Source organism: Populus trichocarpa, chromosome 4 (assembly GCF_000002775.5).
Source record: "Populus trichocarpa isolate Nisqually-1 chromosome 4, P.trichocarpa_v4.1, whole genome shotgun sequence".
NCBI classification, from domain to species: domain Eukaryota; kingdom Viridiplantae; phylum Streptophyta; class Magnoliopsida; order Malpighiales; family Salicaceae; genus Populus; species Populus trichocarpa.
The window spans coordinates 21,614,424-21,756,007 of record NC_037288.2 but is presented as its reverse complement, the minus strand read 5'-3'; the positions used below and the strand labels follow the sequence as shown (position 1 = coordinate 21,756,007).

The window sequence follows — 141,584 nt, the reverse complement described above, 5'->3', positions numbered from 1 at the left end:
TTATTGAATATAGTAATTTAGAATTACAACACGGAGGTTGTCATGCTTGGGGAATAGCCACATCTATTAGATGTTGCAATTCAAATTCGCGACAAGTTTAAACTATGTTATTTTGTCAATACTTTTTCAAATTGTGTTATTCCATTAAATTTTTTATTTTACTATGCTATTTTTTTTCTAAAAAATCAAGTAATATACTACTTTTTCTTAGTGTGTTTGTTTTTGAGGTAGCTTTTGTGGTTATGGTTTTAAAAAAATAAGTTTAAAAAAAGTACGATTAGTTGGATTTAGATACGTGTTTGGTAAAAATTATGGTTGAAGTTTATATGTAGCAAAAAAATACTAAAATGTTTGGTGGAAGTGTGGTTGCGGTTGCTTTTCAAAATGCTTTTTATTTGGAAATGCATCAAAATATTTTTTTTATTTTTAAAAAAATATTTTTAATATCAGCGCATCAAAATGATCTGAAAACATAAAAAAAATATTAATTTGAAGCAAAGAAAAAAAATTAAAAAATTCTCAAATATTTTCAAAAGCGCTTTTGAAAAGTAAAAACAAACAAGATTTTACGAAACTTAGTTAAAAAACATGTAAAAACTGCTTCACAAAAATTATATTTTAAACTTAATTTTTTAATGGGTCTCACAGTATAAAATACAGTTTAGTTTGTTACCAAATATCTTATTATGTTTTTTACACTGCAAACACAAAAACAGGTGTAAAACAAACGCAACCGAAGCCTTCATGATAACAGCCATCCCACTTAGCTTTTGAAGACCAATAATAAATTAGTTTAGGCTTTTACAAAGTAGTGTCACTTCTTACTAAAAAAATGCATATCATTTTAAATTGGATCATTTGAGGACGGGATCTTCTATTCCAATGGTGGAACTATGTTTGAATTAAGCCAGAAGTCAAAAAGTTTATTTAGTAAATTAGGAAGGAAAAAGAGCTCAACTTGCAACCACTGCAGCATTTGTCGAAGTATATATTTCGCAGTGTTGGTAAGCCGATGGTCAACCATGTTAGCCGAGGTTAGGCATTTGGTGGACCCGGGCGGTGTTCCCGTCGTTAGATGTGCCTTGGATAAAATTCATCACTATTTACTGTTTTCAAATATTTGTTGTCAATTTATTTCTGGATTTTTCTCTCTTGGTTGTTTTAGTTTCTATTTTTTTTAATTATCCTTTTTAATAATGTCTAGATTATTTACAACATTTTCTATATCAAGACCTTCAAGTGCTCATACGTTTATGCATCCATATTTCTTTGATCCTAAAATTATCCAAGATTTTAATAGGGAAGAATACCAAATAGCTTTTATAGAACATCTTTAAAATTGGAATATACCCAAAGAATCAAAGAAAAATATATATTAAATAGATAGATGAATTATTCTATATAAATTACTGAGTAGACCTTAAATTAAAATGCTTCAACTTATTCAAATAAAAATTAATTTAAATTACAAGCATTTTATCATATTAGATTAGACTTTTTTATTTTCATGTATTTAAAATAGATTTACAACCTTTTTAAACTCATTATAGGCAGTCTTCTAATTAAGAATGAGTTTGAAAACGCGATGCAAATCACGTTCCTTTAAATTTTAAATTTATTGTTTTGTTTAAAAAATAAAAAACACTATAAACTTTCACTGCTATTATAATCTCAAACAAACCCTAAATTTTTAGTTATGCGTACTTCAATTGTTACCCAAACTTTAATGTTTTTTTATTTGACCCAAATATTGTAGTATTTTAATTAAATTCAGAAGGACAAAAATTAACAAAAGTTAGACTGCCTTGTAGACTTTTTCTAAAAAATCTGATAACTTTAATTAACTGAAATCCAAGACACTAAAAACCCACAAACATTTGTGTAAACACAAATTCAAAAGACTGTCCTATTTAAGGATCTTTCAGTTGAAAAAAATATACGATAACAATTAAGGGAAAAAAAAATTTAATCAATCAAAATAAAACACTTATTGACTCCTTCTATGTAAATCGATGTGCCTCGAGCAGGCGTTGGTGATATTTGAGAGATCTGCTTCAAAATCGGATATTGCCTTTGAACAAAATAGAAAACCATATAATTATTTCAATCAATATCATTTGTGTGTGTGTATATAAAATTTATACAAAGACAACTACATTATTTTGAAATTCAAAGTGTGTTCTAGAAATAAATAAAGAAAAAATTAATACCATAAAATCTAGAATCAAGAAAAAATTATTTGAAACTCTAATACACACACAAGTATGTATTTCAATAGTCAACATTCCTTTTTGTTAATTATCATATCGATCCGCTAATAAAGTGTTGGTCTAGTAGTTACAGCACTGCTACTATATCCCTGCAAAGGTGAGAACACAAGTTTGATTTCTAGAAAACACACTTATTGAAAGGGATAGCCACGAACCCGAATGGAACTAGTCTCGTCTTTTAAAAGAATATAAGAATACCCGGATAAGAACAAAAAAAAAATCATCATACTGATTCCTTAAAACATCAATGAATTCTATCCTTGTCTTTTTATTTTTATGATTGTATCCAATTTTATTAAAATTGAATAGATAAACATCCAAACTCAACAATTTGAGAAGGACACTTTACTAAAACAATCATTGACAAAATTTGTCCCGGTTAGAGTTCTTGGAGACAAAATGATCAATTTTATGTGGATGGAATTTTGTAAAAAAAACGGTTGAAGTTCTTTGAAGCGATGCGTGTTATTTTTGTTAAATATTACTAAGATTTATTAATTTTATGCACACGTGCAATATTTATTTTCTTATTTAGTTTATGTAAAGGATTCAATGTTACTGATCTGATAATCTAGATATGTTAGCACAATTGAGAATGGAATGTCTTGGACTTTACTGATCTGGACAATTAATAATTGAGTCATTACATGTTATTGTCTTGGTTCGATGCAAAGTAGACAGAACAAAATTAAATAAGGTTTTTACAAAATTTCATGGTGGTCCTTAAAATTTTTAAATATTTATTTTTAAATTAACATGGATGTCCGAGTTAGTTTATGCGCACCTCAACTAATCCCACGAGCCCTGAAGTTAACGACTATGTAAGCCTCCAGTGGTTTTGAGGCTTGTGGGACTCTAATTGGTGTTCTCTAGGAAGCAAACTTAGAGTCTGACCAGTTAAGCTACACCTTTCAGGGTTAATTTTTTTGGTCCCTTAATTGTATGGTAAGTGGAGTTTAGTCCCTAAATAGTTTTTTTTTTTAATTAAGCTTCTATATATAAATATTCATTTTAATAAAATATATGTAAACTTGGAGAAGTTTTTTTAGCCTACCAAATTAAAAAATAAACAAGTACAAATGGATTAGATGAAAATTTGAGAAGTGATTATTTTTATCCATGAGTTTTGCCTTTAGGGCAACTTTTTTGGACAGGAAAAGGATTCGTACCTTATCTCAAAATTTGTCCCAGTTTTTTGGTGTCCTGTTTGTACCTTGTAATAAAATAAATTTCTCCAAGTTTTTTTTTATTAATATATTTTTTAATATTTTTATATCATTTTAATATATTAATATTAAAAATAATTTTTAAAAAATAAAAAATATTATTTTAATACTTTTCTGAATAAAAAACACTTTAAAAATTAATTATAATCATTCTTTCAAAACTTGAGTGATTACGGTATATATAAATAAAGGGTAATCCTATTTTATTAAATTACCTTAGTATTTTGATATCAATTACGAAGAAAAAGAGATTTTGAATGGATAATTTATAAGAATATACTAATTACTGAATAAGGATTAATGACATTCGAAGCTATGATATTATTATTTCAAATCACTTTTACTGTAATTAAATTAAGCAGCAATTAACTCTAAACAAAATGTAACAATATATATTTTATAACAAGATGATATTTGTTAATATAATCAAATCTTCGTAAATCACATTTAATAAATAGTACCTAAGTATAAAGATTAAGGCACATTAACGTTACATAGAGGTTGCACTTTAATTCATATAATTTCCTATATACATATTAATGATTTGTTATCCCTTACTTATACAATCATACGTTATTTCATTAGTCATATAATAAATTATTATAAATTTAGATTTTGATAATTAATTATAAATATTGTATGATGTGAAAAGCAATAATTAATGTGACTCTGAACCTCTTACTCTTACTAAACGACTTTCAATTTTTTTTTTTTTTTGGAAAGGATGTAAATGTTGAGGAATAAGTAGGGGTGATTATTTTCGGTTTGGTTTGGTTTTTATAAAAACAAAAAGTAACCAAATCAAAATTATTATTTTTTTAAAAAACCAAAACCGATTCAAACCGACTGGTTTTGGTTCGGTTCGGTTTGGTTTTTTAGAACAAAAACCGGTTCAAACTGGTTTGGTTTGGTTTTTTTTGTTTGGCTCGGTTTTGGCTCGATTTTTTTCCAGTTTAGCTTGGTTTTGGCTAGGTTTGGCTCGTTTTTTTTTTGTTTTTTTCAGTTTGGGTTCGGTTCAGTTTTTTCAGTTTCAGACTTGTAAAATTGAAACCGACCGAACCGGTCGGTTTTTTTGAAAATTCTAATCGGTTTTTTTTTCACGATTTGGTTTTTTTGATTATTTTTTTTCCGGTTTTCTCGGTTTAATCAGTTTTCTCGGTTTAATCAGTTTTTTGGTTTTTTTGCTCACCCTTAAAAAAAGGTTAACTATAACCAAAAAATTGAACCTTAATCTAGGTTAACTGAATTTGTAGGTTTTTAATTTTTCAAGTTCATATTCATGTTTACAAAAGTGTTTAACATGATTTTCATGTTCAAGTTCAGGTTCTTAGGTAATGGTTTAGAATATCACATAGTAAAAACCTCTAACTAGCATATAAATGTTTTCTTAAGAAAAACAAAAATGATGAAGTTAAACTAGTAAACTAACAGAAAATAAATTATGGGAGAAAAAAGAGAGAAGAAAATACTGAGGGGTAAATTAAAAAAAAAAAACTAAACTTCATTAATGTTTTATTGTGACTCCCTCATAGTTCATTGTGAACTTGCACAATAAATTGATGATTTTGCCGTTCATTAACAAAACTGAATAACTTGATTTGGGAGGTAGTATGGTCTTTTTCATGAGATATATTTGTCATTACAAGAATGAATGGAACAAATCAGTATTTTTACTTTTTGTTTGCAGTGTAAGGACTCAAATACCCTCAAAAGCAAAATTTAAATGACTTTCGTGTAGGGGAATTTTTGAATTTTTAATTTCAAAAGCACAATACTATTTTACCCTTCAAGAAAAAAAATCCTATAATTATTGTCTAGGAGCTTTTCGGTCTTTTTCTCCTGGTTTTTTTTGTTATTGTCAAGTTGAATAGAGGTCAGTTTGGTCTTAAAAAAAAAACAAAAGAGAGAACAAAAAAATTAATGACGTGTGCAATGCATGCACCAACGAGTGGAAGGAGCATACGCCCTTTGACGACACGTGGGCTCCTTCAGTGGCCAAACATCGCCTTCCATGACGACGTTTGGAGCGGCACACCAAGGGCTTGTCAATGGATGGGCGCGTGTTGACGGTGGACTGATGGTGTGGCTCAAATGAACTTTTTTCTTTTCCTCTCTATTTCCTCTCTTTTCTCCTTGGAAAAACACAAGTTTCATTTCATTTGTTTTTTTTTTATCCAATTTGGTTCTCATTCTTTTAATTACTATTTGTTATGTTATTAATATTTTTTATAGTTTATTTATTTTTCAATTTCATCCCTAAACATTTAATTTAATTTTTGTATCTATTTTGGTTCTCAGTCTTTTGATTACTGTTTTCTTATTATTTTCTTGATTTATTTTCAATTTTTTCCTTCAATATTTTATTTGATTTAATTTTTATATCCAACATTTCTTTTTTCTTAATTTATTTTATTTTTCAATTTAATCCTTAATTATTTTCTTTTATTTAGTTTTTATACTAGATTTGATCCTCATTGTTTTGATTTTTATTTATTTTATTTTTTAATTTTGATGATTAGAAATTTTGCTTCGTGATTTTTATACCAGATTTGATTCTCATATCACGAGTCACGAGTTAATCAAATTAACTTAGGATTTTTTTCTATGTTTTTTTATATTTAACTTCGATCTTTTTTCTATATTTTTTTTAAAATTTATTTTTTTATCCCGATATCAATACTCGGATCATGGGTTAGTCAAGTGAACCAAAATTGAGTTATGATTTTTTTTATAATTGATTTTTTTTAAAATTTCATCATTTATTGAGCCATGAGTTTTATGATTTTTTTTTCACTTTTTTTTTTAGGTTTATCCCATGTCATGGATTAATTAAGTTAACACAGCTTAACTTTATTCAGGGTTGACTCAATTTATCATTTTCTGAATATCTTTTTTTTTACATTAAAAAAACTCTGACACGACAGGTGATATAGCATGTGCCAGTTTAAAGTTTAAAACTAAACTGAAAGGGTGCATTGCTCTAATTATTGATAAATAAAACTAGGAAAAATGTCGGAAATATTTATTGCTCTAATTTAATTTTTGCTCTCATTTATCATAAATTAGCATTATTTATGAAAAAAATAAACTGTCCATGCCAACAGCACGCGGGAAGATTGACGGGCCATAAGGTTCCCAAGTCCCAATCATAGCAGTTTTATGCTACAATCCGCGCATGTTCTGCAAACCTAGCAATCATCAGAAAGCCGGGCAAAGCAAATATAACGTTCACAATTAATCTCCTTCGTAGAACAAGAACAAAGAAAACAATGCTTGGAAGCCTACGCTGCAAGAAGAAGAGAGGAAGTTTTGGCTTCCCAACTTGCACCCAGTTTAATAATAAATCAAAATTAATATTGCACGAGTTGCCGTGAACAAAATCTAATAAATATTGCAATGACTACTCTACGATTGGATGCAAGCAAACCTATAAAAAGTTTTTTTTTTTAAAAAAAAAAAATTGTTGGCAAACTATTGGCACGCTTAAATTAGCGCGAGATTGAAAAAACTAAATGTGGATTTCATTGAATAAACAAACCCTACCCTAGTATACATACATGCTTTGTTGCGATATCACCATGAAAAGGGGCTTGCTCCCAGCAAAAAAATCTCATTTTCAACATCTTTCACCCATTGACAGACCCTGTTGCAAGTCTTTATTGCCAAACCCTGCAAATTGAATACAATAAAAGAAGTTCAGCATCACATCTAAACTATTTGCCAAAAAGATACCAAGAACGATCATGCAATCCATTTGTAGAGTAATTTTACGAAGCGCAGCCAGCAGAAAGATTTAGTCTCATCAAATGAGAAGGCAACATAATTGAGATAGAGTATATTGAATATTTTTTATGAAACAAGAATATATATTAGTGATAAAAAGAGAATACGCAATTTATTTGGAGTTGGAGAATAGGTCACCCTCCACACTATGAGGACATCAAAAGAAGACGTCAAAATAATAATAAGCTCGGCCTTTAGCCTTTCACAATTAATGATCCCAGAAGGTTATCTGATATGCCCAAGAAAAATCTTGTTTGATAGCAGCTTATAAAGCTAGCCTTAGCTATGTGGCTGCATGGGCCTAAGGTTTCTTGCCTCGATGAACATGATGGTTTATTCACTTCATTTTTAGAACGCAAAAGCCAAGAACTTCAGCAAATGTCAAACCTTGTCTGCAAGTGGATCGAATGCCGCATAAAGTTCAAAATCCGGGGTGACCCAACAGAGAAGAACTGTCACACAAATAGACACAATTTCACCATGAAAGTATTTTAAACAAGTAAAAATTGAAACAAACATCAAGGAGCATGATTATGGTGTAGAATTCCAGATAGTGACAAATGAGGTTTGCTTAACAAAATAACAAACAGAACAACAATAAAACTTAACTTTGCAAGATACGTAGCATTATTTTTTCAATTCTAAGTTATGTGCGCTATAATAAATGTCTTGGCCCATAAATCTACAGCCACTGCCAACTTGAAAGAATATCTATGCAAAATGCATATACACAAGCAAGTCTAACAAGATGAGGAAACATATTCTTCATCTGAGCTTAGTACAGAGAAATGCTTACTAATGGATCTTCCATGGCTTCATAAACTATGGAGCATTTAAATACACATTGAAATTTTGTACTTTGTGATTATTTGATATGATCGAAATTTTAAAAAAATAATTTACCATAGTTTTCATCTCTTCTAAACTGAGTTTTGTGGGGCTCATTTCCATTATCGTGCATCGAAACATACAGTTTCTGGTAAGCTCTGTACAATCTGCAAAACAGGATTTTAGTTTTAAACTAATTCGGGTAACTCGGAATTTTCGAATAGTGCTCACCTCTAAAAGGCCCCAAGGTTCCACAGCTTTACCTTTTCTGCTGTCCTGGACTATTAATTGGTGCTGAAAACTCAGAAGATATGTATTGATCCAGATAGATGCTGCGATATATGAAATGCCAAAGTCCAGCAGGACCACCAATCCCAACAGATGGTTCCCTGAATCTCTCAGGAGAATCGGTTGGCTGTTGATGCTGCCCTAAACGAGGAGAAACAGATCCAGAACGAGGAAATGGATCGCCAGGCAAATCCTCAACATGTATCCCACCATCCAGCATGGATCTCTGAACTTCGCTAAGAACATTCGACTTCAGAAGAACCATTTCAATACGAATCCTATAAAATTTGTCAAATTTTAAATTTTTGAGTCCCAAATAGAATGGAAGAGAAATAAAAAGAACCATTCGCTCATTTCATTAAAAAGCATATGGGGAAGAAAAACCGATTGCATACTGAAATTCAAATAGAAAATGCAAGGTAATTTCGAATTCTCTACCCCTTCCATGCCCCATAAAATAATTTCCTAACATTGTTGGAAATATGAAGTTATGAATAAGAAGCAAAATTTTATTGATCTCAACATAATTTCTATGATAAGAAAATTAAAACAAGTGATGACAATAGTAATGACTTGACACTAGTGGGATTATTTGTTTCCTTATTTTAAGGCTCTACTTGCAATGAGCATGAGCAATGTGCTTTTCAGCTAGTATTAACTAAAAAATCTTAGCCAAAATTATTTTTATTTATTTTAGTACAAGTAAATCCAAACGTGTAATTTATGATGAAAATATATATTATAAAGGTTCAGTCATTAGGAGACAATAAGAAGCTGCTCTGGTTATCCCTTAAGTTGATGCTTTGGGAATTTATTGAAAGATGCATCAGTTGACTTTTCTTGTCCAAAAGAAAGTTACATTTTAGGCTATTATTCTATATCACATAGATTTTGATCATGTGAAACAAAAAAAACAAAAAGTTAGCAAACACGCATCTCCATATATTTCCTCTTTGGGAGACGAACAATCTATCATTTTTTCCTGTTCTCAACAATTCTCATGACTCAGATACCAGAATAAGGTCCCCTCCACTTCTCTCAATACAAAAATAGACAAGTCATTGAGTAAATTGGCAATCATCTTACCTGCAATCCTTAAGATGATAAAAGGCACCTGAACTAGTGGTAAGCAGCATCAAGTATGTGTCAACCTACAACAAAATTAAGTTCATGTCAATTCCCATCAATTGCTATACAATTAGGACTATAAAAACACTATTAATGTGGATCAAACAATTGCAGTCATCGATTGTCTTCTACAATCACTGTCCAGAAAAACAAGAGTATGATGAATTTGCTCAAACAGAAATGCAGCTAAACCATGTTTCACTCACTTCAAGATAATGGACATAAGCATACAAAAAGGCCATTGGATTATATCTTGGCAGGCAAATTGGCGAGAAAGATTCAGATGTCCTGCATAAAGTCAAAAGAATGTCAGGCCACAGTTTCAAAAGAGAATTCAGAAATTCCATCTTTAGGTTAAGACAACAATAACAAGCATTAATGGAGAAGATAACTATGCCTTTTTTTTTTTGCGGTGACTCTTGCATTTTCTAAGTTCTACTAAAAAAAAATTATGCAGTATTAAGCTAAATCATCCATCGGGACATAGAGCACATTTGTAATGGCAATGAAAATGAGAATAGCCTAGCAAAGTTGGAACTTGCAAGACAATGTATTAACTAAAGGATTTCTCAACAATGAGAGGACTATGAAACAACAAAAGTCCACTGGAAGTCAATTTTACTTGCCTAAATGATTCAGAAGACATTATAAAGTTGGAAAGTAACAGCATGTCATCAGGATGAAGAGAAGCTTTTTGAGCACCAACAAGACTAACGACCTGAAATTAAGCCCCAAGTCATAAACAGCTGTAGCATCTAAAGGAATTTCAAACTGGAAAATAAATGCAGTTTTTTAGAGATTGATGTTTCTAAAAGCCAAAAAAAGGGGGGAAAACAAGAACAATGGGGGAAAAGAGAAGGTATTAACTTTGTGTTTGCACATTAATATTGCAAAGAGGACACCAGAATCAGCAACATCTTGCAATATAGCACCTGCAGCTTGCCTCGTTGCATAAGCAAGGGGAAGACAAGTGTATGCATGAAGAAAAGTTGCTGGATTCCTGACAAGAGAAACAACAAAAACCCCATCAGCACCCTCCAATTTTAAATAGAGGTATAAAGACGTGCGCTTCGTATCTCATTTAACAACAAGAGGAAATGAAAACATCAGTTAAATAATTCATCAATAGAAAAAATAAGAAAATATCAGACAATTACAATCTTGTAAAGGGGAAGAAAAGGTGCACAAGAATTTCAACTCACTGATGGTCAATAACAAGAGAAATCAGAGAACCTCAAGAAATATGACCAGGGAAAACTAATGGTGAACAGAACCTCTATCATAGTTTACATATAACAAAATTGTCAAACTAAAATAGAGAGGATAGTTCAACTAAGAATGCTCAAACCAGGGATGGCAACCGAACCCGATGGAAATCCACCTGAACCGACTTAAATGGGTGTTTTCTTTTAGGATAGCTGTTGTTTCATATCAGACATGGATACCCAAAATTCATACTTGTTAGGTAATTGATAGGGTATGAATATTGCTAAAAACTAACTTGAAACCCAATCCAAATCTGACCTGAAATATATTGGCATACATATGTAAAAGATATTTGCAGTTTTACCATACAACACACACCCCGAATATATATATATACACACACTTTTTATTTTCATATTAGATAATAAATAGTGCTGGGGTAATGGGTATTTGAAATCCGATGAGTTAGGTATGGATATCCGATTTCCTTACATTTTGGGTAATGGGTGGGTGGGGTATTGATATTGGTCTTGGTTCCAGATGTGGATATAGATATATTAAAAACCCAACCCATAGGCACATATTGTCATCCCTAGCACTTACCAATCCATGCAGTTGGCCACTGAATCTCGTTGTTAGCTACTTAATGGTAATAATTAATAGATATTAGAATTTCTCGATATAGTATAAAGAACAAAACAAGTACAAATCATACCTTTTGAGTATAGGTTATTTAAACTTAGCAAACTTAGTTCTTATTAACAAAGTTTTTTAGGTAGGTATAATATATACTAGTTTTATAAGGTTGATATTTTGTCTTTATCACATTTCTTGTATTACAAAGTACAAGAGAATGATTTGCATTTTTGTCATGTTGTTCATTAAAATGTATAACAATGTGTTTTTTCTTTAGGTTATGGGGTTTAAAGTAGAGAAGTCTTAATTAATAAATTTGCATCTATGAGATAGGCCCTCGCAAAATCAACAAGCCAAGGAAAAAAAGTACTCCAACCACCTGAAGCAGAGATATTTTTTTATTTTCCAACACCAGCAAAAGGAGCCATGCGGAAAGAGTAGAGAACGAACCAACTTAATGAATGGATGAGAGATGAGAAGACAACATCTGTTCCTCCAAGCAATGGCGTCATATCAAACTTCGGATTTTTCTCAAAACATCTATTTACTGACTTTGTTAAAATGAGTATCATCTGCATCCATTTAGAGGAAAACATGAGAAAATATGAAGATCATGAGAGTTTTTGATCTATTTAAGAAAATGTCAGAAAATAATAAAAAAGGTAACACATAGAAAAGTGAAGTAGTGGAATTAATTGCTACCTGACCATAAATAAGTTCTAATTGCCCCTTCAACGATTCATATGGCTCTTCCGTGCAGCTGATGCAAACCAGGTAAATTGGTCCTTTCACGAGAAAAACCACCTGAACCCAAAAAGAAACATTCAGAGTTTGCAAGTCGGTCAATTCAGTAGATCTCTCTCATGCTCCTAATTAGAAATCCTATTACTCCAAAAGGAAGATGAAAGTAATAAAATAGGTTTGTTTGCATTAGATCCTCTTCATTTTTTCACTAACCAATGAGCTTCGAGAAGATACTTCCACAAAACACCAGCATGATTGTAGAAACTGCTATGAAAACCTTGAAGTAACATCTTAACTTGGAGCTATTTGAAATCATCTCCTAAAATTAAGGGGCTATTCTTTTATTTTTCTTAATAATTGAAAAAAAAATTGAATGAGCTTACCCAAATTAAAATAACAGGAGAACAAAAATTGTGCTACTTTATAATCCAGGTCGCAAAGAACAAAGGATTGATTAGAACATGAAGAATAAGAATATTTTTTTAAGGCCATATGATAAAATATAAACAAACCTGGTGTTTTCCTGCCCTAACCAATTTGATACGATCCCCCCTGAAAGGCAAATAATGAATAAATCTATTAAAGTCCTCAATAGAATGGACTTCAGATTAATAGCAATTCAAAGGATGTTCATGGAAAAAAATGAGAGTTCACAAGTTCATCCATGTACCCATTCTCCACGAATGAAATTATGGCCTGCAGTGTAGCTGAAAATCCTGCTAGCTTGTGTTCATCTCCATATCTGGAGGTAAATAAGAGAATTTGATCAGGAAAGCAAACATTGAAACAAAAGGTGATAGATTACACTATTGTTGTTTGCATCACTATGAATAAGAATTGTGTACTTCCTGATGTGAACATTTGGAACAAACCTGGAATATATTGGTTTTCCAGAATGACTCAACATAAAAAAATGCTTCTTCCTTTTCCTCCATGATATGGAAGCATCATCCTGCACTTCATTTATTAATCAAACAGGATGTAATATTGCACAAGTCCTCTTTTTATCATGTACAATGGTAGGTAAAAACAGTAAGCATACATGGTTGAAAATTCTGAAATATGCTTAACCATTGATCGATGCGAATATTCAAGAAGCTCTAGGTAATCTGAATTAGAAGTTATTAGTCATGGAAGAAATGAATGCTCCAAACAAAAATGGCACTTGGGAAGCCGTTGACTTGCCAAGGAAAAATAAGAAAGTAGGGTGCAAAAGGATGTTTACGATTAAATGCAAAACTAATGGAAGCATATAAAGGTACAAGGTAAGGCTTGTAGCAAAAATATTAACACAAACAAATGCCATTGACTATCAAGATACATTTGCTCTAGTAATCAAAATAAACTAAATTTGGGTGTTATTATCCTTAGCAGTGAATTTCAACTTCAACTGGCTCTTACATCAATTGGACATTAAAAATGCTTTTCTTAATGAAGACTTGGAAGAGGAAGTCTTTATGAGCATACCACCAAGGTTTGAAGAGGGAATTAACATACATAAAGCCTGCAGACTAAAAAAGTCTTTATATGGCCCCAAGCAATCTCCTAGAGCATGGTTTAAGCACTTTGGAAAGGCTATACAACATCATGGTTATGTCAAAGTCAAGCAGATCATACCATGTTTTATAAACATTCAAAAACAGGTAAAATTGCTATATTGATTGTTTATATGGATGACATATTCCTGACAGGTGATGACAATGTCAAGCTAAAAAGACTTGAGAAGAAACTTGTTGATAATTTTGAGATCAGGGATTTGGGTGCTTTAAAATATTTTCTTGGAATGGAATTTGCTAGATCTAAGAAAAGTATATTTGTCGATCAACATAAATATCTACTTAATTTAGTTGTTGGGATGCAAAGCAGTTAAAACACCAATTGAAGCCAACTTGAAGCTCCATCCTGCCAAAACTAAAAAAGTGGTGAACCGAGAGCAATACTAAAGACTTATGGCATATTAATTTATTTGGCCCCTACACACCCGGATATAGCCTTTGTAGTAAGTATGGTCAGCCAATTCATGCATTACTTTGATGTCGTTAATAGAATCTTGAGGTCTGTTGTTTAAGAAACATGAACATTTACATTTAGAAGTATACACTGACACAAATTTGACTGGAGGTGCAACTGATAGAATATCAAATTTTGGTTATTGCATCTATGTTGGAGGGAATTTAGTTACTTGGCAAATCAAAAAACAAAGTGTTGTGGCAAGGAGTAGTGTAAAAGCTAAGTTTAGAGCAATTGCACATAGGATTTGTAAAATTATATGGATTAAAAGGTTTTTAGAAGACTTGAAGATTCTTAACTCATCACACTCTAAGAATAAGGTAGCCATCTCAATTGCTCATAATTCGGTTTTTCATGATAGAACAAAGCATGTGGAAGTTAACAAGCACTTTATCAAAAAAAAAATTGGCAGTGGAATGATTTGCATGTCATATGTTCCAACCACCAAGCAAGTTGTTGATATACTTACAAAGGGACTTCACAAGAAACAATTTGACAACTTAATCAGCAAACTGACAATGGAAGATATCTTCAAGTCAACTTGAAGGGGAGTATTGTAAAATAAAAAAAAATTATATTAAGTTGTCTATAAATTTGGTGGTATTAGTGTGTTTGGTACTGCGGTAGCTGTTGTGGTTGTGCTTTGAAAAAAGTTTTTTTATAAAAAGTACTTTTAGTTGAGGTTGGTTTGGTATTTATATATGTTTGGTTAAAACTGTGGTTGAATTTGAGGTTGAACAAAAAGTAGTTTAATGCGTTTGGTTAAAAAATTGCTTTTCAAATTGAGGTTATAAAATAATTAATATATATATATATATATATATATATATTGATGGTTTTTAATTTAAATATTGTAGATTTAACTATTGTTATTACATCATGAAATAAATAATACTTTATATAAAATATTTTTTATTGTTCCATTAAACTATCTACAATTCCATCACGTATGAAATACATCCAACAATGACTACAGTTTTCTTGGTTTATTAAGAACTCAACAACATCAAGTAAAATATAATTCGGAACAAAATTAGGATTGCGATCAAATTCTGCAAATGCTACGTCATCAAGCGATCTCCGTCTAATTTATGTAGTGTCATTGAATAATGTTTAACACTAGTTTTTCGAATAAAACACAATTAAAAATAAAAAATATTTTTATTTTATTTTATTTTACTGGGTCGGACCCGGTTCAATGTATTTTTAGCTTTGGACCGGACCCGGTCCAGCCGGCACGTGAACAGTGGAGCATGCCTCCACTGTTCAGTGATTTCTCCGCGCGCAAGAAGCAGCAAAATACAGCTTGTGGTAAACCTGCGGCACAACCTTAATAAATGGTGGGTCCTACCAAAAAGATTGTGTTTCTTACTTAACCAAACAAGAAAAACTGTGGTTGCGGGTGAACCTCACCAGCTGCTTCTTGCGCACGGAGAAATCACTGAACAATGTAGCCATGCTCCACTGTCCACGTGAACAGTGGATCATGGCTACATTGTTCAGTGAACAGTGGAGGCATGCTCCACTATTCACTTGCCGGTCGGACCGGGTCCGGTCCAAAGCTAAAAATGCATTGAACCGGGTCCGACCCAGTAAAATAATAAAAACAAAAATTTATTTTTTATTTTTAATTGTGTTTTATTCAAAAAACTAGTGTTAAACATTATTCAATGACACTAAATAAATTAGACGGAGATCGCTTGATGACGTAGCATTTGCAGAATTTGATCGCAATCCCAATTTTGTTCTTGATGATATTTTACCTTGTTGGATTAGGAGTAGTTGCATGTTTATATAATGGTTATGCAATCAATTTCTTAATCACAGTTGAAGAATAAAATTACAGCACTTTAATTTTGATTGGCGTGCCTCCTAAGAACCTTAGGTGTGAAGCTTACGTTTTTCTATCCTCTAGGTGTAACTCCTAGAAACCCTATTACAGTATATTTGTGACGAATAAAAGTTTTCCTCCAATTTCCAAAGCGAAACAAAATTAAAAAATAAGTCAACAGATCAATAATTCTAGTATGAAGAAAAAAATTTAACCTCGTGAAGTAAGGAAAAATATTTTCTTGGTACTACTAACCTATAATACACATCACTTAACCACTTGCACCACCACCCCACCCCACCATCGCAGGCCACACCACCAACCACAACCACTAGTCATCGTCGTTGTCGTTGTCGTTGTCATTGTCGCTATCACCATCTCCATGTCCACCACCAACATCACCACTACCACAACAACCACTATCGTACAACCACCACCAATACTATTACTACGACAACCACCACAACAAATGCTACCATCATAACTACCACCACTATCATCACTATTTCTATCACGAGCATCATAGCTTTTCCCATCTTACTACCATTAATGAAAATAATATTTTCCTTAATACATCCAAACAATAGAAAATAACTCATTTTGCAGGAAAAAATGTTCTTAATATAGGAAAATATTTTCCACAAAAAAAGATGAACCATTTGCATGACTAATAGTTTCTACAATTTTCAGCAACTTAAGTCCTATGTTCCAATCATCAAACAACCTCCATTGAATTCCTAAAAATACACACGTTTAGGTCCATTCAATCCTATAGTTATTAACCATCAAAAGATCACTATTTACAGCCTCTAAAACAGCCCTAAATTTCAGATCCAGAATAGCCCCCTAGGCTGTCCTGCATCACAATGGTGAGTGAAATTCAGTGACCCTTGGTTCCTGTTCTATTTCTTCTTCTATTAGAACATATTCCCACTATTTTAAAACACAAGAGAATCCTCAAATTTAGGTTACATGGTTTCAAACGCATGCATTTTAAAGAAAATTGCTGAACAAACTCAGTCAAGTTTGGCAAACAACTTAAGCAAAAACTACTTTGCACATTTTCTTTTTTTCCTGAATAAAATCTTCTGTTATCTTAAGCAAAGCAAGCAAAAACATATATTTTGAAGGAGATATTTTTTTTTACAAAATTGACTTGTAAAAAGAAAGGCCGCAAAACTGATTTTTGGTCTACATGTCATCACCAAGATTTAAAAGTATCTATGATGCTTTTTCCCATAGCTAGAAATGTAAAAACGAACAAAAAGCAAAGCAAAGGTCACCCAGCAGCCAGCACCATTGCCTGAAAAATCTACCTAAAAGTAAAAAAATATTCATCCCTAACGGAGACTAAATTTTTTGCATCCACACAGGCCATGCAAAGAGGTCAAGAAACAAAGACCCGTAGTCTTATTATGAGACTCTGTTAACCACAATGCCAGTGCATACTTATGCATAGAAAACAAAACTTATACTCGATATCAAAAACTGGCAATTCCCATAACTAATTTTTCTTTTTTCAACAGATTCACAAATCAAATTTTAGAAATTCTAGCAGTTGAAGGCGTGGAACTGAAGCAAAGTTCAATCTGTTAAAATTCAGCTATCATAAATTCAAATTCACATTATCATCAGTTATTAATGCAAAGAATAAAAAACCAAAAGAGTACCTCATTGACATGTCGTTTACCAGGCAACCAGGCAGCTTGTGAATCAAAAACCCCATCGATACCACCATCATTTGCAACCTCGTGTATATCATCATCATCACTAGCGCCACTGCTCCCTCTCTCGCCAGCGTATCCACTGCTGCTAGGGCTGGAAGGCCCGTCCACTTCTACCTCAGAGTTCGTCCGCCTCCACACAACACTGGTGACGTCGCCACCGTCAATTCTGTCATCTTGATCATGGCTCGTTTCTTGGTGATTATTGCTGTTTTCACTCAGCGATTCGTGCTCTCCTTCTTCCTGTGCTATAGCGTCGTCCTTTTGTATGATGGTGCTATCGGATCCTTGTTCGAGTTTTAGGGATTTGAATTGGTTATCAAAAGGGTTAGGGCTGGGATCGTCAGCGTAAGAGGAGCTGGAATCGGATGAGGACATATTTGGAATTTCAGTAATTGCGAGTTGGCTTTAGTTAAACTTGGGGATTTGACAAGAAAATATATTTGTTTGCCCAAAGAGGAAGAGGAGACTGGAGAGGGATTTTTATTTTTTTCTTTATGGGTGTGTGGATTGTTTGGTAGCTGAGCTCCTCTACCAGTCTTTCTTTCTTTTTTTTGGTTTGATTCAATGTCTCTGCAATTCAGTGTCGTTGGTGCGCGAGAGAGGGACCAGTAGGTGGATTACTTGGATCCAACATTATTTGTCTCGGGTCTTCTCCACCCTGAACGGGTATGATCATTCTCTGATAAATACCAAAAAAGGGCATTATTGTAATCTTATAAACTATGTAACCATAGAAAAGCTCTGATAGGAAGATCACGGGTTAACGTGGAATGCAAATAATGCTCTGTTTTTTTCAACTCTAGTTTTTTTTTTTTTTATCCTTGTAGTACTAATTTGATAGCCAATTTAAGTGAATTTGGTGAAATATGGCAAGATTTAATAATAGTGAATCAAAATAAAAAAGATGGAGAAAATAAGTAGTTGTTCAAAAAATTGACATGAAAAGTCACTTTCATAGTTAATCTTTTTAAATAATAAATTTTTTATCCCTTTACATTTTGAAAATTTTATTTTTGCTTGAAACTTCATTTTTTATTTTTTTATTTTTGGTTTAAGAGATGAAAAAAGAAGTTACTAGATTGCAATAATAGAGAGAAAGTCTCGACTAACACTGATTTAGACTATAAAACAAGTCAGTTTTTGTATCTAAAAGTTTTGTTAGATGAAGGGAGTTCCACTAGGATGTTTTTTGGCATTGATACTGCTTAAAATGGTAGATTCGAGCTCGAGAAAGTTTTTTTATTTGAATTTAGTTTGGGTTTTTGAACTAATTTTAAGGTTATTTAAGGTCATAAATGAGTTTATCAAGGTTTTTATGATGTTTTTAGGTGTTTTGAATAAAAATAAATTGAAAATCAAAATTTTAGGCATGAAATAACCATGCCATGATTTTTTGACGACCCTCTAGTAATCGGATTTTAGTGTTGTAGACGACGCGTCATCTTTCCTTTAATATAAAAAAAATTAAGTGATTTGACGCATTGATCATACCTTTTTTTATGGGTAAGGCACTCAGGCCCATACGCCCTTGGCCTGTTTTGTTTTTTTTTTCTTTTTTTCTACATTTTACACTTTGTTCCTTTTAAATAGATTGACTATAAAATAATTTGAAATGTTTTTTATTAGATACCTTTGAATTTCTTTTTCTAATCATAACCCTTTTATATTAGTGGGTGTTCTTTTTATACAACATTTCATAATTACTAGTTACATGACCCGCGCGATGCCACGGGTTAATTTGTTTTGCATAAAAAATATCAAAAACAATTAAGATTTAAAAGTGTTAGGTCTTTCTGCAAAGCTATACCCAAGAGTCTTGGGTTTGGCTGCAATGTCTGACCTAAGAGTAATATTTATAATATTAATAATAACATTAAACTTGCATGACCCAAGTTTAAGTGGGTTTGACTGCAATACCAGACCCAATAGCATTGGATGTAGGTCTGGCTGCAAGGTCGTGTTATAAAAGTGTGATAATTAAATAGATTAATTAAAAAGAAAAAAACAAAGAAAAAAAACTAATGAGAAAAAAGAAAAAAAAATTGAATCAATTAGGTTAACTCGTCAAATCAGGTTAACCCATCAAACCTGAGATTCGTGTCATGAAAATGTGATAACTAAATAGAAAAAAGATTTATATAAAGAAATTTAACATTAACAAACTAAACTAAATGAAAAAAATTAATTAAAAAGAAAAAAAATCCAGGTTAACTCGTCAAACCAGATTAACCCATCAAACCCAGGATCAAACAAAAAAATTCATTAAAAAAACAAAAAAAAATTAAAAAAAAAACAATTTAACGTTTCATTTAATTTTTAGTATACAATACAATACAATATAAGATAATATAATATATTAAAGATGTGAAAGTGAAAGGAGTGAGAAAGTTACAATAGTTTTCCCACGCCTTTTAAAATATTAATTAATTTTGTTTTAGATTTTAATCAATCGTTGTTTTTTTATTAAATATTGCTCGATCTTTTATTCTCTTTCATGATATTTTATAACATTAGGTGATGTTCTTTTTTCTACATCTCTCCACGGTGATTTTATAAAAATGCATAGGAATGATGAATATTTATAGAGAATTTAGAAAACTAGTTGTTATCCCTTATATGAAAATATTTATTTCATAAAATCATAAAAAAAAAAAGATCATACAAAAAGTTAACTAGCCCTAGCTCGCACTCAATTAGTCTGATTCTAACATTCTTTAGCTGATTCTTGTACTTTTGCAAATTAGCTTTTTTTTTGGATCATACTTTATTTTTCTCAAAGTTTATATATCCAACTAGATTCAGATATCATTTATTTGTATGTCTAACATAAATGATCCCCTTAATAAATTTTATAATATGCATAGAGTGAGTCATGGTTGTCATCAGTCATATTAAGCTATGTTGCCATTATAGAGGAAAAAAATAAAAAGATTTGACTACTTTAAGGTCCCGTTTGTTTGCAGGAAAGTGGTTTTTTTTTAAAGTGGTTTTCTTGAAAAGTAAATTCCTGAAAGTGAATTACTTTCCGATGTTTGGTAGTGTTATGGAAAATAAACTGGAAAATATTTTTCAGTGTTTGGTTATGTTATGGGAAATGAACTGGAAAATAATGTATTAATGAATTAATTTTTTTTTTCAAATTTATCTAATATATGAAAAATATTTAATATAAATATTTAATCACTAAATTTACCTAATAACTTTTAATTTGAATTTATTAATCATAGAGATTGGTTCATTTCAAGCTGGTCATTTTTTACGAATCTAATTGTCTGTTTAGGTCAATATTTTTAAAAAAACAAAATTGATATTTTTTACTTCAAATTAATTTTTCTTGTATTTTTAGATTGTTTTGATGTTCTGATATGAAAAATAAATTTTAAAAAATATTTAAAATATTATTTTAATATATTAAAAAAAACATTTTAAAAAGCAAGTGTTATTACCCTTAAATCTGTTTTTTGCCCTTTATATTTGTTTTCTTTTAAACAAACATTATTATATTTAGATTAATTTTAACTTTAATCGATTTAAACAAAGAAGAAATGTTTTAAGTGGAGTCCACATAAATTGTCCATATACACTTTCATCTGCCCTAAATTTTGATTGACCCATAAAAATAAAAAATAAACACATTTGCATATAGAAACAACATGGGTAGTCATAGTCGCTGCCCCCACCAAATTAATCCCTTACAGTCGTTACTGGTCAGTGCACGTTTTGAGAAAAGAAAAGTGTTTTCCTTTCTAAGGAAAACACTTTCCTGGCAAGAAGGCTTTTTTTTTTCCATTGACCGAATTCAGTTTCCTTTGACCAATTTTTTTTATGCTTACAAAACATGGGAAAGTGAGAAAAATGGTTTCCGGAAAAATGAATTCCTGGAAACAAACAAGGCATAAGTTTTACTCTTTTATATTTTAGAACACAATCTTCAAGATAGTATTTTATTGACTTGAAATCGTACAATTTTCTTTCTTACTTATTATACTCAACATCGTTATGACTCGTCTTTTTTTCTAAGAATGAAAATCTAGTTATGCTAAAGGAAATATATTATCACCTTATAGCATCCTATCTAAAATAAGTTGCATTGTCATTTGTTATTTATTTCTCATGGTTTGTTGTGCTTAATATGTTAGTGGTCTATCTACATGGATGATAACGAGTATACTGCAATGAGTTAAACCCTGAGTAGGTTTAAGTTTATCCATTCTAAAGTTAATGTAACTTTTATCACTCCTAGTTGTTTGGTAAATTGACATATCTACATCCATTTACTATTGATCATAGCTTATGACTCTTAATAGTTTATCAAGCCATGTCAATGAATAATTGGATGGATTAATTTTGGGCTTTATTGAACCTGATCCAAACCCTATGAGGAGTTGTCACTGGACATTTTGTTTATACAATAATGGCCTATGGAAAATGACCTTAAGTCCATTTATCCTATAGTTCAAAGGTTCACTTACATTTTTTGTTGAATGAGATTCTTATGCCCAATCCTAAATAGCCAGGTAGTAACCATTATAGGTTTATCTATTTAGAGATAGGATCTAATGACATAAATGTTTAGGACTTACAAAGAAAGTTAATACCTCCGATTGACACACAAGTGTCGTTAATGGATACCAAACCTTAATGTTTAAAATTTAAAAGGAAGATATGTTTTGGAAACAAGAGAGACCGATGTATTACTCCTTATTAACATTTAAAATAATAGCTTGTTATGAGTTTATCTATCTCAAAAACTATGAGTGAATAATAAAACATTTATTTTTGGCATTGTTTTAAAAAGGGAAAAAGGTTTTTAAAAGGGGTTTTAGAATGTCTGCCCATAAGAGTTTTTTAATATGCATGAACCCTCTATGAATTTTATAAACAAGTTATAAAGCGCAATGTAAATGTATATATGAGTGTGAACATCATACATAAATAAGATATAAACTTTGAAGGATTTTACCTAAATATGTAAAACCAAAATGACTTAAAAATACATTGAATATATTTACAATATACATTCATCCATAAAATACATTATGTTAGAAAACACAAAAACAAATTCAAAGTATCCATATATATATATATATATATATAAACACATATAATCAATCTTAAAATATATTTAAACCTAACTATTTCATCATTATTATTTATTCAAATCAACCATAAACCAAAATAATCATTCCTAAAATATTTAAGGTTCAAAATGAACCTTTTCAAATGGATAAGGTGGATTAATATAGGCTGAAACAATGGGTGGAAATGTTGAAACAATGCTAGAGAAGTTGGTAGTGGTGGCTTGGATTACACCGCGTTGTTTGGCTAAACTATTAGGAGATGAGGCACTCCAATCTATGGGAAGCATCATTTCCTCTTCTTTCACCTGGTGGTAGGGATGTAAGTCACCATTATTTAAAGAAGGAGATTAGTGGTTGAAAAGTTTTGGCTTTTTTGCCCTTTTATGCTGTTTGTTTTGAATAAATTGGATTGCAACGCGCCATCAAGCTTATTAGTTGGGAGAGGTGATGCATGGACCATTTAGCAGGATGTACCACCCCTTTCTCTATAGATTGGAGCTAGAAATCATAGTCCCCACCATTGGTAGGAAGAGATCATATGGGCTGAAATTACAATTATTTTTTAAAAATAATTACAACCACGCTCACAAACACCTTAATATTTCATTGTTTTTTTAAATTTATTGTATAATAATATAATATAATATTAGAAGACAAGGACCAGTTCGTGGTTGCCTGCGGTTTTCTCACCAACCCCAAATATTCCCAAATCGTCCCCGGCTCCCTCCCCCCCGCAATTTCAACTTACGAAACACTGAAAATAAACATCCCGCCGGCCAAAAGAAAATATTTCAAAATGTTCAAATAAAAATTAAACACAAAAAAATTGCCTTAACAAAAAAACATCTCAATTCTTCATTCCAGTTTCGTGTACAATCTCGAAGAAGTTAGCACGTGACAGGAAAAAAAAACTACCACACCGAAGACGTCCAAAAAAAATACACTACAATTGACTATTCAAAAATGGAGCAATTCCATCTATCACATACGTATTCTAACGTAAGAAATTCCTTTCTCTCTCTGTGTAAAAATGAAAAATCCCCGTTGTTATTTTCTCAAAAAGACCTCAAATTTGTTTTTTCCCCTCTCTTTTCAGTCTTGGAAGCCAGTTTTTTCCCAAATTGCATTTCTGACCCTACTAAGATCCCTCCCTTTCAAAGTCCTCCCTATTCCTTCATGAACCGAGAAGGATGCGATCCTTGACCTAGCCATCTGCCTCACCAATAACTCGTGAGGTGGGACCCTCACTCCGCCATCAAAATAATCATCACCGTCCACATCATCATCATCATCATCAACATCACCACGATCATCAACAACGTCAGATCCCCTTCGGTACTCGTTCTTCAATATCCTCGACCAGTCCGGTATATTCACCGGCAGCGACGATGGTGTTCCGCCTGTTTTTTCCCTGGAATCTGTCGGTCTACAGGCAGCAGCGGCGGAAGTTGACTTCTTGACGAGTCGCGGACTGAGGACTGGCTTGCGGAAGTCGGGCGAGATAGAGAGAGTAGTGGTGTGGTGGTAGATGTCGGACTCGTCGAGTTCGAAGGGTGAGTCGTGAGAGAGTTGCGCATGGTGGTTGAGGTCAGTTGAAAGGAATCGGTACTTTTGTCTGGCAAAATAGCTGTTGCTGGTGGCCATTTCGAAAGAATGGAGGAGTTGTGGTTAGGGGATATTGATCTACTTTTATAGAGCTTGGTTGAATAATGGACAGGGAGGAGAGAGAGAGAGAGAGAGAGAGAGATATTTTATAGTATAAGATGTTTTTTAAATTATTTTTTATTTAAAAATATATTAAAATAATATTTTTGTAAAATTAATTTTTAATAGTAATATAAATAATAATTGAAATTTTAATAAAAAAATAGTTTCCAAACGATATCTCTTTTATTTTCTATGCTTCTCTATATCTTTTTTTTCTCTCTAAAATTACAGGATATCCCTACTAGTTTTATATTATTTTCAATAACACAAGAGTTAAATTGTTGATATCATTTCTTAAACAATATAAATATAGTTTTTGTTTTTGCACTCCAATAAAAAAATTATTTTAATAAATTATTTTTATTTTGGTATATTTAATATTAATACTTTTAGTTTAAAAAAAACATTGAAAAAAGTTTAATTGATGAAAAATCTTTTAAATAATATATTTTAATATTTTTGATAGATATATAAAAATAAATTTTATTTGATAAAAAATTCATTTGAACTCTTTATTTCAATTAGTTTTTTTCTTTTAATTCTTTATTTTAACTTTTTCGTTGACGATGCTTTTAAGGAAACTACCATGTTACAGGTCTTGTTTGGAATTATGATAACGGTTGTGGTTTAAAGTATTTTTTACTTAAAAATATATTAAAATAATATATATTTTTTATGAATTTATTAATTATTTTTAAGATCAACACATCAAATGATAGAAAAATATAAAAAAAAATTAATTTTTTTTTTTAATTTGAGGGACCTAAACAGCGCCATAAAGCATCGCCAATTTCCTGTTTTTTCAATGAGGTTTGAGGTATTAGCATTTTACATTCAGAACCTGCATTTTGTTTAAATCCGACCTCATTTATCATCGGATTAGTGATTAGTCATTGTATTTGGCAACTACCTCTTTTGGGGCTGAGGTACCCAAATTTTCAATAATTAGGTGGGTTTAATTGAACATTTCTAATTTTAATTACATAGTTATAGAAATTAGCTGAAATGAGTCGTTTTTTTTTTTTTAATAAACCTCTTTCGATTATATTAAAGTTTTGATAAAAATGGGATGCAAACTAAGAACCCTTTTCATTTGTTCATCCAACAGTGGTCTTTAGTAAATAATTATAATTATAGTGCATTTATTATGGTTATTTGGAAACATTGTAGTTATAATACCAAATAATAAGATAAGACTTATTATATAATAAGTACAAGTACTCATCAATTCATAATTATTTAAAAAATATTTTTTTTTCATGACTTCAATAATTATTTTCTTCTACACAGAACAAGTAGTTTTTTTTCTTGTAGTTGTGGTAATTATCAGAAAATGGAGTAATAAGTTAAATTATTTAAAAAAAGAGATGAGTTCTTTTGGTATATTAAATTAATCTATTTAGCAGTTTGTAATCACTTTTATTACGAAGTAAATAGTATTCCTTAGGTAATAAAAAATGGATTTCATATTTTTTTACAATTTTTATTATAATTTTAACTTGGATTTTGTTTTTCTATCCATATTTTATCGAGAAATTTTTATATTATTTATAGAGTAACTACTCATACTTGTTTTATATGAAAAATAGATATAATTAAAAAAGAGAAAGTCTAAGTATAATATTTTTATTATTTTTTATGGATCCTGAATTTGATTTTTTTTCTTAATTTATTTATTTTTAAATAGATTCAAAAGGATATCACCTATTAAACTTGAGTATCATGAATTGTTTTCATTTTTTATTACCATTAGTTTTTAAGTCGAAGAAGAGCAAAAATAAATCAAGAGAGAACCACAGTAAACAAGTTTGTTAAATGCTATTGTTTGAGAGTGTGGTTACGATTGCTTTATTTTTATGCCGAAATGTATCAAAATAATATTTTTTATATTTTTAAAAATTATTTTTGAGATTAGCGCATCAAAATAGTCCAAAACACATAAAAAAATTAATTTTTAACAAAAAAAATGAATTTTTTGGGAACATAGTTTGAACTGCGTTCCCAAACAATGCCAAAACAAAAATGCATTAAACTTGTTTCTTTTAAAAAAACAAATACACTAATAATAATAATAATAATAAAAAGTTAACTTAAACATGTTAAGCTTTAAATAAACATGATAATATTTTCTTTTTCACATTCACAAATTTATATTTTACATATCAAGTCAAAACTAATTTTAAATTTTAATTAAAAGATAAAGATATTAATGTATATTTATAACTCAAGTCTATTATGTCTCTCTTTAAATCAAAATGTATGTGTCTGTTTATGAGTGTGATTGCGGTTGCTTTCAAAGTGTTTTTAATGTTAAAATACATCAAAATAATTTTATTTTTAAAATTATTTTTAAGATTAACATATCAAAACAATTCAAAACATATAAAAAAATTAATTTTTATTTTTTTTAAATTTTTTATACAGTACGGTTTCACCGCATTTTCAAACGGTGATTCGAAATATAGAAACAAAGCAACATTTTTCATTCGTCGAAGGAAAAAGGTAGAAAGAAAAAAAATATCGAACTTTCATGGCAGGGGAGAGGAAGAAGGGATGGCGGGGGCCCGGGGGGCTGTGCTGAGGTCCTTATCATGGACAATCGCCAAGCCCCACGACAATCCACTACAACTACCATCTGTCGTCACCACCATGGACTTCACTCAGGCCACAAGCTTTTATTCTCGTATTATTACGATTTTGTGTGTTGAAAAAGAATGATCGACATGCTCAAAAGGGGCTTCAAGAAGACGACATAGACATGGAAGCTTCTGGCGTCAAAGTGGATCCTAAGTCCAAAACTTGTTCTTGATTAACCAGAACTATTCCTAATCCCATCGACACTCCTTACGAAGGTGGCGCTTTTCAAATTGATGCCACTCTTTTAGGTAACATAATCCGACGACTTAAAACAAACCCTCACAGATAAGAAATTTCAGTTTTTGTTTATGTCTTGGCGATGCTTGACAACTGAGTTTTAATGGGTTGTATTTGTTTTTTTTTTTTTTAATGAAATTAAGCTGCACATGAGTATTTGCTTATTGATGAAAAAGAAAGTTGGGAAAGAGAAAGAAACATACTTGAAGACTGAAATTGATATTTTTATTTGGAAATTTATAGCTGGTTTTAAAATTGAATAAGAATGAAATTATATAATCTTATTGAATTAAAAATAAATTAGATTTAATTAAAAGCAAATAAAAGTTTTTTCTAATACAATGCAACAAGCATCACTAAAAGATTTATTAGAGATACCAATTGGGTCTATTACAAGGTCTGAAACTAAGAAGATCCAAAATGAATTGATTAGGTTGATTCTGTATATTGGGTTAACATGTTGTAAATTTATCAAACTAAATATTTGTTTACTGTTTGGGTCATATTTGAAACTATACGTGGAACTTTGTTGCAATTCTAGTTGAGATAGAATTGATATGAGATATGAGATATGACCAGTAATTCATCAAGACAAGAGATAACAATGTGTTTGAAGTCAGGCTAGAAGTTGTTGTACGAGTTTTCCTATTTGTTTCCTTATGATTTGTGGACTTCTTATTCAGTAAGGATTTATTTTCTACAAGGAAAACATAGGTGGTAACAATTGAGATTATTTTAGCAAGGTTTTTCATGTCAGCAACTTGTGTTTCCTTTTGTTTTGTGGATTTTCTCATTAGGAATGTTTTCTTATTATTGAAGGACATTAGAGGTAGTATTGGACTTATTTTTTCTAATGCACAATTTTATATTGATAAAAATAACTTTCAATCCAACCATTTTATTATGTTGAAATGTTGCCAAAAGATTTCAGAGGCCCTGTTTTATATATAGTTAATATTTTATAGTGATTGGATATCAATGAGGCCTTCTTATAAGGTCCAAAAGTTATTATTCAAGAGTTGTATTAGTTTTCTAGTTGATATAAGATTTTTTTTTCTATTTTATTTAGAACTCTTTTATTATTTTTCCATTATTATTTAGGATATTTTTATCTATTATAGATAATGTTACACTCAACTATAAAAGGGTTTAATGAAATTAAGTAAGGCTTGCAAAAACGAACTAAGAACTACCCTTTTGAAGCTCATAAAGGACTCATTAGCCAACTCATCTCAATTAAAAGCTTCATTATTAAAAAACCTAGTTAATAGGTTTGCTATGGATACACAGTCCCTGATGAATCTCCTATAATAACTAGTTAAGCCCTAAAGCCCTTTAAATATTTAATTTTAGGCTTGGACCATTAAACCATGGTCTCAACCTTTTTTGGGTAAACTTTTACCCCTTTCTCTAATACTATATGGTCCATATATACTACTTTTCTACAAACAAACTTATATTTCAATATTTTTGCATATAACTTGTATATAGATAATAGCCTAGATGGCATTCAGGTGACCAAAATGATCATCTTCTATTTTATTGTAAACTAAAAGTCATCAAAAAAATAAAATAAAAAAGATTCCTAAAGGAAGGATTTAAATACATCATTTATTAAGGCTTGAAATATGGATAGGGCATTAGTCAGTCAAAAAAGCATGATCAAGAACTTATAATGCCCTTTGTAAGTCTTGAAAGTTATCTTTGGGATGTTCTTCGATCTTATCTTGATCTGGTGGTATCCTGATATCAAGTCTAACTTAGAAAAGTAATTAGATCTACATAGCTCATTCAATAATCCTTTCACCATTAAGATATGAAACTTATCCTTAACAGTTTTCTTGTTGAGAGCTCGATAGTTAATACACATTTTTCATGAACCATTTGACTTTCTTACTAATAAAATGAGTGATGAAAATGGCCTCTAACTGGGTCTGTTAGTTCTTGACTCCAATAATTCATTCAATATTATTTTAATCTCTATTTGTTTTTTAAATATAGATAGTAATAGCAACAAACACTAATTGGATATATTCTATCCTTTAACATGATTGGATAATCATAACTCCTGATTGGTGGTAACCCTTTAGGTTTTTCAAACATTTATGTTTGTAAATCTGCATTAGCCTTGAGCTTAGCTTACATACCCTAAATCTATAAAATCGAACCTTTTACCTCCCTTTTCAATTCTGCAAGATGAGTTAACACCAATGTTGACGAGTTTGTGGTTGATAATGTGTACATGACTGATGTTGATTTTAATAGCGTGTTCATGGGGATGGGGATTAGTTTGGATAGCAGTGGAATTATTAATATGGATAGGATAAATATGATGATAATTTCAGCTAGAGGGGTAATTATACGTACCGTGACCATAATGTTGAGTTTGGTGGAGATTTGGGTACAATTAAGCTGCAAATATCAACTTTCCAGGGGAAGAATGATTCAAATGTTTATTTAGAAGGGGAGAAGAAGGTGGAGTGGATTTTTTAGTGTCATAATATCCAGAGCTCATGAAAATCAAGCTTATTGTGATTACTTTTACTCTTTATGCCATTGTATGGTGGGATCAATTAGTGACAAATTGCAGGAGGAATTATGAGTGGAAAATTAAGACTTGGGATGAGATGAAACCCATTATAAGGAGGAGACTTGTTCTTAGCCACTATTATAGAGAGCTATATCAAAGGTTGCAGAGTTTGAGCCAAGGTATAAAGTGTGCTGATAAGTACTTCAAGAAAATGAAACTTGTTATGATTCGAGATAATGTTGAAAAAGATATAGAGTTTACACCTAACTGTAATGATAACACCGAGGTTGATCCATCATAATCGAATGATGAGGGTAAGTTTAAATACCTTAGAGAGAAGAAAGACATATTGACTACTAGTAAAGGTAACAATGATACTCTTACTTCTTATAACCATGATATTAAATGCTTTTGTTGTTTGAGTTTTGGTCATATTGCTTCACATGTCCAAACAAAAGAGTCATGATTATAAAAACCAATAATGAGGTTAAGACCAGTGGGGAGGATGAAGAGGAGAAGATGAAATCATTGGAGGATGTTGATAATGTTTGTGTTGAGTATCCAGTCAAAGGAGAGATATTTGTGGCAAGGAGAGCACTGAATATGCATGTCAAGTTGGATGATTTAGAAGATCAGAGGGAGAAAATATTCCACACAAGATGCCATGTTCAGAATATGGTATGTAGCTTAATTATAGATGGTGGTAGTTGTACTAATGTAGTTATTACTGAATTGGTGGAAAAATTGAACTTGCACAATACCAGATATGCCATACCTTATAAATTAAAGTGATTGAATGATAATGGTGAGGTGAAGGTAAATAAACAAGTTTTTGTTGTTTTTTCTATTAGTAAATACTGTGACGAGGTGTTATGTGGCATTTTGCAAATTTAAGCTAGTCATTTGTTGTTTGGTAGACCATAATAGTATAATAGGAGAGCTACATATAATGGGTTGACAAATAGGTATTCTTTTAAGATAGGTGAAAGACCTATAACTTTTGTACCTTTGACACCTAAGCAAATAAATAATGAGTAACTAAAATTAAAGATGAGGAAGATGGTTAAAAAGGAAAGCTTGTATATTAAGGAGACTTTCTTTGCTAACAAAGTTCTTTCAAGCTTTGATGATGATGCTATTTTTTAACCGTTTATGCTTGAAATGATGAAATGCCATTAAAAAGTTGAGCAGCCGAGGGGCAATGTAGTGGACCCTAATAGGGATAACAAACAATATCCATATTAGCTGAGGGGTAAAGAAGCACATAATCAAATGATGATTTAACAAAATCCATTAAATCTATGAATAGCGTCTGACAATGATAAATGCCTAAATCAACCGAGGGAAATTTTGCTCAAAGATAGTCTATGATTTGATGAACTTCATTGGTGGTTGGGAGTAATGCTACACTTGAGGGGGAATCTTCCACAACTAAAAAGTCTGTGTTTCCCTTTGAAAGATGGCTATAATGCTTGGAAAATGTTATCATATGAGTGTGTTTAAATAAATGATGCAAATGACCAGATTAGCTGGGGGGCGATTTGAAATGGGCATTAGCAACATCTGATTTGATAAACTCCTTCAAAGAAGTAAGGATAGTGGAACACTGCTTCTCCCTCAAAATAAATGAGTAGATAATAGTATAAGAATACCTTAAATTGGGGTGTATCATTCGACTAAGAGGTAACATCATGACTAAGAAAATTTATAATTTTTTAAAAATGGTTAATTAAGGAGAGATTCTTTTATTGCTTAAAGGTTCAGGTTGTGCAACAAAAAAAATCAAGCACAATTGATTACATAGGCAAATCCCAAACGAGTTGATGCGACGAAGAGGCTATAAAACACACGGGCAAAACCTGAGTGGGCTGAATATTTAAGTTGAGCAACCAAGAGGCCAGATCGGTAGCAAAAAAACCTTTCCACCAATCAAAAGATGATTTGCAAAAAATGGAGCTTGTATTTTAAAACCAAGTAAAGATGCATGTATAACATTTAAAGGCACTGTACAAATTTTTACAGGAATTACACAAGAAAGAATCCTCGGTGAAGTCTAGCAAGACTCAATTTGATTTTCAAAGCTTAACAAGGTTTCAATAAAGATGGAATCCAACAAAGCTCTAAAGCCCTACAAGGCTCAAGATAATCCTAAACCCAATAAGGTTTAGCAAGAAAGAGTCTCTAATAAAAAGGACCCAGCAAGGTTTTGACAAAGAAAGAGTCGAACAATACTTTAGTAAAAAGGACCCAACAAGGTTTTGAGTCTAACAAGGCTCCCAATGATTAAAAACCATGAAGATTTTGACAAAGAAAAAGTCTAGCAAGACTATAGCAAAAAAGATACAACAAGGTTCTGAGTCCAACAAAGCTCCCAATGATTAAAAACCCAATAACATTTTGACAAAGAAAGAGTCCAGCAAGACTCCAGCAAATTAGAACCCAACAAGGTTCTGAGTCTAGCAAGACTCCTAATGATTAAAAACCTAGCAAGGTTTTGACAAAAAAAGAGTCCAGTAAGGTTCTGAACCCAACAAGGCTCTATTTGATGAAAAACCCAACAAGGTTTTGACAAAGAAAATGTCTAGTAAGACTCTATAAGAAAAAAACCCAACAAGGTTCTAAGTCTAGCAAGGCTCCCAACAATTAAAGACCCAATAAGGTTTGAGCAAAAGAAAAGTCTAGCAAGACTCCAACAAAGAGGACTTAGCAAGTTTCTGAGCCTAGAAAGGCTCCCAACAAAGAAAAAGAAATCTGGTATAGATAATCTAAAGAAAAATCAGAAGAAGGTCCACTTCAGAAAAATAATTCTCAGTTCTAACCCTGTCATTAAGAAGTCTTCATTTTTAACACTTTTAGATAATGCACCTTCTAGCCTTATTTCTTTCTTTCTTAGGGTGTTTTGTAGCCCTCACCTACCAGATAATATGTTTTTTAGCCTTATCTCTTTCATTCTGAGTGTGTTTTCTAGCCCTCATCTATTAAATAATACACTTGTTAGCCTTATTTATTTCCTTCTGAGTGTGATTTAGAGCCCTTACATCCTAGATAATGCAGTTTCTTACCATATCTATTTTCTTTTGAGTGCCTTTTGAAGCCATCACTTTTGACACTTTTGGAAGGATTGACCATTTCTTAATTTGGTAAATCTATAATCTCTCATCTTTTCTTTTATACAAGCTTACTATCTAAAGTCCTTTATAAGACTTTCTGTCGTAAGAATTGTAAAGAGGGAGACAACTCTTTCATGGATCATATTAATTAAATTATGATCGTTTCTTGGTGAAGTATGAAAGCTTGACTTGGCCTAAATATCCTCGATAAGTCTATTGAATACATCTTTAATCTTTTTAGCCCTTGACCTCGTATATTTAGCTGATTCTTATTAACTTATTTCTAAAAGGATCAGGGATCCTTTTCCAGTTTCCAAATGCTGACAAAGATTTACATGAATAGATGTTATACATGAAACATAATAAAAGCCACATAACACTTTCATATAAGCATAGCCTATGAAGGTAATATTTATCCACTAAGGTTTTTTCCCCTGATTTTTGCTAATTAAAGTCTTTCAAACATGTCTATTTACAAGCCTTAAGGGGAAAATGATAATACATACATATACATCTATATACATAAAAAAGCTTGTTATTTGGTAGCAGGCCCATACATGCCTCCCCGCAAGCAGACTTGGTTTTCCTTTCCTCCCTTCTCTCACTCTCCTTTCTAGTTCTAGCCCAACCAAACCCTACACCTAGGCCACACTCGCGTACCAATAAACAACCTCTCTTAAACTTTCTTATGTCAACTTGTCCACCAATAACTCTACACTAACTTTTATAGTCTGTCACTCTTTTAACTAGCTCATTCTCAAACACCAACCTATCGATCAATGAAAAATATGACACACTAACCAAGTACTTTCTAAGAAAGTAGATATTCCTCATTATATTTCCCTCTCCATCAAGTGAACTTATAACTACAAGTCATAATGTAAGAAGGAAGGCAAAAACAAGCTCACTCAAGCATATTTAATGTTATTTTTTTTTATTACTCTACATACACATTTTCTTCACATATTCCTCCTACATTTGTTAAGTTAAGCATCAGAGGATCCCCAATCCTAATAGAGGACTTGTTTTGTATACCAGTCACCACCTTATGACTCAACTAATGAAAGCTTAATCATGTCCGAATATTTTTGCAACTTTATCACTTACACAAAATATAAAATGGATACAATTAAGGTATAATGATAGGGAGAGGTGTTTGCTATAGATATAAACCCGGCCCAACCTGGTAGGTTAATCTAGGACCCGGGGCCTTGGCCGAATTTCAAATGGTTAGTTTGTAAATACTTGGCCTCATATATTTTTTTATAGCTTACATCTCATGAAATGTTTCATGAAACACACACATATACATGAAATGTTTTTTAATTTTTCTCAGGCTGACCTCGAACCCGACCCCTTAACCGGATCAACTCACGAGTTGGGTTTAATAATTATGGTATCTGTATTTGCAAGAAGTTATCATCATTATTATAATCGTTGTTTTTTTGTTATTGTTATTTAAACTTAAAAAAAATATCAAGAGCTCAAAATTAGAAATTGTAAAAGCTCAAAATTAGAAATACTAGTTTACAATCTTTATATATATATATATATATATCGAGGGTTGTTTAACATGCCATCAACATGCATTGTATATGTGTGTATACTTATTATTATTATTATTATATAAAATTACCTAAACTCTCCTAACATTTAAATATGATAGCATTTTTTATATTTTAAAAATTATACTTTATATACAACTGTTTATAATAATTTACTTACGTAAACTCAATTAAAGAAGAAATTTAAAAATATTACATAATTATCATTATATTTAATTAATAATTAAAAAACCTTTACAAATTAAATATTATAACTTTGTCATCATAGACTCCCCTCATGCATAAGTTGAATAATGATTTACATGCTATTGTCTTTATAGTTCCTTGATAAAATCTGATTTAACGGGATGATTATGCATCAAATCTTGCCAGATATTGAATTCCTTTTCAGCTGCATATGGGGCCAGAAGATGTCCCGTCTATGAAAACCCTTGCAAGCCTATGTACATTTGCAGATATTTAAAGCGAACATTGTTCCCTGGAAATTTAAATTGCAGTGCCTACCTCCATGAAGATGTGTCCTGGGTATGCAAGATCTTCCACAAAGATGGAGTATATCTGGAGCTCATTTCCAAATTCAAGTGCTCTGCTTTTTCCAATTCGGCTATTCTCTTTGGCTTCGGTCAATCTTATAGGTGTGTTCTCTGTCAAATCTGCTAGAGAGCTCATTCATTTATACTCAAGATACTAATGTGACAAAATCAGTGTCTGTGGCTTTCCATTGCGCCTCCAGAGCTGGAATCTTTTCTTCGGCTTGCAGCCCATGGCAGCTTATGCACTCGCGATTTTCTTTGCAAGAGACATGTAATTCCTGCGACAGAAAACTTGTGTCCCTTTTTCCACTCCCATGAGGAAACAATATTTAATTTATTTCTTGAATTCTTTGTACTATGGAGGCTTTGGAGTAGAATTTTGAAAACTGGTGGGGGTGCCATTATGTTCTGCCAAACTCTGCCTCTCTTCTTTTTGTTCAATGGCGTACTCTTTGGACATGGTAAAATGCAGAGGAAATTTCGGATTTTTAATCTTAAACGAGCCTTTTGTCGGCAAATAATTACATATTGGATAAAAGTTAAACAAAGTTAATTATATATTAAAAAAATAGGACTGATGTGAATAGTAACTCACATAAAGAAAATTTTGAAAAAAGCTATAATGACTTGCTTACAAATCGCAAAAAATGTTGGAGATTTTAAATATTAATGATTTAACAAAAGAAATATTTTTTTTGGAGAAGATAATTTATGTTGGAGTTGAATCTCAGACCTGAATTTGTAGAAGAGAAGAGGAATTGAGTACGAAGGGGAGATGAGAGGAATAGATTACAAATATAAGAATTTGATTTGATTTGCGTACCATTTTTTATTCACGAAGAGAGAGGAAAATCTTGAAGATTTGTATATATTCTTTTTTTTTTTTTATATATATTCTTGATGGATTCATCTGAAGTAGTTTTCAGGAATTAATTAAAGAAATCATGACTTCCGTCGCTTGTCCTGCTCTCCTAAGTTCTTGTATTAAAAGGCACTCAAAGTAACATGATTTTGAAAGCCACGTCGCCAAGAACAACAACTCATGCACAGAACAAGCTTGTGACAGATTACATGTAGACATTGACAAGGGCAATATTACTCCAGGAAAGGATTGGAATAATCACAAATCATTTTGTTCCCTCCTTTCTCCGGTTGATCTTCATCACCGAAAATTCAATACCAAGCAACAACCCCCTTCACATGACCTTATAAATGCCTGTTCAAAGCACACTGCAATTTTCACTCAGCTAGAGGCTACAGCTGCTTCACTTTCGACTCAGAATTGGATACTCAGAGCAAACAAAACAATACAGTATGGTCTCCATAGCTTCTTTCTTTCTCTTCTGCCTCTCCTCCTTAACCATTCTATTCATCGCAAGAGCCCAAGATAGAGCTCCTCACGGCCTTGTTTATGAGAAACCCGTGGCTTTCTCACCGTCAGCGGTTGAGTTCTTCCATCCCAAAACACAAGAGCCGAATACCGAGAACCCATGCGCTGCATCGTCTAGTTGTTCGCCGTTTCCCCTAGCAGCTCAGTTAGAAGATACTGATCAAACACAAGGTAAAATATCAACATCCCAGAGAGGAGGAAATCAGCTGGGGGCTGGTGGTATTGCTGGCGTTATACTTGGTTTGGCATTTGCAGTGCTTCTCACTATGGGAGTCTACTATGTAACGATCACACGCAAAGCCAACATAAATCGAGCCAATTCTGATCAACCTAACGCTTGATGTGGCCATCCCCTAATTAAGTCTAAATGACTCTTACCAACTCTCTCTCTCTCTCTCTCTCTCTCTCTGATTTTGGGCATCGAGTGTATATCTACTGTGTCATTAGTGATTATTGCGTGGTATTTTACAATTATAACCAGTCATCAAGTTGTTAATCATTTCAATCTTTTTAGTGTCTGTGTGTAAAGTTGTTCGTTTAAAACTTCGGATGATATGAGTGCAGTTAGGAAGATAACATCCAATCCAAGCCGTAGAAAGTCCACTCACAGGATCCAGAATTTTAAGGTGTTGGGTTAGAGAGAAGTGATTCAGAGTCAAGCATGAACGAAACCATGAAAACACCTTGAAAAAGGGCATGCTGCCATCACAACCATAAGGATAGCAAATCATAAACCAAAAAAAAAAACTCTATGAATCCACAGGAATGGTTGCCTATTTCGTTCGACGACCTGACTGGACTAATCCATTCCGGAGAAAATATACAAATAAATCTTTAAAAGATCTCCCTATTGATCATAACTCCTACAGGTCATGTAAGGTTTACCCACACGTACACTCAACAATTTCCTTCATTTTTTTCCCTGTTCAGAGTACTTAAAAAAGCATACACTAACAATTTTCTGTTCTCATTATATTACATTAAATTTCATTACCATATACTACTAAAATTTAGTTAGAATAGATGTGTAACAGCTGATCTGATGAACACCACATTTTGAGAGGCATGGATTACACATTTGATTTCTTTCATTTATTCGTGATAATGATCAGATTGGATTCAGTATTATAAATCAAGAACCATTATCTCATATAGCATCATTACCTTCCACTTCATTTATTTGCAGAAGATGAAGATCCATTTGGGTATAATTACAAGTTAACAGGACAGCACAGAAGAGGATTGGCAGGAAACCTAGCTGGTAAAACTCCAAACACATCGCGTGCAGTTGAATGCAAGAGTGCAGAGTCCCATTAACAATTAACAAGCCAACTAAAATATATGGAGTTGGTTTAACGATCACGTGACAGTCAACCAAGTTAATATATTTTTTAGTTATTTTATAATAATTTTATGTTGCAGCTTGGTTGGTTGAAACACTTCAATATAAGCGGTCAGTCATAAGTTGTTATATTCCTCGTACTTAAGAATAATATTTTAATATAATAAAAAACTCATCATTATAACAATTTTTTAATTTTTTGTATACATTATGGATGAAAATATTAATTTTATATTTTCATCCAAGTGCTATACATTTTTTTAAAGGATTGATGCTTTTTTAATTTTGAAATGTTGTTGCATGATCTAATTATCCAAGTTTATTATAATGAGAATTTATTCTATATTATAACTATTAGTATATATTAAAATTTAAAATATATGATCAAAAGAGAAAACTTTTGAACTTTTGAATTGATGCATTATGTTGTAGGAAAAGAAAATATTGTATATGTAAAAGATTTATTATACTTTTGACTATCTTAATTTGTGCAATTTTATAAATGATTTATTCACTAAAATTAGAGATTAATAAAAAAAATTGAGTGAATTTTAGGGATGCATGTGGTTAATGTCTCAAAATAGAAGAAAGAAATATAGAAAAGATAAAAATATATTTGGTTAAAAAGACAAAGATGAAAATATAAAATAAATATGTTTTTAAAACAATTATAAGTGAATTCCTATATTTTCAAAAAAGACGTATGAGTCTGACATGGTTGCCAGACCCAGACACTTGGGTCATGCCAGGCCGAGGCACGTGGGTCTGGCATGGCTGCCAGACCCAAGCTCATGGGGCTAGATCCAAACGTCTGCACCTCGCAACCATTTCAGACCCTTGCATTTAGGACTGGCAGGTTGGCACCCATGCAATACCCATGAGCTTGGGCCTGACATGGTTGCCAGGCCCAGACGCTTGGGTCAAAAATAAAATTCAAAAAATGAAAAAATAATAGTGTAAAAACAAACCTAAATCTATATTTTAAAAATTTAAGAATCAATTAACTAGTTTTATTAAACAAGAGAAGAATGAAATTAATTATAATTAACACTCCCAGGCTCACTTTTTATTGTTTAAGCATAGTTATCAGACTCAACCCAACTCAGCTAGTCAACCTGGGACTCGAGTGACCCAGCAGAACCCGGTAGAGACCTATTTTTTTTTAAATGTGTTTTTCCTCCTAGTCAAATACCACTTTTTTTTCATCTTTTTCAGTTGGTTACTAACCCATATCAAAGTTCATTATCTAAATACTAGAAGAATGCTTTATTTTGTCAATGTGAGATTTGAAACCCATTAATATATATACTTTATGTTCACAAGAAATTTTTTTTTGTTTTTTCAATGTGGGATAAAAAAACTTTTTTGGTTTAAATACTTCAACTTAATAGGATAAGATAATATCTTTTCAATATGGGATAAAAAAACTTTTTGAAATAATCTTTTAGCTTATATCCACATGGATTGTTTTTTAATTTTTTTATATGAAATATTAAAACATCAATTTTTTTTCCCGAGTCTACCCGAGGCCCGTCCCTTGGCCGGGTTAACCCCCAGGTCGGGTTTCATAACTATGGTCTGACATGATTACCAGGCCTAAGCGCTCTAGTCTGGCATGGGTACGAAACCCAAGTCGCGTGGGCTGACATGGTTGCCAGACCTAAGTAGCCTGGGTCTATGCTTGGGTCTGACATGGTTGTTAGACCCGTGTTACTTGGGTCTGGCAAAGAGTTGAGTGAAAGTTTAAAAATTAATCCATTTTATTAAGTTTAATAACATTATTAAAACATTCTCCATACTCTTAATATTTTTTTAAATTTTAAAACAAAATTGATATTAACCTGTTGCGGAGCGCATGATCTTTTATTGTGGATTGTAATAGTGATTTCACTTTTAATTTCTCATCTTTTCACAAGTGAATAAACGTTTCTTTAGCTTTTCTCTACAAAGGTATTTAGGTTTTTTCAATTTTCAAATATAGTCAAATAGCGTTTTTAGCCTCAGAAAAGACAAAAAAAAAAGTTTTGCCTTTGGGGGTATTTTGGTATCTTTACTTGAGTATTTTATGTAATTAAGAGGACCATGAGGGCATTTTAGTATTTTCACGATGTATTTATTATTTTTTAATTGAAAAGTTATGGGTGCGTGTTCCTCACACCCCTACTAGTGGGCGGCGCCCGCGCCATTAAGGAGACGCGTATGATGCTTCCCGGTGTTCAAATCTAGCCATTCGCCATCAAACTGGAAGCACAACTGTGCCCTCTTCCACATGGTGTAGCGCATGCAGATAGATAATGATTGAATTGCCGTTAGTGATCAATTGTTAGTGTTTATTCTTTCTTTTCTCTCTCGTGGCAACTAAAGTGTACAATTGTCATTTTTGTTTATTGTTTCTCAAATCAGGCATGTTTGTCATACCTAAGTACCTTGGGTCTGGCATGGTTGCCAAACCCAAGATGATTGGATCTAGCATAGTTGTTAGGCTCATGCGTGTGGGTCTGGCAATCATGCCAGACCTACACCTAGGTCTTCCAGACCCGTGCTTGAGTTTGCCAGATCCAAACTCCTGGGTTAAAAAATTTTAATTTTTTTAAAAACATATTTGGACTGCAAAAACAAACACTGCCCTTATTCAAGCAAGATTTTTCATTCATATGTAGTAGAATTTAACTACAATTATTTTTTGTTTGTGCAACTTATTTTATAAATTTGTTTTATTCGAAGAGGAAAAAAAAGGTATTGAGTTCCAAGTGATTTATTTCAAGTTGTCAAAAATAAAAATAAAAAATTGTATGCATTGTGGATGAAAATATTAATTTTATATTTTCATCTAAGTGTTGAACATTTTTTTAAAGGGTTCATGTTTTTTTTTTAAATTTAAGATATTGTTGCATGATCTAATTGTCAAAATTTGTTACAATGAAAGTTTATTATGCATTATAACTATTAGTATATATGAAAATTTAAAATATATGACCATAAGGGAAAAGTTTTAAACTTTTGAATTGATACATTAAGTTGTAGGAAAAGAAAATATTGTATATAAAAAGATTTATTGTTCTTTTAACTATCTTAAAATTGAGTGAATTTTAGGGATGCATATGGTTAATATCCCAAAATAGAAGAAATAATTATAGAAAAGGTAAAAATATATTTGGTTAAAAAGACAAAGATGAAAATTTATTTGGTTAAAAAGACAAAGATGAAAATTCAAAATAAATATATTTTTAGAACAATTATAAGTGAATTCCTATATTTTTTTAAATGAGGTTATCATGGTTTCTAACAAATTTCCTGACGTCGAGTTAGTGCTTGATTTTGCGAATATTTATTTTTTCTATCACATAATTAAATAAAAATAGTTTCAGAAAATAAAGTTATTAAACCAAAAGGAGTCTAGGACTTGGGTTGTGGGTTTGGAGGATTAAGTCGTGAAACCCAGGTCGATCTAGTAAGTTGTCGACTCAATATTGTATTTTTTAAAAATATCATCTTAAATTTTTTGTAAAAGGCAAACCAAGTTTTTACCAGTTATCTGGTTACTTTTGAATTTTTCAAGTCAATTAGTTCACATTATAATAACTTCTACAAAGTTTAATTTGAAACTCGGGATAAAAAAAAAAATCGAGTTGAAAGTTTTCAAGTTGATCCGCTAAACTATTGGCATAGTTGTGGGAGACTAGAGGAGGCTGGGCCAAAGCAAAAGAAGGCCCATAGTGCACAAGTTAATGGGATAGGTGGTGTAGCTTCTGTGTTGTGTTTTTGTCGACCCGAACAAGCAGAACAGGGCAGACAACCCGTTCTTTCTTTCTGCAAAATCAAAATCTAACAAATTATTACTACAATACAGCAGCGCCATGATCAGCATCCTAGCTCAAGTAATAATCCACTCTTTCTTTCTTTCTTCTAAATCAACAAGTTATTATGCTCATATAATAATATATTGTTGTTGTTGGGGATTGGCAGGAGCGTCTGCTGGGCGCGGCATTGGGAGCTGCGTTTGCGGGTTTCATTGTTTATGAGCAACGAAAGCGCATCTATCAATCTATTTCACCCGAACATCCTCAATCCCAGGTTGTTTTTGAAATTATTTTCTTGAAAATGGAATCCCTAGTAGATTCTTTCGTCATTTGCTTGAATTTTATTTTTATCAATAATCTTGTTTATGAGAACAATCAATCTCTGAGAAATTGGATTCCTTATTATTTCCATGCATGGGAGGGAGGGGCAGTGTGTCTTTAAATTAGTTGCAAAATGAGAGAGTTATCTGGATTAGGACATGCAATTTCTTCTGTTAAATTTATTAATGAGATGGGCTTGTTGAATTGTCTGAAATACTTCCACATCTGGTCCTCCCCAAGCATTCTCTTCAAGAGATAGGTTAGTAGTTTACACACACAATAACACCATCTAGAATTGTCTGATGCAACACAAAGTTGCTTGGTAATACTAATGCCACAAGAGACTTTGTTCGTCTTCATTTTATCAGTTGGATCACGGGGGGTTTGATACTTACATAAATAACATAATAATCTGTTACGAGTGCATTTTTATTATATGCATATCGTCACCAAAACTTGGATTTCAGTTCTATGATGCACGAGACTTTTGGTTGCTAGAATTGAAATATGGTCCTTATTGATACTTTAGAATTACTACGGTGCATTTCGGACCTTCAAACACACTAACTAAGAACCCAAGATCGAGCTGTGCCAAGGAAGGCGTTTCAATGCTTAAACAGAAATTATTAAGACCTACAGATCCTGTGTATCATCACACTTTAAATATAACCTGATTGGAATTTTAGCTTGGTTCGTTTAGAAGGGAAGGTTGCTCATTACTAGAGTATTTTTTGTTGCTTCTCAGGTTTTTGAGATGTTCAATCAACTCATGGAACCAATCAGATGTCTCTTTAAAATTTATTGCCCATAAGACAAACTCAACATTTTAACTCATTTCTCATTGTTGCTTTATATTAAGTAGACTAGCTCATGGACAAATAAGCTTTTTTCCAAGGCCCAAAAATGTCAATTTTTCTGTCATCTCCTTCTGTGAACTAAAAGTGGGAAGAAATTTAATTAGATTTTAGAAATTGTGTTCCTTGGAACCATCATGGCAATTTCAGGGCTGAGCTGTCTATATGAACCCAAAGCTCTATCTGCAAGCTTAAATTTGTCAAAAGTTGACATCCTGTCCCTGAGTAAATTTCCTTTCTATCATAGTTTGGAAAAAATATTGGCAAAATAATATAGATAGAAAAGTTTTGGCAAATAACACAATTTGGTAAATATCACGGTTGAGAATAACAATATTTAAAATAGTTGTTGTTGGAAAAGAAATGGTTAAAATAGGTTGACATTAATTCCAATGAAGAGAGAGAAAATAAAAAGAAAGAATGGACTCCTGAGGCATTGAAGCTTTGATGACGACACCCCTGGTACCCATGGAAAAATGTCGACAAACGAATTCAACGACACTAAAAAGTTCATCAATAGTGACTGAAGTGGGCTACTCATGCCATTCAAAGTCAAGTGAGCCACCTCTCTTCTTTGGACAATGCTTTTTCGAATCTTGACTTTTTAACATGTGTTATTTTGCCAATATTTTTTTTCTAACGGTAATAATTTTCAAAAAAAATCTCTGCCCCCCACCAACATGTTGAAGGAGATAATTATCTAGATGTGTGAGGTGTTTTGCTGATGTGATTGAGCTCCTTGTCAAGTGAGATACAAGGATACTGGGGGTCTCAAATGGCATTAGAGTCTAGTATTTCTGTTACATTTGGTGTTTAAAATGATTTACAGACCTCTTTCATCATCAATAGACAACAATTGTACCTACGCCTTGATTGAAGATGCTTTCTTCGACTCTGTCTTTAGTCAGATGGCACACTTGTCTCTTAACAGAGTTTTTCACTGAACTGTGATAGAAATTTTATCTACAAGAAGAGATCTGTGCTTTCATATGCTGTAACCTGCCATGCATACTTCTGTGTTTTCATATCTGGTGTGGGTCTTCCTTCCCATATGATAATGGAAACTTTTGACCATTAAATATATTAGCTATCATAAAAGCTCAATTCAACTGTATTTCCTTTGAAAAGTCAAACCTTTGTGTTCATAAATTTCTAATAGTCTTAACTTCGATTTTCTGACAGTTGAGAGAGCCCATATTTGGAAAGCAATTTCGTTCAGAGTTCGAACTTTCTTGGAACAAAGCTGTGGACCAGACATTTGGACCTCTGGTTGCTTCTCTTAATTCACGTAGGCATTAAGACTTTGGATTAGTTTCATTGCTATTGATTGAACATTTATATCAAGTTTTGAGCCATGTACATGCAATAGTTCTAAATCATTTTATGGGACATGTTCTGAGGCTGACTATGATTAAAACTCAAATAATATATTACCTCACTTGTAATATTTTGGAATTTTAAACAACTTGAATGGCATGGCTTATTTTCTTGTAATATTTTGGAATTTTAAACAAGCTGCATGACATGGCTTATTTTCTCTTTATCCTCGATGTTATCTGAACCTTCTGATTTGCTCTAGGATCTCAACATAACTGTTATTATCCTTTTTGATATTAAGTGTATCCATTGCTTTAGTCTGTATAATTTTTAGTGGGCTGTTTGCTTAGACCTAGTCTGACAGAGACAGTTTTTATATAGAAGTCCACAAGGTATTGTTTTTCGGACATGCCAGACCGGTAAAAACCCTTCCCAAATCCACCTTCAAAACCTGGATGTCCCTTGATATGAGTGTCTGCATGGAGAATCTAGTGCTTCTCCATAAGATCTGGTTCATAGGAAATACTCTCTTCCCTTCGATCTGGTTTCATGGTAGATCAAATAAGTGAATCGTTCATTGTGATAAATATTTCAAATTTGATAGAACTGTTTTACCTGTTCTGTTCTCTTGGCTGTGGATTTACCTGTTAGTGTATACACTATATGCCTTGTAGCAGTGTTGTTAAAGGTGAAAGCCACTAAAAAAGGCCAAGCCTGGAGAATGCTTGAGGTGCTAGGAGCATTCCCGAATGAACCAAGATGCTCAACCTGTATATGAAAAATTACATGTAATATAATATATATTATGATATATAAATCTAAAATATATACCAATTAAGATTAGATAATTAGAAAATCAAAAGAAAATATAAAATACCATAATATAGTTATATAAAGTTACATTTTTCACTCTTACAACAAAATACAATAATTTAAAGTAGTAAATAGCTAAATAGATTTAAATACAAACTTAAATATCATCATCATTATTCATTAATCTTCAAAAACATCTTCATCTATGCTTTCCTCTCCTTCACTTGAGTCCTTCTTATCCTTCATTTCATGATTGTAATCCAAATCATCATCTCCAAAACCATATTGCACTTGCTTAAAACTAGAACTTGATCTTTCTTCATGTGCGATGTTCCTATGCTTCTCAACTTTGTCTTTTAATTAGTTTTGGTTCTTGGTTCTTCATCTCTTGTTGCCCTTGCGACATCACCCCAAGTTAAAGTGTCTCCATCAAACAATTCATCTACTATCACAATATTTTCTCTATATTAGCACCCATCGTCCCAACCAACCATTCATTGCAATCATCAATGTCTGTCTTGTAAGGAAATAAGATCAATAACATTCCTCAAATCATGACTAGCTTTTAGTGCCTGATTGTATTTAACACACTAAATCCTGTAATCTTGTAATCTTTTGTGCTCTAGTCGATTTCTTTTCTTTGTGCGAATCTGTAGAATTACAATGTACAATAGAGTTAAGATCAATTCATTTTTTTTTATGATAAAAGAATAATAAGAAAAAAGTCAAAGTGCTTACATGTTCAAACACATTCCAATTACGTTCACAACCCGCTGCACTACAAGTTAAGCTCAAGATTTTAACAGGTAATTTTTGTAAATCTAGAGTGGAACTTCCAAACAAGGTCCACCATTCAGCTGTAAAAATTATGAACAAATAATTTAAATTTTTAAGGGTTGAATGTAATAATCTTAATTTTTTTAAGAAACTAATAAATGTTATCCAGAGACTGTGTTTCTTAATCGAATTGCCATAAAGTCCTTTTGCTCGCTTGTATACTCGCTTGTATACTGACAACTCACTCGTGATTATATCTTGAACATCAAACAGGGGCGGAGCTAGGATTATTTGATAGGGGGGGCCAAAATAATATAAAAATATATAATTTTTTTTTAATTTATTGTATATGAATTGTTAAAAAAAACTGTATGATTTAGTTTTATTCAAAGAAGTAACTACAAACATATGACAATCTTTGTATAAGATAAGAGGTTTAAAACAATACCAAATTGAGTCAAAGCTATGAAGTTAATTTCATCTTCATAATATATTCATCACTTTAATTTTGTTGGTCTTTGTACCTATCAAATATAAACATACAAAATATATAAGAAACATTAGCTAAAGCGATGTATTATTTATGTTTGATAAAACTTTGAAATAAAGTAAAAAATAATAAAGAATGATTCTTACATATTTATTTTAATTGTGCTCGTCGTTCTTTCATAGAGTAGAAATCATCGATTATCATATCACTTGTGAATCTTTCAGCAATTTCTTTTTCTATATAGACAATCAAATAATTTGCAAGAAAATCATCCTCCATCTGATTGCGAAGTCTTGTTTTAACAATCTTCATCGCTGAAAAAGCTCGTTCAGTAGTTGCTGTCGAAACAGGAAGAGTTAAAATAAGCCGAATCAACCTGTCAACAAGTGGATAAATTGTTGATTTTTCTGTTTCAACCAATCCTTGACATAATTCAGCAATCGATGACATATTCTTTAACTTTGGATGATTGGGTACATCAAGCTCATAATGCTGCAACTGAAATCTCAAATGAGTTTTTTCTTGGTCAGAAAAGTCTTCAGGATAGAACTTGTCAACAAGTAAGCATATATCTTCAACACTGAATAATTTATAGTTATTTTTAGGATCTAAAGCTGTGCTCAACTTAAGAAGCTCGATCGCCTGCTCATTGAATCTATTATTTAGCTCTTGCAACTGTTGATCAATGATAGCTGTAAATATATCAACTCGATAGTGATGCTCAACTGTTATTGATTTTGTTTTACGACGAGATCGTCCCACACTAGAAAAACAAGCATCCATATCAGGAACTTCAATGTCTTGATGCTTACAAAATGATATCACTTCTTCTAAAAGAGTTTCCCAGCCATCATCTCTTAACTTCTGAATTAAAGTCTTTGTGGTAGTCACCAAATGCATAGCATTTAAAATGTCTTGAGATTTCTGTTGCAAAGCTTGGCAAAGCACATCAGTAATTCCCATAACATTCTTCATTATATGCAAGATGAATGCAAAATCAAATGACATTAGCAACTTAAATGAAAAAGCCGCATCACCACGTTGAGAATAAGTAGATCCATCTAAAGCGATGTTTTCAAGAACCAAGCAAGTTGCCCCATACATTTTTATCAAACTGCAAATTGATTTGAAGTGCGAACTCCATCTGCTATCTCCAGGTCGTTGCAAACCACCTACTTGATTAACTCCTTTACCCGTTTCAATCTCACCAATATCAACTAAATGTTCAATTGTAGCTGCTTGAAAAGCCCGTAATTCATCATTACGCTTGCAAGAAGCACTAACAATGTTAATAATAAAAATCAAGTTCTGAAAGAAAGTGTGAACATCAGATATTTCTCTAGCTGCAGCAATAAGAGCCAATTGTAATTGATGAGCTAAGCAATGTACATAATATACATAAGGGCAATCATTAATGAATAAAGCTTGCAATCCATTCCACTCTCCACGCATATTACTAGCACCATCATACCCTTGGCCCCTAATATTTTGAACATCAAGATTGTGATGAGATAAAACAAAGGAAATCTCTTTCTTAAGAGTTGAAGCAGTTGTATCTTTGACATGAACTATATCCAAAAATCGTTCTCGTATAAATCCACTTCTATCAACAAATCTTATAACAAGGGTCATTTGCTCTCTTCTGGATTCATCTCGAGCTTCATCAACAATTAAGCAAAATCTTGCATCATCAATGTCATGACGAATTGAAGACTGAACATTTCTAGCAAAGACATGCAAAATTTCTTTTTGAATTTGATGCGAGGTGTATTTAGCATTTTGTGGAGCATTATCCAAAACAAGAGCACCTACTTGTTCATTGTATGATGCTAAAAGTTCCAACATTTCAAGAAAATTACCTCGGTTTTTTGATTCTGGACGTTCATCATGTCCTCTAAAAGCACATGCTTGAAATGTGAGCCAACGAACAATATCTATTGAAGCTTTAATACGCAATCGATTATTTAGAATTTCTTGAGTAGTTTGCCTCTTAACTACCTTCTCAATATGACATGACTGATTTTTCAAATTTTCCAAGCACCTGGTAGCAAATCTATGAGCTGAATTCGGACTTTTTCCCATATGAGTTAAAAAAGCACATCGTTCCCCATCAATAAATTTTTTTTCCAACAATTGAATCCTTTAACAGTAAATGTGTCTGATCCTGGCTTTCCTGATGACTTACTTGAAAATAGATAGCAAGGAAAACAAAATGCAGTATTTTTCTCTGAATATTCAAGCCATGGATAACTTTTGAACCAATGAGACTGAAATCGACGAGGATGTTTTTTACCAGTCAGCGGATATTCAGACATCAAAGGTTGATATGACCCCAAATTAATGTATGCCCTTCTAATTTCATCTTGTTGATTAACTGGGTATTCCTAAATTTGAGGACGATTGTTTGGATCTCTAATCAGATGAGCAGTGTCGATTCTAGTTGGAGGCTGCTCATTAATCAATGCAGGTTCTTCATAAACTGAAGCACATTGGGGTTGTTCAACTATAACTTCAACATTACACATTGGAGTTGATTCACTAGGCTGTGAGTTATCAATATTTTTCCTCTTTTTCTCAAAAAAGGAATCAATTCTTCTTATTTTGTTCATGGTTCAACCTAAAATCAAAACATCATAAATTTTTATTGTTTCCTATTTAAAAAATAAATAAAAATAACAATGTATTGAAGCAATAATCAGAACCAAAAATAAATTTTTACATGTAAACAACACTGACATATAAAAGTAAAATTAACATATTAAAAAAAGAAATTGATATATAAAAGCATATCTAACATAAAAAATAGGATTACTGGTTCCTAAATAAGAAAACTTACACTGAATCAAAGTTGAGTATACGCTCTTCAAAGAACTCAATTTGGCTAGAAAGATCGTGTCTAATTGTATATTGGACCTGGTGATAGTAAAGTACACGTAAGAAAAAATTGATAATTTTGGTGGCTCTGCTAAAAACAAAACATAAAAAATCCAAGCATAATCGAAACAAACAAACCCATAAAATATATCCAATTAATTAGAAAAAACAATATTCACTATAACAAGAAATAAAAAATAGTAAAACTAGTAGATTTGAAGAAAAAAAAGGCAGAATTATATATATATATATATATATATATATATATATATATATATATATATTAAATTCTTAACAAACAAAAAAAAAATACTAATTACCTTGATGAAGAATTAATTGGCAGCAGCTTTGCTTTACCTTTATGCTTCGTATTAGTAATATTTTATGTTAGGGTTTAAGAGAAGAAAGAGAGAGGGGCAGTAAAGGAAGGGAAAAAAATTAAAAAGCTTATTTGGCCTTTTACATAGAGATACGGAGATATGGCTTTAAAAGCAAACATAATTAATAAAATAATAATTTAATATTAAACAATCTATTATTTATTATATTTTAAAAAAAAAATTTGGGGCCTCCCTTTGGTTCCGCCGCTGATATCAAACCAATTTTTCAATGCATTGATACAACCCATTGGCCATTTCTTGATCAGTTTTAATAGATGAATCACTATAAAAGAATTCAGGATTCAAGTAATGGCCTATTGCATGCAATGGATGATGAAGTTAACATTCCTATTTTTCATCAATGATATCATATTTTTGTCTGTTTTTCTCTTCATTATTATTGAAAAGAGTTATGGATTGTTTCTGTAACCCTATCCATAGCTTCATAAATGTATGTTTTTCTCATTGTCTGCAAGCTGAAGAACTCTCACAAGATGACCCATCAAGGATATAGACCACATGATTCCAAAAGGATGGCATCAAAATGATTTCAGTTGCTCCTTTTCCTTTAGCTTCCTTTGCCCATTTACTCATTGCCCACTTTTCTGATGTAAACATGTTTCTAAGATTATGCTTTTGCTTGTATACTTGTTGCAAAGTAAGAAAACTTGTTGCAAATCGAGTCGCTCAATGCTTCACCAACTCTCTCTTCTTTGTAAATTCAAAGAAAGCCAATAATAATAACGGCTCTTTCTAAAGTTTTCTTGACTTGAGGAATTTTTCCAATATCTTCTAACATAAGATCCACACATAGAGTTCAATACAAATGCTTTCTCTTTACCTCTAACAACTTACTTATTTGTAATAAAAAAATCCAAACATGAAATTTTAGAAATATAACCTATTTAATCAAATAACTGAAATAAAAATCTAAATTACAGCATGCAAATTAATAAATTAATTAATAACTACATACCGGCTAGCATATAATTGCTTCCATTGTCGGTGATTACTTGGACAACACTGATTTTTTCAATTTGCTCTACAAATCTATCAACTCAAATGTCTTCTCACTAGATTTTACAAAAAATGATCCATTAATAGATTTAATAAACATGAACCTAAATAAAAGTTAACCATAAAATTGATTATACTTATACTCCTATTTGTCCATCCATTTGACATAATGGAACAACCATATTTTACCTATTTTTCTATATTTCCTTTCATTAAATTATTTGTGTATACTCCAACACTTTTTTTAATTAAAGAGTGGAACTTGAAGTTCATGATAACTAAAATGTTTCAAATTTGGTCCATATCTTCTAATTGTTTCAACCATATTTATAAAGCTTTTTAAATTAGCAACATTAAATGCAATCCATGCTTGATAAAAAAAAAAAAAAAGAGCTAGATATTATATTGTTCTAACTTTTGCTTTTTTGTTACAAGTATCATTTAAGCTTGTTTACCTCAACTTAACTTCTTGTCCTTGTTTGGGTTATTAATTCATTGAAATCCTTCCAGAATTATTTTTTTAATGTAAGGTTATTAATTTTTTGTTTTCAAGTTTTTTCCCTTCTTTTCTATACTTCTTCTCTTCCAATGTAATTTTAATATTTGTATGTTGAGGAGCAGTTTCGTTGTCAATATATATAGATATAAAAACTTGATTTAATTAGAACTCAAGGATTTATTCCAATATATTTATAGCAACAAATCGATTGATTTATCCATCATTACTTGAAAAACACTATTAACTGCAGCCGGTGAATAAAATCTTAAAAAAGGAACCTGCATGCACTATATGCGTCATGATCGTCGTGGAATCTATTTATTATTAAAACCTGTAAAATTAATCGAGTTATGTAAAAATTAATATGAATATTCATATTAAAAAAAAACCAAAAAAGTGAAGTGTGCACTTTCTTCAGGTAATTAATTAAATCATGGCCATAGGATTATGTGAATAATATAGCTATGGTTCCTGTTTGACACGGACAAGACAATCTCCATCTAGATTCATGTCTAAATTGTTTGTCTGCACACCTGCTTGAAACATCCTCTTAGTTTTCCTGATTTGTCATGCTAACTACAAGCTGCCAGTACTCTCTCTCGAATTGATGCTCTGTACCTTTAGCAGAAGGATAACTAGTTTCTGTGCTTGTGTGACTGACATTACACACTGCACCTAACTTGATTCTCTCTCCACCAATATTAAAACCAACCCTCCCTGTCCTCCTCAAATCACAACATCAAACATTTTTGCTTGTAGCAATCCAATTAAGATTTGGAACATTTTCGCATTCTTCCCAAGGAGTGTAGGATGAGGCAACAATCTTCAAGCTTATTATTCTCTCTTATCCTTTTCTTTCTCCATTGTACAAAAACGTCAGGTCAGTCACCGGCGGCAGCCCCGGTAATGCCACCACCTACGACCCCAGTGAAGGCACCGCCTACGGCCCCTTCACAGGCACCATCTGCACAGGTAGCAACATCACCTGGCCCCGTTGACGTCATTAAAATCCTGCAAAAGGCTGGCCACTTCACTGTCTTCGTCCGCCTAATGCAAGCTACAACAGAAGACACTGAGTTAAACAAGGAGCTGAACAAGACAAACAATGGAATAACAATCTTTGCACCAAGTGACAGCGCATTTTCGAACCTCAAAGCGGGCTTTCTAAACGCTCTAAGCGATGAAGACAAGACTGAGTTGGTGAAGTTTCATGTACTACCTGCACTTGTATCATCTTCCCAATTCCAGACTGTCAGTAATCCTGTAAGGACACAGGCGGGAACGGGTCCCAGGGTAACACTGAATGTTACCACCACAGGGAATTTCGTGAACATAACTACAGGGCTGACAAATACAAGCATATCCGGCACCGTATACACTGATAGCCAGCTTGCTATTTATCAAATTGATAAGGTGCTATTTCCTTTGGACATTTTTACTCCTAAGCCTCCTGCTCCTGCTCCTGCACCCGAACTGGGAAAGCCAAGGAAGGCAGCTCCCGGTGTAGAAAGTCCTACCGCTCCTAAGGATATTTCTGGTGCTCTAACACCACTTATTCTGCATAATAATGCCTTGCTCCTTGCAGTCAGCTGTATGGTTGCTGCAATCTTTTCATGAGATATATACCCCCGAGTGGGGTAACATGGGTCCCTTTTCTTGTTTTTATTACTATACTATGATTTTATGGAGTTTGCAAATGGTGCTGGTGATAAAGATCTATGGTGATCAGTACTGATTTTGAATAATTGACAATTTCCTGTCAGTAACATTAATTTGTACCATTCAAGTTTGCGATTAATGAACTAAGAATGGATTTAATTTTGCTCATATTCTCCCTTAATTTTACTTTCATGTTTTATATGAGTAAGTATTTTGAGAATTTCGTGTTACTCCATCGGAAAGAACTTTAGGTGTCAACCTGTTTGATCAATATTCTTATACCTTCTAGCTTCTACTTTTCATTCGGAATCTAATCTTACTACGGATGTATATGTAGAGAGGCGATTGCAAACATTAAGCTAAAAAGAAAGAAAAAAAAACGAAATTCATGTGCTGTTGTGTGTTTCAAAGTCAAATAACATCAAGCAAAGCTTATTTACGTGGGTTTTAGCAGCAAAGGTTCCTAGTTTAGCAAGGAGTAATTAATGTTTTAAATTCTTTTATCAGAAGGATTTCTTAAGTATATCCTAACTATATAAGAAAAGGGGGGTTGACGATAATGTTTATGTGCTTATTTTTTAGGAGTTTCCATGTGGTAGAGCAATAGAGGCGGTAACAAAAATAAAATATTTTTTGTTATTGTTTTTTCATGTTTTACAAGGATTCCATGTTATTAAGGAATTAATTCAGAAATTAAAACACAAGTTTTCCTTGTCTATTTGGGACACTAAAGGCGGCTACAACAATCTTTGACCTTCTAGGATACTAATTTAAGCTATAAAGGGTTTTAAAACAAGGAAGGCACTTATTTTGGGCTATTTAAGTTGTTTCATGTTGAACTATGTTAGTATTTAGGTTTTGTGTTTTTTTTTATTATTATTTTTCATTAATTTTGGACTTGTTTAATTTTAGTTTGGGTTTTATTTTTAAATTGGTTCATGGCAGCCCATATATTAGTCATTGTTTAAGATTTACTAAATATTTTGAGTTTTAATTTTAGTTGGGTTTTGTTTTGGGCCTTTGGTTTATGATCCAATGGGGGTTTATTATTGTTATTTGATGAGACTATGTTAGTATCACTGTTTATATGCTGCAAATTTCATTAGTGTTGTTATTTTATGATGATACTTAGCAACTGTAGTAACGGTGGCTACGGTTATAATATGGTCTTGATACTTAGTCGCCATAAAATTTTAGTAGCTAAGGATATAACATAAATTGGGTATTTAGTTCCCAAAGAAGGCTAACTAAGGACTTAGCATAAAGGGATACGAATATTTAGTCACCATGGAATTGGTGACTAAGGAATGGATTATAATTTGATTTTGACCACATGATGTCCTAATCAATAAAATTTATGGTGCTCAAAGAGTAACTAATGGCATCCTATTAGTTACTCAATGGCTCACCTTAAAGAAAGAGATAAACACGAAGAGAAAAGAGAAAATAAAACCTATGACTCCATAACCCACCAAAAATTATAAGAATATATCCACCAAACATTTCTCTCTCCTAGTTGTATCAATTTTTTTCTTTAAAGTGAACACAATAAGTAACTAATAGGATATCATTAGTTACTTCCTAAGCACTATAAAATTTCTCGTCCTAATCAAGAGTAACAAACGGACAGATATTTGGTATAACATAAACTATATGAAGATATTTGAGTAATCAAGAGATGGTTCATCACACTAGGTGAATTAAAAAGCTAGCATTTCAAAGTATAAAAATCTTTCTCCTAAAAGGATTTACGAGATTTCTCACTAATAACTCATGTGGATTACCATTAGAAACCGAACACTTGGACGACTTATGGTTTGCGACAACTCAGCTTTGATGTAATTATTCAAAGCTGAAAAGAATATCTAATCTTTGGATAATCTTTATATATATATATATATATATATATATATATATATATAAAAAAACTCTAAACTCTAGATTTATCTAATAAAATCCTTAAAACTTTCAAAAAAAAAATTAAATTTACCATTTCTCTTCCCAACAGCTAAAGTTAAGAGTTTCTTTTTGATGCGGACAGACCTCAGCGCCTTTTGTTTCCCATTACACCCACTAGAAATATCATCATGGTTTTGCTGCCTTCGCAAGCAAACCAGTTGCTTACAGAGATTAGGTAATGTATAACAATTGATCGTCATGATTAATATCTTTTCATATTAGTATTCGTCACCTCTCAAAGTAATTAGATAATGTATAACTAGCAAAGGTTTTAGCAGTTGGATACCTCGCAGTACCTTTTCTTGACAAAGATTAGCTACTGGCTTTAAACTAAATTGCACACAACACGTTTTCTTGGGGCTAGCTTGCTACTATATATATATATATATATATATAGAGGTAGAACACCCTCCCTAGCTCTTTGCCACGGCCACCCCCAGCTGTCCCAACAGACACCATCAACATCCTCGATCTTAAAAGCTGGCCGCTTCTTATCCTTTGTCCGCCTGATGAAAGCTACCCATGTGGATACCCAGTTATTCTCCCAGCTTAACAGCTCAACCGATGGTTACCAAATGATAATGCATTTTCAAGCCAAGTTGCTGGAGCTGTAGGCTCCTTAAACGATAGAGAAAAGCTCGAGTTTGTGCAATTTCACATACTACCGAGATTTCTTTCAACTTCCGATTTCCAGACTCTAAGTAACCCTGTAAAAACACTGGCAGGATCAGATAGTAAGTTCCCACTCACGATAAGCTAGGCACCAGTGATAATTCAGTGAAAATAAGTTCAGGGCTAACCAAAACAAGCATATCAAATACTATATACACGGACAAACAGGTTGCTATTTATGAGGTCGACAGAGTGCTAGTTCCTAAAGATCTTTTTCCACCGGCTCCTCCAGCTCCAGCACCAGCAAAGCCTGTTGCAGAGTCTCCTGTTGCTCCCAAGGATGCTTCTGACGGGGTAATTGTTGTTTTGCATCATAATCTTGTACTCTTTGGGGTTGCCATGTATATAGCTGCTCTGGTGTTTACCTTGTGACACATCAATTAATGGTATGTGAGAGTGAGACATTACTGATCGGTCGAGCTGAATTTGAACGTATGCCTGTGCTGATCATCAACATGGTGACACCTTTCCAATAATTGTCATTTTTGTGATTCGAGTTTGTCATTAAAAATTTAAGATTGAATTCCCGAATCTCCACTCTTTCACACAGACACACAAACTCCATTCCTACTACTACTATATCTTGACAATTGATCTGTAACATATTTAAGACATAAAAAGAAAGTGGAAAAACTGAAATCATTTGCCAATGCGCGCGCTCATAGAAAACTGAAATGTGTTTGGTTGCAAAATACGATCATAAGTTGGCATTGGTTTGGTAAGTTTTTTATTAATGGCTGTCCTGCATCAATTACATGCGTAACGTACGTAAAGATTCCACAAATATATATATATATATATATATGATAGAAAAATCCATGGATCGTTAATTTGTATCATATGTGTGGGAATTACTATCACATCCTTTTCTTTTAAATTCTTTATAAATAGTGGGTTTTCCTAAAAAAAAATCTTCCAAAATAGTTTGATGACCAATGATAGGGAGATTACCCCCAAATATTAGAGAAACCTTTTTTTATTTCTTTTCTTGAGATTACCCAAAATAGTTTTAATGATAGGGACCAACAAACCAAATACTAACGTGATAGAAGTAAAAATATATGTAACCCCTTTTAGTTGTTTTACTAGCTAAATGCACCGCGATCCATCACCCACAAGGTTAATTCTTTTAAAATATAAAAAATAATAATGTTTAAACACTACTAGTGTGTTTTAAATATGAATAATCATTCCACTATTTTAATAAATCATGAATCATCTCATAATCATTACACTATTTTAATACATCATCCCATCAAAATAATTGAAAACACTAAAAAAAACATAAATCTAATACTTTTTCTAGTAAAATATATTTTTAAAACACATCCAAAAACAAAAACTACTACTCTCAAACACTCAAACCCTCAAATGATGAGGATATACAAAGTATGAATTGATTATTATTAAAAACTAAGGTTTTCTTTGCTAACATAGAGTATATTTAAACATTAAAGAGATTAAAATCAATATTTGTTAAAAAATATTTTTAAAGCCTACAATAAAAACTTTCCTTTCAAACAAAACTCAAATACCCAAAGTCTCCTCTCTCTTTTTCTCCCTTTCTTCAAATCTTAAGATAGCGTTCGGTTATTATCCTGAGACAGAAAGATAATGGAGGCAGAAAAGACAAGACAAATTAAAAAATAAGACTCGGACAGAATTGTGTCTGGTAGTGATATACAAGATAGAATGATTGTCTTTGTATCTTGTTTGATTATGGTGGACAAGATAGAATAAAATATAAGAAATTCTATTTCACCTTTAATATATATTGTTATCAAATTTACATATTAAAAAAAATATTCGATATTTTATTTTTTTATTTTAGTTTATATCGAGTGTTGAAATTAATAATATTATAATAATCATAACTATAAAATCAGGACTGACTTGACGGGTTGATCTGAGGCCTGAACTGGTTTGAGTTTAAGAAAAAATAACGAAATGATTGACTCGACCTAACCTAGTCCAAAACCCAGGTCAACTCGGGATAAAACACGAGTCAAAAACTTGTTGACTTTTATGAAAAAAATTAAAATTTTGGATTAGTCAAGTTGACCCTTCCAACCCATGACCTGAACCTTACTTTGAGTCGACTCCTGAGTCGGTTTTTAAAACTATGATAATAACTATTTTTATCTAGATATTGACTCGTGTCTACCCATGTTGACCCTTCCAACCTATGACTTGGGCCTAATTTCAATTAACTCCCGAGTCGAGTTTTAAAAATATGATAAAATAATTTTTATCCTACATTGACCCTCGTAATTTGTAATCGGGGCCTTATCCTGAGTTGACCCTCAAATCAAGTTTTAAAATTATAATAATAACCACTTTTATTTTTTGTTGACTCAAATCAACTCGGGTTGATCCTTCTAACATGGGACCTGGGCCTTATCTCTGGTCGACCCTCAAGTCGGATTTTAAATCTATGATAATAACTATTTTTTTCTTATATTGACCCGGGTCAATGATCAACCCCACTCATGACTCGGGTCTTGCCTCGGATCAACCTTCAAATTGAGTTTTAAAACTATGATAATAATATTTTTTATTATTATACTGACTTGGATCAACCCAACTCATGACCTGGGCCTCGACTAGTGACCCGAGCTTTGCCCCGGATCAACCCCCGAGTTAGGTCGTAAGACTATGATAATAATTATTTTTATTCTTACATGTCTTTATTGTATAATTTTGAAATTGAGAGTTTTTTACAATGATATTTTAGGAATAAAAAATAATAAATATTATCTCTAAAGACTTGTTCCCTTTGTACCTCATGTTTGGAAATGCAAAAATTCACTCTAAAATTATCCCAAAGACATTTATTTTATGTTTTTGTCTCGACTAGTGACCCGAGCTTTGCCCCGGATCAACCCCCGAGTTAGGTCGTAAGACTATGATAATAATTATTTTTATTCTTACATGTCTTTATTGTATAATTTTGAAATTGAGAGTTTTTTACAATGATATTTTAGGAATAAAAAATAATAAATATTATCTCTAAAGACTTGTTCCCTTTGTACCTCATGTTTGGAAATGCAAAAATTCACTCTAAAATTATCCCAAAGACATTTATTTTATGTTTTTGTCTCTTTTAACAAAATATATTTTTATCTACATTACCTCTATCCTTTCTATTTAAAAATAGCAATCAATCGCTACCTAATAAAACAACCCATTAGAATAAAAAAACTCATAAATCTGTCGTCATGGTTGAAATTGTGTTGACGGGCATTGTTTTTTCCATCCAACGCGACATCTTTCTCATTAGTTTTTCCATCGAACAATTCAACGGGCGTTCATAGAGCTTGACTAAATTGATTGGGTCTTTCTTTATCCAAGTTTCAATATAATTTTGCGGTGTCTCATGAAATTTTGATCTAAGAACACTAAACACTACCAAATCTCAAAATGGGTTTGTGTGGTGGTGATTTTGAATTATATGAATTCTAGTTTGGTTGAAATGGTGCATATTTGTTAAAATGCTCCAGAATAACAACATATAATCTTGAATCTTACCAAACTAATTTTTTTTATCTATTTATATTTATAAACAAATGCTTTAGAAAGATGAAAGAAGAAACTAGTTCTTTTTCTAACATTTTGTTGTTCCTGAAGTGTTTGAAAAAATACGGAGTCTTTTGTATATTAGGGATCGGGATTTGATGCTATATAAAAAAAACTTCTAGAATATGAAATGATGGTGAGATCAGAAGTAAACCAACTTATTCAGTGAGCTAAAAATAGCATCAAGGACTTATTTCATTGAATAAAGAAAAAAACTCTCTACAGAAAGATCGTAAGCATACACAGAAGAGATATATTTTACTAGGGGAGAAGTCATGAAGAAAGGATAGGGAGAACTTTAGACTTTTTATGGAAGATAAGAATTTGGAAATGGAAAATTTAAAATTTAAGTTATAAAAGGAATATATATATTGTCACTAATAGAAAAATGACATTTTTATAATCATCAAAGAGATAAAAGAGCCTCAACTAAGTAGGGTTTCTATAGAAACTAAACTAGAGAAAGTAAGAGAAGATATTACATTTCAAACTAGCAAACCTACGTAGGCATATAGAACTATAAAGTCTCTTAAAAATACATTGCCTCAAGTAGAGACCAATGTTCCCTTCTTGATTAAGCAAAACAATCATGTCTTGAAAAATAAAACCAATTTAGAGAATGGGCTAAGGAAGCTAACAAAAAAAGTTAAGTCCTAGACTAATGATTTAACAACTCTCTAATCAAATATAAAATCACTAAAGGATTTATTTCAATCGATATTTCTATGGTAGAACGTGAAAAGGACATAATATTTTTAAACTTAATTCTAAGTTGAATACATGCATGGATAAGTTCGTTAGAATCAATGACAGCTTAAAAAGTATGTCCATGGAACTCAGGCATTACATTAGTGATCATCAAATTGTTATATATATGTTCTCTAGAACATAAGTGTCTACTTTGTTAACACAGATTAAGAAGCACTAAAAGATTATCCTACGATAGAGGAAGCACTAAATTTTAACCACCTAATTTCCTTTGATAACTTGAGAAAATTAGTTTAGATATGTCCATAATCATCTAATTAGAATGACATACTAGAATGCATGTTTATATATTATTGTTATGTATGATATGATAAGCATGCCAAAGTATGATTATGGACATGTTAAGAATAAAGCAAATCCCTCCTTAATGTAAATGAAATACATGTTAAAAATATCATTTATTGCCTTATAATTTTATTAGTATAAAATGAAGTTCTATGTATGGTTAAGTTGTCAGTAAATATTTTAGAAACTTAAATTACCTCGCTATAATCCCCAAAACACCATAAAATAAATAAGAAAACAAAAAATCAAATTGAATCTAAAAAATTTGTATAGGTTTCAACCTTTTTTTTCCAACATGATTGGTGGGGAAAACCATCACCTTTGCACTCCTCTTTCCAAGATAAGCTTATGACATCAAGTTTGACTTTTTTTATAGTTAGAATGTGATCAATCAAAAATTTTCTTTCTTCACCATTTTCAGTGACTTTTTCTCTCATTTCTTAGAATTTAAAGACTCAAAAGCCACAAAAATAAAGTTTAAGAATCAAAACAAAATACTTCAAAATTCAAAGGTCTGAGTTGTAAGAAAAAAAAAAATCAAGGATTGAAGTTAACTCTTTTTCACGTAGTTGTAGCACTACACTAATGTGAATAATGGGCCTATAGCATAAGCGAGTGTGAAACCCTTTTTAATCATTTTATAATAAGATATTAAAAAAATTTAAAATTGGATGTTGAATGTTAGAGAATATAATGTGATTAAAATAAAGTATATACATATATCATACATTTGCTATTTGCTTTTTATTATTATTATTATTATTATTATTATTATTATTATTATTATTATTATTTAAATTATTCAAAAAAGATTTTATAAGACTAGGAGACCAAATCCATATAATTTGCCTAAAAAAAAGGACAAGCATGAGTAGGACTCAACCAAGCATATATGAGCTAGACCAAACCCACATGCCTATACCTTTTAATATTAAGTGGGCAACATATCATCCATTTAATATAAATAAAATTTGCAGCATATAACATTAATTAGATTAGGCCAAATATATTTTTACCTTCAAATCTAATTTTTTAGTCCATTTTGACCAGGAAACACTTTTAAAATATTTCAAAACCTAAATTATCTCATTTCAAACCCCGAAACACTTTAAAATAACTAAGAAAATCAAAAATCAAACCAGATCTAAAAAATATTCATGGGTTTTAACCTACTTTTCTCAACATGGTTGGTGGGCAAAACCACCACCATTGAATTTTTCTTTTCAAGACAAACTTATTAACACCAAGTTTAGTTTTTTTTTTTTGGCTAAAATATAATTAACCAAAAATTTTCTCTTCATCATTTTTCGGTGACATTTTCTCTCTGTTATTAGAATTCAAGGATTAAAAAGTGATAAAAACAAAGTTTAAGGATCAAAACAAAAAACTTTAAAATTTCAAGGACCAAGTTGCAAGAAAGCAAAAACATCAAGATCTCAAGTTAATTCTTTTTCACGTCGTTACAGTGACGTAAATAGTGGGTCTATATCAGAAGCAAGCATGAAACCTGTTTTAATCAGTTTATAGTATGATATTAAGAAATTTTAAAAGTGAAGAATTGTTATTGGAGAATATGATGTGATAAAAATAAAGTATACACATATATCATCCATTTGCTTTCTTTTATTCTTATTATTATTCAAAAAAGGTTTTTATATATATATAAACACTAGCGGTTATATTTGTAGTTCGTTGGCGGGTCGTGCTCCCGTCACCCGGAATACGGTAAAACGGTCTCGGAAAGATTCCTAGTTTGTCTGGTTTTTGCTAGCACACGAAATCCAATTTCTTAATCTGTTATCACCAGCAAGCAATTGATAATTTCCTAAATATTTACATCTGCTCCAAAAAAACCTAAATAGAAATTCTGGATTTCTTTGTTTTTTTAGAAAAGGTATATTCCTTTCCTTAAAAAAAAAAAATTGTTATTCGGTATTTTTTTTTTTTAGTAGTTGTTCAATGTGTTACAGACGCGTGCTTAGCAGCACATATATGAATATGAATTCGTTAAAAACAAATAAATATTTGTCGTCTGGTTCTATAATTAATCTGTATTTCTTCTATCTGCTGCTGCTGTTTTCACTCGGAAAAAAGAAGAAGAAGATTTCTCGAATCCTCAGACACAGACAGAGAGAGTGAAGTCCTTCTGAACTCCCTACCACCGCAGGTTCATTCTTCTTCTTCATCTCCAGATCCTTCTCAATCAAACCTTAATTTCTGTTTTTATTTTTTGGAGGTAATTGTCAGCTTACTTATTTAATATCATTCATTTTCTCTTGCTTTTAAGTTCACTACTCGCTATGGAAATATTCTTGAAAGTTTTTTTTTATTATTCTTTCTTTTCTTTTGTCTTCTTGAGTCAGTGTTTTAAGTGATTTAAAAAATGAAACATGTGTTATATGAGTTGTTTTGTTTTGATGTTCCTACGAAAACAAATAAATTATGGAGTCTTGTTTTGTTTTGGTTGGGTGATTGCCAAGGTACCAGGTAGAAATGGCGACTGGGGCTGTACCAGCATCATTTTCAGGGTTAAAGATGAGGGAATCAAGCTTAGGGTTTGGAAAAAGCGTGGATTTCGTGAGAATTTGTGATATAAAGAGGATCAAATCCGGTAGAAAAAGAATTTCAATGATTCAAAACTCTAATACTGGTCCTGGGATTGTTGAGCTTCAACCTGCATCAGAAGGGAGCCCTCTATTAGGTACCACAACAAACCATACCCTATGATCAGAAGTGATGAGTTGAGGCATATGTGCTTGTTTTTAATGTCATTGTTGACCAAATATGATCGATGCTAAAGATACATGTGCACAGAAAACACGAAGAACAGATTTATTTGTATTTATATGTGCTAAACTTATTTGGGCAAAATTTAATGTTTTTCTTACATATCTGATGCATATTGTTTCTTTGAATGCAGTCCCAAGAAAAAAGTATTGTGAATCTATAAACAAGACTGTCAGAAGGAAAACACGCACTGTACTGGTGGGAAATGTGCCTCTTGGTAGTGAGCATCCTGTAAGGGTTCAAACTATGACCACAACTGACACCAAGGATGTTGCTGCGACAGTTGAACAGGTTCTTTTGACTTTTCTTGCATTTCAGCTCTTTCTAATTGAACCATTGGTGCTTGATTGCTCTTCCATCGTAGCAAGAGATTAGACCAACCATGGTAACTCTTCCTATTTCAACATCTGCTTAAAGGACTGGCATTAGATTCTCTCCTTGACTGAATTTAAAAAAATATATATATATATCTCTTGTAAACTCATGGTTTAATATACGAATAACTGGAGTCTCTTGTAAACCCATGGTTCAGTAAACAAAAAGGAGGAGGACGAGGAGAAGAAATCTCTTGTAAAATCATGGCTTAATATACAAATAACTGGAGTCTTTTGTGAACCCATGGTTTAGTAAACAAATAACTGTGATCATTTGTATGGAGACCCATCTTGATGATGATATGTTGACTGGATCTGGTATTGATCAAGTCTGGTTTCACTGCTAGTCTGTTAAAAAGAGTTTCTAATTGATTTCTCATCACAGTTCATTTTGATGAAATTCCTCAGTCTTCTTGTTGATTGGGCCTGTCTGTCAGAACTACTTTCTTTTTTCTCGGCAGTTACATTAACTGCTGTTTATTTGGGTAGGTGATGAGAATAGCAGACAAGGGAGCAGATATAGTTCGTATAACAGTTCAAGGGAAGAGAGAAGCCGATGCCTGTTTTGAAATCAAAAACTCTCTTGTGCAGAAAAAGTAGGCTCCTTTTCTTTTCGAATAAATAAAAGTACGTCTGATTGATTATAAGAAACCTTCGATCCATTTTTTTTATGCAGAGCAACCTTGTCTCTAACTGTTGTATTTATGCAGTTACAATATTCCTCTGGTTGCGGATATTCATTTCGCTCCATCTGTTGCATTGCGAGTAGCTGAATGCTTTGACAAGATTCGTGTCAACCCAGGAAATTTTGGTAAGCCACAAGGACCTTGTTCCATTCTTCTTTAGGTAATGAACACAACTGATAGGCGGTTCAGTTTGAGAAGCTAGAGTACAATGAGATGGTTCATTGCAGCTGATAGGCGGGCTCAATTTGAGAAGCTAGAGTACACAGAAGATGACTATGAGAAAGAACTTGAGCATATTGAGAACACTCCTCTATCAAAATGGTCACCCATAAAAAGTTCTCAATAAGAAGCATGAATATGCAGAACACTCTTCTGCGTTAACTGAATCATAAACATTAAGCTGTAAAGACGGGAATCGTCAGTTTTAAGTATTGAATATAAGCATGTACATAATTACCTTTATTTACATATAATGACCTGAGGTTTTGATTTCTATTTTTTACTATGCCAGGTTTTTACTCCATTGGTTGAGAAATGTAAGAAGTATGGAAGGGCAATGCGTATTGGAACAAACCATGGGAGTCTTTCAGATCGTATAATGAGCTACTATGGAGATTCTCCTAGGGGAATGGTGAAAAATTATTTTCTCCCATAATGTTTAGCGATTTTCTTCTTTCTGTTGTACTTCTAGACGTAGTAGCATCATATCATATGGCTTTTATCAAACAGGTTGAATCTGCATTTGAGTTTGCTAGGATATGTCGGAAGTTGGACTTCCATAATTTTGTCTTTTCAATGAAAGCAAGCAACCCAGTTGTCATGGTCCAGGCATACCGTCTACTTGTAGCGGAAATGTATGTTCAAGGTTGGGATTATCCATTACACTTGGGCGTCACTGAAGCTGGAGAAGGTGAAGATGGGCGGATGAAATCTGCAATTGGCATTGGGACTCTTCTTCAGGTAACCTTAGAACACAAATTGGAAGCTCTAAAAAAATGGAGGATCCTTTAGAATCCTGATGATACGTTTTTCTGATGAATCCTGCAATTTTGAACTTTCACTTTCATATTGTTTAAAACGCATCAGTCTGTAGCTTATTTTTAGAAGGAAATTTATGTGGTGAAATGTGCATTCCATTTGTGTGATCTTGCTCTTCCATCAAAATTGATTTCTTCATAGTTAAATATCATCACTGGGACAACATTAGATGTAGTGTGGTCACTGTAGAAGTCAGGAACTCTGTTGGATGTGCAGGATGGTTTGGGTGATACAATTAGGGTTTCACTTACAGAACCACCAGAAGAGGAGATAGATCCCTGCAGAAGGTTGGCCAATCTTGGTATGAGAGCAGCCGAAATTCAGCAAGGAGTGGTAGGTTATATGGTGCACTTCATCAAATTAACACAATTGTGCTCTGTAAAAATTCTGCAATTTATGCAATCTTATTGGTTGACTTTTGGAGGAATTGTTTCAACCAGGCACCATTTGAGGAAAAGCACAGGCATTACTTTGATTTCCAGCGCCGATCTGGTCAATTGCCAGTGCAAAAGGAGGTTGTCCTTCAACTTCTATGGATATTTGAGCATTTGTTAGCTCATTTATTTGATCATGATTTTGCAAATTGAGAGTTGATTGTTCACGTAATTACAGGGTGAGGAGGTGGATTATAGAGGTGTCCTGCACCGTGATGGCTCCGTGCTCATGTCAGTCTCTTTAGATCAGTTGAAGGTAACCACTTAGTATTACTCTTACCTTATATTTCCTTTCACTATTGTCCCCTAATTTTACTTTTCTAACTTGGAGGGAAGCATATGATGGATTTTATTGAAAATTTTCTCCTTCCAGGCACCCGAACTTCTCTATAAGTCACTTGCAGCAAAGATTGTTGTTGGGATGCCTTTTAAGGTCTCTTCTGACCTAATTCTGTTGCATTGAAAGAGTAATGGCTTGAAGATGATTTCTGAATCCATCACTGTTTTTATTGACACAAAAATTTGCATCTAGGATCTGGCAACAGTTGACTCAATATTTTTGAGAGAGCTCCCACCAGTGGATGATAACGATGCTGTAAGAACCCTAACTGTCTCTTGCTTCATTTGATTGGGAAAAGCAACCCCCCCAAAAAAAAAAAATATATCATCGTTGATTTGTTATGCCTCGTTTTAGAATTAGACAAATTTACTAAAGAATCAGAATAACTAGATGTTTATACTCTGTATCATGACTAGCGGCTAGCTCTCAAAAGGTTGATAGAAGTTAGTATGGGAGTAATAGCTCCTTTATCAGAGCAGCTAACGAAGCCATTACCCAATGCCATGGTTCTAGTCAACCTTAAGGAGTTGTCTACTGGTGCATACAAGCTTTTGCCAGAAGGTACCACTTCTCAAAAATTGTCATGTTTTGTTGGGTTCTTATGCTCAATGTCTTCATTTCTTCTATTTTCTGTGCTGAATTGTATTGAGAACTTTGAGTCATTCAATTTTTACCTCTCAGGTACACGCTTGGTTGTGTCTTTACGTGGCGATGAGCCCTGTGAAGAATTGGAAATTCTCGAACATGTTGATGCCACAATGATTCTTCATGTTCTACCCCTTTCAGAGGATAAGAGTGGCAGAGTGCATGCAGCAAGGAGGTATTTCTGCTACTCACTTTAATTTTTATAATATGGTCATTAATTGAAAAGGTAATACCAAACCATCAGTACATCCACATGTAGATAATGTATGCCTGAGAAAAGTCTTTCTTTTTCAAACCATTTTGTTGTTGATTGTTTCAAGCTTCAACTACTATGGCCTGTTAGGCATTTTTGTCAGGAGTGTTAACTATACTGCTGAGTAGACCCATACTAATGCCTAGGGTGTACCTAGTGACTCAACATGATAAAAATGAGTCGTCTATTAATTGTTCATTTGTTTTTTGTGTTATTTCCTATCTGCAACAGGGTTTTTCGCTGTCTTGTGAACACTCCCCTTAGTCTTGACAGTTCGAACTCTATCTTGGCTGCAGATTATTTGAGTATCTCGTAGACAAGGCTTTGAGTGTCCCTGTGATTCACCATATTCAATTTCCAAAAGGGGTTCGCAGGTGATCATGAAACATGTAATATTCATTGAATGCGATGCATGTATCAGTTGTTTTAGCTTATACTATTTTCTCCTCTTTGCAGGGATGACCTGGTCATTGGTGCTGGTACAGATGCTGGAGCTCTTTTAGTAGATGGTCTAGGAGATGGTGTCCTTATTGAAGCCCCAGACCAGGATTTTGATTTTCTCAGGAATACATCTTTCAACTTACTACAAGGTTGCAGAATGAGAAATACAAAGACGGTATGAAGTTTGTTTTCAAAATGAAAAAAAAAACATAAAAAAAACACGAGTTGACGTACTTAGAGATTAAGGTCTTCATTGATTACTAGAATTGCTGAAATCTCATCAGGAATATGTCTCATGCCCTTCATGCGGAAGAACTTTGTTTGATCTTCAAGAGATAAGTGCAGAAATACGAGAAAAGACATCACACTTGCCTGGTGTCTCGGTGATCCCCTAATACTTTTGCATTATCATTCGATTTAATGTTATTTAGCCTTGTCATTTTCCAGTAAAAAATGTAATTTGTCTTCATACATTTCCTTTCATAGATCGCAATCATGGGTTGCATTGTGAATGGCCCTGGGGAGATGGCTGATGCAGATTTTGGGTACGTCGGTGGTGCTCCTGGAAAGATTGACCTTTATGTTGGAAAGGTAATGAATATTGTTCGTACTAATAATGCTCTTTAGTTGATGTTTCAGTGACTGTTTAGGCTCTCCAATTATTCCTTAGCCGATTTATATTAGGATAGGAGGATGAATTTCGAGTAGACATGCTCACAGAGAGATTTAGGAAGTATGTCCATGTTTATTGTTTATCATCTTCAACGAGTGATTGATGGGTGGGTGAAATTGATGGTAAGTTGGAATCTGTGGTGTCAGACGGTGGTCAGGCGTGGAATTGAAATGGAGCATGCCACTGACGCCTTGATCCAGCTGATTAAAGATAATGGCCGCTGGGTAGATCCTCCTGCTGAAGGGTAAACTGATAGATAGTTCCAGTTCCACAATCTTAGAATAAACAAAGGCAGAAATCCATGATACAGCACAACAGTCAATCACTACAGCGGAAAATATACCTGTCAGCGTAATGTTGTACTGCATTCTCTCTCTCTCTCAACAATTACATAATCTGTAGTTCTGTACTGCATTCTCTCTCTCTCAACAATTTCGAGTAGATATGCTTACTATATTGAGGAATCATGTAATTGTTGAGAGAGAGAGAATGCAGTACAGATTTATATAATCTTTCTATTACATCCCATTCAATAACTTAAACTTATCTATTATAATATAATTTATATAATACTCTAATATATTTTTGTGGAGTATAGTGCAAAAACATTAATCTCCAAAATAATTTGTGGAACATTACATTTTTCACTGCTAATTTTTTATTTGATTTTTTTTTTGTTGGAAAAGAAAACAAAGAAATATATCGCATTAACATAAACGTACAATTGCGTTCTGGTCACCTAAATAATGATTAAAATGGAAACGTCGTCGTATGCAGAAATCTTGAGTGAAAAAAAATAAAATAAAATAAAATAAAATTCAAAGAAGCTCTCTTCTAGCAGCATAACCATAAGCAGACCTTCGAATATTATCCTGTCTCTTCTTATAAACCAATCCTCCAAAGCCAACCAAACAAGCTGCCCCTATAACTGCTGCTGCTATCCCCGCCTTCTTCCCCCCACTCATTCCCTCAGACCCTTGTTCTTCATCGTCTTCACTCCCATTTCCTGCTTTCACATTTATATCGCTCGCCACCGACGGATCCGGATCTGGAACATTCTCAGCCGGTGCGGGCACATGAGCCGTCAGATCTGAAGGAGGTGATGCTGGTGGGGATGCCATTGTCGTCGGTGAGGGAGATCCGGTTTCTGGTGAGAGAGAGGGGGGTGGAAGAAGAGGAGGAGGAGATAGTAATGGTGAATCGGATTGTTGAGGAGATGGAGATGGTGATTGTTCAGGAGGTGTATCCGTGGAGGAGGAGAATCGTAATAACAAGAAGAAGGCTAAAAGAGCGTAAACAATTGGTGTTCTTCTAATGGTGGTGGTGGTAGCCATAATTGAATCCAAACGGCGAGACTCAGAGAGAGAGAGAGAGAGGGATACTTACTTTTGGTACGTGTGTGTGTGTGAGAAGTGTAGCAGTAAATGTGGATCTATCTGATAGGGTAAGGAAGTTTAAGGTGACGGTTTTTGAGACGAGAGAGAGAGATCCCCAACCTCAAGCCTCAAGGAAGTAGAGTCTAGTTCGTGTGTATGTAAACTGTAAAGAGCTCAAATCCTTTGTACCTCCCTCTACTTTTTAATTGTTTTTAATCTTGTCCTTGTACTTTAATTTCTTTTAAGTTCTTCCTTTTATCGGATGGTCCCGGTATTTTTCCTTTATTACTCACCCAGGCAAAACAATTTGGTAAATTAGCATTGCGGAAAAAAGTATTAGGAAACAGTAAAATTTAGTCAAAGACACGAAACTCGTTTGCGTCATTTGCGGAGAAAACTCGTTTGCGTCTTTGACTTAAACACACGAATGACATTTGAGATTCACGTCTTTAATTTAAATATGCTCTGAGCTAATATAACCTTAAATTAACTGTAATTTAATCTCAAATACAAACTCTCATTTAATCTCAAACTCCTAATCCCTAACTATAAACACTAACTATAATTTCAAACCTCTTTTCTAAACTTGTAATCCTCCCAAACTTTTAAATCCAAACCCTAAAATTTTAAATCCATACCCCAAACTCATAATTTGTAACCATAAACCCTAAATTCTTGAATCCAAACCCAAAATCCATAATCTCTAATCTTAAATTATAAATTCTTAAACTCAAACTTCAAAGTCATAATTCCCATCAATAAACTGTAAACTCTTAATTCCAAAATCTAAACTCATAATCTCTGACCTTATACCTTAAATTTTAAAATCTAAACCTCAAATTCTAAATACAAACTTGTAATTCTTAAATGCTACTAATATTAAATTCAAACCCCAAAAACACAGAATAAAAATAGACAGGACATTGTTAGGTTTAAAAAATCATAAAAAGCAACATTAAAATTTATTTACATTGATGTAATATTTTAGCGTTGTTTTCATTCGTTTATTATAATGTTAGTTAATTGATCTTTGTAATAACACAACATAACAATGTGACATAATTGTTCATTTGTAAATGTCGCCATATTAATTAACCTATAAACTTTTGTTTTGCAATTATAAATAACTTGTTATCGTTAATCGCATGTTCACTTGTAAATTTATGATTTTATATTCTATCTAATCGTCGAAAATAAATTTGAATGTTTATAATATGAAAGATAATATTAAAATCTCACCTTGACAAGTCAAAAATAATTATAAAAGAATAATAAAACACAAATGCATAACTAAGAGCTAATTTGGTATTGTGTCAACAATTGCTTTTTAAAATAATTTTTATTTAGAAATGCATCGAAGTAATTTTATTTTAAAAAAATATATATTTTTAACATTAGTGCATCAAAATGATCTGAAAACACACAAAAAAAAACCAATTTGAAACAAAGAAAAATAAAATAAAATTAATTTTTAAAAAAATGCTTTTGAAATACAAAAATAAACAGACTCTAAGAAAATAACACAACATAATTCTATTGTACATATATCCTAGTCTATCTATGTCTACAATGACGAGCCAATGGGTTAGCTTTATCAATAGCGTGACTTCCTAGTGTTTGAGTCATCTCATACACCGACACAACATCGTCTCTCCAAGCATCTGAAATGTAGTGCGACATGAGTCAAACTAACAAAATGCATAATAATGAGCAAGTGTGTTATCTTCAATCTCACGAAGACCACTAACAATTTCTCAACCATCTCGTAACACATTGTCAACCAGATTTTCAGCAAATATAGTTATTAATCCATAAATAAAATGCATTTACCATCACATATTAATTACAAAATGTATGAAGTACTTACAACATTTTGCATCCATGGTGCATATGATTCATACTCTATGTTCTCGCATAAAGGAACTTGCATTGAGTTTGGTGTGATGATATGTTGCATTATACACCAATAGCACTTCATGTATTCATCATCTGAAGTAATAAATTGCACCTCTATAAAGATCTCATCTCTTCGTGCATCCCACTGCACTATGTAATGGAGATTATGGGTCATCCAATTATAATTATCGTGTTTATCCCGTCAACTAATAGCATGCGATGTGTCGCTTGTATCTATACTAATAGCATTATACGATTCGAGCAAGCAACTCAACATGCTAAAAAAAGATGAGTGAGACCATTATCGTCCATATATCGACATTCATAACATCAATTGTATGGAAATCATACTCAATTGCATCAATTAAAACCTAAATTAGCTTAATTATCTTAATTCCAATAAAATATCCAATTACAATAATTTATCCCAAAACTTAACGCAAAACCTAATTGCCATTCTTTCGACATTCATAACACTGTTTGCATGAAAACATACATAATTGCATCAATTAAAATCTAAATTATCTCAATTCAAACAAAATATCCAATCATTCCAATTTATCCTAAAACTCAATACAAACCCTAATTTCTTTATTTTACAAACCTTAATTTATCTAATTTGAACTTAATTGATTCCATAAATAACATCAATTGCATAAAAACATACCTAATTGCTTGAATCAAACTCTAGATTATCTCAATTAAAACAAAATACTCAATTATCAAACACCACACAAACAATATTAAATCAAAATTAAGAATCTCGTAATTTAAGAATGACAACCATAAAATTATGAGAAATGTAGTGATTTTACCTTAATTTATCGATGACTTATGGTGGTTTGATCAATGGTTATGGCAAGGAGACTAAATGAGGATATTAAGCTGACAGATTTTATTGAAAAAAACACTAGAAAGATGCGAGGAGACGAGGGAAAGAAGATTTCGGTGTTTTGGTAGATGATAGGTGGTTGTTTTCGGTGATTTGGGGCGAGAGAGGCTGGGTGTTTTAGGTTTTGATGGGTGATGAGCGGCGACTATAGAACGAAGAAGAAGAAGAAAAGGCTAGGTTTTTATAATAATTGAACATGAGATTCTAAATGTTGATTTTGTTATGTAACAATGATTCAGAATCATGTCGTTGAATAAAGACATGATTAAAAATCACGTCTTTGTTCAAATTATACTACTTTTCAAATATTTTTTCAACATGTATTATTTTGTCAAATTTGTACTTAAACAATGTTGTTGTGCAAAAAAAATACCATAGTTCATCCATTAAAAATATGGCCCTTCCATTACATCATTTTTTTTTGTTTTTTAATTTGTGAAGTGTGACATGTCATGTACACAAAATAACATTTTTTTTTTAAATTCCCTCTCTCTTGTTTTAATTTTCATAGAACTAATGATATTACAAGTTAAATAGTTCATACACTAAAAATTTATAAATGAAGCATACATGAGATTCTCACTTGTAGATTTTAATATGTATGTGTGTGTCTGTGTTTTGGAGATGGATTTGTTATTTTCGAACTTATGATGATTTTTTTGTTTATTTATCTTTATTCTAAAGAGATTAAATTTAAAAAAAAACTAAAAAAAAACTAAAAGCCATTATTATGTATTGGAATAATGAAATGATCATTATACCCTTCTTAAACAAAATCAGTTAATTAGTTATTAGGGATAATACAATCTTTTTCATATGATCCATGTCATTATCATATTGATTGAGAACAATTCAGTCTTTTAACATTATAAATGCATAATAAAATGATTTAAATACCCTTAAAGAAAATTTTTTGAAATAAGGTCCAGGGGGTTTTCAGTCTTTCAACATTTTGATAGCATGGTAGAATGACTACATTGCTTTAAAGGCATAAATCCAAAACTGGCGTCCAGTGGATTTTTTATATTTTCATCATGGTTATTTAGTCATAATCAATGTAAATAAAGGGTAATTTAGTCTAAAATATAAATATAATTAAGAAACTGAAAGTGTTGGGAGGCATGCACTAGTAAATGGGAGGCGCTTGTTTTTTGAATGACACATGCGGTGTCTTTTAAGGGTCAAACACCATCTTTCATGACAGTGTTGAAAGCGTCACGATATCCTTTTCTCTGTGGTCAAGAATGTGCACACGACAACGCAGCGGTTAAGCTCTGGTGGACCCTTTTTTTCTCTCTCTCCTTGCCTTGGGTTTTGTGCTAACCCTTTTAAAAATTAGATGTGTCTTTTCTATTTGTATTTTTATCAGTTTGGAACTCATTTTTTTTTATATTTTTTTTATTTTTAATTCTTTTTTAAGTTGATTTTTATTTTCAATTATATCCCTTAGTATTTTATTTCATTTAGTGTTTGTATCAATTTAGTCCTTATTCTTTTTATTGTAATTTTTTAAATCATTTTATTGATTTTTTTTTAATTTTATCCCTCGACATTTTATTTCATTTAATTTTTTATCCAATTTAGTCCTAATTCTTTTGATTGCTATTGTTTTATCCCTTATTTATTTATTTTTAATTTTTCCGCTCATTATTTTATTTCATTTAGTTTGTATACAAGATTTGATCATCATTCTTTTGATTGTTATTTGTTTTGTTTTTTAATAGACTTCTAACTAACTATTTCTCAGTTATTACAATGTTCTTATTCATCAATTAAACTCTTAACTACTATTGTTATTCATAACCCTACGTGACTAAATTATAAACAACTAGTGCAACTTTTCCTTTTCTTCACTTGATTGTTACTGCATATTCTTATACTTCTTGTCACTATCACTACCTTCATATTGGATTGTAATAAATTACATGAATCTTGGATTGTCCCTCGCATGTGTCTTTGGTTTTTCCTTTCATATTTGCTAATGCATAAGAATTTAGATGAGTCCGACAACTAGCTAGCATGCAACTAGCCATTATGTATTTGACTTTCAGTAGTTGTATTGGTTTTGATAAACTTGGGGTTTTGTTTATTTTGGTTGCCCATGATAGATGGAAGAGAAGGTTTTGTTCCTTTCAAAAAATAATATGAAAAGCTGCGGACTGTTTTACATGTTGATGTGCGTTACGACTTAATATAAAGGTAGTGTTTGATATTGTGGTAGAAGTTGTTTTTCAAAGTATTTTATAAGTTGGACTTTGTAAGTTTACAAGGTTATTCTCTCACTTTTCTTATATTTTTTTCTTGGATTTGTTTTTATGTTTTTCCCTTACTTTTCTCTCTTTCTCTCTCGCCTTTTCTTTTCTTTCCTTTTCTATTCTGCTTATGCCTAGTCGGCAACATATGAAAGGAAGGAAGAGCTGATTTGTTTTTTTTTAATGGCAAATAACCATTTTACCTTTAATGAGTCGTTTTGCTTTTATTAGACGATCCTTTTTTTTGTTAGCACTACCAAGCTCCATTCATCCTAAAATTTTAACCAGATTTTATTCAATATATTTGAAGATCTCATAAAATTTCAACTCAATCTGATGGTCGGATTGAAAATTACGCCCAATAACGTAAAACTGGTCAAATTGTGATTTTTCATTAAATTTTTGAATTTCTCTAAAAATTTTGAAATTTTAACCTAAGCTAAAACATCATATTAGAAGGCTCTACACAAATTTTCAGAATTTTTTGATAACTCAATCGAGAATTACGAATTTGTTTTATATAAAACTAGTCAAAAAATATTGATAAAATCTTGACTTGGGCTATAGCTCAACCAAGCCTTTAACATGCCTCCGCCCTTTGCTGTGAGTATAATTTGAAGTTAATCTTTAATGTAAGAAAAGAATGCACTCGCGTTGTGAATATATTTTCCAATATAATGAAAATTTTCAATTGAAAATTGAAAACTTGATATCTATCCTTAATAAAATAAATTGAAAAATAAATTAATTAATAAATTATAAAAAATTATTAGCATTAATTTAAAAATAAAATATAAAGTTGATATTTTTTACAAGGGGAAAAGTATAAATGCATATGCATATATTTTATCTCGTGTTGTTGAGTGCTTTTTGAATTTTTTTTCATTTAATTATATGACAATAACCATGAATTTCTGTAATTAAGAAAAACAATGATTTCAATTCCATAGAAAAAATGTGATTTTTAGGCTAAATTCTCATCTTTTTTGTTAATATATTTTTTCGTATAAATTTTTTTTCCAACTATGTTTTTTATTGAATAAAAACTGAAGGCAAATAAAAAATTATTCAAAAAATTAAATAATCTTAATTAAGAAGAAAAATGTATCTCTTTAACCAAAAAAACTTGTTCCTTTATTCACATGTTTTATTGACAAAAACATATATTTCTTTTATTAGAAGTATTGTTATTTAAATAAAAATATTATTATTATCATAAAAGTAAGTTTTAATAAAAAAAAATCATGATTTGATAAATTTAATATGAATGTATAAAAAATATATAAAAAAATAAATTTGAGAAAAAAATATACAAAAATTACAATTAAAAAGAAATAAAATGAATATTTCAATCTCGTTGAATATTCATGAGTAAAGTTTGTAGAAATTTTTATATATTAGGTTTATATATAATTACTCAAAAAGAAAATGGTAATATTACCATAACAAGCATTAATATTATTTGAAAAAAATAGAATAATTGGATAATTATTTAAATATTATTATCATAAATTTATTTAAAGAGAATCTTATTATGAAATAAAAATTAAAAAAAAATATAAAGGTTACTATGTGTAACAACCCTTAATTTATATTTTCATTTTAGACAAGCATCGATTTAAAAAACATAGCATTAATATGTAAAGATAACCATATTAGTTCACTATGAGAACTGATCATCATGCAAAAGACTATGCAATTACTAAACTTATTTATTTTCTATAAGATTTTTGTAGTATTTCTTCTATTCGAAACACTACCAAAATAATTTTTGTTTTTATACTAAATCCTATATATATAAAAAAACAATGTGTGTATTCCTTTCAAATCATTCAAGGTGGCCTCGGGCTCATCTCTCATCAAAATATATTCTTAAATCCCAATATTTTCATAAAACACATCTAACACAATTCATACAATACACAAGAAAATGAAGATGTGATGATCCAAAGACTATTGAGGGATGTATGTGAAGTACTTTTAAAATACAATTAAATTACAAAATATAAGTATGCATGTACTATTATAATTACACGTTTAGGACATTTTAATCTCTTAGATCTCAGTCTTTATATCGACTATCAAATTTATCCTTCCTTACCATTCACAATATACAATCTTTACTTCTACTGATACCCTTAGTTTCCTTCAAACACAAAAATAATCATTATTTCAGAAAATATTGGATTTAATTTATATAACTATATCCTCAGTTTAACAACATATATTACTGATCTTCACAACATTCTCAATAGCTTTCCAGCAAACGACTCAATCCTTAGGATTTTAATGTCTTGCCTTAAAAGAGGATAAATCCTTATAATACATTATCCCGCCCACAGACAATTCAAATCTCGAAATACTTTATCCTGCCCCGAAGGTAAATCAATTCTTCAATTTCCCCATCCTATCCTATAGGCAAACCAATTCTTGAAACTTATTATCTCGTCCTGAAAGGAATTCACTCTTGAATTTATTATCTTGCCCAGAAGGCAATTCAATTCTCAAATTGTAGTTTCTTGCCTTGAAGCAATTCAATTCTTAGAATCTACTATCATGCCTCAAAGGCTTGCTTTGTTTTAAAACCAACAATTAATACGAAAGCTATAACCTTTCATCAATTTGAAAAAATAAAATCATTCAAGGAGTAGAGACAATCCTTTACTTGGAGCTCTTGAGACGTGCTCTTAAGAGTATCGACTCCACTCTAGATGAACCCCTAATAACACCAACTTCTCACTAGTCAAATTTTTAATTTATTTAATAAACATTTCCTTGAATTTAAGCATTCATTTAAATATACATTCACACTAACTTTTCTTACAATCTAACTTGCACATTTGCACTCACATACTCTTTGTAAATCAAATTTCAATTTACCTATATAAATTTGTACTTATATTATTCATTCTTACAACACAACCTAAACATTGGCACTAATTAAATCTCATTGTAATAAGTCTTCGTTGACATATTCTTAACAATTTATAAAATATCATGACCCAACCCAAACTTTTTTAATAACACAATTAAATCAACAATGTTAACATCATCTAGTTTATGTCACAACCCCACTATTTTCCTCTACCCTTGGCCAGCCACCCAAGCATACAATTTACCTCATTCCATTTGATTTTTTTTCCCTTTCATTTCCACCCTTAATCCCATTATTTAAACCAATATAAATTTATCAATATGCAAGATCTCTCCCAACACTATTTCAACATACACTTTGATTTATATATTATCAGGGATTTTCAATCCTTATGAAAATTTGACAACATAAATGAAATTAAATCAAGAAAGATACTTTACCTATATCAATTAATCAAGTTTGCCCAGTTCCTTTCACAATCTCTTCCAAAGATTTCTTCATTCACTCTTCAAATCACTCTTTCTCTCTCTACCTACATTATTCACGTCACTTTATTTCTTTTGGACTTTACTTGGTTGTTCAAATCCTAACTCAACACCTTCATGAAACAACTTAACCCTTTTGATTGGGAAGAGCAAAAGAAAAAATGAGAAGAAATAAATAAATCTAGCTGGCTCATTATTTAAAAGAGGGAGGGGTTGTTTTTGTTTTATTTACAAAAATGCCACTCTCTTAATTATTTAAGGTCTAATGCAGATAAATTTTTAATCGCAAATATTTTTACTTACCATTTCTCATTGCGATTGTTTTCGTGTTTGCACACAATGTATATTTAAATTTCTACACCTTACATAAAATTTATTATTATTTTTTTTTGACAGGTGTTTACATTATAAAAAAGGCCAAACGCCTATAAATAAAAATCTCAATCCCGCGCTCCTAGGTTTCTTAGAGAGCAAACACGTTGTCCGCCTTTATTTTTTAAAATTGAATGGATAACACGTTGTTTGCTTAGATAAATAACCCATCATCCATTTATAATGTTATATGGCTACCAAAGGTGGTTTTAGTAATGAAAAAATCAAGTCCAAGTTTTTTGATCCTAAAAGCCTAAATCTTTATCATTTTTAACTCAAAAACACAAAAATAAAACAAGACATGAAACTCTAAAACCTCATTTCTAACCATAAAATATATTTTAATCAAACTAATAATTTAAAATCTAATCAAATCAAAAAAATTATCAAGTATGGATCTACATTGTTAGACATCATTGAAGGTAGAGATCACCTTCATTAAGTTATTTTTCTTAAAAATATTACAGATACCAAAATCATAGTTATTGGTGGCTAAAATGTGGTCACTTGAGAGTTTTCGCTCTTATTTTTTGTTTCTTGATGATTTTTTGTTTCCTTCCATGTTCATGGATTGAAATAAAAAATAAATAAAGTTTTATGATTAAAATATAAAAATTAAAAAAACTAATTGTGTGAAACATGAAATTTAAAACTATTTAAAAACAATTTAAAATTTAATTTTGTAAAACTGATTTTTAATTAGACGTAGAAATATTTAATAAAATATAAGGTAAGGAGATCATACAAATTAAAATAAATATCAGTATGTAGAACTGTGTAAACGATGAAATTAAAAAGAATAAAGCTAAGTGAATGAACTGTATAAAGAAAGAAATTTAGAATTTAAGAAGGAAAAAATTGACTCTTAACAGTAACGTTAATAGTGAAATGTCAAGAGTCCGCAGATGATCAAGGGTAGGAGTGTTCAAAAAAACCGACCAACCGATTAAACCGAAAAAACTGAGAAAAAATTAACCGAAAATACCGAACCGATAGAAAAAACCGAATAAATCGATTAAAAAATATTCAAAACCACTCGGTCCGGTTCGGTTTCGGTTTCAAAAAGCTTAAGCCGATTGAACCGGACCAAACCGGACCGGTTCAATTGAATCTGAAAAACTTAAAAAACAAGGTATAAAAGCAAACATCCCTAACCCTAATTCATTTCATCACTTTCCAGCCGCCTCCCTCTCTTCTCTTCTCCTCTCTCTCATTTTCTCTCCTGTTAACCTAACATTAAATCCTCTTTTTGAATTTTTACACCAGAGCTTCTCACCTCCTCCTACCACCACTCTCTGGTCTTTCATATGGTAGCGTCATCCACAACCTTCACTTTACTCCTATCATCAACCACAGACAACAACCCATACATCAAGAACCGGTTTCAGTTTTTCAGGCCCGATCTAGATCGTCTTCCATATAGCAGTGCCATCCACAACCTTCACTTTTCTCCAATCAACAACCACCGACAACAACCCACACATCAAGAACCGGTTTCAGTTTTTCAAGCTCGATCTAGATCTTTTCATCTGAATGGAGTCCTTTTTTATTGAGTGGAAAGTAATAGAAATTTGTGTTTGTGGACTTCATCTGGTGTTGGAAGAGCAGGGATTGCACCTTTTTTGGTGGTTATAATGGCTCCACATGCATTTGCAGATCTAAGCATCTCTCTGATCTTTGATTCATTGTGAAATGAAGGAATTACAAGGCTTTGGTATAACGACAACAGTAAAAAAAAAGCCTATTTAATTGGTTTCCGGTTTTTCCGGTTTTTAATACTAAAAAACCGACCCAAACCGCACAAAATTAGTTCGGTCTGAACCGGTTCTCGGTTCGGTCCGGGTCATATTGATAAGGAATATTATTTTCCGGTTCGGTTGAATTTTTAAGTTAAAACCAAACCGAACCGAACCGTGAACACCCCTAATCAAGGGTTTGTTATTTGTTAATGTTAATTATTCCCCTCTAGAAATTCGCACGTGAGAGAGAGAGACAACGTAAGGGCGTGCATCATCGCACGACACGCAGGCAGAGCAAAACGCGAAAAGTAGAGAAACGAAACCCGGACGCGTTCCCGTTAAAAAAACCGGATTTGATAATCGCCGATAGGTCCGGGACCTTTTGTAATTAGAAGGTAGTTGTTGGTGTGTTGTTTTTTCCTTCTTGAAACAAGCAAAACGCGTTTGAAACCCTAGTTCATCCCCAATCTCTATCTTTTTTACTGAATTTTATCATCAAAATACGTAAGTGTTTTTTATTTTATTTGATTTTATTTTCTACTCTGTTCGTTTTTGTAATTAAATGATTATGCATCTAAGATTGATAATTCCGATTATTCAAGTTGTGTGGTAGGTTTATTTTTCAATAGATCGATCGCTGTTCCGTGACTGTACAAGCTGGTGTGCTTGCTTTGCTTATCTACTAATCCGCGGTCTAATTTTGGTTTTTTGGACGTTGAAAGATGGATTTAGTTGCTAGTTGCAAGGTAATTTAGCAGCTCTACAAATTCATTTGCTCTATTGAAATTGACTTTACTGTGCTGTCGTTGGTTTTGATTTAGTTTCTTCTACCAGTACTAGTGTAAATGGTAAATATCAATTAGCAGAAGAGGAATGATATTTGTCCATTAGTCATGGTTGAATTAACTTAATTTTTATTTATTAATTTCCATGTGCCTACCACTAAACATACCTTACGGTGGTGCAACTCCTAGATTTGTTGGTATATGCTGAAATGGCTCTAATTCTTCGCCCGTCTGATAATGGAAATCACATTTGAATTTAACAAGTGGGTGCTTTATTTATATATCACTTCCTCGCATCATTGTTACAAAAGCAAAGCAAGTTTGAAATGATTTCTACTGAATATTATTGATTGATTTGGGCTGCATCTTCAAATCACCTCTCATGTGCTTTCTCATTTTGAATATCAGTGTCGTGGTATGTACTTTCTTTTGAAGTTGTATGCACCAATTGTTCTCATACTGCTTTTCTTGGTTATGGAACCTAAAACTCTACTCATACATTCACTGGATGAGAATTTTGACATAAGTTATCAGGTTGCAGTCCTCACAACTTGAACCTTTGTTTTTGTGGTTGTAAGTCGACGACTCCGTGTGGCATGTGTATGAAATGATATTTCCTATAGAACTTAGGGAAACCACTTCATTTGCAAGAGGCTTTCTCTATGCTAAAATTCTCTAATATTAATTCCAAAAATGCTACTCTGTTTCAAAAAGTCTCTAATATTAATTCTATATAATTTTGTTTTGGCCTAAAAAACTTGCTACTCCATCATTGCACCTTGCAATGGTCCTTCCTATCACTGGAGTGATTGAGTAAATTAATAAGAGTTTGCCCCCTATACTATTGAACTCAGAATTGGAGTCATTGGTCTTTCTTTGTGGCTCTGCTCCCTTCTCATGCTGTTTAGGCATCAGAATATCCTGTAATCAAGCAGTTTCTATCTTTTGCTGTGTTGTTTTAGCGAAGAGATTATGAAACACTTTTTTTTACTCTCTCTCTCTCTCTCTAGGATAAATTGGCATTTTTTCGAATTAAAGAGCTCAAGGATGTCCTGACTCAGTTAGGTCTTTCAAAGCAGGGGAAGAAGCAGGTAAATGGCACATCTTGTCTTTGGCTTAATTTTCTTGTATATGATGCTTGAAATTGCCATTACGTAATGGTACTGGATAAACTTTAAGCTTCTGTTGTATTGACAATCAGTATATTGAATTGGACTGTGAAAAAGTAGAATAATTGTGCCTATATGCTGTCTTAAGATTTACAAGACCATCACTTGCCTATGGGTGCACGTGATGGTTTTGTGTTCTCATTGCCCGTGAAATAATGATTTCTTCATAAACTCTATATGCTTTTGACTGTATGTGGCATGTACTGCTTATGACTCGTGTATATGATTGTGCTGTAATTTTAAATGTGTAGGACCTTGTTGACCGGATATTAGCCATTCTCTCTGACGAACAAGGTAAATTACTCCCACCTTGCAATATTGTTGTTTGTAATAGAGACAGTTTTTATAATTTTGAACATGTAGACTCTCTCTCACAGGTTACTAGAGACATGAAACCCTTTATTGAAGGCCATTTGAGAAATATTTTATCTTTGTATTCTATCATCATTGCTTTTTCCCCTGCTACCAAGTCAATGCTTTTGATTTTAGTGTTTGATGCTCTGTTTTTGTTTTTTGCAATGTTTATTATCTCTATCTGTGTGATACGCATATAGTTATCTTTTACATATGCTGCATAATTAATGGGGACTACCACCTAGGAAACTTGTAATACCACCACTTGGGGATTCTTGGATTCGATCTCTGCGAATAACTTCTTCATGCTAAATAAAATGGAATGCTCATAACTCTGGTGTCACATAATCTTAATTCAGCAGGCTTTAATGGATGTTTTGCGAACGCTAGAAATTTATTGATACATGTTAAATGGAAATAATGTGCAATTAAATCTTAATTTGAATTTTTGGGATTGAGCAATGAGATTTCTCCAATTATTATTCCCCCAAATTTAGGTATATGTTTTTATTGATGGTGTGGATCTAATATCCATAGCTATGATTTTCTTTCATTTTCATTAACTTTTTTATGTGAGAGGTGTGATCCCAAATCCCCATCAATCGTCCGTCTCAGATTTCAATTTCATGGGATCTTCTCCCCCTCCCTCCCTCTTTTTTTTTGTTCTTGATGATTGGGTGTGGTTATGAATGGTTGATAATCATAGAGTTTCTAATGGGTTGTTGTGCATACAGTTTATGATCAACATGTTCAAACTCTTTCTCGTGCATGGCTTTGACTTTGTGATAGTTTTGGAATAATAAACTTGAGTTTTTATTTTATCTGTAGTTTCCAAGTTATGGGCAAAGAAGAGTGCCATTGGAAAGGAAGAGGTGGCAAAGCTAGTGGATGACACTTACAGGTTCATCATTGCTTGCAACTCCATGATTAGAGTCTGCAGTTAGATTTTGTCTTCTCTTTTCTGTTTAACGTGTTAAATTTTTTTATAGTATTTACATGCTTCATGAGGCCCTCTAGCTAACTTTTTTCTTTCTGGGCAACCATTAATGCTCTTGGAGGTCTTGCTTTTATGCTGTTTGTTGACTTACTCCTTCTGATCTCATCTCCAGGAAAATGCAAGTGTCCGGGGCCACTGATTTAGCATCACGGGGACAGGTTGCTTCTGATTGCAGTAATTCAAAGTTTAATGGTGAAATGGATGATCCATCTCACTCAGATACAAAAGTTCGCTGTCCATGTGGAAGCTCATTGGAGACAGAGTCAATGATTAAGGTTAAAAGATCCTTCTCTCTAGTAAATTTCCATTCTTTATAAGCTGTGGTGTATGCCCGATGGATGATTTGCTGGAAGTTCTTTTACTTCTTAAGCATCTGAGGCATGCTCTAAGTTTGATTAAAACCAAGGCTCTGCATTTTAAGCATATGGATTGCAGGTTCCATGTTATGAATCGCTTTCTTGCTACTGTGGGATCTAAATTGATTTCCTCCTTTATGTAGCCTAATCTCTATACTTCATTCTTATACCTATACCATCCCCATGGATTTTTATGTTTGCATTTCTAGTTACTGGAAATTAATAAACGCAGTATAGCAAGCTCCTTTGACAATTTTGTTCACCAAAATTCTAACATAATTGATTGCTTCTCAAGAATGTTTAATGCTCCGTGTGTGATTTTTCTGTTGAGTTGTTGCATTATGTTGAGCTCCAAAGTATATTTACACCATTCTTTTCCAATAACCTTTCACAATCAGTGCTGACTGCTGAGGCACAATGGTGCTATTAAATATGTTTTCAGTGCATCACATTAATTATCGGCAAATATTTTGTTTAAAGGAAGTGCTAAGGGATCATTTGCAGAAACCTTAATAGTTCTCATCTATGCATGTGTAGACAATGGCAGGATTTGCTACTCTTTTGTGCTATTCCTATTCATTGTTGAAGAAGAAGCATGCATTAATAATGGATACATAAGCTGTTTTCTTTTCCCCTTTTTCTTCACTACTCTTGCACTTAATTCTATCCTAAAAGCTTTTCCAATCTGCCTTGCCCCTATTAATTTTTATTTTCTTGTAATTGACAGTGTGAAGATTTTAAATGTCACGTTTGGCAACACATTGGTTGCGTTATAATTCCAGAAAAACCCATGGAGGGCATCCCACAAGTTCCTGATGTGTTCTATTGTGAGATTTGTCGACTAAGCAGGGCTGACCCGTATGTATCATATATGTTCTATCTTCTTTTGCTTACTGTTTTATGTGTGGAATGAAATGGTTCCCCTTCCTTCTCCAAGATTACCTTTTTTGACTCCATGCTTCTTTCTTGTTGGCAGTGTAACATCACATTTCAGCTACAATTTAACTTTTGAGATTTACGCATCAAACCATTAAATGCTTTCATGATTTTTCTGAACTTGTTTTACTATCACAATGCTTCTTGTTGGCAATGTAATTCTTTAATTTGGTTTAAAGCAAAGTGTGCTTCCCTACCTTGGTGCATAAAAATGTTAGCCAAGTGCTAGCAGGGAAATGAATTTGTCTAGATAGATGAGTGGTGAGGCCTTTCAAGGTAAGAAAGAATTATGGTGATATTCTAAGCAAGTTGGAGATGCCATCAACCTGGGATAAGAGAACAAGCTACTTTGTATATTGTTTGGTCTTTTGAGCTATTAGAGAGGATAAATTGATCATAGTTAAGGGACGGTGAGGGCTAAAGTGGTGTGGGAAAAGTAGGGAAATAGCATATAGTTGGAAATGAGAGGCTAGAATTAAGAAAGATTGAAGTAGGAAGAAATAAGATTTTGTGTCCGTGGAGAACCTTGGATGTAGATTTTGACAAAGAAAAGGCTTTGGTAAAACATTGGATATGTTTGCCTATATTATCATGAAAAGTGTGATAGTTCTATGCAGAACACAAGTATCCTAATGAGTGTGCTATTTGTCTAGCGTAATCGGGATAGTTTTACGGGTGTCCTCTATAAATCTTTTAAAGAATGACAGTTTAATGCCTTGTTGGGCCAAAGAGACAAATTAATGCTGTGTGCATGCGCACCTCGTGTGTGCACTTGTCTCCCCTTCCAGCATGCGGGTTGACATTCAAGAACTGGAGCTTAATGAGGTTTCTTGCTGTCATGTATCTTGGTATTGTTTGAAATATATCTATGTGTTTTTGTTAATCTTTGATCTTTGTTTTTTTGGTGTCCTGATTAATCCATCCCTTTACAATTCTGCTATTTTGCATTTTTATGTAATGTTTTTGGAGGGTGTTTTTTTTTTTTTTTTTTAATGTCTGTCTCCATCTACAGCTTTTGGGTTACAGTTGCACATCCTCTAAGTCCTGTGAAGCTGGTTGCTACAAATGTTCCAGCTGATGGGTAAGTCAATGATACATGCCATCCTATATCTTACTAATGATTTGATTTGCTAACACTTGTGTTTGGGTTGGAAGTAATTACTACCTGATGTTCACATAATTCGTTGAAAAGATATTCAATAAAATGATTTGAACTGCATTTACTGTTTGTCTTGATAAATTCAACATGTGGAGATTGCGTTCAAATGCTTTTATTTTGTGAGCTTGATTTCATCACTAAACTGTTTGGTTGCTGAATCCCTAGCAATGAATATTATTGAAACACCTGTATCATGGTGTTATATATATTTCAGTGCCTGTTTGGGGCAGTGGTGCACCCAGAGTTTCATGAAATTTTGAAATTTTTTTCTTTGAAAATAATTTTTTTTTGTGTTCTTGGATCTTTTTGATGTGCTGATGTCAAAAATGAATTTTAAAAAATGAAAAAAAAACATTACTTTGATACATTTTCAAGCGAAAAACACTTTGAAAAGCAACCTCTACCATTCTTCCAAACAAGTCCTCAATTTTATGTAAATTGCAAGAAAGTCATGGTCTTCCTTGTGGCACCTGCTTGTGAGACAAACAGATGATAGCATTGGTTCTGTCCATGACCCAGGTTGTAGGGAAAGACCAGGTTCATGTTCTTCTAACTTCTAAGAGCTTGAGCACCTCTTCGCATGTGAATGCGACTTACCAGGAACATCTTGTGATCAGGTTACACGGGAAAAAAGATTTTAGATGACTTGAAGTGGTTTTTACCCCTTTTAATTTTGGGATTGGGAAGGATATAAATATCTGGAGGATATAGTTTTTGCTTCTGTTTTAGTTATGCAGAAGAGAGGAGATATTTGGTGTATTATGCTGGTAATAATAAGTATTTGGTTGATAAAGTTTGTATCCACAAAAGATTGTTGATGTGGTAAGTTCTGTGCTTATGATTGTTACCTGGGCCAGACCTTTTTTTATTAGAGCAGTGCTGCTACCTTTTTGATGTGATGATACACTACGCGCATACTACATGCACCATAATAATAGTACTTTACTTGTTGGAGTTAGTATTACAGTTGGCTGTTCTTTTATCACCCAATCCCAACTTTCTTGAATTAAGGAGGTCAACCTGTTATGAAGACCTCATTCTTGTATAATTGTGCAATATTTGATATTTTAATATTCAACATTTTCCAGTTCAAGGCCAGTGCAGGGTGTGGAGAAGACATTTCAGCTCACTAGGGCAGACAAGGATCTGTTGGCAAAACAAGAATATGATGTTCAGGTTGGTGGCTGCATAAAATTTCATATTTTAGTAAGTTATTGATGTGCTAATGGTCTGTTGGTAATGTTGTTACTATCTAGGCCTGGTGTATGCTTTTGAATGACAAAGTTCCCTTTAGGATGCAATGGCCGCAGGATACAGATCTCCAGGTTAATGGTATGAAGTTGAATTTTACTTCCACTAATCTTTTGAAATCTCTCTTATTCCTTATGTTTGAAATCAGTAGCTGTTTAGAAGCATTTATGCGAACCCCCCCCCCAATAAAAAAAAAAAGGAAAAAAACTTCCTTTTTCCCCCAACAAACATTGTCAGAAAAGCCATTTTTACATTTGCTCTTGACGCTGCATCTTTATGCTGTTGTGAAATATGTATTATGATGTTTCTTTTGGTCCACAGTTTCTGGAAATGGTGTTTGCATATTAAGTCTTAAAATTATGTATGATGTGCAGGCTTGGCTGTTCGTGCTATTAATAGACCTGGCTCGCAATTGCTAGGTGCTAATGGTCGTGATGATGGTCCAATTGTGAGTCTCTGACTCTACAACACAAATTTTCTTTGTAGTTATCAATACCCTTTATCACATGCAATTTATCTCCTAGATAGATATTGTTCTTTGTGATGGCGCATCCTCTTTTTTCAATCATTTTATTGCTCATCTGCAGACTCACAGCTGGATTTGTACTTTGAGACTGCTTTCTGATTTTATATTTATGGGTTCTTTAACTAGGTCACACCATTTGTAAAAGATGGAATCAATAAGATTTTGTTAAGCGGATGTGATGCTCGAATCTTCTGCTTAGGAGTTAGAATTGTAAAACGTCGAACAGTTCAACAGGTGAATTTAATCAATTTTAATCATATTTTGAATTTGGTATCATTACTTTTTATTTCTTTATTTATGCTGATTGGGAAAATAACTAGGTGGCTCAAGCATTTTGAAATACTGTATTTATAATTGTTAGATATTTTATAAGATAGATGGACTTTTGTAATTTGATATCCTGATAGGCATTTTTTTTTCCTGAAATGACAAATAAAGGCTGCCAGCAGCTCTCTCTCTCTAAAAAAAAACTGATTTGAAGCTTGGTAAATTGGTTTGCATCTGAGAGCCTTCAACATCATATGCACATTAAATTTCAGATATTTTTTGCTGTATCAGAAAGCTTGATCACAAATAGTCATTTTTTTATCTTGTTGGGAATGCATCAAAAAATCACTTCAGGTAGTTGTACTGATTAGACATCGTTTGTGTATATGCTATTTTTACTGTCATTCCTTGTGCAGCATATATGTATACATACATGCATTCAGATATAAATGTACCCCACACATATAATACATGCATATGTATGTGTCTGTACATGTGTATGCATATTTCAATTTTGGTACTTGTCAGTTTAATACAACTAAATTTTGTGGCTGTGGTTCACATATTTTTGCTTTTGTATATAATGAGCTACAATAAAAGCATGTGTCATCTCTTGCTCTACCTGAGGAATCATCTTTCCATGCTTCATATTCTGTTTTTTGTTTTAGATACTCAACTTGATCCCTAAGGACTCAGAAGGTGAGCGTTTTGAAGATGCACTTGCTCGTGTTTGTCGTTGTGTTGGTGGGGGAACTGCAACAGACAATGCTGATAGCGACAGTGACCTGGAAGTTGTTGCAGATTCTTTTGGTGTCAATCTTCGTTGTCCTGTATGTTACATCAACATAATACAAGTTGCGAGTCCATAATTCCATGCATGCATGTTGCACTGCACTATGTTCTATGCAGGGTGAATATCAGATAATCATCATCTTGAATATTGGTCCCTTCTGCTGTAGTTGGGAATTGATGTATCCTAAATTTGATCACCTGATGTCTGTATCTTGATAATAGGGGATGCAGCCACCTTTTGTTGCAATTCTTGGTGGGGTTGGGTGTGTGGAATAGGTCGTCGTCTTTTTTTTTCATGGAGAGTATTTGGTTACTACAAGCAGGCAGGGTATTATTTACCATAAAGGCATCTAGTAGGGTTTGGGAGGGCTGTACAGGAGTGACAAAAACTACAGTGGAAAGGATCATGCAGTTCTTTTCCTTAAGCATGCTGTTTATGATCATTGCTAGTGGGATGACAGGAAAATAATGTTCCCAGAGTTTGGTTTTGGAGTCTAGAATATTTCTTGTATGTTCAACAATATGTTTCATGGAAGTAAAATACCTATAATGTGGAGTTTCGCTGTTATGCTTGTGACATCCATTCCAGAACTTATCTTGTATATGGGTTATGTTCAACCTATTATCGAATGCAATTCGCTTTCTCTAGTGATATTATGTTCTTAGGGATGTCCCACTTTTGAAGATGTTCAATGACCAATGACGCACATACTCAATGCTATCTTTCTAAACAAAGTTTATTGTTTCCTCATTATTCAAATTGCTTTATTAAATTGTAGCATTCTTCATTTTTTTTTTATTTGTAGCGAGCTTCAAGAAACTAGGATTGAGTTAGTCCTGTCATGAATTCAGTAGCTTAGTCGCTGAAATTGATTTCCATGTGTAGATGAGTGGTTCAAGAATGAAGGTCGCAGGAAGATTCAAACCTTGTGCACACTTGGGCTGTTTTGACCTGGAAGTTTTTGTGGAGCTGAACCAGCGTTCTCGGAAGGCAAGCAGGCAGCTAATCTTTTTTTTCTAAATATATGTACCTTTTTTTATGGGGTTGGAGGTTCCTGTTATATCTGTTTTATATATCTGAGCTACTATTGCTCTCTTTGCAGTGGCAGTGCCCCATCTGTCTCAAGAACTACTCCCTGGAGAATATAATCATTGACCCATATTTCAATCGCATCACATCTAAGGTATCACCTATCCTTTTCTGTTCATCCGAATCCTTAGTTTTAGGGTGTTCATGTATTAAAAATTATGTTCTTGTGGTATAGATGACACATTGCTCAGAAGATATAACAGAGATTGAGGTGAAGCCTGATGGTTCCTGGCGTGTGAAAACAAAAACTGAAGCTGAGCGTAGGGATGTTGGAGGACTTGCACAATGGCACAATCCTGATAGTACTCCCTGTTTCCCTGATGGTGGAGAAATCAAACCAAAAGTGGAAATAGTGAAGCAGATCAGACAGGAAGGTATTTCAGAAGGTAATGCTGGTACTGGTTTGAAACTTGGAATCAGAAAGAACCGCAATGGCATTTGGGAAGTTAGCAAACCTGAAGATATGAACACCTTTTCTTCAGGTAGATTGCAAGAAAACTTTGAACACCATGAACAGAAAGTTATTCCTATGAGCAGCAGTGCCACTGGTAGTGGTCGTGACGGGGAAGATCAAAGTGTGAATCAAGATGCTGGTGGAAATTATGATTTCACAAACAATGGAATGGAGCTTGATTCTTTATCTTTGAATGTATATACGACATATGGATTCACTGACCAAAATTTACCTGTACCACTAGGGAATGCAGAAGTCATTGTTCTTAGTGATTCAGATGACGATAATGATATACTAATTTCCCCTGGATCTGTCTACAAGAGTAATCAAAATGATGGCGATGCTACTTTTTCTGTGCCCTCTCCTGGAATTGCAGATCCTTTTCCAGAAGATCCTACACTTGTGACTGGTGCAAACTCGTGCTTGGGTCTTTTCAATGCTAATGACGAATATGGGATGCCCCTCTGGTCACTGCCTTCAGGAAACCAAGCAGGCCCAGGATTCCAATTATTTAATTCAGATGTCTCTGATGCCTTGGTTGATTTGCCACATGGTTCTGTTAACTGCCCCTTGTCAATGAATGGCTACACATTAGCTCCGGAAACTGTCATGGGATCTACATGTTTAATCCCGGACTCTTCTCTTGGTCGATCAGAGATGGATGTGAATGATGGCTTGCTTGATAATCCCTTGGCTTTTGGTGGAGAAGATCCCAGTCTTCAAATCTTCCTTCCAACCGGGCCTTCAGATGCATCAATGCACTCTGATATGAGGGATCAAGTTGATGTGTCAAATGGTGTCCGTTCTGAAGATTGGATCTCTCTTAGGCTTGGTGGTAGTGCTACTAGCAATCATGGCGATTTGGTTCCTCCGACTAATGGACTGAATTCAAGACAGCAGATGCCATCTTCTCTGGATTCTTTGCCTGGCACTGGTTTGTTTCCTTTTTCTTAAAGCTTTATCATTATTAGTTTATTCTTGTGGAGGAAAGTGTGCAAGTCTTACACCCATGTTCATTTTCTAAGCTTTAACGTTCCTCTTACAGTTTTTCAACTCTGATTGTACCCACTTCTGCAGCTTCTTCGCTTGGTATAAATGATGGCAGATCAGAAAAGGCAAGTCGACAAAGATCAGAAAGCACCTTCTCATTTCCTCGCCAAAAACGTTCTGTAAGACCACGACCGTATCTTTCTATTGACTCGGACTCTGAATGAAGGGAGGTGAATCCTTTTTTGCCGAGATAATTGCTGCTTTTATTTGAAAATTTTTTAGGACAGGAGACCTTTTCTGGGGTGAAATGGTGATTTTCAAGTTGAAGACCTGTATGTAGAATCTGAAGAGAATTGACTGCCGGCATAAAAATGAAGTCTCACATACGGTGGGGGCTGGCGTGGGGGTGAAGATGTTCTGCAATTGACGAGCTGTGGGCTCCTGTGTCTTGTCAATTTGGTGCAGCGCACCATGGTCTCTGATGTTTGATTAATTTTGCAGAAGCTCCTCGCCAATTTTCAAAAGGCTTTATTCAAGGTGCTAGTAAATTGTACAGTAATCAATTGAATCTTCAAGTCCAATTAAATCTGTTGGTTCAAACCCTTGGATGTTCGGGGTTTCCCATTTAGTAAAATCTTTTTTGGTCCATGTTTAATGATGAGAGCCAAATAACCTGTAAATATCGCACAGATTCAGTTATTTATAGAAATAATACAAAATTAAATCTGGTGAATTCCTGATTTCTTTCCTCTTTCACCTTTCGATATCCGCTGGCTTGCCTGTAGCTGGAGACGGGTAGATACTGTGGTAGCTTCTAATTTTTATCTAATATTACATGAATTATGTATTGTGGAAGTTTTTGTTTTTTTATCTAACCATAGAAAAAACTTGCTTATTATTTATCTTGTATGTAAAAATCTATTTTTCAACATCTTTAACCAAGCATGATTTATTTAAATATATGTTTTAAAAAATATAATTAAGTTTTTATTTTTATTTATATATTTTTTTAATCTTATATGTAAAAGCTACAGATGCAAAACGCACGTAGTGTGCCTGAATTTTGATGGGACCAAGGTTGTTACAAAGCAAAATGTCGAATGGTTTGGTCTGGTTGGTTCTTATGAATGGTGGAGATAAGCGGATAACAATACAAATTATAATAAATATCTATGGGTTGGGTTGAGTTTTCATCTATTTATATCTAAATCGAAATTCAAAATAACTTTCCAAACCAGGCTGGGTATGGATTTTTGATACTTGAACTTGACCTCATCAATGTTTTGATACTAGTTGGATATCTATAATCTGAACTCTCGAATGTTATAATTTATAATTATTTAGTATATAATTAGCTTGATATACATGCAATTTTTTTAAACTTTAAGGTTATTTATTTATTTCAGGTTGGGTAGACTAATATTTATACTTAACGAAAACCTAACTTTTCACCTCCATGTTTTACCCGAATTCGATAGAGTTTAAAATCATTTAACCTTTTAAATTTAGTATATCATTTGTTAATATTTTCATGTTGTTGTATTAAGTTGATAAATGTGGTTGGAATGAGAAAAATAGAGTTATGTATGTGAAATGAGAAGATGTACAATATGATCAAAATGAAAAAAAAATACAGAATTAAATACTAAAATAGACTTAAATGAATTAAACATGAAAAAGATATGTATATAGACTTAGTTAGTTAGGGTGGCAACTAAGGGATTGTTGATTATAAAGTCAGCTCTTGTGATGGGGACTATAGACTTAGTTAGCTGGGGATGACAACTAAGAGATTGTTGATTATATAGTCAGTCATTGTGACAAAGATTGTGGACTTATTTAGCTGGGGATGGCAACTAAGAGATTGTTTATTACACAGTCAATTATAATAAGATATTTTTAATTATATAAATTAATAAAAGATAATATAAATATAAATATAAATGAAATTGATTGAATAAACCCACACCCTAAAAAATATTACGCAATGACGAATATATTAGAAATATTATTTAAAAAAGAATATCTTTTATTTTGAAAAATAAAGTTCATTTTTATAAAATAAAAAATATTCATGAATTAGAATAATATCTTGAAAAACCAAACACAAACAAAATAATTTTTAAAAAAATCTTATATTAAAAAAAAGCATGCAAAGTCTGTGAGCTAGGTCATGGGTCCAAGATAAACTCATAAAAAATAAATTAAAGATAATCATAAAATAAATATTTAGAAAAAAAAGCACTAATGCAGAACAATAAGATCGTTTAAAGCCGAATCCCTAACCAATCAAATGTCAAAAGATAAAACAAAAAAAAATCAATTATATAAAAGGATGTAAAAAAACATTAATTAAAAGAATGAGGGTGAAAACAAAATTAATTAGAGGATAGTTTTTTTTTTTCAATTGAAGGGTTAAATTGAATTGAAAAATAACTTTAACAAAAGGAAAAGGAAATCAAAAGAATGAGGGTCAAATTAAAAAAAATAAAACAACAAAAAATTTGATTGAATGATGAAATTGAAACACAAAAAAAACTTTAACAAAAGGGTCTAGAAAAAAAAATTAAAATCAAAAGAACAAGGACTGAAATGAAAAAAAAAAATGTGTATATGGAGATGATTATACTAAAAATAAAAAAGAATAAGAATGAAACAAGAAATCAAGAGAATAAAGACTGAAATCGAAAAACAAAAAACAAAAAGGAAAATCATGTACTTTATATGGTAGGAGAGAGAAAAGCAGAAAAAAAACAACCATCATACACCATCACACACCAAACCACGTGGAAGAGGACACGGTGACGCTTCCAAAAAGATAATAGAAGGTCAGGTTTGACCACCAATTGACGTCGTATACACCATCTAAATGACACAAACACCACTAACTCATTGACGCGTGATTAGCACGCGCCAATGAGTATCTTGGTTAAGAAATTAAGAAAGTCAACATGAAAATACAAAAACACCCAATGATTGGTAATTACCTAAAAAACCCATGTGAAAGTACAAAAATACCCCTAAATGAAAACCTTGTTTTTTCTTTTCTAATGTAAAATACGTATTTTAACTATACATGAAGAAGGGAGAAATAAAAAAAATCCTTGTCCAATAACCTTATATTTTTTTATATATCATAAGAGTAAAAAAATATTTTTAAAAGTATGCAATGCAACACTTATTGGTCTCACAGGGGTATTCCTTATTATTGCTTTCCTGAACATTGGATGCTAGAATGCCAAATCCACCATTGCTTGTATATAATTATGGCTTTGCATTCGAGGAACTAATTAAAGAAATTGTTTTTCTTCTCTTTGAATATATGGTAGATTTGAATTAGAATTTGCATTTTTATTTTATCAATTTGTTTTCATAAAATCCAATACCAACATGATGTTAAAGATAGTTTTTTGAAACCTCAAGTACATCAAAATAAATCAATAATTTTAAATCTTAATCAACACAACATAATAAAAATAAAAATATTATATATTGATACATATTATTTTGTGTACGGTGAGAACCATATTTTTCTGTACCTTTTATGCTTTTGATAATGACTCCTTGAAACTCTTTGAGACTTTAATTCAAAATGATGTCCAAGGCAGTGTTTGAAATTATAATAAGAATTGTTTTTAAAAATATTATTTATTTGGAAATATATAAAAAAAATACTTTTTTATTTTTAAAAATTTATTTTTAACATCAACACATCAAAAAAATTTAAAAAAATAAAAAATTAATATTTTTTAAAAATATAATGAAACTGTAAAAATAAATATCGTCAGTTTATCAACAAGCGATAAGAGAAGAATAGGAAAAATATTTTTTTAATTATTGTATGCTCTTTTATTTTTGTGTTGGATCAATTATTTATTTTTTTGGCTTGAAATAATATTAAATTATTATTTTAATATACTGCTATAAAAAAAAATTCTAAAAAATATTACTTTAAAATCTTTTAATTAAAAAGCACCACGCTACCGAATAAGCTATTCATCTTAAGCATGATAGAAATCAAAAGGCCCAATCACAAACACCGTCGGGCCTGCTCGTGAAATTAAAAATGGGATGAGCCGAAGTAAGCTGGAGCTTCGAGGTCAGCTTCTAAGCTATTCATATTCGCTGATCTTAACGAGGATTGAGATGGCCCACTTACATTAAGCGTGTTTGTTTGTATCCAGTTCAATCGAATCCCTTCCTTCATTTGCTTTCCTCTCCTCTCCTCCTTGTGCTGTGTGGTGGCAGATACCTGACTTGAAACCATCAATTCATACACCCAGCCTTGCTTGCCTGCCTCCGCCTGGTAATCTTCTTAGTCCGACCTTCTTCTACTTTTATAATTAGAAGAAGTGATATTATTTATTTATTATGTATAAAAATTAATTAGCGAAGTAATTACTCGATTCGATTTCTTCTTCTGTCGATCGTCTTCAGATAATAATCTCTTCCTCCTTTCTTCGATTGCATAGTTTTCTTTAAGCTTAGCTTGTTGTCTGTCATGGCGACCACGAACAAGGATGTTACCATTCCATCTGGTAAGCTTTCTCCCGTACATTCAATTTCCTGGATGGATCCGTTGCTGTTTTTTTTTTTTTATTGTGCCTACGAAATAAACTCGACTGACTCGCTCACTCGAATCGCATCTCATCCAATGCCATCCCATCTCATATTGCTGTGTGATTAGAGGAGAAAACAGGTTCGGCTTCGGCAGCAGAAAATAACAGCAAAGACTCCTCTTCTAAATCATCAGTAACCTCCTCAACCTCCGGGGAACAAGGAAGAGCTCCTCCTCCTCAATCTTCTGGACTGGGAGGTGCCTCTGCTGCTGCTGGATTTCCTCCTAATCCTTTTGATTTTTCTGCTATGACCGGCCTGCTTAATGTATGTCAATTTCCGTTACATTTACTAATTTTTACTCTTCAGTTCTTCGCTTTGTTTTCAATTTAATTTTCCGAGTATAAACATTCCATAAGGTATCTTTCTGGCAGTGAAGATCTTGCCTTGTTATTTGCCCACATGTCCTAAGCTAACCACTTTTCACATTGAAGCTCATTTTGTGAACTTGTGTTTACTTCACTCTAAAATATTGGACACTTTCACCATATCTCTCTAAGGGTTTATAGATGTCTATGCTTTGATATATGTAGGACCCGAGCATCAAAGAGTTAGCCGAGCAGATATCCAAAGATCCTTCATTCAATCAGATGGCAGAGCAGCTCCAGAAGACTTTTCAAGGTGCACCAGCCGAAGATGCTATCCCTAACTTTGATACTCAACAATACTATTCAACCATGCAACAGGTTATGCAGAATCCTCAATTTATGACTATGGCTGAGCGCCTTGGCAATGCATTAATGCAGGTATATCTGTTTTTTTTTTTGTTTTGCTCGTCTCATATTCCTATTCATTGTTTAATTGTAAGTCCTGATGAAAGGCTAATTTCCCCCCCATCAATCCTCAGGATCCATCAATGTCTCAAATGCTTGAGAGTTTCTCAAACCCATCGCAAAAGGATCAGATTGAGGAGCGAATGACACGAATAAGAGAAGATCCTTCTTTAAAGCCTATTTTAGAAGAGATAGAGTCCGGTGGTCCAGCTGCCATGATGAGGTTGGTAATCATAATATCTAGTATTTTACTATTGCTTATTAAAATGGGGAAAAACTAGAAGATTGTTGCTATGTTTCTCCTGCCTTGATATTAGCAAAGATGGATCGTATAAGTTGGTTTTATTTTCTCAACTTCCCGACACCCAAATTATGCTTGCCTAGGTACTGGAATGATAAAGACGTTCTCCAGAAGTTGGGTGAAGCAATGGGTCTTGCAGTTTCCGAAGAAGCAGGCACTTCTGTGGAAACTTCTGGACACGAGGAAGCAGAAGAAGCAGGAAATGAGGATGAATCAGTTGTCCATCACTGTGCCAGTGTTGGTGATGTTGAGGTAGGGTACAATTCGCTTTTGATTGCCTGCTGCCTTTTTTTGCGGGTTTGACACGCTTAACCTTTATCTATTTTTCCCCTGATGGATGCCACCTTTATTTTTAATTACATCATTTAAATTGTTTTTGCTTTTCTTTCCCATTAAATGCATTGCGTCTTATCTATCAGTTAAAGCGATTGCAGCCTAGACTGGCTGAAAGTATTGAAAATTGTCTAATTACTGTTAGTGGAAGTGTTTTGCTAATGTTTTGTGGACGAGTGCCCAATTTGATATGATGAGAGAGGATATAGGCACAGATTTCTATTTCGACACACCACAAGACCTACCATCATGGCAGCATTATTAGACAATGATGACCCCTGGAACTTTCTTAAGACTTTGATGGTTTCTTCTCATCACTCTCTTTTAAGCCCATGCACAGCTTTTGACATTTTGAGCTTTGTTGGTAGCTGTAGATACGTGACTTGTTCATGTTCGTTTAGCAATTAGTTGAAGCTCCTTAACACTTTTAGCTTGATCTTTGGATTAGTTTAAATGTGGAGACCACATGGTGAATGCTGAATGGAAAACTGAATATATATACCTTTTCATTTTTATGTTGGTATTTTGTTCTTTCATCTCTATAGATTTTAGTGACATTGTTTTACTTGGTAAGATGTAGAGCATTTATGTGGCCCTTGACTTTAGTGTATTATATATAATTTTTATCATACTTACATGTACACTCGTTATTCATGTTTCCATTAATCTTGTGAATAGTTTGTTGGATATTATGGTCCCCATCGTCCTTCCATTTCTATTGTAAATATCTGAGCATGGCCCAATGCTAGTTAGTTCATTTTAGAGAAGTCCAATGACCGCTGACTTGGTCATTTTGACTACATTGGGAGAATTCAATATTTCTCTAAAGTCTGCGGGAGGTGGATCATTTTTTTTCCTCCTTTGATGTTCAATATAATTTTCTTTTGCCTCCATGTAAATATCCAATGCTTCTCTGTTCTATCTATTTAAGTCAGATCAATTGGAGATACCGTTTGCAAATTTACCTCAAAATTTTATATGCACTCTCCAATTAGGGTTTGAAAAATGCTCTAGCCTCTGGTGCTGACAAGGATGAAGAAGATTCAGAGGGAAGAACTGCATTGCATTTTTCCTGCGGATATGGGGAGGTATCATTATTTCTAAACTACTGCTCTGTTGTTTGTGTGTGGTGTAGACTCTTGCTTTTTGCCCCTCCCCTCTTCAGCGGTTGATCTTGGTTTTTTTGTTATTATCAAGACAAGTAATCGTTAGAGGTGACTTCAGGAACCTATTATGGTATGCTGCTAGAAAGAGTTCATCAATACCTGCGCTGGTACTTGGTAGTTGCCATGGCACATTGCAAAAAAATGAACTCCCTAGTTGGCTTACAATGATAAAAGGCTAGATGTTAGATTGGTCAGTGATCTATAGCTGACCTCTTGGTTTGGGCCCCTTCTAGTTGCAGAATCATTGGGCCGTCAGACATTATTGGAAATTTATGCAAATTGGTCAAATTGCTATTGTAAGCAACAAGCAGCTGCTTTCAATTTGTTTCAGGTGAAGTGTGCCCAAATTCTTCTCGAGGCTGGGGCAACTGTTGATGCACTGGATAAGAACAAGAACACCGCCCTGCATTATGCAGCTGGTTATGGAAGGAAGGAGTGTGTAGCCCTTTTACTGGAAAATGGCGCTGCAGTGTAAGTCAATAGCTCTCAGTTAGGAATGCCCTCCCTTTATGGCTTCATGTGATTTTTCCTGTCATGATGGAATCTCTCTTTGGGTTAAACTACAGTACACTTCAGAACATGGATGGCAAGACGCCCATTGATGTTGCTAAACTCAACAACCAGCAAGAGGTGCTAAAGTTGCTCGAGAAGGATGCCTTCCTGTAACTTGGCATGTCATAGGACTCGAGCGTTTTAAACATTTTGATGTCTTTATTATCATCTGATTGCTGCTTCTTGAGTTTTGTGATTGGTGGCATAAATATTCTGTCTTGTTTATCTGGGATTAGATAGGCATGCGATGAAATGTTCTATTCCATGCTCCATACATTATCTACAACTGAGAACATCTTGAAAATGGTTTTGATTGGATACCGTATTTTATTTATATTCTTGTTTTAGCATCTGATGCCTGGGTTTTAACATCAACAAATCCCAGCATTCATTTTGAACCTTTTTTTTTTTTTTATCATTTTAAAAGTGATTTAAAAAAAAGTAAATTTTTTTATTTATTTTTACTTTAAATTAATTTTTTTATGTTTTAAGTTGGTTTTGATATATTGATATTAAAAATAAATTTTAAAAATAAAAAAATTTATTTTGTATTTTTTTTTCTAAAAAAATATTTTAAAAATATTGGTTTATTTAAACTAAAATTATTTTGAAATTGTGACAAGATTCCAAAAACTTTTTTCTATTGGATTAAAATTTCATGATGATTGGAGATTAGAAAGGCATTTAAAAAGGGCTTGGAAGTTAGTGTACCAGATTGTTTTTATTTTTCTTGTTGTATTTGGATTATTTTTTTCTATTTAAATTAGAAATTTTAATTTAATTAGTATTTTTCTATTTAGTAATCCTAATGCTTGATAGTTTCTTTTATTTTTGCTAGGTAAGTTTTAATTAGAAATTATTTTCTTCAAAGGATTTTAGTTTTAATTGAGAATCATTTCCTATAAAGAATTTTAGGATTAATATAAATAAGAATGACTAGTTTATTTTGAAATTGAAGATTATTATTCAGATTTTTAATAAAACACTAGATAATTTTTTTTTCTAAACAACCTAGGTCTATAACCTTAGAATTTGAGAACCCTAACTTCTATCTACGCTATACATCGTGTCAATTAGTATCAAAGCAAGTTAGCCTATTTGATGGATGAAAACAATAGTAATCCACTCCGTGATGCGGGAGTGGAGGCTTTTCAGGGCATTTTGGAGACTCGAGAGCAAAAACTAGATCGTTTGAAACAGAGGTTTGATCGTTTGGAGCAAACCATGACAGATCTAGCTTGGCTAATGAGTAACGCAAATAAAGATTGTGAATAGGGTATGGACTTACCTGGAGACTTACCTCAAGGCAAGCTAACCCCAGACCTATTCCTGAATTTGATGAGATCTCATTCTATAATGGGAGATTTTTAAATAAAAGATTTATCAAGTAGTTAGCAAACCTGAGTCCTGGAAGCTTACTTTTATTTCAACAAGGTTTCTTATCATCAAAAGGAAGGACTTGTCGTACACACTTTCTTATGGTGCTAGAGAATGATGGTTTGGATTTTTAGATTTTAGAACTCTTATTAGTATCTCTTTAATTCGATCTCGGCAAGATTTGAAACAATCAATAATTTTAGAATTTATACAAGATTATTACAAAGAGATTTTATATTGGATAGATAAGCAATTGGATTGTTATTATTTGTCTTTTGTTCAACTTTCTAAACGAGCAAGGAAGAAAATTATAGAGAAGGTGTCGACTATTCATAGTAGAAAGTTTCAACATCACAACAATGATAACACAACATTGCTACAAATACTACTCTACTTGATGTTTCATCTACTAATAATGAAGAAGAAATCAAAGAAGCTCATGAAGTAGTGATTCTCAAGGTCTCGAATCACTAAAAGAAAAGCCAGAACAAGTTGTTGGAATTGCTCAGGAGGCTAAAGTTGACATCAAATAGGACTTAAGTATGGGTGTGTTGTTTAAACCAATCATATTCTTATTGGATCAATCATCTAAGATTACCAATCCAATTGATGGTCAAGATGTTATTGTGAGGGATGACCAAACACGTCAATTAATGTTGCCATCAACTCAAAAGAAATTTTCATATGAGGTTGATTTTTTGGGTCTTGAGAAATTTTGTTTAGATTCAGAAATTCTACATGAATATATCTTTGCTAAAATTGGATTTAAGATATTTGGAACAATCTATCTCATACATATATTGGTGACAATGTTGTATTCAAAGTATTTATTTATTTGGAGTGGTCGAGTCCAATGGATAACTCGAGAGCGAGTTTTTTTTAGAAGTAGAGGGGATTGATATGGGAAAATTTCTTCAATATTATTGATACAATAATATTTATTGCATTATTTCATTGACGATTAAGGTTTTTAGATTTTGAGGAGTTTAAGAAGAGTTCAAGACACAATTTGGTAAACCAAGCATAACTTTTAATCTGACCATTGCATTGAGCTGAACTTTTGACAGAAGATTTTGAAGGCCTTGTTTCCTATTAGGTTAAAATTTCATGATGATTGGATATTGGAAAGGCATTCAAATAGGGCTTGGAAGTTATTGTACATGATTGTATTTATTTTCCTTGTTGTATTTTGATTCTTGTTCCTAATTAGATTAGGACTTTTCATTTAATCAATACTTTATTATTTAGAAATTCTAATGCTAGATGGATTTATTAGTTAGGTAAGTTTTAATTAGAAATCTTTTCTTATAAAGGATTTAAGTTTTAATTGGGAATCATTTCCTATAAAGGATTTTAGCACTAATAAAAATAAGGATGCCTAATTTATTTTGAGACTTTAGATTATTATTCAGACTTTTAATAAAACATTAAAGAGTTTTCTCTAAATTTCTTTATAGCTTAGGTTTGTAACCTTAGAACTTGAAAGCCCTAGCTTCTATCTACATTGTATGTCACGTCATAAAATCCTTCTTGAAATCAATTAGAGGCATATAGAGGTTTTTTTTTTTATTTATGTTTCTCTCCATTAAACTCTAAAAAAGAAACATAACTCTCTAGTCGATCTCTCAAGCACAAAACAAAATTGATTTTCTGATCAGAAAATGTATGCTTCGTCACTCTTCTAATAGCTACATCAAGTGATAAATAACTTTAATGCCATAATAGAACATGAAACTCAAGTATTACCCTTCATCTCGTATAGCAAAACACTTTTTTCTAGTCATCCAGTGCCTTCTTCAATATTCCATTCAACAACTTTGGCAACCACATGACTTCCACTTCTATACACCTTAAAATTTCAATAGTTATTTTGTTAAGCCTACAAAGGTTTTTGAATCTTAATTCCTTCAGAACCTCAATACTTGCAAAACCCAAATCCCACATGTATGTTTAAGGTTGAAACTTCAATTTTTATCAACCACATGGTGAATCTTGAAACTTCTATGAATCTTGAAACTTTAATAGTTATTTTGTTAAGCCTACAAAAAATTTTGAATCTTACTTCCTTCATAGCCTCAATACTTCCAAAACCCATATCCCATATGTATACTTAAGGTTTCTTGCTTCCTCTAGGATGAGATCTCCAAGGTTTCTAAACTAAATCTCATTAAACAACTAGTCAAAATAATTTCTCCATCTTCTTGATACCAAGATCTTTACATCCTCATCCTTGATACACTGTAATTTGTTTTGTATCTTAGAACTCTTTGTATTCCTCACACAAAAATAACTTTTACACATCCTTCTCCCCAGCTGCATTCTTTACTTCTCTTTTAGCCAACATATACTCTTCATGAACATTTCTATCTTGGCCTTAATTGGCTTTTCAAATCTTCATTCCCCTGCCTGTATTTTTTTATAACTAGCTTGATACCTTAACTTGTCAATAGAAAAGTTGAAATCAAGTAGTATACAGGTCACTAGAAAGGTTGACATCAAGCACACAAGTATTTGTACCTATAAAAATCTAGGCTATGAATGCTAGATATAAATATGAAATTTACCTTACCATATATAGTTCCCTAGATTTGCTCTTTGTAATTACTATGTACAGGACAACTTTTCCTATATAATGAAAGACTAGTCTAAAGATGAAGACAATTCAAACCATTCTATTATGGTATCAGAGCTTTTCTCACAGAATTCTTAAGTTTTTTGTTTTCTTTCTCAGTCATAGCTTTATGAAGAAGTCAGATAATGTTGTGTCAGATTTACTGGCAAAAATTATACTGCTTGGACATTTCAATTGGAGATCTTTTTCAAGGAAAAGGGGTTATGAGGCCACATAGATGGCAATGACAAAGAAGACTTAGCTGCTAAAGGATCTGTTGTTGCTAAGGCAGAATGGGATGCCAAAGATGCACAAATCATGTCTTGGATTCTCAATTCTATGGAGCCACATCTGATCCTTTCTTTGCGTCCTCATAGATCTGCAAAGGCTATATGAGATCACCTCACACAAGTCTATAACCAAGATAACAATGCTAGACGTTTTCAGCTTGAGTTGACTATTGCCAACTATACCCAAGGAGATCTTTTTATTCAAGATTACTATTCTGGATTTTTGACTTTGTGGAATGACTATTCTGATCTTGTTATAAACAAGGTTTCTGCAGGAGGTATGCTGGCAGTGCAGCAAGTCCATAAAATCAGCCAATAAGACCAATTTTTGATGAAATTGTGACCAAAATATGAACCAGTTTGTGCCTCTTTAGTCAATCGCGATCTTGTTCCATCCTTGGACGCTTGCTTTGGAGAACTTTTGCGTGAAGAGCAGTGTCTCCATACTCAGACCATTATGGAGCAGATAAGAGTTATCTCTACCACTGTCTCAGTTGCTTATGCTGCTTACAACAAGGGGATGAGTTACGATATGAGCAAGACACAATGCTATAGCTGTAAAAAGTATGGACATATTGCTCCCTATTATCCTCATAAATTTTACAACTACTGCAAGCAGCCAGGACACATCATTAAGGAGTGTCCTATTCGTCCTCCTTCATGCTCCAACAAAGCTTATCACGTTGTTGTTATTGCTGTTAGTTCCCCTGTTTCATAGACTCAGCCTCTAGCAAATTTCCAAACCCGAGAGATGGTGCAAGAAATGGTTGTGAGTGCTTCCTCCACGCTTGGCCTTCGAGGTACTAGTTCTTTAGCTCTTTCTTGGATCTTAGATTCAGGTGCTTCCAATCATATGACAAACTCTTTATGTGGCTTAAGTAATATCCAAAAATATTATGGATCCTCACATATTAAAACAACCAATGGTAGTACTCTTCCCATCATGATTGTTGGTGATGTACCTCCTTTTTTAAAGGATGTTTTTGTCTCACCCAAGCTTGCTATAAATTTAGATTTTGTAGGTCAGCTTGTGGATAATAACTATGACATACACTTTTCTAATCGTGACTGTATTGTATAAGACCAGATTTTAGGATAGCTGATAGCGAAAGGGCCTAAACACGGACGTCTATTTTCTCTTCAACTCCTTATTCCACGCACCTTGCTTCCTTCCTCTATTTTATCTTTCTTTTGTACAGCACCTAAAGTATCTAATGAAGTTTGGCATAAACGTCTTGGTCATCAAAATCCTAGAATTTTCTCTCATTTATTGAAATTTAGGTTAATAAGCAATAAAGAACATTCAGCTTTAATTATGTTCCTTGATTGTGCTACATGTAAACTTGGCAGAAGTAAAATTTTACCCTTTTCTTCTGAAGGCAATAGAGCCACAAACCCTTTTGAGATAATTCATAGTGATGTTTGGGGAATAAGTTCTGTCATTTCTTATGCACATTACAGATATTTTATAACCTTTATCGATGACTACAGCCAAAGTTATCAAAAATATTTTTTTGACACGACACAGAATACACAATATAAACTCGGATCGTAAAATCATAAAATCATAAGTAAAATATTTTAACTAATTATATATTGACAATTTTAGTCAAGTAGTAAATAATAATATAATACAATTAAAATAAAAATGAAATAAACAATACAAAAGTCCAAACACCTTAAAATACATAATTTAAATAAAATTCATACATAGTTTAAATAACTTAAAAATACAATACAATTATGTCCATAGAATTTCATTAACTAAAAATTAATAAACCTAAAACAAAAAATCTGTTGGTGTGTCATGTAAACTAAAACCAGCCTCATTGCCTTTATCTTCCTCGTTATTTCTAAAACATTCATCAAAATCTTTATCATCTAAATGATTATTTCCAAAACTAGCTAGTTTTTTTAGATGCCATGTATACTGTAGTTCAATTTTCAAACTAATTGCCTGCAAATCATGCCATAAACTTGAGCCCTAATGCACATTAGACATGGCACAACTGATTCTCTAGCATATGCTAAAATGATTGAATCACAAATCATATATATGGTATAAAACGTGTAAAAATAACTAATCTAAGAAATATCTCTATTTTATATGAGATTTTAAATCTCAATGCAACCATATCACAATCCAAGTAAAGAACTTCACCTCAACTCCCCCGCTCTTTTTAATATACTCTAACACAATGGTAATTCCTTTGGCTGTTGCTTGTGCTTTAGCCACCTGAAATATTAATAATATGATTGCAAAGCAAAGAAAAATATATAAAGATAAGCCATAATATTGCTTGATCAAGTTTGGTTCGTTATTAAATACTTCAGAACACTTAATGGGTCTAGAAAATGAAATGCTAGAGGATTACATCAAACTTAACAATCTAATGCAGCCAGAAGAGAAAATTAAGAGCCCAAATGCCCAGTTTATTTTATGTGCAACTTGGTATTGGCATTGTCATGTAAAAGATTCAACAAATTGGAAAGTCTGATTATAACAAAAATATTCTCCTGTCATATGGTTTGTTTAAAAAATAATACTAGCGATGTTATTATCATCCTAATGAAACCTAATCATAATCAATGGAGTAATTCACAAATACAGAAAGACATAAGAAAGACAAGGATTGAAAGAGAATGAGATTAGCTACCTATAGGATAACTGTATCAAGTAAACCATAATATTGCCTCATGAAATCTGTTTGTTTATCTGATATTTTATAATGGCTTGTGGGTCTAAAAAAATGAAATATAGAGGAGCATCAAAGGATTATTGCACAAACACAGACATAAGAAAACTAACCTTGTGCTTTGTTAATGATAGCTTGTTAATCTCTCCTGTAGAAGGATGGAGTTTCCATAAAGAAATAATGGTAATTAGATGATGAACATTAGAGAAGTAAAGTGTGCTTTATTTCAAAATAATACTAGAGAAGTTACAATTGTCTCTAATGAAACTTGTAATCAATGAAATTCTTACAGCACGCAAGAGAACTAACCTTGTGATGCCAAGATCTCATCACTCTTATGACCATCAGCAATATTAATGTTAATCTGTCTCTTTCCTGTTAAAAATCATCAATACAAAAGTTAAGCATTAAATTGGCAAATGAAGAAATATTGCAATGCCTCAAGACAATGAATAAATGATTTTAAAACAGGTTGCTTAAGATAGTTTAGTCATGAACAACAAAGATTTATAGATAAAACCGTGAAAAAAAGTTATTGTGTTATGTAAGAGCAAAGATGTGACAGAGGCGGGAAGAAAATGTGACAGGAAGGAGCGTTTGAAAAGGACCTGATTGTGTATCAATATAAATTAGCCTGATTGTGTATCAATATAAATTAGCCTGATCCTGGAATTTCAAGTTATCTCATAAGCTAGTAAATGTTTCGAAAGAAAAAAAGCTAAAATATCCATAGATCCTACTAAATAAACAAACTAAACATTGTATTCCACACAGTTAAGAAAACAAATTAGTATGTGGATCACATATTTTAAAAGAGAAAGAATCAATCACTTTTGATTGAACAAGTCAACAAACACATATTTCATATTACTGATAATAAAGTAAAATTTTTAAATTTTAAGCCAAAGAGTGGGGAAAACCTCAATGGAAAATTACAAATCACTAGTAGCAACCAAAGTAGGCCTGAATTCCACATGTAGATTTCCATTAAATTAAGTTAAATTTAATAGAGAAAAAAGGAAAGAAAAGAAGAACTTAAATAGAACATAAGGATTAACGTGCACAGATTGTTCAATCTGACTGTTACAGCAAACCCATCTCCAGAAACAAGTCTTCAAGAATCAATTATATCAAGAAAAACAACTAACCTGTTATAGAAAGGTGAGGCACGAGAGCACAAAAGATGGAGAGTGGAGAGTCAGGAGACTTGAGGAAGAACAGAGGCCAACGAATTAAAGAAAACAAATGGTTGTTTTGAGAGAGAGAGAGTTGTGGAACCAGTTACGGGAATTTGAGATTTGAGAAAGGGGAAAGGGGAGACGACTGAAGTCTAGAGAGTGAATGAGTGATGGCCTGACGGGGAGGGGAGTCAATTAATTTTTTTACTTTTGTCAAACTCGTAAACTCGGTCTAAGTTTACCGAGTTGAACGAGTTTCATCGAGTTTGCTGGTTTTTGAGTTTTTGACCCGATTTTACCCGTTATATACATGTTAACTCGTAAAATAATATAATTTTACGAGTCAACTCACGATTTTGACAACCTTGACTACAGTCGCTATACATGGGTCTATTTCTTGTGGAACAAATCATAAGTTTTCTCTATGTTCAAACTGTTCTTGATACTTGTTAACACTCAATTTTCTGCCACTGTTAAAATTTTTAGATCAGATTCAGGTGAGGAATATATATCTAATGATCTCCAATCTTTCTTGCAAACTAAAGGTATCATTTCTCAACGATCATGTTCCTATACTCCTCAACAAAATAGAGTAGCGGGATGCAAGAATCGCCATCTTTTGGATGTGGTCCGGACCTTGCTCATTGAAACTTTTATTCCTTATAAGTTTTGGGTAGAAGCTCTCACTACAACAACTTATCTAATCAATAGACTTCCTTCACAAATCTTAAGTCTAAAGTCTCCATATTTTTGCCTTTATCATTGTCATCCTATATACACAAATCTTCACACCTTTGGGTATATATGCTTCATGCATCTTCCTCCACCTCATAGAAATAAACTTTCTGCTCAGTCAATTCATTGTGCCTTTCTTGGATATAATGTCACTCAAAAGGGTTATCTATGTTTTGATCCACACACCAATCGGGTTCATGTTTTCAGAAATGTTATTTTCTTTGAAAATCAATGTTTCTTTCCCTTGCCTTCATCATTAACCACCTCTTTTGTCTATTTGCTTTCTTTTAATGACACTTCTCATATGCACAATGTTCAAGTTGACAAGTTCAAGCCACATATGGTGTACAAGAGAAGATTTTCAGTGCTACCCCTTTTTTAGACCTAAGCGCCAGGTGGCGCTCGTGTCTGCCCCGCGCAAGGGCAGGGCCGCCCATACGCCTTGTGGCGATTGGGTCTGCCTCGCGCAAAGGCCGAGCAGCCCAAGCGCTAGGTGCCTGCTCCCCATGGCCTGCAGCCTCACCAAAACTTGTGCTGATCATTTTTTCCCCAACCATCCCTTTAATGCCAAATGCACCTCAGCGAAAAAGATAACCTCACCCATCTCCCGCTGCCCTTGCAACTCTTTATGTCAAGGGCTGAACTACCATTATACTGCTCCAATCTACAATAGTTTGTGTTTATGTAAACAATAATAGAGACACTAAGGCCTTTTATTATGCATACTCAAATTGTTTCACCTCACAATCAAATTGAGGCAAAATCAGGCAACTGTTCAAGGAAATTAATTATCATACCCGTGAAGGGTAAACAGAACATGTACACAGGCCCAATCTCAAATATTGTCGGCCCATCGATTCATGAATCCGGTCATCGGGTTCGGGCCTACTAGTAAGGCAAAAAAACACAAAAAAGGAAGACAGCGGTGGCAGTAACCGATACATAAGCCACTGGTTCGATGACAAGATGAGGATTGAGATGGCCCACTAACAATAAGCTTGGTTTGTATTCAATTCAATCAAATCCTTTCCTTGTCGTCGTGCACGCTTCTTCTTCTTCTTCTTCTTCTTCTTACTTGAGCTGTGTGGTGGCAGATACCTTTCTTGAAACCATCAATTCACACACGCTGCCTTGATTGCCTGCCTCTGCCTGGTAATCCTCTTAGTCCTACCTGCTTCTAGTTTTATAATTAGCAAAGTAATATTATTTATGTATAAAAAGTAATTACTCGATTCGATTCGATTTCTTCTTCTGTCTATCGTCTTCAGATAAAAATCTATCCTCTCCTTTCTTCGATTGCATAATTTTCATTAAGCTTAGCTTGTTGTTCGTCATGGCGACCACGAACAAGGATGCCACTATTCCATCTGGTATGCTTTCTACCGTCCTTTCAATTTCCTGGATGGATCCGTTGCTGCTGTCGTTATTGTGCTTGCGAGATAACCTCGACTGACTCGCTCACTCGAATCGCAAATTGCTTTGTTATTAGATGAGAAAACAGGTTCGGCTTCGGGTGCAGAAAATAACAGCAAAGACTCCTCATCTAAATCATCAGAAACCTCCTCAACCTCTGGGGAACAAAGAAGAGCTCCTCCTCCTCAATCTCCTGGACTGGGAGGTGCTGCTGCTGCTGCTGCTGGATTTCCTCCTAGTCCTTTTGATTTCTCTGCTATGACTGGCCTGCTTAATGTATGTTTGTCAATTTCCATCGCATTTACTAATTTTTACTCTTCAGTTCTTTGCTTTGTTTTCAATTTCATTTGCGGAGTAAAAACATTAGATAAGCTATCTTTTTGGCGGTGAAGGTCTTGCCTTCTAATATGCCCACGTGTCCTAAGCTAAATCCACTTTTCACATTGAAGCTCATTTTGCGAACTTGTTCTTACTTCACTCTAATATTGAACAATTTTGCCATATTTCTCTAAGGGTTTATAGATGTCTATGCTTTGATATATGTAGGACCCGAGCATCAAGGAGTTAGCCGAGCAGATAGCCAAAGATCCTTCATTCAACCAGATGGCAGAGCAGCTCCAGAAGACTTTTCAAGGAGCGACAGCCGAAGATGCTATCCCTAACTTTGATACTCAACAATACTATTCAACCATGCAACAGGTTATGCAGAATCCTCAATTTATGACTATGGCTGAGCACCTTGGCACTGCATTAATGCAGGTATATCTGTTTTTTTTTTGGCTTGTCTCATATTCCTATTCATTGTTTAATTGTAAGTCCTGATGAAAGGCTAATTTTTTCCCTATCAATCCTCAGGATCCATCAATGTCTCAAATGCTTGAGAGTTTCACAAACCCATCGCAAAAGGATCAGATTGAGGAGCGAATGACACGAATAAGAGAAGATCCTTCTTTAAAGCCTATTTTAGAAGAGATAGAGTCCGGTGGTCCAGCTGCCATGATGAGGTTAGTAATCGTAATATCTAGTATTTTACTATTACTTGCTTATAAAAATGGGGAAAAACTAGAAGATTGTTGCTATGTTCTCCTGCCTTGATATTAGCAAAGATGGATCATTTAAGTTAGTTTTATTTTCTCAACTTACTGACAGTCAAATTATGCTTGCCTAGGTACTGGAATGATAAAGACGTTCTCCAGAAGTTGGGTGAAGCAATGGGTCTTGCAGTTTCCGAAGAAGCAGGCACTTCTGTGGAAACTTCTGGACACGAGGAAGCAGAAGAAGCAGGAAATGAGGATGAATCAGTTGTCCATCACTGTGCCAGTGTTGGTGATGTTGAGGTAGGGTACAATTCGCTTTTGATTGCCTGCTGCCTTGTTTGCAGATTTGACACACTTAACCTTATCTATTTTTCCCCTGATGGATGCCACCTTTATTTATAATTACATCATTTAAATTGTTTTTGCTTTTCTTTCCCATTAAATGGATGGCGTCTTATCTATCAGTTAAAGCGTTTGCAGCCTAGACTGGCTGAAAGTATTGAAAATTGTCTAATTACTGTTACTGGAAGTGTTTTGCTAATGTTTTGTGGACGAGTGCCCAATTTGATATGATGAGAGAGGATATAGGCACAGATTTCTATTTCGACACACCACAAGACCTACTGTCATGGCAGCATTATTAGACAATGATGACCCCTGGAACTTTCTTAAGACTTTGATGGTTTCTTCTCATCACTCTCTTTTAAGCCCATGCACAGCTTTTGACATTTTGAGCTTTGTTGGTAGCTGTAGATACGTGACTTGTTCATGTTCGTTTAGCAATTAGTTGAAGCTCCTTAACACTTTTAGCTTGATCTTTGGATTAGTTTAAATGTGGAGACCACATGGTGAATGCTGAATGGAAAACTGAATATATATACCTTTTCATTTTTATGTTGGTATTTTGTTCTTTCATCTCTATAGATTTTAGTGACATTGTTTTACTTGGTAAGATGTAGAGCATTTATGTGGCCCTTGACTTTAGTGTATTATATATAATTTTTATCATACGACATGTACACTCGTTATTCATGTTTCCATTAATCTTGTGAATATTTTGTTGGATATTATGGTCCCCATTGTTCTTCCATTTCTATTGTAAATATCTGAGCATGGCCCAATGCTAGTTAGTTCATTTTAGAGAAGTCCAATGACCGCTGACTTGGTCATTTTGACTACATTGGGAGAATTCAATATTTCTCTAAAGTCTGCGGGAGGTGGATCATTTTTTTTCCTCCTTTGATGTTCAATATAATTTTCTTTTGCCTCCATGTAAATATCCAATGCTTCTCTGTTCTATCTATTTAAGTCAGATCAATTGGAGATACCGTTTGCAAATTTAGCTCAAAGTTTTATATGCACTCTCCAATTAGGGTTTGAAAAATGCTCTAGCCTCTGGTGCTGACAAGGATGAAGAAGATTCAGAGGGAAGAACTGCATTGCATTTTTCCTGCGGATATGGGGAGGTATCATTATTTCTAAACTACTGCTCTGTTGTTTGTGTGTGGTGTAGACTCTTGCTTTTTGCCCCTCCCTTCTTCAGCGGTTGATCTTGGCTTTTTTGTTATTATCAAAAGACAAGTAATCGTTAGAGGTGACTTCAGGAACCTATTATGGTATGCTGCTAGAAAGAGTTCATGAATACCTGCGCTGGTACTTGGTAGTTGCCATGGCACATTGCAAAAAATGAACTCCCTAGTTGGCTTACAATGATAAAAGGCTAGATGTTAGATTGGTCAGTGATCTATAGCTGGCCTCTTGGTTTGGGCCCCTTCTAGTTGCAGAATCATTGGGCCGTCAGACATTATTGGAAATTTATGCAAATTGGTCAAATTGCTATTGTAAGCAACAAGCAGCTGCTTTCAATTTGTTTCAGGTGAAGTGTGCCCAAATTCTTCTCGAGGCCGGGGCAACTGTTGATGCACTGGATAAGAACAAGAACACGGCACTCCATTATGCAGCTGGTTATGGAAGAAAGGAGTGTGTAGCCCTTTTACTGGAAAATGGCGCTGCAGTGTAAGTCAATAGCTCTCAGTTAGGAATGCCCTCCCTTTATGGCTTCATGTGATTTTTCCTGTCATGATGGAATCTCTCTTTGGGTTAAACTACAGTACACTTCAGAACATGGATGGCAAGACGCCCATTGATGTTGCTAAACTCAACAACCAGCAAGAGGTGCTAAAGTTGCTCGAGAAGGATGCCTTCCTGTAACTTGGCATGTCATAGGACTCGAGCGTTTTAAACAATTTGATGTCTTTATTATCATCTGATTGCTGCTTCTTGAGTTTTGTGATTGGTGGCATAATTATTCTGTCTTGTGTATCTGGGATTAGATAGGCATGCGATGAAATGTTCTATTCCATGCTCCATACATTATCTACAACTGAGAACATCTCGAAAATGGTTTTGATTGGATACTGTATTTTATTTATTTATTTTCTTGTTTTAGCTTCTGATGCCTGGGTTTTAACATCAACAAATCCCAACATTCATTTTGTGTTCCTGAGGTAGTACTGCTGATACGAAAACAGATTATCCACCGTTTTGGTCAACGCTCAACCAGTTGGGTCATCCACTCTTTGAGGACCAAAATAAATATTTGAAAAATAAACGGGGCCATCACGATGTTTTATAAGGTGATGAACAGTGCTGATTGCACAATATTTACACCACAGATTTTTGTTTTTAAATAATAAAAAGCCTAAACAGTGACAAGTCACCCTAACTTTAAAAAAACAAGGCATCCCTGGGTATTACTTGTGGGTTAGGCGTGCGTACTTGAACTTAAATTTATTTTTTTACATTATATAACGAGATTTTTTTCAAATAAATTTATTAAAATAATATCATAATTTTCAAATAATATGAGAGTATTTTAGGAGAATATTAAGCATTACTTTTCAAATAATTATATATGATACTAATATACATAATTTTTTAAGAAATTTATATTTAATGTGGATGAAATATCTATTTTGTTATTTTTTTAGTGTAAACTTTTTTATATAATTCCTTGCATGATTATTATTCTTATATTTTCAATATATTTGTGTTAAAATTATTGATTCATGATTTGTTTTTTTTTAAAATTAAAATTTATTTTTAAAATTTTAATAAACTGTTAGCCTTTTAATGAAACATATATGTTCCGTGAAAGAAAAAAAAAAGCATGAGGAAGGAGGTTTTTATTAAAAAGATATATTTCTCTCTTATTTAAAATCACTAATAAGTTTTAGGATATTTATTTTAATTATTTTTAGTTTTTATTATATAAATAAAAAATTGCTAAAAAATATGCATTAATAAGAAAAAGAAAACTTGGAATTAAAAAAAATACAGAATTTAAATTATAAATCGTAACTTAATAAATACTTGTTTTCTTTTTATTTTCAAAAAACTTTATAAAATCTATCAAAACTCGAAAGAAAATTACGATAAATAATTGAATGATATATATAAGGAGGCTTTTAAAAAAAAAAAAACACTAATTATCCAAAGTATGAATGGATTAGAGAAGATCCGTTAGTAAAACTTAACGAAGATAATGACGATGGATAGGATATATGAATTGGATAGGTGGAGGATGTAGAAGAAGGTAATATCAAATTGGATATCAATGGGAAGTGCATTGCCTCCACGACTGCTCATCTCTGCTTCCCTCTCCCTCTCCCTCTCCAGAAGAAACCGATTGTTCTCCTCCTCTTCAAATTATCGCTATTACCAGTACAAAAAGATTGGGATCCCCACTGCCCTCCCAGCCCCGTTAACCCCAGCTGAGAGAAGAAGAGATTACACTAGTACTGTTAATGCTACTGTTACTGCAACTGCAAGCAATGAAGACGATGAAAATCAAAAGCCAAAACTGATCAGAAAGATAAATGATGGTGGTGGTGGTGGTGGTGGTGGTAATTCCGGTATAATAATAACATCTTGCTTGGTGGGTCTTTTGACTGGGATAGCTGTAGTGCTGTTCAACAACGCAGTGCATGAAATACGGGACTTTTTCTGGGATGGAATTCCTTATAGGGGTGCTACCTGGTTGAGAGAGGAGCCTCTCGACTCTAACTGGTTAAGAGTTGTCTCCGTCCCTGCTTGTGGCGGCTTGATCGTTAGCATCTTGAACCACCTTCAAACAACCATTATTACCAGTAGTAGTAGTACTACTAATAAAAACGATAAAAAAGGATGGCTACAACTACCAGTGGCTGCTGTCGCCGCCGCTCCTAGTTTCTTGAAAACGTTGGCTGCTTGTTTCACTCTTGGTACTGGTAATTCCCTTGGCCCCGAAGGTCCTAGTGTCGAGATTGGTGCTTCCGTAGCCAAAGGAATTGCTTCTCTCGCTGTCTTTAATAATCACAATTCTAATCAAACAAAACTTTCCCTCCTAGCTGCTGGCTCTGCTGCTGGAATCTCGTCTGGTTTGTTTCTCTCTCCATCTCTCGCTTTGTTTTACAAAAAAGAAGTCAATTATTATCTATTTCCTAAAGAATTTAAAAAAGAAAAACAGGATTCAATGCGGCTGTTGCTGGTTGTTTTTTTGCTGTGGAGTCGGTGTTGTGGCCATCTCCAAGTGATTCAAAAACATCACTCACAAACACCACTTCTATGGTTATACTTAGCGCTGTCGTAGCTTCTGTTGTATCAGAAATTGGTCTTGGTTCTGAACCAGCTTTTAAGGTCCCCGACTATGACTTCCGCTCCCCGAGTGGTAAGTAAAAAGATTCAATTACTAGTAGCACATGCTGTCAACGTAATTTCTTCTACGTTGATTGGTTGGTTTTGCTTGTATTTTAATTAATCATTCAAGCTTTTATCATTTACTATTAAAGCCTAAAAAAGCTAGCTATTATTCATCTCATTTTCAGAACTTCCACTGTATCTTTTGCTGGGTATCCTCTGCGGCTTGGTTTCATTGACCTTATCTAGATGCACATCCTTCATGCTCTCAACTGTCAATCATCTTCACCGCACTGTTGGTATTCCAAGTGCTGCGTTTCCTGTACTAGGTAGTTTGGCTACTGGCACCATAGCTTTGGCATATCCTGAAATCCTATACTGGGGTTTTGAGAATGTTGACATTTTGTTGGAATCTCGGCCATTTGTCCAGGGCCTCTCAGCTGACCTATTGCTTCAGCTTGTAGGAGTCAAGATAGTTGCAACCTCCTTATGCCGGGCCTCTGGATTAGTAGGAGGCTACTATGCCCCATCCCTCTTTATCGGTGCTGCAACTGGAATGGCATATGGGAAGTTCATTAATATTGCAGTTGCTCAATCTAGTCCCACACTTCAACTATCCTTCTTGGAAGTGGCATCACCACAAGCTTATGGGCTGGTACTATTATAATGCATGATTATACAGCATCATAATTTCTTATATTCAAGTTCTTATCTACTGGTTTTTATGGTCCTTGCACAATGATAACTCACTATGGTATGCATCACAAAACTCAATAATCCACCGTCAGCATATATATTGCCACTGCTTAGGACAAAGAAGTGTAGATTGATGTGGCTTTATTAGTTCACTTTCTGAAAAGGAGAATGCAAAGCTTTCATGTTTCCTGACAATTGTTATATTATTAAATGGTAGGGAGTAGATCACCACAGAAATTCCTTGCTCCCTTTGTTGGCTTTCGATGAACAATAACTAGTCTCAACAGGAGCAGACCCACCCTGAAGTTAATCTCTACTGAAATCAAGTACACCATAACCTTGCTGCTATGTTCTTTGTGTAATTATAGTTAAGTAAATATATAAAAAGATTCATCTCTGGAAGATAACAAGATTCAAGATGGAACAGAAGAAAAAAATTGCAGTGAGTGCTGGGAAGTTCTCACTTTATTCAAATAAAAATATATGTAATCAGGATAAAACATTCTTATCTATTGGCTGTAAACTAATGGAAGCTAAAACAAAGCTACTCCTTTTGAACTAAATGCTTGAGTATTAATTGATTGATGACGGTTCTGTTAAGTTACATGATGCCTTCAACATAAATGAAAGCTATCATGATTGAATCTCTCACAAGGCATCTTAATTTCTCATCTAAGGCTACTGATATAGTTGGCAACTAAGTTACAAAGGCACCTTTGGACAGAGATGCCTACCACAAGGTAGCTTGGAATCATCATGCATTGTTGAAATGATTTTTTGTTGAGCACATTTAGCCATCCATACATGTAAACCTTTTTTGATTGAATACTCTAAATCATCAAAAAGCATAATGCCATTGATCATTGGGAGATGCCCGTTTCAGGTTGGAATGGCTGCGACACTTGCAGGGGTGTGTCAGGTACCTCTTACTGCAGTTTTGCTGCTCTTTGAATTGACACAAGACTATCGAATAGTTCTACCACTACTCGGAGCTGTAGGGTTGTCCTCATGGGTCACATCTGGACAGAAAAGAAGAAGGGATGGCAAAGGTACCACAAAACTCAATGAGGGAAACAGGCGCCCAACTCAAGAACCTGAAATGTCTTCCTCCGAGACAAGTGGACTGTCCTCTGATTATGTACTTACCGAAAAGGCACCTTATGAAAATAACCCTTGTGAAATTGAAAGTTCTCTCTGCATAGATGATTCTAGTATTGAAACTGAAGTTTTCGAGAAGAACGTTTTAGTTTCAGAAGCCATGAGAACAAGATATGTAACTGTTCTCATGAGCACTTTACTCACTGAAGCAGTGAGTCTTATGCTTGCAGAAAAGCAGTCTTGTGCAATGGTTGTTGATGACAATAATATTTTAATTGGTTTGCTGACTCTTGCCGACATTGATGATTTTAGCAAAATTATAAAGTCTGAAAACAGGATAACCAAGGTATGGGACCCTTCCTTGAACAAATTTTCATCACCCCATAACTTTCAGTTGTTTGTTCTGCTGTGTTGAAAAGGTTTAGATGTCATAAATGTGAAAAAAGGCCAAAAAAATAAAAAAAATCACTTGGTTAAGGATTCTAAAATCAAATTAAGACAGAAGACAAAATGTAAATGGTTCCGTTATGTTCTTCAAGTAGGCATGCTTTGGTAGAAATCTTTTTTAACAAGCACTGCTTAATTATGCTGCAAATGGAAATTTTAAATTTATCTGTACATTGATATTGGGTATTACTGAAATATCGGTATTCTGCCTGCATACTACAGGAACAGATAGATTCAATTTAAAGGTGTTGATGACTTGGTCTTTACTTTAGAGTTCCTAAAGCACCTGCCATGTTAATAGCTTGTTGCAATTACCACATCCGTCTACTAATCTTGATTGATTGGCTGTTTCTGTATCAGGAGCTTTTAGTAACTGAATTGTGTTCCTTAGATGGAAAAAGATGTCAAGTACCCTGGATCGCAAAGCCTAGTATGGATCTTCTCTCAGTGCAGATCATCATGGATAGGCATGGTGTGAATCAGGTTCCCGTTGTTTCAGAACATATTGAAGATCACAAGAGGCAACCAGTAGGTCTTTTGGACAGAGAATGTATCAGCGTGACTTTCAGGTTTCTACACAACATTTAGCGAAGACAGCACTTCCACTAGCTAGTAACTATACTAAACATCACTTGCTATATGCAACTAACTGGCTGGTCGCGTTAACGCTCATTTATGGTCATGTCATGCTTTTCTTCGTTCTCATTACTTCTAATTGACTCTATCAATGCCATTGCAGTTTCAACAATATTAATCATGTTTTGTGCTGTAATATTGGGAAATCAAAACAAGGATAAAATCTGGTTTAAAAAAGTAGAACACCTGCTTCTCTTTCCTCGTGTATGAGAAGAAAAAGAGAAAGAAATTAAATGTCAATTAAGTTGTTAGTGTATTACCACTGTCCTTCCTACCATGTTGTCTGACCGATTTATTTTATGTTTTTGGTGGATGTTTACAGAGCCCTAGCGACCAGAGAATCCCTCAGATAGCATCCCATGTTAGAAAGACCGGGCCTCTATACAAGGATGAGGAGTCAGTCTGCCTTGATATGATATTTGGCTGATGCTAATAGTTTCCTAGTTTTTAATACCAGTTTGAGGCTAGCAGAGGCTGTGTTATCGTTTTAGTGACAGTGGAGCTGGACAGCATCATAGAGAGAGGAAGGACCATCCCCTGCAATCCATATGCCATTAATTGAGTTGAGAGTAACAGCAGGAATAGGATGAAAACTTAACCTCTGCAAGGATACAGTAAGGGTCCTGAAATGACGGTGCCTGCTGTTGGATTGTCGGTTTCTCAAACAATGGTGGCCTGTGCTACTGGTTGGCCTTGGGGGTGCTTCAACTTGGTGCTTCTTCTTTCGGTGGCTTTTTATCTTTTGTTTTCTCGTGGTCCATGTCTATCTTTGTCATTGAAATTTGCGTTGATAATCTATCTAAGTATACATACTTGATGTGAGTGCTAACCCGATCACTGCAACAGCAAGTACAAAGTTGCTCTGCTCTGCTCTGGCTATACCACTCAAATCAGCTTGGTTTCCTGCATTTGTCTCAAATTATTTGGTGCAATGGCAGGCAGCATACGCCCGTCAACTATTACATTTGTGTCATATTTTACATTGTAGACTTTGGAGCCAAAGTCTCTTAGGCTATTTTTTTGAAATTTTTTGGAACTGACTTTTAAACTGTGTTTTATAAAAATTTAAATTTTTTCAAATTTATTTTTAATATTTTCAAATCATTTTAATATATTAATATAAAAAATAATTTTTTAAAAATAAAAAAAATATTTTAATATATTTTTAAATAAAAAATACTTTAAAAAACAACTATTAGTATACTTTTAAATATATTCTTCCATTAAAAACCGTTAAAATTTGAATTATAGCTTCCAGTGCACATGTCAGAAAATCAAAAGAATAAGATCTTGTTTGTTTTTATTAAAAAAGTTAAATTTTTTTTTACTTTAAATTAATATCTTTTTAATTTTTTTATTATTTTAATACATTAATATTAAAAATAATTTTTAAAAAATAAAAAAATATTATTTTAATATATTTTTAAATAAAAAATATTTTAAAAAACATAATATGTCAAAACAATAACCGTCTACCTATTCTTATACATAACCATAACCGTCTACCTATTCTTATACATGCTGGGAAATCCAAGTACGGGTGGCTTCACAGTGGCAGGGGTCACCAATGAACCTGGTGTGAATTTCACTTTCAAAGACTTCAATCTTTTGTAGGGGTGTTGTGTCCAAATATACTCTTCATACACGCTGGGAAATCCAACAATATGCTGCTTCTAGGTAAAACAATCACAATTTTCATCACTAATTATTTAAGAAAAAAAATAATTGAATTCCATTAAATATTTTTTTTCTCTATTTTGAATTTCAAATCGAAGTTTCCATAACATCCAGTACACATTGCATTAACTAAATAACCCGTATTCAGAGATGAAACCATTCAGGTTTTCAAGGCTTTTACAAGTTTGTATTCGTATATGCAGAGCTCGAGAAACCATACACAAACTTAGAACAGTTTGTGGAATGGTACTTTTTACTCATGACTTGGAGAACATCTGATCAGAAGATGCCTTGTTCACATTCTCCTGCTCAACTCTCACACCTGCCTCATCAATTTGCTTAGGACCAGCATCCAGAGCCTGCATGTGTTTATGCCAATCAGTAAAACTTGTGAGTAATAGAAGCAAGTCCCCTTGAGAATTTTGTGTGCTGAGTAATCTATAAACAGTAACGCATTGTGTGTTTCATATTCGATTTTTCTTGCAGGAGTGCGCATTAAGCTCACCTTTCCACTTGCATTCTCGGCTATTGTTGTATCAAAGCCTCTAGCATGCCCAGAACTTCCTTTCTGGCCCTCCTGTGAAAAGGAATGTGAAAAATATTCAAAACTGGAATATGTACCGATGAATATTTTGTAATCTTGCTTTTGGGAAAAAACACAAGGAGATCTTGTGTTGAGGGAAGATAATAATAATTCAACCCCCCCCCCCAAAAAAAAAAAATTGTTTTAATAGTTACAGCAGCATTAGCATTATCATTGGTTGAAGAAAGCAGATGATGCAACTTCTTCCTGCCAAATTCACCTGGGATAAATTCTCAAAAGTTAACTATCAAAATTCTTTCTCCCCTTTCAGAACCAGAAAAAAAGGATATCTTGTTAAGGTTATGGGTTAAGACAGTTGATGAGTATCAGGAAAAGTCCATTCATAGGCCAACATCATGAATTTAAAATTCTGAAAAGATAAAGAGGTAATTGTAATTCCTCATACCGACTCTTTTGGCTCAGCTTCAACTATTTCTCTCTTGACTCTGCCTGGTAATGGCTTGCTGTATATAGAGGTAAATTAGTAAACAGAAGACATAAAATAATCTATAAAAACTTATTCTCCCTTTTTTTGGTAGAACAAAAAATACCGTTCTTCATCAACATCCATGTCGGAATCTGGATCCCATCTCTCATCTGCTTCATTCTGTTCTTCTTCTGCCTGATCATTCTCAATAAATCATGACATATTGTTTAGTATCAATTAGCAGACATGATTCTATTCATGAACTATAAAACAAGTTAATCCTAGACTATTAAAAAGAGTTTAAATGTGAAGCCCAAGTAGATAAACTGTAAAATCTTAGTTGTGAATTGTGAGAACAATTAGAATCAATGCCACCTATTTTGTCTTTATAAAAATAAGCAAAGGATACCTCCGGAAGCTCAGTATCAGGTACTCTTTCCTGAAATTGGACACTGGGTGCATGCTGAAGCTTTGAAAGATTATCAAGGAGCTTGCACCGTATTTCCTCAAGTACCTGGTGGGAATTCTTATTTTCCATGTTGCTAGGGGCAACATGAAGAGTATAATCTGGACCGAAGTACTCATAATACTCATGCTGAGGCATCTTATCATCAACTTCTATTCCAAGTGCAACTCCAGTCTGCCATGTATTAGACGCATCAAAAACTTAGTAGGTTAAAAGAAGATATTAAAAGAATTACTTCAAATCAAATTCATAAATAATTGAGAAAGATACGTTTCAAATGCAAAACAACAAAGGATCATTTACCAAGAAAATCATACCTCATAGCACCAGCAGCGAGCGACATTTCGAATGGTGTAGCCACCACCACCCAATAGCAATAATGGCACATTAAAAGATCTCATAAATTTAACACACTCTGCATGGCCCTTGATTGAAAGATTGAAGCATCCTAATCTATCCCCGGATAATGAGTCGGCACCACATTGGAGAATCACAGCGCCTGGCTTAAAAACTTCCATTACTTTTCCAATTAGTGGTTTAAACAAGAAATGATAGCTCTCATCATCAATCCCATCATCCAACGGAACATTAAGAGAGTAGTATTTTCCTTTTGAATATCCAATATCACGTACATCCCCAGTGCCGGGAAAATAATCTCCAAATTTATGGAATGAAACAGTCATGACTCTATCAGTGGTGTAAAATGCTTCCTCCACACCGTCACCGTGATGAATGTCGATATCCACATACAGAACACGCTGCAAAGACATGGAAAGGAAAAAAAAATCTGATTATAAGATTAGACCTGAAAACCTAAGTGAAAAAATAATGATACAATAAGTGCCGTTCAATTTTGGAGTAGCGATTAGAAGAGATTGAATTAAACCAAGGCTTTCCTAAAAAAAAAACCGGGCATTTTTAAAGGTGATATTGAGCAACTATGTTAGCGTCTATAGCTGAGAGAGGGATGGTAAAAAACCTCATGCACTTTAAGAAGCTCCAGGATTGCAAGCACGATGTCATTGACATAACAAAAACCAGAAGCCTCACACTTCTTAGCATGATGGAGGCCACCAGCCCAATTGACAGCAATGTCACAGAGGTTGTGATTTAACTTGACGGCACCACCAACAGATCCACCAGCATAAGTCTGGCAGAAGGAGTAGAGGCCATCAAAAACAGGGCAATCTTCACCGACATTAAAGCGCTTGAGCTGCCTGAGCTGGTCCTGCTGGGTCTCAGGGGTAATGCTGCGGAGGAAAGAGACATAATCATCGGCATGGAAGCGGCAAAGATCCCGGTCGCGAGCAGGAAAGGGCTTGAGGACCTGCATGTGCTGAAGCAAACCATAGTGGGCAAGCAGAGCATGGGTCATTCGAATGCGGTGGGGCTTCATGGGGTGACCTTGGCCATAATAGTAATTGCCGACTTCTGGATCGTAGAAATAGCAAACCTTTCTCTTAACCCCGTCAGGAGCAGCGGACGAGAGAGAGTTGCCACCAGTGTCCATTGTTAGTTATTAATTATTATGGATACACGGATCTCTCTACTTGCAGCTGCACAACCCTAAACTGAAATTAGATTTGTCGATTAATTATTTAATTTTCTATCAATTTATTACATAAGAGGTGTTTGAAATTGAAAGCCGAAGCAAAAACCTAAACCCTAAAAGAAAAAAAATGGAAGAAAGGAATAACGATGCTCATGGCCAGGTATTACTAGCAACCAGTACAAGCATAGTGGTGAAACCAACAAACTACCTGACGGAGTAAATCGAAGAAGAGAAACTAAAGCAAATCAAATAATAATAGAAATATTCAAAAACGACAGAAAAAAAAAAAACTAAATGAGCAGTCGCAGAGATTAATCAACAAACAAAACCGAAGAACAAATGATGATGAAGAAGAAGAAGAATTAAAATATACTTAATGTGACACTGCACTGCACTGCTTTCTTGAAGACTAGTTTGGAATCGAGGACGGCTGTGGCGAGACGGGCATGACGGCTTCACCGGGCATAAATGGGCCTGACCACTTCATTCTGCAATCAATATTGGGCCGTATAGAGCCCATTGTATATTGAAATATTTGAATCAGATGACTTGATGGAACGCAGTGAACAGTATTTTTTAAAATTTTAAATTTTTTTATTTAAAATAAATTTTTTATGTTTTTAGATGGTTTTAATATTCTAATTTTAAAAATAAATTATTTTTATTATACTGGATGTTTTTACTTCCTATTTAATAATTATAGTTTGATTTTATAAAATTAATATTCAATAAACTATAAAATAGTATTTAAAATTATAAACATACAAGGTAATATGAAAAAAAAATACTAAAAAAATAAAAATGCAATACAAGAGAAAGGTAACAGTCCTTGTAGATTGCCATAGTCACTCGTAATGTTTTGTTTTTTTGTTCACTTAATTTTTTTTATTTACAATTTAATTCTTTTATATTAAGTTTATTTAAGACTAAGTTTGATGTTTTATTTTAATTGATTTTATATATAGCTCTCATGATATTAATAACAAATTTTGACATGAGTTAATATTCAATTTGATAAAATAAAATTTAATTTTATTGTTCTAAACCAATTAAAACATTAAAAATTCAATTTCAAACTAAAATAAATCTTCAATTTTTTTTCCTAGTATATAACACACTTATCCTATCTTTCTGGTTTTTTTTTTTTTTTTTACTATAATCGATAAATTTTTTGTCTTTTATTTGTATGTATATTTTTTTAATTTATTTTATTAAAAATTTGTATAATTTTTTTAATTTATAATTTTTTTTTGGACTAATTTATAATTTGTATGTAAACTATAATCAAGTGTACATTTTGAAGAAATGAGGAGCCAGAATAATTTATTTTGTAGAGAGCGTGATTACCAGTTGTTTTTTAAAGTATTTTTTATTCATGAATATATTAAAATAAGATATTTTTTATTTTTTAAAAATTATTTTTAATATAGTATATTAAAATAATTTAAAAATATTAATTTAAAATATTTTTTTTAAAAAAACATAAAAATAATTAGAAGCACCACACCGGGGGGGGGGGGGGGGTCAAACATCATCTGTGGAAGGAGACACGGTCACCACTCAGCTTTGGGTAAAGCCGAGACCCACATATCGGCACGTAGCCACGTGAGTACCAAGGACTTTCGTGGCTGCAACTGATGCCACGACTACTGGACCACCATGCATTTTTTTCCTGCTATCTACAATCGTACCTCACCTGATATGGACATTCCTATTTGATTTTTTTTTTTCCTGTAAGAAATTTTTGCAAAGAAATGATACAGAGAAATCAGAAATGAATCCGTCGTTCCTTTATTGATAATGTGCCACGTCGAAGACTACAGATAGGTGATGGAAGGTGACAATTGAATGATCTAGTTGCTACGAGTACGAAAACTTCATTTAAGTACATAATTGACATTTGACAGCACACAAAATACGATTACTTAATTATTTCTTAATTGTCTGCATCGTCTCGTTAATCCTTGTTAATTTCCACAAATATATATATATATTAATTTGATATATTAATATTAAAAATATTTATTATTATATTTTTAAATTTCATCTAAAAAAACTAAAGTAAAATAACATAATGCTCTCCTAACATACTTATATGTGTCAAAAAAAAAATGATAAAAATAAAATCTATAGAATGTTTAAAATAATAATAATAATAATAATTAATTTAAAATTATTTTTTTATTTAAAAATATATTAAAATAATAATTTTTATTTTTTAAAATTTATTTTTAAAATCATCGCATTTAAAACAAATTAAAAACAATTAATTTTAAGAAAAATTAAAATTTTAAAAACTCCAATTAAAAAGCGCACCAAGCACCGCCATGGCGAAACTTATCTCGAAACAACGCCACATCGAGAATTTGTGGCCTCAAATGAAAACATATCCAGTTTAAACATGTTAATAAAACTTAGCGTTTATCCATTACATGCTCAAAACCTGCAGTGGTAGATCGTGGTTAATTGGACTGTGTCTACACGGTACATTAACTCACTGCGTGTACAAGGGGACAAGACAGTTGGGGACATTCCCATTTATGGTGAAAACGGAACGTCATCTGATTTCCACCACACCCACCTGATATTGATTCCATTTGGGAACCAAAACAAGGAAGAAACTATCACTTCATTTACTGCGCACACACCGGAGTACACTACTGCAGTGCTGACAGAGATAAAAGGGCCGGCGATTAGCTAGCTAACAGCTTAATTACTAAAATCAAAAGCCCTTATCCTAGCTTCTTGTGGCGTACTGACGTCCAGTTTCTGTGAAATATTAATTAACGAGCGAGCTGCAAATATGGCTGATTCATCGCCGACGAGAAGAGCTAGCTAGCCACCCTTGAAGTCTAATTCTGTACTGTTGCTGTTGATCTGAATTACGTGAGAACCTTCTCAATGAATTTTCCCCGCGCTCTATGCTATTCCATGCCTTTCTTTCTTGTTTTCTTAAGGTCCATTTGGCACTATGCTCCCACCTCATTCTCCTTAATTTCCCGCTCAGCTCTTCTGTTCTATCAGTATTAAATGTACTGATAGAGCTATATAAAATACTGTTATACGAATACATATGGCTGAATTTTAAGGGATGCTTGTAATAAACACACTGTTTCTTATTCTTTAAGTAGTCGATCAAATCTTTGTATAATATCCAACTAAACTGTACCTTTACAGCATATCTTACAGTTTCCAGTTTCTTGACGTAGTCTTTTGATCCCTGCTGTACCTTTCACTGCCATTTTTAATTAGCAGCATTTTTTCCAGAATTTTGTGATCTTGATTCATGGACAGCACACCGTGAATTCTACAGCACTGTTTGCTTGATGCTTCCTCAAATTAATTGCTTTTAAATTCAGAATTTTCAGCCCGATGTTTTCTGTTGGAATTTGGAAACTCAATTCTTAGTTCATAGCACTAGCTAGCTAGCTTTCAAATTATTTTGATAGAGCATGTGCCAGGTTACTAACGTGTGTAACATTTTTCTCTGACTTGTCTTTTTCCATAATTTTGGCACAGAGGTGATTTCTAAAGATCAGAAATTTAAATATGGACAAACCAAAGGTGAATTCTTCCACGGACGATCAAGCGCAGAGATCAATAGAGGTTTTTGATCCTCATAATGATAATAATGCTACTGGCACTAGATCAACAGATGTCCAAGTAGTGGAGGAGGGATCCGGATCATCTCCAGCTACTAATGCTACTTCTGGTAGCGGCAGAGAGGCTTTGAACAAGTGGATGACATTTGAAAGAAAGTCCAAGAACACTTCTGATCGTGATGATTCCATAACAGATCAATCGAACGGGACTGGGACCAGCGCTACGGTTAAAGCTGGAAAAGATGAAGATCAAGGCACCTCATCCGATCATAACAACTCATCTTCTATAGGACAATCCTCCCCCTCCTCTTCAAATAAGATACTAACCGGAGCTAGCATTGCAGAAAGGACTGCAGAATGGGGAATATTTGTGAGGTCAGATGTAGGAGAACGTAGTTTCAAAGCTATAGCAACTAGATCAGAACAAGAGGAGAATGGAGGAAATAGAAGCAAAAAAAACTCATTTATGGTGGAGTCGACGAGGACATCAGAGGAAAGCGAAGCAGGAGGAACCGTTCCGAGGGTATCCCAAGAGCTGAAGAATGCTCTAGCAACATTGCAGCAAACGTTTGTGGTCTCTGATGCCACCAAACCAGACTACCCTATCATGTTTGCAAGCAGTGGTTTTTTTACTATGACCGGCTATTCTTCGAAAGAAGTTATCGGAAGGAACTGGTGAGCTAGCCATCCACTACTAAACATTTCAGTTGAAAACTGTTAACCTTTCCTCTTTAAATTCCGATTCCGGTTAAAGCGTAGTAGTAGTAGTGGGAGGAGGAGGAGGAGGAGGAGGAGGAGTTGTAGCAGTAGGAGGAGTTGTAGACTTGTAGTAGTAGGAGGAGGGAACTGGTATATAAAACATCGTTTTTTTTTTAAAAAAAAGAATAAATTAGGAAAAAGTATATAAAATAAAATAAATACAAAGCATAGAAACGGTGAGCAGTAGAGGGAAACGGAGGGGAAGGAGTAAGAGACCCGCCTCTAGGACTCGGGCTGTAGCTAGGTATCGTTGATTAAACCGAAGAATTAGTTACTGTGATTTGATTTTTAAAACAAATTAATTGAATAGTCGTCTCGTCCCGTCGTGTGTGTATGTTGCAAATGCAGCCGGTTTCTGCAAGGCGCAGGCACGGACCAAAATGAAGTGGCGAAGATACGAGATGCCGTCAAGAATGGGACAAGTTACTGCGGGAGGCTTCTCAACTACAAGAAGAATGGCACTCCTTTCTGGAATCTTCTCACCGTCACCCCTATCAAGGATGATCGTGGCAACACTATCAAATTCATTGGGTACGCTTCTTATTTAATCTCTCTCTCTCACTCTTAATTATCAATAATCTAATTGGATGAATTTGTATAAAATTGTATAGATTAGCAGTAAAACGTTATCGTCATTTTGGTTTTGGTGAGCGCAGAATGCAGGTGGAGGTCAGCAAATATACGGAAGGTGTTAACGACAAGGCTTTGCGCCCAAATGGATTGCCCAAGTCTTTAATCCGCTACGATGGTATCTGCAGTTGATTGATTTCCCCATTTTCTGCTTTTTTTTTCTTTATTTAAATACAGACGTATATCCATGAAGATTCATTCGTGATTCTTCTGCTTCTTGGACTTGTCAGCTCGTCAGAAGGCTAAGGCTTTAGATTCCATGACTGAAGTTGTCCAAACTGTCAAGCACCCCAAATCTCACTCTCGCACTGTGAGCCATGAAACTTCTGGCAACCTCGATTATGTTCTCCCTAAATCCATCGATCTTGACAATGTCACCGCACCTGGCAGACTCACTCCAGTTAATGTCTCTCAATCCCCCACCACCTTTCCTGACGCTGCCAAAAACTCGAGAAAATCATCTCGCATTTCCTTGATGGGGTTAGTCTGGCTGCTCCACCTTCCCGCTGTGTTTGCCTCACAAAGCTTACATCTACATCATTCTCTAAAATTTTAAATAGATATATCACTTGTGCGATTTCATCCTTCCTTCTTCTCAGGTTCAAATCTAAGTCTACACATTCTGCAGAAAAGCATGAAGAACCACCAACTATTGAACCTGAGGTTTTGATGACTAAAGACATTGAACGCTCTGACAGCTGGGACCGTGCTGAATGGGAAAGGGATACACGCCAAGGATTTGATTTAGCTACCACATTGGAACGCATTGAAAAGAATTTTGTGATCACAGATCCTAGGCTTCCTGATAACCCCATTGTAAGGCATCTAGTCAGTTTTAAGACTTTCTTCTTACTATTTGTCTCATCATTGTCCAATACATCTTGAATTTCAAAGTCTGTTTTGAGTGCACGAGTAAAGGAATAGGCCCCCTAGTCTGCTATCTAAAACCTTCTTGCATTCACGCCAGAGCACTGGATTCAAAAGCTTTTTTTCACATCAACTCATAAACTTTTAAATGAGGGGAAGAGGAGGAGCTTGTAATGTAGAAATGGATAACTCTGTCTCGTATATGCTTTCTTACATGTTTGATTGCTACACTAAATTTCATGTGTGAGGATAGAGCACAAAAGGTTTTGTAGAACAGTTATGAATGACAAGAACTCAAAGATTTACATTAGTTAGTTGACTCAAGGTCAATGAAGGCATGGGATTTTGACTATAATTCATCAAAAACAAAAAACAAAGAAGGAAATTTGACTAAAGAACTGAATAGTACAATGTAGTGCTTCCTCCACACCCTGTCCCAAATACAAGTCCCTCTGAAACAGCTAGTTAGACTATCTATGTACATCACAGTCCACAGTGTGTCTGCATACGCACTTGTGTCTCCCACGTTGGAAACATTGAATGCGCATAGGATTTCTCATCCAAGTCAGTTAGTTGCACTGCTCCAGCTTTGCTCCACAACCTTGATGCACTAATCCAACAAGTAAACTGAACAAGTACAATAGATCATGGGCTTTTTCTGATACAATGCCCTCATGCTCATCCCTCTTTGGAAAACTGACCTACAAACTAGCGGGATTGTGAAATCAATACATGTTTAACATATTTTTTTTTGCATTTGAATTGTTATCAACCCTAGTGTCCATTCTTTTCAATCCATGAAATAAAATATATGCTCTGTTCTTTCTCCATGTTAGCATTATACTCCTTGCAAGAAAACTTAATCTGCATATTTGCAGCCTTACACCAGCATGTTATATTAATTCAGCTTTATTGTGCAGATATTTGCTTCTGATAGCTTTCTTGAACTAACAGAATACACTCGAGAAGAAATTTTGGGAAGAAACTGTCGGTATGAAATGCAGTACATTTTCTGTCTTCATTGAGTGTTATCTTCTCTTTTTTGCACGTGCCTCCCACTTAATTTGCCTTCAAGTCGTACTCTATTTTTTACATATAGTACTCATGCCCAACCAGTTCTTCTCATGTCTTTCCCAAATAAACATGATGTTACTTTGTGCTCCTCATTAATCTACCATTTCTTCAGTTTATCTTTCAATTATATGCCTTAAAGAGTACCCTCGTGTGTTAATATTTTTTGAATTCTTAGGAAATAATATACCATTATAAAACTATAAATTTGCAACTTCTGCTTAAAATTTTGGATATCGATGGTTCAAAGTATTAAAGAGGCAGGGAGAAAGTTAAGATAACATGTTATTACTTGCAATGTTTTCAAAACACCAGAATTGGCAGGACTTCATTTACAGCTGACTGGTTTACCAGTCAAGAAGAATATCAAGAACAGCTCTATGCTGATTCTCATGATTATATCATGCCTATATTTCATAATTTTTTGTGGAAACACTTGCTGCTACAAATTGAACACTGGTGTTTAAAATTTCCTTTCCTATACAAATTACATAAACATAACAGCATCAGTTTAACTCCCTTCTATTCTTTGCACCATGTACTTTGTCAACAATTGACACACTATTCTACTTTGCTTTGTCAATTATACAGGTTTCTTCAAGGACCTGAGACAGATCAAGCAACTGTCTCAAAGGTAAGAGATGCTATAAGAGAACAAAGAGAAATCACTGTTCAGTTGATCAACTATACCAAGAGTGGTAAGTATGTGAATTCAATTTCATGATGTTGCAAATGCGCACCTTTTTTAGCTGAATGTCACAATTTTCTCATTAATCCTTGAATATTAGAGAGAGAATTCATCATCTGTTTGCAAATTTTCTATGATACAATCTTTGGGAGGACACGTTATTGCCCCTTTTTAAAGACATAATATGTAGTCTATTTTTTATATTTTTTAATCACCATGATGAATTTTTATGTTTCATTTCATGCAGGAAAGAAATTCTGGAACTTATTTCACTTGCAGCCTATGCGTGACCAAAAGGTATATGATTGTTATTGTAGACAATTCTTAGAGTTTCTTGGTTGATCTTGGGCTGTAATTCTTGTTGGTCTGTAGTTATTGTGCAGTTCGCTCTCTAAACTAAACTGGTTAATCATGTTGGTGTCTTGGCCTTGGCCTAATCTTGTCCTTTTTCCTTCTTTCTTCAGTTCTGAGACTTGCACCAACACTCCTCACTTGCAACCATTTATCCTTTCCTGAGGTTGTCTTGTGAACCGACAATCCTCTTACTGCAGACTGTGCTCGTGTTCTCACCATCCCCAGCCTTTTTTTTTATTCATGCACGATCCCTGTAACATACCATGTACCTCAATCATATTTTTTTTTTGAGGTAATGATAATTTTACAGAGGAAAATCCATCTGAATGGATTCTCTTAATCAATCTAGAACATTTGATCAGTGGACGTCCACACTTACCAGATAGATGCCCTTGGTGAATCAAGATCTCTCTTTCCTTTTTCTTCATCAATAGTCTTAGGCTATAACGTTGTAGGGTTTTTATTTAGAATTTTGCTTCTCTCTCTCTCTCTCTCTCTCCCTCTCTCTATTGTTGGGTTGATTCCACACTAAAATGGTTAACCACTTTGTCATTATACAGTTGTCTCTTATCTCGTTCTTTCTCCTGCCTCCTTCATGTGGGACTTAATCCAACAATAATTACCCTCATTTTCAAGCAGTTATGTGGGAATCTTGTGGTCTGATTTGTAGCTATGAGTCCCCTGTTTTTATGTAGGGTGAACTTCAATACTTCATTGGTGTTCAACTGGATGGAAGTGATCATGTGGAACCACTGCAAAACCGCCTGTCAGATGCAACAGAACTACAAAGTGCTAAGTTGGTATGTGGTTCCTTCTGTCGCTTTTCCTTTGTCGGTAGACATCATGGTTCATACTTCATAGTGTCCACTCATTTTAGATAAGCTAAAAAATTGAACTAGCTTGCTGAAATCAGGATTTGTAATTAGTGATTTGGATAAATTGACTGGACACAGAAATAAGAGTCCCCATATTATACTATTTGTTGAGATGTAATTAGGACACCCAGAATAGCGTTAAACTGTGCCTTTGGATTACTTCTAGATATTCACTAGTTTCCTCTATGTTCTCTTCACAGTTAAGACTATGCTGTTTCACTTGTCTCCTCTTGTATACGCTAATGACAATTGAAACCACCCTCCTCGCACCCTTTATCATTTTATAAACAACTAATGTTTTGGTTTGCCATTTTATACTCTATCTAGCCTCAGCGACAAGAAAATCATAAGGAGTTAGAAACTAACCAAATTATTGTATATTTGTTGCATAAAACTATGAATTTGAAGAACTGTTGCGTGAAAATGTGAAATTGGGTTAGCTCTCAAACATGTTAGAAAAAATATTTTATAGTGGATCTAATGCTCGTTGAAATCTGCCATGTCCATTAACACCCACAAGCTTTTAATTCTTTTACATGTGCTTCTTTATCAGGTTAAAGCTACTGCAGAAAATGTGGATGAAGCTGTTCGAGAACTTCCTGATGCCAACTTGGTAAGGTACTCTTTCCTCTTCAGGTTAGGACTGATAACTAGCTGATGTCATTTACCTTCGTCCAAATGATTATCTGCCTCTTTCTTTGAGCTTTCTGTGTTTTAAATTCTCAATAGCACATGGATGAATTGCGAGGATGATGATATGCAGTGTAACAAATTGCTTGGTCACTGAAATTGATGACTGATAATCTCTAAATTTTTGAAACAAATAAAACGAAATGGACTATGTTCACTGCTTCAGAATATTATGAAATCCATAATTTAATGTGTTGGGAATCACTTGAATAAAAAACTACAGAAATCTTAATTTATGCTCAAATTACAGAAATTCCTTAAGTTCATGGGTTTATAAATGAACATCTTAATATGTATAATTTTAGAGTCTTAGTACACAAATTGGGCTGATTTAGATACTACATTTTGCAATGCTATTAGAAAGTCAGCTCATTTAAATGGTGTGTGATGTATAGGCTGGCATAGTTTTTCAACAGTTAATTTATTCTCTGACTTCCATTTTCATGCTACCTAAACTTTTTATGTCTTCTCTGAAAAGTCATTTACTTTTTGAGAAATTGTAGTTATGCCATTGTTCATGCCATAATGTCCTATAATATTTTCCAGAGACCTGAAGATTTGTGGGCAATTCATTCTCAACCTGTCTTTCCACGGCCTCACAAAAAGAATAGTCGTTCTTGGACTGCAATTCAGAAGGTGCTGATTAATCAAGTTAACCTACCATTTTCATACTGCGATGATATTCAATTCTATATATTGCACAGTGTGCATCAATTTGTTTGGGTTAAACCTACACCTAAAGTGAAACTCTGTAATTCATGCAGTGACATCACGATCAGTTTTGTGTTAATGCCTGATATTACAAATACTGCTTTTTTTTCATGTTAATTAATGTCTGCTTTCTTTTTGGAAAAATGAAATGGGGAAGTGATAAGTTGCAGGATTCAGGTGCAATAAATGCTAAAGAAAGATTGTGTGCTGGTAGCGTGGTACTATCTGATGTCTAGGACCAAGCAGTAGAGATACTTATCACGTGCTTTAGTTCATTTAATTATGAACTTGATTTCATTTACTTAAGTGGAGGAATGAATTAATAAATTACTCTAAGTGGACTTTACTACAAAGCAGCAGAAGTAGTAATAATGATAAGGATTCCAGCTTCTAGATGTAAAATAATCCATGCTAGCCAACTTGCTTAGGCTCTATTTTCTTTTTGGAGTCAGATAGAGAATAGTTATGCTCATAAATCATGAAAGACATCTATAAGTCTTCCTTTTGATTCTCTATTATTTAGATGGATTATATTGATTGCTTTGTTGGCATTCATTATTCATTGTGTGATGAATGCATGTTGAATTGAACTGATTTTGCACTTCATATTTGGTTTGTAAGAGATTCATATATTTCTTTACTGCTCTGAAATCAGAAGCAGTTTATTTATTGCTTGTCTCTTTATTGACTTTTCTTGTTTTTCATATTAAAACCCATCCATTTGGTATCAGATCACTTCCCGTGGAGAAAAGATTGGTCTACATCATTTCAAGCCCATAAAACCCTTGGGCTGTGGTGATACTGGCAGGTATTGACTTCTCTTTTTTAGGTTTTAGGTTGAAATAGGTGCATTGTGCATGGATCTGTGTCGTGATGTATGACTTTCATTCTATTTCCAACTTCAATTGTTTTTATTTTTCCCCTTTTCTGTTATTATTCGCATAGGTAATGTTGGTTTTGCTTGGAATCATGATGGTACCTTGGAAAGCTGTATTTGTTTTGATTAATGTTGGTATTGCTTGGAATCGTGATTGTACCTTGGAAAGCTGCAATTGGTTTGATTAATTTTCTAGTCTCTGCTGTAAAAATTCAAGCGAGGAAGGATTGTCAAAACTAATGAATGAGGCAACTCGTAGTTCGTAAACTTGATAGCTGTTATTAATTTAGGTCGATAGGTTGTCATGAGAGGTTCTTTTTTCATTTATAATTTTAGTTATTTTTTATTTCCATCAAATTTTAGTGTGTATATGTAGACTGGCAATAAGTAGTGGAAGAAAGTATCATGACAGTTTTTTTCTTTATTTTTTACCACACCAATGACAGTTCTGTGCCTTTTCTTGTGCTGGCTTTCTGTTGATTGTTTTGGCTTGAACTGTGACTGGCTCATTGCTGTTCACATGTCCATAGAGATTTCCTATGTTTGCGTTAAACCATTTTTATGTATTTCAGTGTGCATTTAGTGGAACTGGAAGGTGCAGGGGAGCTGTATGCTATGAAGGCAATGGAAAAATCTATAATGCTGAACCGTAACAAGGTGTGAAGAACCAGAAGTTATTTCTGAGATACCTAGCAACTTTTATCTTTTTATTTAATATCTTATGTGATAGCACATGACTTGTGTTGTTGATATATGATTCCTGAAACTGGCTTAAGCTTTTCTTTTATATCTTTTTGCTGTTGTTTCTGAAATGTTCCATATTTAAACATTTTCACTGTATGAAAAGTACTTTGAGAACATACAATTTTCTTGTCCAATCACCTTTGTGTCCTAAGTGCAAGGCTCTCTATATCATTTGTTGTACAATATTGATGCCCCTTCAGTTGTGGTTTTGTTCCATGTTCAAGTGATAGAAAATTTTTCGTTGTTTATAAGATATACAAAAGGGAATTCTTTATGCGGGGAACATATAAATTTATTAATGTGAAAATATATGCATACACTTGGAGAGTGGTCAAAGCTGAACAATCACATATACTTTTGGCTAAGAATGAAAACTACATGATGCTCTTGACACTTATTTTCTTATCCTTTGAAGGTTGAAAATTTTGAGCCACGAAGATGGCACTATCTAATAAAAATTTCAAATATTAACTTGGATACACAGAAAGCAAGCAAGCCTACGTGCACACTTCAAAACCTACCATGATTTAATTACCACAATATCCCAGAATGTTATGGAAACTGCAACATCATAGATCTTCTCTGCCAAAAACAACTCATGTTTGATAACATAAAGGTATATTCTCATCACTTATTATGATTACTTTACAGGTTCATCGAGCATGCATTGAGAGGGAAATCATTTCGCAATTGGATCATCCTTTTCTTCCAACACTGTATTCTTCTTTTCAGGTATTCTCATTTGAGATACTCTTTACTTTTTTTCCCTACATTCAGAAATTTTAACATGCAAGTTTCCAAATTCCTATTTTCGTATTTATGAATTGTTTTGTAATTGATGAATAGATGCTTAAGTTGTCTACTACTGCAAATTGTGCTACTAGTTAACTATCTCTGTTGCCTAAATGGTAGAAGATTATTGTTTGGCTGAAATGCCGGAAGTTTCAAGGGCACTTTAATTTTGGTTGCTTTCCCCCCATCATTTCATTCAACATGTTTGCTCACTTCCTAGTAAAAGAAAAACATCTTACCACTGGGAAATACTTGGGGCCATCATCCATTGAGGTGTCATATTTGATGAAATTTTATACTTTCTTCCTGCTTCTGGTTCTGCAGTTACTCATAGAGCCAACAAAGGGTTTGGAGAAAACAACAATAGGTTGACTTAGTGGTCCTTAATTTAGTTAAATTATAGTCCACGTTGTTGGTGGTTGTAAAGTTTGGTAAGTGTTACATAGAAAATGGCCATACTTTCACAACACCTGCTCCCCCAGGCAGTGTTTTAACAACCCTTAATGTTTAAGGTTCCATTACATTGCAACTAGTGTAGATTTTCCCACCCGTAATGGCCAAAACAGAGGTTATGTCATGGTAATGGATGTTGAATAAAATCCTTTGTGGTCTTTTTTTCTTAAGGGTAAATTGGATAACACCTTTAAGTTATTGTAAAATTACACAAACCACCCAAAAGTATAAAAATATGATTGAAACCCCCTCTATATTTAAGCAAATATTACAAAACCCCTTACTAATTTTAAAATCACCCATTAGTATGGGTAATCTGGGTACAAAAAGGGTTTCCATTATATCTTTTAAACTTTTGGGTTATTTATCTAGTTTGGGCACAAAAGGGGTCATTGTAATTTACCCTTCTTTTAATTAATGTGGAACACACAGGTCTACAATTTTTCACCCTTGCAAGTATTGTGTTTGTGTAAATTAATTTTTATTTTGTTTTTAATGATTCACACCTATGAAGCTTGAAACTGCACCATCACCATGCCCACAATTTAGAACCATGGAATGACTCCAACAAATAGCTTAAAAATTTTGGTTGCACGCTCTCACATGTAAATACCTAAATGTGCAGTGTGCACACGTCAATTAGTGCATTTTTGGAGAAGTTTGTATGAAAAAAATTGCTTCAATGCATACTCTAAATTCGTATTAAAATGAATTTGTGTGGTTTCTTTTGTGTTTCTTCTTCATTTATATGGATCATCACATAATCCTAGTTAAACCGCTACCGCCCTTGCTGAAAATTTCAATATTTGTTGCTTAAATTTACTGAGTTATTGTGTACTGTGAAATACACTGATTTGTCTTTATTTTGTCAGACTTCTACACACGTTTGTCTGATAACAGACTTTTTCCCTGGTGGAGAGTTATTTGGATTGCTTGACAAGCAACCCATGAAATTATTCAATGAGGAATCTGCAAGGTACTCCTGGTTCTCCATTTAATGTCTTAAAATGCCAATGCCATTTCTACTTTTACCATTTCCAATTGTAGGATTCACAATTTTGAAACCAAAACTGTTTCTTGTGGTAGAATTTCTTTGCACTAAATGTAAGTTATAATAAGAATTTGGATGTGGTTAATGAACCTAAAGGTGCAGGATTTTCTTTTGCTTTACCCACAAGCTGATTTTTAGCCCTAGATTTTCCTTATTATTGAGCTCTCTTACCAAACAAATACTCGTGTCATAGAATTTTGAAACAACAAACCATATTGACCTGGCCAGTATCAGCTGCTGCCTTCTGCATCACAACCTCTTATATGAACAAGCTTCTAGTTAATTGTCAACTGTTATTACTCTCCAGGTTCTATGCTGCGGAGGTTGTGATTGGCTTGGAATATCTTCATTGTTTAGGTACTTTGTGAACAGATCTGTGCTTTGGTTTAAGTTTATTATCTTTTAGTTGTTTCTTCAAGTCATAAATCGAAAGAACACCATGAAGATGAATGTATGCAAGTGCTGTTCAGAATTCCAAGAATATTGTTAGATGTCTTAGGAGCATGCTATCATCCTAAATCCTGTTTGATTGGAGCTCAGTGAAAAAATGATAAGAACTCATTTAAATTTTTTGTTTCTTCAAGTTGTCATGATTTAAGCATGCCAAACTACAAAGGAATGAATGCAGGTGTATTCATACCTGATGCTTCTGAACATTTTGTATAAATGCTTTGATGTGATACAAATCTTTGTTTGTCTTTACCTTTCCCATTTCTCCCAAAATAAACTTGAAATGATGTTTAATGTTGTATTATGTGCTAATGGGTGCAAGTGCCTTGGATGGGATTTCACAATCAAATATGCCATTGCGTTCATAAGGATGGTTAAACCAAGAAATACATTATCTGCATTTACAGACAATATATGTGGTTTCTATCTAAGTTTATTTAAATAGATAATTTGAATGGCCTTATGTCATGCTTCTATGCCAATATAGTGTTTATTTTGGGAAACCATCTTAGTAGATACCCTAAATTTCAAGGTTGGTCTATCAACCAGAAAAGCTTAATTATCTCGTAGATACAACAGAGTAAGGTTCTCTGATGATAATTATATATATTTTGCATCGATTGTATGGAATATTTTTTTCTGGTTTTTTTTTAACTTTGTTTTTTTTATGACATTATACAGGAATAGTTTATCGGGACCTGAAGCCTGAAAATATTCTACTTCAGAAGGATGGACATATTGTCTTGAGTGACTTTGATTTGTCATTCTTGACATCCTGCAAACCACAAGTATAACACTGTCTTCCTGTTCAAAAAAATCATATGTTTCGTATCTTACATATTTGTTTTCATTTTGGCTTCCTACCTATGGATCACTATTATTCATTACACCAACTACATCCTATCTTCTTTATAAATGTTTGAATAGTGGGAGGGCCATCTTCCCCTTCTTCATACTTTTTCCAATTTTTCTAATCTATGTTTTTGGAAGTTATTTAAGTCTTCATTTATTGTTACGTTAATCGAATATGTCTTTTCTGCTTTGTATTTGACACTCTTCTTCTTACACTTTTACTATTTCACAATACAATTCTGTAACTCAACACGATTCAATTCTTGCACCAAAAAAATCATGAAAATGTTTATGTTGTTTACTTTTTCAGATTTTTTTTTTCTCTTTAACCATGCATGCCATGATAATACTGGAATCAGAAGTTTACAGATTTTCTAAAACTGTATTTTGGGAATCAAGACTCATTTTACATGTTCAATTCAAATGTGCTATGCAGATTATAAAGCATGCACCACCTAATAAAAGAAGAAGATCAAGGAGTCAAGCACCACCAACATTTGTCGCAGAACCAATAACTCAATCAAATTCTTTTGTTGGAACTGAAGAATATATTGCTCCTGTATGGTGAATTTAACATTTTCTGAACTTTTATACAATTGTTTACTTGAAATAATCTATGTGTGTACTACCAAGGAAGTTATGTTCCACAAGATTCTAGAAAGACTGGAAGTTTTTCAGAGCAATTTTCCTGGATTGAGTCTGCTGTTGAGTTGTTTAATGTCCATTTATGGTGGGTTTAAAACAACCATTTGGAGGGGTCAAGTGTTTCTAATTGGCTGCCAAGCTTTTAGATTTTCCTAAAGAATTTTATGTTCATGTCTCTTTCCTAAAGAATTACAGTGTTAATAACAACATTCTTCAAAAAATACAGTATTTTTTGAAGAATGTTGTTATTAACACTGTAATTGCTATTTTTCTTTCTTCGGGAATTCAGATCTGCACTCAAATTTTTACCATATTCTAAGATTGAATGTTTTGCTTTAGCAAAGAAATATGCATGCATGTATTCATTTTTTTCTCAACACAACTTGAAACAAGCTTGCATGTGCTCGTTCATCTAGCGTCAATCAATCAAACATGTTTATTACATAACTAGGAATTATGTCTACCATTTCGTTGCATTTTTATTCATATAAGAGTTCTTATGAGTTTCTTGACTTCAGGAAATAATCACAGGCATGGGCCACAGCAGTGCGATTGACTGGTGGGCTCTTGGTAAGCATATCGTGCACACATGACACACAAATGTTATAAGTATCCCATTTTCTTCACTACTGGTTTAATTGGGTTCATTGGGCCACTGTTTCTTTCCTTATATATTATTTGCCATATTCTTGCAAATATAAGCCTCTGAAGCTGCCAGTTTTATGTAACATAACTTGTCCTTGATTGATGGCATCATAATGTTTTTTTCTTCACAGATTTCACATGTTCATATTATTCAAGGTTCTTTAAGTATACCTGACAGTTTGATGATGATGTCCTCTTTACTGTGATTGTAACTGTTTGCAATCATGCATACCTGATAGGCTAAATGGCATGCTACTAATTGCATTCCCTTTTAGATATAATTCTTGTTATGAAGAAGCAAAGTTGTGAGTGCTGTCATCTTCTTGATGGGACCGCTCAATGACTGCTCAAGAGCTTTGGCCCCTACAGTCATTGTCATGCTGCATTGCAATTTCTATAACTAAGTCACGTATGATGTTACATTTTTGGTGGTTGAAACAAATAACTAGCAAGCTGCATGTTCTGTCACTGGATGATTATGCAGCGTGAGAAAATTTGCCTTGGTTTTTTGGCCTGCAGTAAAAGATATATTAATTGCATTCTGAAGATAAGTGCTGATTGTGCTTAATTTGCCTCTTTGAATATCATGCATTATTTGACTTGTCTCTTTTCTCATGATTTTTTTTTGTTTATTTAATTTGGAATTCAGGTATTTTGTTGTATGAGATGCTATATGGTCGTACACCTTTCAGGGGAAAGAACAGGCAAAAGACATTTGCCAACATTTTGCACAAAGATCTCACCTTTCCAAGTAGCATCCCTGTAAGATCTTTAACTTGCAATAAGTTATCATAATTGTGTAAGATAGCACTTATTTTGCTATTTAGTTCTTGAGATTTTGTCGACTTTTTAATACTGCTCTTCTTAAATATTGCCAACGATGGTGCCACCAGGAACTTCTGTTTCCTAGGAAGCAGTAATCATCGGGAACTTTTACACTTGGATCTGAAATGTCTTTCTAAGAATGGAAAGAATTAGCTTTTTGCTCTTGGATTTTGTTTCTTCTTTTTTCAGTCCTAACCTAATTACTTTTTTCCACTTAATTGGTGCTTCTCATGTCCTATAAAAGAAGTCTATATTTGAGATTTTGGTTGTCCCACAATTTGAAAAGAAACAAGTACTCCTGTTCTAACACCCTATGATGATGGTTTCTTTTTTTTGGGTGACCTGTAATAACTTAATTTGTTGCATGTACTAGTTTACTTTCTTAAAACACAATAAGGGGAGGTCTTGGAACATTGAATCATTACTCTAAAAAGGAACGCTAGGTCAGGGATGATTGGAGTAAAACTTGAAATTAGATCTCCTTTATGACTAATATTGAAGCATAAATGCAGGTGGGTTTGTCCATGTCATTATTAATCTTAAAGCTTCTGGAATAATACTGACCTATCTTGATTTTCCAGGTTAGTCTTTCAGGCAGACAATTGATCAATGCGTTGTTGAACAGAGACCCTTCCATCCGATTAGGATCAAAAGCTGGTGCTAATGAAATCAAACAACATCCATTTTTCCGTGGAATTAATTGGCCTCTCATACGCTGCATGGTAGTGCTCCCATCTATGTTTGAGGAATAATTCTTTCCTGGTGTTCTCATGTCCAAACAGTGTTCGTTTTTGGTTCTTGGAAAATGCGATATTGATTAAGCATGGCTAAATTTCTTGAATGCTGTATGTGTGCAGAACCCACCACGCCTGGATGCGCCTCTGCAATTAATTGGAAAAGATCCGAAGGCCAAGGATGTTACGTGGGAAGATGATGGCGTGCTTGTACAGTCTATGGAATTGGATATTTTTTAAAGGTTGAAACAAACTATTGTTTTATCAATTCAGAGAAGCAGTAATTCTCTCTACTGCTAATTCATGGCCATCAAATGCATATATCTGTCCACACATTGAAATGCCTTTGTCCAGTTCATTCAGTTTCCAAAATTGCGTTCTTATGTATGTATGTATGCATGTGGACACACACACACACACGCTTTACTGGAACATTTATTCAACCCAGTTTCATCATGGCTGGTGACGTTTGTGCCTGCGTGCAGGTTTCCGTTGCCGGCTCCCGTTGGATTGCTTCTGCTCCGCTGCGCATTAATCAAAAACTCTCACAAAAATTGACTATTTAGTAGGAATTGATATGTTGTTTTTGATTTTATTTTCTTTGAATTTTTATGTCCCTAAAGTTCACTTGAACTGGGCTGCTTCCCTTACAACCCCCACCATCGAAATCAAGCCCAGATGATCAAATTAATGCAAATGAAAGTACAACGAAGTACGGCTAAGAGTTAATAATCTATGGAGGTCCTGCAAAGTGGGCAGGTAAAATGACCACGCTGCATCCATTTGTCAATGCAATCCGTATGGAAGACGTGCATACACCTTGAGAGCTGGCTCACCGCATCTTCTTTCTCCAATTCCACCAGGCAAATGGAACAGGACACATCCTTCTTCTGCACCTTCTCAAACCTGCAGGCCACTAGAAGCCGCCGCTGCTGAGATCTCCGACGGCTGCAACAGTACTCGATATTCTCTACTGGCTCAAGCCTGCTACTGCTACTAGTGAGTAGTACTATGATACTATATAGAGTCTGTTTAATTTGACGGAGCGGGATAAGAATGCACGTGTAAAATATAATCGTCGCCATGCATATACCTGAAGACTGGTGAGAACACATCAGTACTGAAAACATATCGTTGCCCTTGGCTAGATAACTCGACGGCTGCTCTTTTTTCTCCTCCTCTTGATTGATTGGCTTTGTGTATGTGTTGCTGATTATCAGAGTCTATATCTGCAGGGAAGAGATCCATTCAGTATATATAGGCAGAACAACCGGCTGCGAGAGAGAGAGAGAGAGAGAGAGAGAGAGAGAGAGAGTCAATGGTGATAATTTATTTAGAATGAAGACTCTTAACTTCCGGAAGTTGGAGAGTGTCGAT

The 141,584-nt window shown here is 33.5% G+C and overlaps 13 protein-coding genes and 1 pseudogene across 49 annotated transcripts; 9 read left to right on the top strand and 5 right to left on the bottom strand.

The window, feature by feature from the left end:
* Positions 1-6,497: 6,497 nt before the first annotated feature.
* On the bottom strand, positions 6,498-18,344 carry LOC18098198 (vacuolar fusion protein MON1 homolog). Of its 7 annotated transcripts, none has more exons than XM_024599873.2 (15): positions 17,621-18,344; positions 12,982-13,061; positions 12,780-12,851; positions 12,622-12,661; positions 12,068-12,169; positions 11,816-11,937; positions 10,391-10,523; positions 10,150-10,241; positions 9,730-9,811; positions 9,482-9,546; positions 8,371-8,673; positions 8,183-8,274; positions 7,667-7,731; positions 7,054-7,165; positions 6,498-6,684 (listed from the first exon to the last, which is right to left on the bottom strand). In XM_024599873.2, exons 1-14 carry the CDS (start codon positions 18,050-18,052, stop codon positions 7,070-7,072), a joined length of 1,776 nt encoding a protein of 591 aa, XP_024455641.1. In that variant the 5' UTR covers positions 18,053-18,344; the 3' UTR covers positions 6,498-6,684; positions 7,054-7,069. The 7 variants fall into 7 exon arrangements, 4 of the variants coding, with proteins under 4 accessions (XP_024455641.1, XP_024455642.1, XP_006384903.1 ...); XM_024599874.2 differs by having other exon boundaries at positions 6,498-6,676; XR_002981487.2 differs by lacking the exon at positions 7,667-7,731.
* A 5,245-nt stretch (positions 18,345-23,589) lies between these two features.
* Positions 23,590-24,490, bottom strand: LOC18098197 (uncharacterized). Its single transcript, XM_024598938.2, has one exon. It carries the CDS (start codon positions 24,400-24,402, stop codon positions 23,851-23,853), a length of 552 nt encoding a protein of 183 aa, XP_024454706.1. The 5' UTR covers positions 24,403-24,490; the 3' UTR covers positions 23,590-23,850.
* An 11,901-nt stretch (positions 24,491-36,391) lies between these two features.
* On the top strand, positions 36,392-36,808 carry LOC127905270 (uncharacterized). The gene has a single exon (XM_052452595.1). It carries the CDS (start codon positions 36,392-36,394, stop codon positions 36,806-36,808), a length of 417 nt encoding a protein of 138 aa, XP_052308555.1.
* A 4,711-nt stretch (positions 36,809-41,519) lies between these two features.
* Positions 41,520-44,278, top strand: LOC18098195 (uncharacterized). Its single transcript, XM_006384838.3, has 3 exons — positions 41,520-41,687; positions 41,776-41,883; positions 43,967-44,278. The coding sequence occupies exons 1-3, from the start codon at positions 41,667-41,669 to the stop codon at positions 44,081-44,083; spliced, it is 246 nt and encodes an 81-aa protein (XP_006384900.2). The 5' UTR covers positions 41,520-41,666; the 3' UTR covers positions 44,084-44,278.
* Positions 44,279-45,536: 1,258 nt separating this feature from the next.
* LOC112327358 (uncharacterized) lies at positions 45,537-48,263 on the bottom strand. The gene is made up of 2 exons (XM_024600161.2): positions 46,558-48,263; positions 45,537-45,564 (listed from the first exon to the last, which is right to left on the bottom strand). Exons 1-2 carry the CDS (start codon positions 48,261-48,263, stop codon positions 45,537-45,539), a joined length of 1,734 nt encoding a protein of 577 aa, XP_024455929.2.
* A 3,378-nt stretch (positions 48,264-51,641) lies between these two features.
* On the top strand, positions 51,642-52,778 carry LOC18098193 (fasciclin-like arabinogalactan protein 12). Its single transcript, XM_006384836.3, has one exon. The coding sequence runs from the start codon at positions 51,762-51,764 to the stop codon at positions 52,566-52,568; it is 807 nt and encodes a 268-aa protein (XP_006384898.2). The 5' UTR covers positions 51,642-51,761; the 3' UTR covers positions 52,569-52,778.
* A 1,919-nt stretch (positions 52,779-54,697) lies between these two features.
* On the top strand, positions 54,698-55,772 carry LOC112327357 (fasciclin-like arabinogalactan protein 12; annotated as a pseudogene).
* A 5,776-nt stretch (positions 55,773-61,548) lies between these two features.
* LOC18098191 (4-hydroxy-3-methylbut-2-en-1-yl diphosphate synthase (ferredoxin), chloroplastic) lies at positions 61,549-68,165 on the top strand. 5 transcript variants are annotated; one of them, XM_052452359.1, is made up of 21 exons: positions 61,549-61,764; positions 61,968-62,037; positions 62,358-62,571; positions 62,791-62,948; positions 63,521-63,627; positions 63,742-63,842; positions 63,945-64,020; positions 64,228-64,348; positions 64,447-64,677; positions 64,972-65,088; positions 65,196-65,270; positions 65,368-65,445; positions 65,563-65,622; positions 65,722-65,784; positions 65,946-66,090; positions 66,211-66,349; positions 66,724-66,801; positions 66,884-67,043; positions 67,153-67,251; positions 67,355-67,459; positions 67,688-68,165. In XM_052452359.1, the coding sequence occupies exons 3-21, from the start codon at positions 62,364-62,366 to the stop codon at positions 67,787-67,789; spliced, it is 2,223 nt and encodes a 740-aa protein (XP_052308319.1). In that variant the 5' UTR covers positions 61,549-61,764; positions 61,968-62,037; positions 62,358-62,363; the 3' UTR covers positions 67,790-68,165. The 5 variants fall into 5 exon arrangements, with proteins under 5 accessions (XP_052308319.1, XP_052308320.1, XP_052308317.1 ...); XM_052452360.1 differs by having other exon boundaries at positions 62,351-62,571; XM_052452357.1 differs by having other exon boundaries at positions 61,965-62,037.
* LOC18098190 (vegetative cell wall protein gp1) lies at positions 68,140-69,160 on the bottom strand. The gene has a single exon (XM_006384833.3). The coding sequence runs from the start codon at positions 68,873-68,875 to the stop codon at positions 68,360-68,362; it is 516 nt and encodes a 171-aa protein (XP_006384895.1). The 5' UTR covers positions 68,876-69,160; the 3' UTR covers positions 68,140-68,359.
* A 10,610-nt stretch (positions 69,161-79,770) lies between these two features.
* On the top strand, positions 79,771-91,287 carry LOC18098189 (E3 SUMO-protein ligase SIZ1). 12 transcript variants are annotated; one of them, XM_024598736.2, is made up of 18 exons: positions 79,771-79,932; positions 80,031-80,174; positions 81,224-81,304; positions 81,634-81,676; positions 82,565-82,637; positions 82,846-83,008; positions 83,817-83,947; positions 85,038-85,106; positions 86,273-86,360; positions 86,441-86,516; positions 86,810-86,883; positions 87,088-87,195; positions 87,897-88,058; positions 88,907-89,011; positions 89,124-89,204; positions 89,286-89,496; positions 89,593-90,498; positions 90,642-91,287. In XM_024598736.2, exons 2-18 carry the CDS (start codon positions 80,151-80,153, stop codon positions 90,776-90,778), a joined length of 2,532 nt encoding a protein of 843 aa, XP_024454504.1. In that variant the 5' UTR covers positions 79,771-79,932; positions 80,031-80,150; the 3' UTR covers positions 90,779-91,287. The 12 variants fall into 12 exon arrangements, with proteins under 12 accessions (XP_024454504.1, XP_024454501.1, XP_024454498.1 ...); XM_024598733.2 differs by having other exon boundaries at positions 89,286-90,498; positions 90,642-90,733; positions 90,837-91,287; XM_024598730.2 differs by having other exon boundaries at positions 89,286-90,498.
* Positions 91,288-94,694: 3,407 nt separating this feature from the next.
* On the top strand, positions 94,695-112,087 carry LOC18098187 (ankyrin repeat domain-containing protein 2B). 9 transcript variants are annotated; one of them, XM_006384829.3, is made up of 10 exons: positions 108,101-108,184; positions 108,278-108,335; positions 108,452-108,553; positions 108,673-108,872; positions 109,143-109,355; positions 109,452-109,600; positions 109,765-109,933; positions 111,007-111,099; positions 111,510-111,649; positions 111,745-112,087. In XM_006384829.3, the coding sequence occupies exons 3-10, from the start codon at positions 108,517-108,519 to the stop codon at positions 111,842-111,844; spliced, it is 1,101 nt and encodes a 366-aa protein (XP_006384891.1). In that variant the 5' UTR covers positions 108,101-108,184; positions 108,278-108,335; positions 108,452-108,516; the 3' UTR covers positions 111,845-112,087. The 9 variants fall into 9 exon arrangements, with proteins under 9 accessions (XP_024454475.1, XP_006384893.3, XP_052307780.1 ...); XM_024598707.2 differs by lacking the exons at positions 108,101-108,184; positions 108,278-108,335; positions 108,452-108,553; positions 108,673-108,872 and adding exons at positions 94,695-94,860; positions 95,027-95,092; positions 95,242-95,438; XM_006384831.3 differs by lacking the exons at positions 108,101-108,184; positions 108,278-108,335; positions 108,452-108,553; ... (5 more) ...; positions 111,510-111,649; positions 111,745-112,087 and adding exons at positions 94,695-94,860; positions 95,027-95,092; positions 95,242-95,438; ... (4 more) ...; positions 98,076-98,215; positions 98,311-98,630.
* Positions 112,088-113,144: 1,057 nt separating this feature from the next.
* On the top strand, positions 113,145-118,091 carry LOC18098186 (chloride channel protein CLC-e). 3 transcript variants are annotated; one of them, XM_052452027.1, is made up of 7 exons: positions 113,148-114,051; positions 114,141-114,341; positions 114,499-114,639; positions 114,775-114,965; positions 115,890-116,450; positions 116,912-117,120; positions 117,510-118,091. In XM_052452027.1, the coding sequence occupies exons 1-7, from the start codon at positions 113,250-113,252 to the stop codon at positions 117,538-117,540; spliced, it is 2,136 nt and encodes a 711-aa protein (XP_052307987.1). In that variant the 5' UTR covers positions 113,148-113,249; the 3' UTR covers positions 117,541-118,091. The 3 variants fall into 3 exon arrangements, with proteins under 3 accessions (XP_052307986.1, XP_052307987.1, XP_052307985.1); XM_052452026.1 differs by having other exon boundaries at positions 113,145-114,051; positions 114,499-114,965; positions 116,912-117,163; XM_052452025.1 differs by having other exon boundaries at positions 114,499-114,965.
* Positions 118,092-118,917: 826 nt separating this feature from the next.
* LOC18098185 (histone deacetylase 19) lies at positions 118,918-122,386 on the bottom strand. Of its 4 annotated transcripts, none has more exons than XM_024599816.2 (8): positions 122,266-122,386; positions 121,320-121,896; positions 120,658-121,098; positions 120,284-120,514; positions 119,999-120,069; positions 119,854-119,911; positions 119,370-119,441; positions 118,918-119,223 (listed from the first exon to the last, which is right to left on the bottom strand). In XM_024599816.2, the coding sequence occupies exons 2-8, from the start codon at positions 121,848-121,850 to the stop codon at positions 119,122-119,124; spliced, it is 1,506 nt and encodes a 501-aa protein (XP_024455584.1). In that variant the 5' UTR covers positions 121,851-121,896; positions 122,266-122,386; the 3' UTR covers positions 118,918-119,121. The 4 variants fall into 4 exon arrangements, with proteins under 4 accessions (XP_024455584.1, XP_024455583.1, XP_052307988.1 ...); XM_024599815.2 differs by having other exon boundaries at positions 121,320-121,906; positions 122,266-122,365; XM_052452028.1 differs by having other exon boundaries at positions 121,320-121,911; positions 122,266-122,326.
* A 1,876-nt stretch (positions 122,387-124,262) lies between these two features.
* Positions 124,263-141,383, top strand: LOC18098184 (phototropin-2). 3 transcript variants are annotated; one of them, XM_024599221.2, is made up of 25 exons: positions 124,263-124,778; positions 125,412-125,488; positions 125,627-126,169; positions 126,602-126,784; positions 126,910-127,001; positions 127,114-127,363; positions 127,483-127,699; positions 128,671-128,741; positions 129,413-129,519; positions 129,757-129,806; positions 130,559-130,663; positions 131,292-131,351; positions 131,975-132,064; positions 132,871-132,947; positions 133,589-133,673; positions 134,412-134,492; positions 135,878-135,981; positions 136,364-136,413; positions 137,188-137,294; positions 137,795-137,917; positions 138,522-138,573; positions 139,298-139,410; positions 140,055-140,195; positions 140,331-140,449; positions 140,693-141,383. In XM_024599221.2, exons 2-24 carry the CDS (start codon positions 125,442-125,444, stop codon positions 140,445-140,447), a joined length of 2,865 nt encoding a protein of 954 aa, XP_024454989.2. In that variant the 5' UTR covers positions 124,263-124,778; positions 125,412-125,441; the 3' UTR covers positions 140,448-140,449; positions 140,693-141,383. The 3 variants fall into 3 exon arrangements, with proteins under 3 accessions (XP_024454989.2, XP_052308007.1, XP_024454986.2); XM_052452047.1 differs by having other exon boundaries at positions 125,412-126,169; positions 140,777-141,383; XM_024599218.2 differs by having other exon boundaries at positions 125,412-126,169.
* Positions 141,384-141,584: the final 201 nt, after the last annotated feature.

What these genes read in the sequence shown, in the direction of transcription:
- LOC18098198 (XM_024599873.2), bottom strand. Translation starts at nt 18,052, where the DNA reads ATGTCCTCATCCGATTCCAGCTCCTCTTACGCTGACGATCCCAGCCCT. An exon ending in TATTAATGTGCAAACACAAA is followed by an intron (nt 10,242 to 10,390) that starts GTTAATACCTTC and finishes GCTTAATTTCAG; the next exon opens with GTCGTTAGTCTTGTTGGTGC. An exon ending in AGTCCAGGACAGCAGAAAAG is followed by an intron (nt 8,275 to 8,370) that starts GTAAAGCTGTGG and finishes CCTGTTTTGCAG; the next exon opens with ATTGTACAGAGCTTACCAGA.
- LOC18098197 (XM_024598938.2), bottom strand. Translation starts at nt 24,402, where the DNA reads ATGGCCACCAGCAACAGCTATTTTGCCAGACAAAAGTACCGATTCCTT.
- LOC127905270 (XM_052452595.1), top strand. Translation starts at nt 36,392, where the DNA reads ATGGTCTCCATAGCTTCTTTCTTTCTCTTCTGCCTCTCCTCCTTAACC.
- LOC18098195 (XM_006384838.3), top strand. Translation starts at nt 41,667, where the DNA reads ATGATCAGCATCCTAGCTCAA. An exon ending in TGATCAGCATCCTAGCTCAA is followed by an intron (nt 41,688 to 41,775) that starts GTAATAATCCAC and finishes GGGGATTGGCAG; the next exon opens with GAGCGTCTGCTGGGCGCGGC. An exon ending in CCGAACATCCTCAATCCCAG is followed by an intron (nt 41,884 to 43,966) that starts GTTGTTTTTGAA and finishes ATTTTCTGACAG; the next exon opens with TTGAGAGAGCCCATATTTGG.
- LOC112327358 (XM_024600161.2), bottom strand. Translation starts at nt 48,263, where the DNA reads ATGGGAAAAAGTCCGAATTCAGCTCATAGATTTGCTACCAGGTGCTTG. An exon ending in ATTTATCCACTTGTTGACAG is followed by an intron (nt 45,565 to 46,557) that starts GTTGATTCGGCT and finishes GTAATTCTACAG; the next exon opens with ATTCGCACAAAGAAAAGAAA.
- LOC18098193 (XM_006384836.3), top strand. Translation starts at nt 51,762, where the DNA reads ATGAGGCAACAATCTTCAAGCTTATTATTCTCTCTTATCCTTTTCTTT.
- LOC18098191 (XM_052452359.1), top strand. Translation starts at nt 62,364, where the DNA reads ATGGCGACTGGGGCTGTACCAGCATCATTTTCAGGGTTAAAGATGAGG. An exon ending in CCGAAATTCAGCAAGGAGTG is followed by an intron (nt 65,089 to 65,195) that starts GTAGGTTATATG and finishes TGTTTCAACCAG; the next exon opens with GCACCATTTGAGGAAAAGCA. An exon ending in TTGTTGGGATGCCTTTTAAG is followed by an intron (nt 65,623 to 65,721) that starts GTCTCTTCTGAC and finishes ATTTGCATCTAG; the next exon opens with GATCTGGCAACAGTTGACTC.
- LOC18098190 (XM_006384833.3), bottom strand. Translation starts at nt 68,875, where the DNA reads ATGGCTACCACCACCACCATTAGAAGAACACCAATTGTTTACGCTCTT.
- LOC18098189 (XM_024598730.2), top strand. Translation starts at nt 80,151, where the DNA reads ATGGATTTAGTTGCTAGTTGCAAG. An exon ending in ATTTAGTTGCTAGTTGCAAG is followed by an intron (nt 80,175 to 81,223) that starts GTAATTTAGCAG and finishes CTCTCTCTCTAG; the next exon opens with GATAAATTGGCATTTTTTCG. An exon ending in CAAAGCAGGGGAAGAAGCAG is followed by an intron (nt 81,305 to 81,633) that starts GTAAATGGCACA and finishes TTAAATGTGTAG; the next exon opens with GACCTTGTTGACCGGATATT.
- LOC18098187 (XM_052451818.1), top strand. Translation starts at nt 108,517, where the DNA reads ATGGCGACCACGAACAAGGATGCCACTATTCCATCTG. An exon ending in TTTCCTGCGGATATGGGGAG is followed by an intron (nt 111,100 to 111,509) that starts GTATCATTATTT and finishes AATTTGTTTCAG; the next exon opens with GTGAAGTGTGCCCAAATTCT. An exon ending in CTGGAAAATGGCGCTGCAGT is followed by an intron (nt 111,650 to 111,744) that starts GTAAGTCAATAG and finishes GTTAAACTACAG; the next exon opens with TACACTTCAGAACATGGATG.
- LOC18098186 (XM_052452025.1), top strand. Translation starts at nt 113,250, where the DNA reads ATGGGAAGTGCATTGCCTCCACGACTGCTCATCTCTGCTTCCCTCTCC. An exon ending in TGCTGCTGGAATCTCGTCTG is followed by an intron (nt 114,052 to 114,140) that starts GTTTGTTTCTCT and finishes AAAGAAAAACAG; the next exon opens with GATTCAATGCGGCTGTTGCT. An exon ending in CTGAAAACAGGATAACCAAG is followed by an intron (nt 116,451 to 116,911) that starts GTATGGGACCCT and finishes TTTCTGTATCAG; the next exon opens with GAGCTTTTAGTAACTGAATT.
- LOC18098185 (XM_024599816.2), bottom strand. Translation starts at nt 121,850, where the DNA reads ATGGACACTGGTGGCAACTCTCTCTCGTCCGCTGCTCCTGACGGGGTT. An exon ending in AGCTTCTTAAAGTGCATGAG is followed by an intron (nt 121,099 to 121,319) that starts GTTTTTTACCAT and finishes ATGTCTTTGCAG; the next exon opens with CGTGTTCTGTATGTGGATAT. An exon ending in ATGGATGTTGATGAAGAACG is followed by an intron (nt 119,912 to 119,998) that starts GTATTTTTTGTT and finishes CTCTATATACAG; the next exon opens with CAAGCCATTACCAGGCAGAG.
- LOC18098184 (XM_052452047.1), top strand. Translation starts at nt 125,442, where the DNA reads ATGGACAAACCAAAGGTGAATTCTTCCACGGACGATCAAGCGCAGAGA. An exon ending in GGCTTCCTGATAACCCCATT is followed by an intron (nt 127,700 to 128,670) that starts GTAAGGCATCTA and finishes TTTATTGTGCAG; the next exon opens with ATATTTGCTTCTGATAGCTT. An exon ending in GATTGACTGGTGGGCTCTTG is followed by an intron (nt 138,574 to 139,297) that starts GTAAGCATATCG and finishes TTTGGAATTCAG; the next exon opens with GTATTTTGTTGTATGAGATG.